Source organism: Physcomitrium patens, chromosome 12 (assembly GCF_059467195.1).
Source record: "Physcomitrium patens ecotype Gransden chromosome 12, ASM5946719v1, whole genome shotgun sequence".
Lineage (NCBI taxonomy): Eukaryota > Viridiplantae > Streptophyta > Bryopsida > Funariales > Funariaceae > Physcomitrium > Physcomitrium patens.
In genome coordinates this window covers 9,195,509-9,339,687 of record NC_143421.1, presented here as the reverse complement: position 1 = coordinate 9,339,687, position 144,179 = coordinate 9,195,509, and the positions used below count along the sequence as shown (strand labels likewise).

The 144,179-nt window shown below is 33.9% G+C and overlaps 6 protein-coding genes across 22 annotated transcripts; 2 read left to right on the top strand and 4 right to left on the bottom strand.

Annotated features, from left to right (window-relative positions):
• Positions 1 to 1,844: 1,844 nt before the first annotated feature.
• Positions 1,845 to 5,030, bottom strand: LOC112289306 (RNA-directed DNA methylation 4). The gene is made up of 7 exons (XM_024534430.3): positions 4,551 to 5,030; positions 3,803 to 3,898; positions 3,213 to 3,618; positions 2,963 to 3,087; positions 2,636 to 2,714; positions 2,389 to 2,465; positions 1,845 to 2,232 (listed from the first exon to the last, which is right to left on the bottom strand). The coding sequence occupies exons 1-7, from the start codon at positions 4,708 to 4,710 to the stop codon at positions 2,051 to 2,053; spliced, it is 1,125 nt and encodes a 374-aa protein (XP_024390198.1). The 5' UTR covers positions 4,711 to 5,030; the 3' UTR covers positions 1,845 to 2,050.
• Positions 5,031 to 43,591: 38,561 nt separating this feature from the next.
• Positions 43,592 to 47,758, top strand: LOC112289882 (uncharacterized). 2 transcript variants are annotated; one of them, XM_024535578.3, is made up of 3 exons: positions 43,592 to 45,272; positions 45,572 to 45,842; positions 46,374 to 47,758. In XM_024535578.3, the coding sequence occupies exons 2-3, from the start codon at positions 45,585 to 45,587 to the stop codon at positions 47,163 to 47,165; spliced, it is 1,050 nt and encodes a 349-aa protein (XP_024391346.1). In that variant the 5' UTR covers positions 43,592 to 45,272; positions 45,572 to 45,584; the 3' UTR covers positions 47,166 to 47,758. The 2 variants fall into 2 exon arrangements, with proteins under 2 accessions (XP_024391346.1, XP_024391347.1); XM_024535579.3 differs by having other exon boundaries at positions 43,834 to 45,272; positions 46,407 to 47,758.
• Positions 47,759 to 56,902: 9,144 nt separating this feature from the next.
• Positions 56,903 to 62,146, bottom strand: LOC112289386 (deSI-like protein At4g17486). Of its 12 annotated transcripts, none has more exons than XR_012218663.2 (6): positions 61,168 to 62,146; positions 60,536 to 60,794; positions 60,322 to 60,389; positions 59,893 to 60,010; positions 57,638 to 58,213; positions 56,903 to 57,510 (listed from the first exon to the last, which is right to left on the bottom strand). XR_012218663.2 is itself a non-coding variant. In XM_073537678.2 (5 exons), the coding sequence occupies exons 1-5, from the start codon at positions 61,300 to 61,302 to the stop codon at positions 58,077 to 58,079; spliced, it is 717 nt and encodes a 238-aa protein (XP_073393779.1). In that variant the 5' UTR covers positions 61,303 to 62,146; the 3' UTR covers positions 56,903 to 58,076. The 12 variants fall into 12 exon arrangements, 7 of the variants coding, with proteins under 7 accessions (XP_073393779.1, XP_073393780.1, XP_073393775.1 ...); XR_012218664.2 differs by having other exon boundaries at positions 56,903 to 57,503; XR_012218665.2 differs by having other exon boundaries at positions 57,989 to 58,213.
• Positions 62,147 to 63,221: 1,075 nt separating this feature from the next.
• Positions 63,222 to 67,924, bottom strand: LOC112289385 (uncharacterized). 2 transcript variants are annotated; one of them, XM_024534552.3, is made up of 7 exons: positions 67,565 to 67,924; positions 66,923 to 67,196; positions 65,168 to 65,968; positions 64,714 to 64,986; positions 64,342 to 64,500; positions 63,953 to 64,078; positions 63,222 to 63,857 (listed from the first exon to the last, which is right to left on the bottom strand). In XM_024534552.3, the coding sequence occupies exons 2-7, from the start codon at positions 67,046 to 67,048 to the stop codon at positions 63,741 to 63,743; spliced, it is 1,602 nt and encodes a 533-aa protein (XP_024390320.1). In that variant the 5' UTR covers positions 67,049 to 67,196; positions 67,565 to 67,924; the 3' UTR covers positions 63,222 to 63,740. The 2 variants fall into 2 exon arrangements, with proteins under 2 accessions (XP_024390320.1, XP_024390318.1); XM_024534550.3 differs by having other exon boundaries at positions 66,923 to 67,924.
• Positions 67,925 to 73,449: 5,525 nt separating this feature from the next.
• LOC112289805 (ubiquitin domain-containing protein DSK2a) lies at positions 73,450 to 78,092 on the top strand. 2 transcript variants are annotated; one of them, XM_024535415.2, is made up of 7 exons: positions 73,450 to 74,142; positions 74,873 to 75,619; positions 75,848 to 76,059; positions 76,495 to 76,608; positions 76,819 to 76,877; positions 77,296 to 77,417; positions 77,592 to 78,092. In XM_024535415.2, the coding sequence occupies exons 1-7, from the start codon at positions 73,896 to 73,898 to the stop codon at positions 77,735 to 77,737; spliced, it is 1,647 nt and encodes a 548-aa protein (XP_024391183.1). In that variant the 5' UTR covers positions 73,450 to 73,895; the 3' UTR covers positions 77,738 to 78,092. The 2 variants fall into 2 exon arrangements, with proteins under 2 accessions (XP_024391183.1, XP_024391182.1); XM_024535414.2 differs by having other exon boundaries at positions 75,845 to 76,059.
• Positions 78,093 to 87,512: 9,420 nt separating this feature from the next.
• LOC112289709 (inositol hexakisphosphate and diphosphoinositol-pentakisphosphate kinase VIP1) lies at positions 87,513 to 100,500 on the bottom strand. 3 transcript variants are annotated; one of them, XM_024535181.3, is made up of 31 exons: positions 99,948 to 100,500; positions 98,648 to 98,707; positions 98,200 to 98,246; positions 97,920 to 98,003; positions 97,512 to 97,575; positions 97,156 to 97,309; positions 96,832 to 96,902; positions 96,425 to 96,529; positions 95,785 to 95,877; positions 95,310 to 95,384; positions 95,040 to 95,125; positions 94,691 to 94,906; positions 94,320 to 94,419; positions 94,087 to 94,157; positions 93,863 to 93,947; positions 93,547 to 93,705; positions 93,103 to 93,145; positions 92,863 to 92,945; positions 92,512 to 92,574; positions 92,269 to 92,343; positions 91,946 to 92,074; positions 91,373 to 91,614; positions 91,098 to 91,142; positions 90,852 to 90,918; positions 90,410 to 90,481; positions 89,941 to 90,179; positions 89,740 to 89,797; positions 89,413 to 89,580; positions 89,144 to 89,218; positions 88,828 to 89,005; positions 87,513 to 88,026 (listed from the first exon to the last, which is right to left on the bottom strand). In XM_024535181.3, the coding sequence occupies exons 1-31, from the start codon at positions 100,050 to 100,052 to the stop codon at positions 87,992 to 87,994; spliced, it is 3,147 nt and encodes a 1,048-aa protein (XP_024390949.1). In that variant the 5' UTR covers positions 100,053 to 100,500; the 3' UTR covers positions 87,513 to 87,991. The 3 variants fall into 3 exon arrangements, with proteins under 3 accessions (XP_024390949.1, XP_024390948.1, XP_024390950.1); XM_024535180.3 differs by having other exon boundaries at positions 88,828 to 89,014; positions 99,948 to 100,252; XM_024535182.3 differs by lacking the exon at positions 95,310 to 95,384 and having other exon boundaries at positions 88,828 to 89,014; positions 99,948 to 100,252.
• Positions 100,501 to 144,179: the final 43,679 nt, after the last annotated feature.

The following is a 144,179-nucleotide window of genomic DNA, read 5'->3' as shown; positions in this document are numbered from 1 at the left end:
AGTAGGATCTTATTGTTGCATTTTCTATTTATCTTCCATAGTTAGGTGCTTGGTGCATTTTTAAGCAAGAATTCATATTATATGACACCACACAACTCTTAGGTGCAAGTTTTGACAAATTCTATGGTTGTTGTGATGACTCAAGCTCTAAAATTAATGCTTTCCTTATGATGTAGCTACTATCAATGTTATTCATTTTTTTGTATTCAAAGAAAGCATATCAATTAATAAATATGATTATAATGGAGGTGGTGTGCTCGGAGCTTATATGGTTGTTTGATTGATAGGCAAATGTGAAGGTAAATAGAAGCATAATAGATAAGTTACAATTAACAATAAGTAATATATAAGTTGCAATTTATGATAACAACACTAACAAGCACATCTTACTACTTTAATTTTAAATTAATCCTATTATTGTGCTAAAATATTATTTAAAAAAACCTAACATGCATGTCATATAAAGATCTAAAATAAAAATAAAAATAATAATAATAAATTGAATGATAAAAATTCTGATTGTGTAAAAAAAAACTTGAAATTAGATTCTATAATATTATTCAATTAAAATATAATATATATTATTTTTCTAATTTTTTATATTTTACACACCAATGTACCTAGTCTTTATAAAATATATATATATATATATATATATATATTTATTTATGATAAAATCATATTTAGTTCTATTAATATTATTATTATTTTCAATGATTGTTTAAAGTTTATTTGAATTTTAATCTTTAAAGATCTAATGATATATACATAGAATTCAAAGATTAATGTCTTTTACTTTTTAAAGATACTACTTGCAAGATAATCTTTTTAAAGTGATATAATATGATCATTGTAATTTAATTACATCCAATGCCACTAAATATATTTCTAATCAAATCAAATAGATCTTTCATTAGCTTAAAAAGTGTAATTTTATCATAGATTTGATAATCTAAAATATTAGATAATTTACAATGACATCTTGTTTTATAGAATCTACCAAAATGCTACAATATATATATATAATATCTATTTGTATACATACATACACATATACATACATATATATATATATATATATATATATACTAAAAAAAATCTATAAAATGTCATAAAAAATTCTTTTGCATCTTACATATAATTTCATTAAAAGTTTTATATTAAAATTAATATATTTTTGTGAAGAAATAAATGTATTATTAATACCCTAGATTGATTATTATGTATTTAATATAATGACAAGCATATATCACTATTTAATACTATTATATTATACTTCATTCATAACATTTTCATTTTGCTATTCTTTTTTATAACATGTTATTAAAATATATTTAGAAGCAAAATAATAATAGTAATTCATAAAGACCCAAATAAACAATTAGAAAGAATGTGCCAAAAACCTTTGTTAACTTCCATTTGTACTGACACTTTAATAATTATTTTTAGGAAATCAGATTACTAAAAAAAGCATGTAGCAATTGACAAAGAACACAAGTAATGGATAATTATGTGCTATAATTTATTCCTAAATCTTACCTTTCATAATTTAGTGAAGCTGCATTTCACTTTACTAGTGAGTTTTAACAGAAGATTGCAGATTGAAACACCAGTGTATCTGTTCCAACTGATGATCCTTACATTCTTTCGGTATGTCGTGATAACTGCACTCATGAAGAGCGGTTTTTTCAGGTTTTTCAGACAGTTCTGGTGTGCTTATAGGAAAAAGCAGAAAATGAGAAAATTGTGTTACAAACATTGACAGAAACTATTGTCTGTCTAAAACTATGTTGTATATTCAAGCCATCAGTACCTTAATTAAAATGGCTCGATATACTTGCACATGAGTAATAATTCCACTGGGCACTGGGTAACGCCCAAAGGACAAGGGTAGAATCCACTTCATTGGTTTAAAAGCTGCAATATCAACACTGATTGCAAGAACCAGTACTGCATAGACTACAAATTTGAGAGCATTTAAGCTGACATAAACTAAATATTCCACATTCTACAGGGTGGTCTGCCCACTGGGAGAGCATTTTTTAAGCTCTCAAAGACGACGTCCCCAACGTAGCTCTTGCTCGTTATCATATGGAGCTGTGTCATAATCTGAACCACTATCTGAACCAACGAGGTCAAAATCCGTCTCATCACTGTCATTGTTACTCTTCTGATCTCCAAAATCGCCAAAATCGTCTTCGTCAGGGTAGTCGTTCAAAGGATTGTTCTCGTCTATATTGCAACATGCAGAACACATAGATAAGATCCCTGAACAAGTTATTGCTGCCGGTTCTAGTGGCATGTTATTGAAAAACAGAAAATTAGCAAGTTTTTGAAATAAGAGCATCCACCTGATTTTCTAACTAAGATGGAGAGAAGAGAACTTACCGTTAGAATCCTCACTATCATAATCCGATTCACCAGGCTGCCCCCACTCGAAGCCCTCGGTTTCTACAATTTGTACCCTGTTCAATATAAAAGTACTTACTCAGTCCTTGGTTCTCTGCATGCATAGCCATTTTTACCAAGCAAACCATTGACAGGGCAGGACTCAAACCTTTATAGATGCTCAACTATTTCCAACTAGGGGCTAGATTACAAGCATAACTACAAACCGAGCTAGCCTCGTACTTACGTGGGATAAAATTCTTCGTCTTCACCCTCACGGTCACTGAATCCCTCGTCCATCGCATATACGTCATATACATAATCATCTGCAAACAAGAAATTTAAAATACGTGGGTGACAATAAGTTCTTGGGATTAAACTGAATGATAAAAAATAGAAGTAGAGTTCCCAATAGGCACCTACACCGCAGGCTTCTTCTCTTGTAACTTTCGGATCACTTCCGAATTTATATTTGATCGCATGCACAGCATCATTTAACAAAACTCAATCCTAGTTTCAACACGTTGACAAATCAATAATCTCTTTGATGCCTGATAATAGAGTTAAGCTGCACCTGTCTCGACTGGAACATTACTGGACGATAGGTCCTTTTCAATATCCGCAGCCGCTTCTGGCATGCACTCCCGTAATAGAGGCAAATAATTGGCCACTAGAGCTGCTTGAGCAAGTTCAGCTTCCCTGTTCACCAACAACCAGCTTTTGCACCTGAATTTCTTTTGCTACTTACAAAGTATCCAAACAAGTGTTTAGAACTCGAAGAATACTATTCGATGGGTGGAACAGGAAGTTTATGGAATACATACCTTCTAGCTTTCTCTCGCTTTTCAAGGGTTTCGGCAGATTCTTCATCAACCCGGACAACATCGTAAAGTTGAAAAAGCCCCCGCATGGGGTCGGGATCTACACCTTCAGCAGAAGCTTTAGCACCATCTCTCCGGCTTTTCCAGACTTGTTCAAAGCGTGCTCTTTTCGCAACAGCCTCGTGTTGAATCCTGGCAGCAGCAAGTAACTGATCCTGCTTCTGTTTTTCCTGAGCCTTGCTTTTAGCCCGAGTATCTCGTGGTTCTTTCCGATTCTCATGTGCGTGCTTTCTTTCTTTAACCTTTTGCAAGAGAGATTCATACAATGACGCCTCCGTCTGACTATGAGATGGACTAACAGTCTCCAGCCTTCGAAAGAGTAGTTTCGACGGCGGAGTTGTGTCTACAACTGTTCCACGGAAGGTATAACCATTAAGGACCACGGAGAAAATCATAACAATGTAGAAAGTCGTAATATTGACAAAGAACATCGAAACCATTGTAATGGAAAATCCTTCTTAGTAATCAATTTGCAAGGGTAAGATCCTTTTAACCACGAAGAAAGGCCTGGTGGAAGGTGACCGTGAACGTACTGTTAGCAGGAAGAGCTGTAGCCTCAGCTGTGGACAACGACAACCTGCTGATATCCGGCTCATGTCGTTTGCTTGGTGGATCGCTGACCTCCAGCCCTGCTCACTCACCAACTGTGCGGTCAAGGTTTATACAAACAAGCTCACATACAACATTCACGGCTCCCAAATCGTCACTTCATCTACTCCGAATCCAAGGCCTCAAAGGGTGCGCCCCACTCCAGTACTTGCCACACAAATCAAGCTATAATACGAGAATTAGGGTTTCCGATAAATGACGATAGCAACAGATTGTCGAGCACACCTTACTTGTCATTCACATATTATCGCGTTTATAGAATGATCCCGATCCAAAACACAATTGTTCAGGCTATGCCTACTAGACCAAAACATTGTTACTTTTTCCTTGCACCCAATTATCACCTCATTCATAAAAGTTTCAGAAGTTACAAACAAGACTCAAAACCCGTGTAAACCAAGCTTTAATTTTTTTATTTACAAAAGCACAAACATGTTAAATGACTCCCCAGAAAGCACTTCATCAAATTCCCTAACGAGGCCAGTATGCTTCTCTTTCCAAATGTACGAAAACCATGGATCGTCTAAAAAGAGAAGCATACAGTTCATACATTTGCAGAATTAGTGCACCATAGCACGATCGACCTGATTTACAACAGCATTCAACCCAACCAAATCCTAGAAATGAAACCATCACAAGGCAAACAAGGAAATGCTCCGAGTATCGACTTACAGAGATTCTCAATGGGTGCCTGCTCTCTCTTCCGCTTCACCCTCACAACTCGAAGTTTGCCAGGCGTTCCGGACCCTCCCAACCCCGAATTCGCTTCATCGTTCACCTGGGCGAGCTTCTGGGCACGGATGCTGCTCGGCGGTACTTCGGCTAGCTCCATCGACTACACCTGACCTGTCAGCTCTGCAACACAAAAGGGGATCCCAAATCACCGCCCCGCTTCACGACTCCGGCAATAAATTTCCTGCTGGAGGACAGAGATGGGTTTGTATGCAGAGATCAGGCCTGCGTCACGGAATCCAACAATTGCTGAACAAGGAGCGCGTTGGGTGCATTGCAGATTGACCGCTGCGTGTCTGTCAGCCCCATGCCCCGATTCCTCTCCCTTCGAAGCCCCAGGAAGACTTTGCCTCCTCCTCGCAAAACCCTAAATTAGTCCTCACTGGCTCTGAGTGGGAATGTGCTGTGCTGTGCAGTGCTGCCCCACCTGAAAGAAGAGACCCCCTTCAAGTCATTTCACATGTCTCTTTTCTCTTTTACAAATTTCTGAGAGGAAGGGAAAGGTCTGCAATTCAATAACTGGATACAGTTACTCAATCTTATCATATTCACATCTTGAACTATTTTTCATATGTAGCATTTTATCTAATTGTTGTGATAAATTTCACATTCGGAATTTTGAATGTAAGTGCATGACATTTTGTTTTGTATATGAAATGTGGTTTATTTGATAAAATAAGAATACAAGGTTTATCTTTTTGAGATTTTTTCTTCTATTGAAAGGTTGAAGCATCATTATTTTTGTATTAGCATATGTTCTATAAGATTAGGAATTTCATAAGTGGATTTTGAATTGCCAACTTCTTACTACCAACTTATTGTCATAGATATCAATATTGGCATTAGTAATTAGGAGGATATAATAAATTAAATAGAAGTAGAAGTAAAGAAATTTGATGATATCTTGTAGAAAAGCTTTGTAGATGTGGACTTGATTTTACAAGTGTTTATAGGTAATTGGTAGGTTGAAAACTTGGCTAATATGCACATGTTTGTCACTTGTGGTACAAGTTAGTTATATACAAGTTGGAAACTTGCCTTATAAATGAGATACATGTCAGATGACATAAAGAATACTGTCACATAGTTCTTTAGTTAGATAGTATATATGGAGACAAGAATGAAACCTTCTTCATTGTTATTAATATCTTTTTTGTATTCTTTTCTTAGCTCAAGAATCTCTAGTCTCTTTATATTTGTTAATAGCTATTATAGTTTTTATTATTATATATATATATATATATATATTTAATCTGTATATTTTTTATTTTTTTTATAGTGTCACATGAGTGTGTTGTTTCTTTAGAATTTTGTTATGATTCATTTCCTTAATAATTTAACAAGATTATTATTTTATTTTTATTTTTTTGCTTTAAAAGTGAGTAAATTATCTCGCCTTTTATTGTTGTATTTTTAAGGTTCTAGACTATCTATTTTTAAATTAGATTTATTTTTAATATTAATTCTTTCTTTCAAGAAAATATATTATCCATCTTTGTTGAAATTTTGATTTGACATTAGAAGTTGCAAATTATCCTACTCTACTTTGATTTGTGGATTTATTAAAGTTGTATATTATAGAAATAAAAGAAAATAAAATGATAGATGCTACATTTAGTAGAAGTAAAAATAAATTTATTATTGTTGTAGATCTTCATGAGCTTATCAATATTCTTAAGGCAAAAATTTCATACATTACCAATATCAACTATGGAAGTACTATTCCTATGCATATGGGAGAAGTCAACAATGAAGTGCAATGTTTATACCAAGAAATTAGATAGTTGAGAGAAGGAAGTAGATCAATCTTGTAAATAAATTAAAAAAAGTCTTTATTAAGATGAAAGTAGAAAAGATTAGTATATCGGAGAAGTTTAATAAAAGAAGAATAAAAAATTGATAATTTTGTCAAATTATACCTTCAAATAGAAATGTACCTATAAATCTAACTTAAATAAATCTATCAGAATATTAAAAAAGATATAAAATTAAATAAAACTTAATTTTTTATAAAAAATAAAATAAAATTTTAATTTTATATCATTAAATTTTTTTGGCACACTAATCTTTTTCACTTCCATTTTACTAAAGGTTTTCTTAATTCACTTATAAGATTAATCTAATTACTTCTTTCAACTTCCTAATATCTTAATTTAAACATTACTCTTTATTGTTGACATTTCCTGTAGGCATAGGAATAGTACTTCCATAGTTGACATTGGTAATGTATGAAATTTTTGCCTTAAGAGTGTTGACAAGCTGATGAAGATCTATAATAATTCCAAATTTATTTTTACTTCTATCAAATATAGCATCCATTATTATATTTTCTTCCATTTTCATAATAAACAACTCTAATAAATCCACAAATCAAATTAGAATAGGATATTTTGATGGATTTACTGAAGTTGGATTTATAAGTGCATTTCTATCTCTTAGAATAATAAAGCTCTTATTATTTAATTTTAATACAGATTAAAGACTGTAGAATAGATATTAATTTGTTTTTTTAAAGATATTGATAAAATATATTAATAGTCCATATAATAGAAAATTCAGGAGGACAAATGAGTGATTTAGTTCTTAAAAGCAGTTAATTACAGAATTACGGTTAGAATCTGGAGAATCAGGGGAAAGTATATAGGAGTTGTAGAAGTTAATTAAGGTGCCAGACTGTGATAGTCATGAGCCGAGGGCCATCATTGTGATAGTTGTGAGCCGGAGTAAGCTTGGTGCTACCTCTTTTCTTTTGTTTGTTATTTTCTTTGAATAAAAGGATTGAGAGTTTCTGAATATTGTGAAGTGAATTATGGAATGGAAATGTGATTGGTATTATTTGAGAAGAAAAAAGATTGAATGCTGAAATCTGATTGTAGTTCAGCAGAGAGAATGAGTCTGTATTTGTGTGAAACACCGTAATGTGAATGGCAATTTTGTGTGAAGAATTCCAGTGATTGGAATGAGGGTAATTGTGTACTGAAAGCTGTGAGGGCACAATATTACAGTTGGAGATTATGAGGGTGAATATATTGGTAGAAATAGCAGTTATTGGTATGACTGGATTGTTGTAAGGAAGAGACCGATAAGGTGAAGGAGGAGATTATAGTTTCCTTATGTGTTCAGATATTGGAAATAGAGACAATACATTCAGGAAGTAATTGATTGTGTGACCCTAATGTGAATGCTTAAGCAATTAGTCATTCCCCGTGTTCGAATCCCTCTATACGGGTTTATTCCTATTAGATTAATTTGAAATAAGTAAAACGAGTAATCACATTTTGGTACCGCTGCCGAGGAGTGATAATAGCTTTGAGTGTTAGGAATTAATTACCAAACAAGTGAAAAAATTGACAATGGAATACAATTTCAGTAGTATTTGAAGCAAGTTTATGGTTAATAAGAACGAGAGCATTGCATCGAAGAAAATAAATCAATTGAGACAAAGATAGAGAAGAGCGTAAGGAAGGAACTTACTTAGAGAGGAGCAAGAACGTAATCTTAAAAGGAAGCATCGACAAAATTGGATTAACCATGGTTGCAAGCTTGTCGGCGCATCCGAACATATCAAGAATCGGATAGACTATTAATTCTGCAATCGTATGTACCGTTAGAAAAACTGCCAGGAACACTCGTGAGAAATTTTGTTAACATTCCAGTGGAAATCTTGAGGGCGTTAACTGAAAGAAAAGGAGACGTAGAAGAATTTGGTACTCCATTGGATATTTTTCCAATAAAGAATACTACTAAAACAAGCAATAGTGGCTCTTCAGATTAGCACAAATTGGTCGCCAATAAAGATAACTATATTGTATTTCAAAATCAGACGTTTTCACTTACAATTCAACCAATAAAACTAATTGCAAAAAATAACAATAAATCGAGGAGCACTGAGAGCTCGAAAATTAGAATAAGAGAAAGCAGAGATTATTTTAAAATGGAGTTTAGCAGAACAAGAAATTCAATGGCGTCAGGAGGACCAACCATTCCGATTGCAGTACAAATGGGTGCAGTAGGCGATTGTACGACTAGTGTTGCGCCACTACCTACTTTTCGGAGATTTCTAGGTGCGGATCTTAATCAATATTTGTCTCAATTTCTTACAGCATGTATAGCTAATAATGGTAGAATTGAAGATATTTGATTGCGATGGCTGCCAACGACCTTAAAAGATATAGCATTTGAATGGTACAATTGCCAACCAGTGGATCAATTTCTGAATTGGAAAGCATTGAAGAATGCTTATTTATCTCATTTTCAACCAATTGGTTTTGAGGATCGCCTTCAAGAGAGATTAATGAACAACAAAATGATCCTAGGAGAGGCGAAGAAATCGTACTATGGCCGAATGGCTAATATACTCAATAAGTGGCCGAATCACCAAATGCCAAAGGTATTTATCTTATCCATATTAATCAATGATTTGCACCCACCAGAGCTAAAAATGTTTGTAAAGGAAGCTCAAACCGTTACGGTGGCTACATCCCTTAATAGAGCCAAGGTTTGGGAGGAATGCGATTATGATCAGTTTTTAACTGCGGGAGCCACGATGATTCCAGTTCAAGGTAGATATCAAAATCCGACTTGGAACGAATCAGTGGATAGTTATCCACGGATGTTAGAAACAGGGGCCAATTCTAATACCAATATTCAGGGCCAGTTAATGTCACCCCATTGCAAGCTATACCACCGAATGTGATAACAACGTATGCTCCATATTTTCCATATCAACAACAAGCATTAACTACGACAGAGATACCAATAATGTCAGCCCTAAAAGATTCCAATGAAACCTTATTATTGAATTTGATGAAGAAAATAGAAGAAATGGCCATCAATATGGCCAAAGATAAGGAGAAGAGGCAAAAGCCTACTAATACTAGGACCAATATATGGTACAGTAATTGTAAGGGCCACAGTCATTCTGTAACAGAATGCCCCTCACCTTCACAAATAATAGGTCAATGTACATTTTGCAGAAGAAAGCACCTAACAGCAAATTGTTGGAATTGAAAAAGACAATAACAATAATTTAATAATCAGACCATGATCCCACCAACCCAGTGGGACGTCAATCAAGTGCAAACGGGAAATACGTTTGGGTGGAATGGAAATCAATTTAATTGACAAAATTGAGCATTCAATAACTTTCAAAGTTCCAATTTTAATGAGGGGTATGCATCGAACCCCTAGAACTATGGTAAGGAGCAGCAGAGGTATCATCAATATGCTCCATCGACGTCATCAAACCAAGTTCCTTTAGTACCAATGGGACAACCAGGATCATTTTCTAACCCTACATGGAATAAGCCTAGTATGTATATACCAGTGGAGGCACCCAATATGCCTGATGGGGGTACAAGAAGACCACTTCGTTGTTTCCGTTGCAGACAGATTGATCATTATGTCAATGAATGTCCCAATCTCAGAGCTAGTGACAATTATACGCTAGTTTGTAGGAATTGCAAGCAGTTGGGGCACACGTATCAACAATGTAATGCTCTGTTCAATTTCAATAATCGAGATCAGAAGATCCAAAGCCAAGGAAAAATTGAGGAGATAAATTGAGGTTCTCAAGATTCTCCAGTAAATCGGTTGGAATGTGTCCAAGCCGTTCTTACTCGGAGTCAGCAAAAGGAAAAAGAACCAATTCAACATCTAAGTAATCCCAATACGAAAGACCAATTTGATCCAATTAGGGAACCATCCAATCCAGGTCCTGTTACGGGCTTCGTACCCAGTATGAGACCTGATTCCGTGGCACAACCCAATAAGGTCCCAATTACGGAGGCTTCGGTTCCATTCCAAGCAATTTCGATCTCTATGTAGTTTTGAGAAATGTCCTATCCGTTGAAAGATCCTCTCGGAGGCGAGAATTCCAACGAAGCTTCGGCTGCTGTTCCAATTCCGTGTCTATGGTAGAAGAATATCTTACCTCACGGAATAAAATCAAAACCAATGAAATACAAAAGAGCATTGGAAATTATTCTCAATATAGAACCCTACGACATTCTGAAGGATTTGGATGTTATTCAGCCTTCAATTACAATGAAGCAACTTTTGGCTGCAGCACCGGAATGTCGACCTACATTGAATTCAGTGCTAATATGACAAAGATCTCGCACTAAAGAAATTCATGAAGTTAGCTTAAACCCTGATCCTGGAGCACCAACAATCAATGTATCAATCAATGGCATTTTAATTTCAGTGGTACAAGTCGATGGTGGCTCCAATGTGAATTTAATGAACGTGGATACAATGGAGGACTTGGATCTAAAGCAATTGCTACTTACTTTATTGGTCTTGCGAATGACAGATCATAGTCAGGTAAAGCCAATGGGAATCTTACGAAATATTGTGACTGTAATCGCGGGATTGACATACAAAATCGATTATATTATATTCTAATTACAGAGTTCTACATTATCGTATCCCATTTTATTGGGCAAACCTTGGCTTTATCAAGCCAAAGCTAAAAACGATTGGGACCGAGGCACATTGACAATTAGAAAAGGCCGGGACCAGATTGTTCTACAGATGTATTCGGTACAATATCATGGAGAATCTCAATTCCCAGAATTAGAATTTACATCGGACAACAAGAGTCAATCAATTGAGGAAGATGACGATGCTATAGGTTCACCGCATTTTAGGGTAGGACAAAACACTTCAACAACAAAGGTAGGAGTCTACCAATGTGGAGGTTTCGATGAATATTTACTGCATCAGGAGGATGCGACTAACTCGGATCATGCTATTGCCAAATGGATGAACAATTCCAGAGTCAATAGAGTCAACACATTGGAACCAGATTTGGGTGGTTCCCATATGTCGAATAATACAAGATATTCAGATTAGGAGAAGATAATTAAATCAGAGGTTGTTGAAGACCTTGTGTGTCAATCCATTAACTTGGGCACCAACGAAATGCCACAACTAATTAAAATATATGTCAATATTATAGGTACAAAATTGGATGCTTGGAAACAGTTTTTTGTCCATCACAAATCTGTCTTTGCGTGGTCGTATGTGGATTTGAAAGGGATTCTAATTGACGTGTGGGAGCACCAGATTATTTTGGAGGAGGGTGTTATGCCAATTCGTCAAAGTCAACACCAGCTTAACCCAAAATATTTTCTTTTAGTGAAAGAAGAATTAGATAATCTTCTCAACGTGGATTTTATTTATCCTGTTCCGCATAGTGCATGGATGTCGCTAATCATGATCGTACCAAAGAAGAATGGGACAATCAAGATATATCAAGATTTTTGAAAGTTAAATGCGGCCACCAAAAAAGATTACTTCTCATTACCTTTCATGGACAGTATGGGTAACATGTTGTCATTATCACCAGGTAGTAAAAGAATAGGAGTGGGGCACCAATTAAAATCATTCTGTGGTGTTGTTTTGGATTAATTAGAGTGCCATTTTTTCATATTTCTTGTATTTTTGAGAGTAGTAGTTCCAGTTAAGAGTTAAAAGTGAGGAGCCAGTCACAAGTGTTGATTGAAGATATTCCAGAATGGATGAGTCAACAGCAACAACAATTGGAACTTCGGGATGTCCAGATCTTGAAACTGGATATTCAAGTCCGTATACTGGGTGAGTATAATGAAGATCTCTCAAACCAGTTGAGGAAGGAGTGAATGGATTAGAGGAAGAAGAAGAAGATTTGTAATTGGAACTAGATTTGGTCGAACCTACGTTCGATAATGCAGCAAATGATTAATTAGATAGACTAGAGGAATCACAATTTTTGTAGAGATTTGTGAAATAGTTTTTAGATAGGTATCAATTGAGTGTTTACAAGGACATTGCACAGATAGGAGTGGGGCTATGTAGAATAGATATTAATTTGTTTTTCAAAGATATTGATAAAATATATTAATAGTCCATATAATAGGAAATTCAAGAGGACAGATGAGTGATTTAGTTCTTAAAAGCAGTTAATTACAGAATTACGGTTAGAATTTGGAGAATCAAGGGAAAGTATATAAGAGTTGTAGAAGTTAATTAAGGTGCTAGACTGTGATAGTCATGAGCCGAGGGCCATCATTGTGATAGTTGTGAGCCGGAGTAAGCTTGGTGCTACTTCTTTTCTTTTGTTTGTTATTTTCTTTGAATAAAAGGATTGAGAGTTTCTGAATATTGTGAAGTGAATTATGGAATGGAAATGTGATTGGTATTATTTGAGAAGAAAAAAGATTGAATGCTGAAATCTGATTGTAGTTCAGCAGAGAGAATGAGTCTGTATTTGTGTGAAACACCGTAATGTGAATGGCAATTTTGTGTGAAGAATTCCAGTGATTGGAATGAGGGTAATTGTGTACTGAAAGCTGTGAGGGCACAATATTACAGTTGGAGATTATGAGGGTGAATATATTGGTAGAAATAGCAGTTATTGGTATGACTGGATTGTTGTAAGGAAGAGACCGATAAGGTGAAGGAAGAGATTATAGTTTCCTTGTGTGTTCAGATATTAGAAATAGAGACGATACATTCAGGAAGTAATTGATTGTGTGACCCTAATGTGAATGCTTAAGCAACTAGTCATTCTCCGTGTTCCAATCCTTCTATACGGGTTTATTCCCATTAGATTAATTTGAAATAAGTAAAACGAGCAATAACAAAGACTAATGTCAAAGATTTATTAATAATACCAAAAATAAATTAATTGAAATAATTAAATATTAAAGTCATTGTATAGAATAATTTACTCTTTGAAAGATAATAAGAATAAAGATTTGATTGAAAAGAAACGAATCAAGTCATGATAACAACTCCAATTTTTTTTTTAAAAAATTATCAAAGCCAAAACCTATACAAATTTACACAATATGTTTAAAATCTCTTATGGAATAAGAATAAACTAAACTTTTTCAAAAAAGAACTGTACTTATATTATGGAGAATCTAAGCACATTGCTTAATATTATCTAAAAAAGTGAATAACCACAAAATAAAAAATATGTTTATCAATGAAGATAATATGTTAAAAAATAATTTTTTTTAGCTACAATATGGATTGTGCAGTTAGAGTCTTATGCAACACTTGGTAAAGATCTTATTTTTTCATCAAAAATCTCACCTTGTTTTAGAATAGATATTTTTTTAGGACTTAAAAATCACAAAGTCTTTGCTTTTTTAGATTTAGAAGCCTTAACTTATTTTTTAGATGAATATTTTGTTAAAAAAATATGGTATATTTTTAGCAAAGAAACAAAATTCTATGCATATAGAAGTCATGTATGGTCTTTCATTATTTTCTAAAAATTTTATCAATGAAATTATTTCTATAAAAGTAGCAACAAATGGTCATAATAGTTTAATAATATAAAATATTATTACATATTTTTTAATCTAGTCATTTTAAGCTTATCATGGTTAGAAAAAAATAATACTTGGATAGATTATATTTCTTGTAATCTCAATTTTTTCTATAATACAACCAAGACTTTTGATATCCAAGTAAAAAGTCATAACTCTAATATAATCAGATCTTCACTTATATGTAGAAGAACTTTCATTCATGTTACAAAAGAAGAGTCATCTTTTGTTATTTATGCTAAATCTATTTTTAATAGTAGAAAAACTTTAAATTACATTCTAAGATTATAAAAAACTAATTAAGATATTTTTTAAAGAAAACAAAATTTAAATAGCTTTTTAAAGCATTGTCTTTTTGATTGTTCAATTTATCTTTAGAAAAATATTGAACCACCATTTGGCTTAATCTATAGCTTATCACAAAATGAATTGGCTTTAATTATAGAATATATTTATTAAAAATTAGAAAAAATCTAATTTAATATTTAAAATTTTTCATACGAGCATTTATCTTATTTAAAAAGAAAAAAAAATTATTATTAAAAATGTGTATAGATTATTAAAGACTTAATAAAATTATTATTTAAAATAGATATATTCTATGTTGATATTTGGACTTTTAAATTAATTAAATCAAAAAAAATATCAAAAAAAAGATTTTAAAAAACATATAATTTAGTATGCATTAAAATATAAAAAAATGAGAGATTGTGTTTTGAATATTTTTGAAATTTTAAGTATATTATTAAGTCATTTAAACTTATAAATACATGGGTTTCTTTTTAATATTTAATAAATAATATTTTTTTTAGAATTATTAGATGATTTCATTATTTATTATCTAGATAATATTTTAATTTATTCTAAGAAAATATAAGAGCATAAAGCTCATATTTTTTATATATTACAAATCATTAGAGATACAAAATTATATGCCAAGTTAAATAAGTGTGTATTCCACATAAATCAAATTATTTTTATAAAATATATCATTTTAAATGATGGCCTTATGATAGATCTTTAAAAATTTTATACTATCATAAATTAGTTGATTTCAAAAAAAATATCAAATATTCAATATTTTAAAATTTTATTAATTAATATCAAATTTTTATTAATTTTTTTTCAAGTTTCAATTCCACCTATATATTTGACTTGTAGAAACAAAATTAAGTAGAATAAAGAAGCTAAAGCAAGATTTGAAGTTTTAAAAATAAATTTTATAAAAACTTCAATTTTGAAATAAATTGATTTTTTAAAAGATATTTATTATGAAAATAGATAAATTTGAATTTTTCTTGGGTACAAAGTTTTCACAAATACGAATATATCACAAATTCTACTAACTAATCTTTTATTCAAAAAGTATTTAAGCATCCAAAATCAATTACAAGATCCAAAATAAAGAATTTTTTGTAATTATAGATTCATTTCAAGTATGGTGCCATTATTTGAAAAATACTTCTAATTTAATAATTATTTATATAAATCACAAGAATCTTGAATATTTTATATTGATGCACATTATAAATCGTCACGAAGTTTTTTGGATTATGTTTTTGTTAAGATTTATGATAAATATCATTTATCAATAAAAAAAAAAAAAAAAAAGATTTGTTAAATACCCTCTCTAAACATTCTTATCTTGTATCAAAAGAAGAAAATGTAACTTTTATTCAATAACAAATAATTCTTTTGAAATTAGAGAAATTTTATCTTTGAGTAATAAAATCAACATTGGTTATTAATTTAATATTTTTTAATCTAACTCAATTAAATATTTCCTTAAATCTTCTTATATATAATGATAAGAATATTTTTTAAAAACTTTAAGATATTTCTAAGTTTGAATTCAAGAAAAATCTTTTTTATTTTGAAGGATACTTAAATGTTCCAAAAGGAAAAATAAAACTATGAATTCTTTAAGCTTGTTAAGAATTTTTTTAATTATAAGAAATTTTGGATCCAATAAGACATTGTATTTAATTCTAAGAAATATTTTGTGGCCTCAAATGTAGAAGAAATTAAAGACTTTGTATAATCATGCAGTATTTTTTCAAGATCAAAAAATCCTTGTCATTGGCCTTATAGACTTTTCAAACTATTATCCATATTAGAATAAATATGTTCATTAATATTTATGGAATTTATTACAAATCTTTTAAGCTTTAGCTGTTATGATTCAATATTTGTCATAATAGTTATTTCACTAAAATGACATATTTTGTACCATGTACAAAAGCCATCATAGGTTAAAATACCAACTAAATTCTTTTTTGATAATATTTATGGCTATTGTAGATTGTCAAAAGATATTATATTAAAAAAAATGATTTAATTGATAACTAAATTTTATATTTTTTTTTAAGATATTGAAAGTAGATATAAAATTATCTTTGACCTTCTATCTTCAAACTAATTAACATATAAAAGAATTAAATCAAGTTTTAGAATGATATTTGAAATATATTATCAACTACCATCAAGAGTATTAGACAATTCTATTGCTATTCGCAAAGTTTGCTTATAATATAATAGTATATCTTTTTATTCAATAATCATATTTTTGTACTAATTATGATTATCATCCACAATTTTTTATTTTTTATTTTTCAAAATTTGATAATCTTATAATAAAAGATTTAAAAAATTATTTATTAGAGCTACAAGAAACTATGTAGGCATAATTAATTGAATCTGAAGGGCAATAAAAGATCAATATATATCTCTATTGTAAGAAACAACCTTAATTTAAATTGGCAATAATTTATGATTACTCTATTTTAACATAAAGATTATTTATTCTTATAACAACTTGGATTATTATAGACTTAGATCATTTTCCACTTATGAAAAAATTAATAAAATTATATAATAATTGCACTTATTGGTATTTATAAAAATTCATTTTATATTCCATAAATTTCATATTGAGCCATAAAAAATAGTGGACATAAGCCACATCATTCTATAAAAATAGATAATAATAATGAGATTGAGATAGAAGACATCTTAAATTCAAGGTGATGCCAAAATAGAGTGAAATATCTTATATATTGCCATTGATATGATATTAATAAATAAATATTAGAGCCATTTAAAAATCTTGTAAATGTAGCAAAGAAGTTTGATATTTTTTATTAATGACATCTATCAAAAAATCAAGATGAAAAAGTAAGAATTTTTTATTATAAAATAAAATATATTTAATAAAAAAAATTACTCTATTTTTTATCATTATTTTTTATTTTTGTATATTTGTGGTATTAAAAAGATAGAGAATTAAAAACTAATAGACTTAATTCAAGAGCTATTGTTTCTTGGATTATTAGACAAGATATTGAAATTGTCACAACCTTTAAGATAGTATAATAATAATGAAGATTCTTAAAAACAACATGTTCTTCTTCAAATTGATGGGAAGATACAATGTATTTTGAATCATAATTTTAAAAGAGACTTGTGATATCTGGTGATATTATTGGAGTTAGCAACCATACTTAATGGTATCTAAAATATTTTATTTGAAAAAAATTATAAAGGCTTTAACAATGATCAAATAACAAGGTGGTGTTTTTGTTTTGATGTAAGACACTATCCATGGTTGAAAGGACATATCAACTACCTCTAAAGAAAAAAAAAGATTAAAGTATGTGACTAACAATATTTGATGTATCTTAAAATTCTTTAAAATGTAATCATTGTTGCTTATAAAATTTGTTTCTAGCAAAATAATATTACAAAAATCAACATTGGTATTAGTAATTTAAAATATAAGAAGAATACAATAGAAGTCAAAATACATAAACTTAATATTAACTTAAAAAAAAGCTTTTTAAAACCTTTTTAGACGTGAATTTGACTTTACAAGTATTTGTAGGCAATTACTAGATTGAAAACTTGACCAATAAATTGGCTATCTATCATACATTATGACCACTTAACTTATAAATTGGCTTTGCTGCCAACGTTAGCTACTTAAGGTACAAGTTGGCCATGTGATATACATGTAGAAAACTTGCCTTGCAAATTAAACATATATTACATAATCAATAAAACATTCTTACATAGCTCTTTAGTTAAATAATATATAAAAAGGCTAGAATGAAGCTTTCTTTACTCTTGTTAATGTCTTAATCATATTCTTGTCTTAGCTCAAAAATCTCTAGTTTCTTAATGTTTGAAAATAACCAATCTAGTTTCTATTTTATATCTATCTTAGATTTAATTTTTTTTAAAAGTATCAAAAGAATATATTGCTTCTTTAGAATTTTATTATGATTCATGTCTTTGATACCTACTACATTTTTAATGGTTCAAAATTATTGTAGAACAAATATTTTCATAACTTATGTAATAAAATTTAATAATTGATTTATACTACTAGTTATAACTTTTTCATATATTTATTAAATAAAAGCCTAATAAATTATTATTTTATTAATTTTTATTTATTATATAATAAAAAAATAATTAAAAATATTATTTGATGGTTTGCTTAAAACTATGTGCATTTTTCTTTAAGATTCTAAATTATTCCTAAATCATTTTTGTTCTATTTAAAAATGATTGTATAATCACCTATACAATGCTTATAATTATACAAAATAATTAAAATATTTTTTTAGTTTAAAAGTATCAATTTTAGTCTTTTATATTAACATAATTTATTATTGACTTCGACACAAAAAAAAATTATGTTAGTACAATTGTGTCATAAATTAGAAAGATATGTATGAATCAAGAAAAGATTATATGTTATTCTTTTAAATTTTTTTAATTTTAATTTTGATGTACTTTAACTTTAACTATAAAACCTATTATGTTAATTTTAATTATTGATTATTGTTACAAAATAAAAATTTAAAAAATACTTATTTATATAAAAGAATTAATTATTTTAATAATAAGATTTTTATATTGAAAAAATATTATTAAATGACTAAAATTTTATATGGAATAGTTTGCAAATTAAAACACAATAAAACTCAATAATAAAATTGTCAAGATTTAAGATGGATTTCGTCTTTATATACCTTATATGTAAAGATCGAAAGTTCATTATATGAGTTTTTAATGCATTGTTGCTCAATTTATAAAGATAGATACTTTTGAGACTTTCTAACAAAATATGTTAACTAAGCTATTATAAAACATTACAATAATATTGATACTAATAATAATAAATATGAATAATAATAAATATATTATTGATATTGATACTAATATATATATATATATATATATATATGTGTGTGTGTGTGTGTGTGTGTGTGTCTGTGTGTATTCTAAACATAAAATTTTCTTTAAAAATTTTCTTTAAAAATTCGTAATTAAACATCACCAAATAAATCATTACAAAGAACTAAGGTGATTAAGAAATAAATTTTAACAGCTATTACGAGGATGAATGGCTAAATATATGAATAGATGCAAGGTCTATTGGATGGATGAAGAAACACATAGTTATACCAATACATATCACTTATTTTAATGCATAAAATATATTTAATAAAAAAAAATACTTTTAATCCATTCTAAGTATATTCAGCTTGAAAGGAAAATCAATAAGTAATACAAAACTTGAATTGTGATTATATTCTTTGCAAAAATACAAATGGTGTGAAGAGCTTTTATAGCATAATTTTATGAAAGAATAGAACATTGTTGCAACATTTCCAATACAATTTTAAAATATCTAAATGTGAATTAGAATAATAAATTATGTATGTCAAGTATGTCTATATTCCAAAATATTAATATTTAATTTTAATTACATTTAATAAATTTAATAAATTTAAATTGAACCTACCAAAAATAAATTATAACATGAAATACTTAAAAAGACATAAAATTTTATATTATTTAAATATTGTACGAAATTTTTATTTTTTTATTATTATAATACTGTTTAGTAAATTAATTATTAAAAAATCGGATTTATAAATATATTCATATATATTTTAAATTGTATAAAAGTCTATTTTTATGTACAAATATATTTTATCCTTATTGAATTGATTAAAAACTATTAAAACCAATAAAGAAGATATAATAGTATAATAGGTATAATCAAATTAAAATAGTGATATAGAATAATGTTTTTAATGATTATATAAAATCATATGAAATAAATTAGTTTTATGTCTTATTTCAAATTTTTGGGTTTTTTTTATTAGTAAAATATTCAACGACTCAAAAACAATTTGAGTGTCTTAATATGTTTTTATCTATTTAATAAAAAATTCAATCAAAGACCATTGAATATTTTCAATCTTATGAAATTATAATAATTAAATATATACATCTTATTTTGAGTAGGAATCTATTTTTGTAATTTCATAATTTATTTTAATAAAAATTATAAAAAATCCATTTAAAACATAAAAATAAAAATTAATAAAAAAATCTTTTAAAATTAAATTTAAGTAACATTAATCTCATTTACTATAAAAAAAATTAATTTTTTTCGTATGTGTGTGTTTTTGTTTTTTAGAATAAAAAATTTTTAGTCTTAATTTTAGTAGATAAATGCCTATTTAGTTGTTTCTCTATAAAACATTATTGAAATTTATCTAAATTTGAACGTAATTCAATGTATTGAAAATTATTATTTAAATATGCAGATAATATTTTAGAAAAATAATATGTCTTTATTGAAACTTTTGATGGTACAAGTTTTAAGTTTTAAGAAAATAAAATTTCTACATAGATTAAATTACAAATATTTTAATCTCTAGCTTTTCTAATTAGATTATTTATAAAAAAATTCTTATTAGATTTATTTTTAAATATATATTTAATTTTTTAGAATAATTTAATATAGTTCAAAATTACTTAGTTATATTTTTTACTAATATTTCATATGTTTATTATCATGATTGAAATTTTAACAAAAAAGAATCAGTTTTTTTAAAAAATCTTTTAAATACATTAGAAAATATTCATACTATTAGATTTGTCACTCATCTAAACTAAAAACCAATCACACATAATAATACTGATATTATTTAGTGACAGTAAGACAATATTAAGTAAATCATAACTCTATATATTTATATTTTAGATATCTTTCAAAACATTTGCAAAAATATAGACAATTTTCAGTTTAAAAAATACTTTTAAAATTATCATTCAAAAAAACACCAATTTAATTACTTAAGTCGTAAAAATTTTAAAAAATTATATATCAAAATTATTTTAATATTTTAAAAGTGAACTAAATTAAAATTTAACTTTAAAAAAAATTAATACATAAATGATATGACATAAAATATTTGAAGTGACAACTTTAACCAAGCTTACTTTTCCTTAACATTAAATCTGCATATGGATACCATGATTCATAGCAATTTTCAAATAACTATTTAAAGTTGATCATAAAAATTTCAATAATGATCAAAAGATTAGATTTTATTTTTGTCTTGATTTGAATCACTATCATGGTTTTAAAGATATTAAAAACTTTTTCATAAGCATGAAACGAAAGTTGTAGGGAGTGTTGTTTTTTAAAAATTAGACTTATTTAACTTTAAAAATAAATTTAAATCTTATTTTTACTAATTTATCAAAGTTCACGTATTATTATGTATATCTATATTATTTGAATATTTAGACTTTAACAAAAGAAATTAGAAATTATTTGCCTATAAGTGATAATAGTCAAAAACACATCATGGAACAATACCAGTAAGATACTAGTGTGCCTAAGAAATATATGCTTTCTTTGATGTAACACTTCCATGCAAACATTTACAAGCTTACAAGTAGTTCAAACTCAATGAACCAATGCTCTTTCTTTTAAGCAAAAACAGTACATAGTTTTGCCTGACCACAATGATTGTAAAACTTAACAAACTAGCATATTGTGTTTATACCACTAATTGCTAAACATCTGAATCTCAAAGAAAAAGAAAGTGAGTCCTTCCAAAGGTATTTATAATGCCCAAATTTTTTCTTATCACCACCTCTATCCTACTTTTATATTGATGCTACAATTAAATATCTATAGTCTTTATTGATGTGACTTTATTCAATCTTCTTACTCTATTGACATATAATGATTTTTAGTGTTGCCAATTTTGCTAAACATTGTTGATGCCATCTATATTTTATCCATATTGTAACTTTGCATTCTATTATTAAATGCATTGATGTTTTGTTCCTTCTTACTTTTAAAGGCAACTGTTTATTGAAGAACAAGATTTTTTATTATTCATTAAAATAATTTATTGAGCGTCAAGGGGGTGGTTGTATTCTATACAATTTGGTAATAGCTTTAGGTATAATGTGATATATGTGGTAATTTTTGTCTTGGATTTTTTTACACATATTTATATATATCAAAAATCATTTTTTCCAACAATCGATTGCATACTGGGTATTTTGCATCTAGATCCAAATCTTCATACAAATAGGCATAGTTTGGATTATTTTGGAAGTATGCTAATACCATGTAGTCTGTTGCTTCATGATCTTTGACCTCATTTTTTTTTGTCATCATTGTCTCTTTGAAATTTGTCTCTCAATTATTATAGATGACTTTTATGATAGCTAATCTTATACATGTTATATCCAGAGAATAAGACTTTAAAAACAACGTCTATTTCTACATCACCTGTATTTGTTTGAGTTTTGAATGTGAAAATATGTAATTGATAGACTGGAGCCATGGACTTTGGATTGTGTCTTAGAGCTTCTGAGATTTCTTGTGTAGGTGTATCATGTGCTTCAATTAATCCCTTGATACACTCATAACTTTGTTTTTCAATCTCTATATTGTCTAATTCTCATTTTTTGCCTTTATCTAGTAATTCCAACATATCCACCTTATTATTTTAATAAATTATTGTTTTTCAATAAATATATAAAATTACATTATTATTGCATCAAAATTATTATTGTAAAATTAAATTCACCAAAATTATTTTTAGGCCTTTTTTATATCCATAAATTAGAATATATTTAATTTTTTTACACATTTTAATTTTTATTACATTAAATTTTTTTAAATATATATATATATATATATATATATATACATATTTTACATCTTTCAAATATGTTGAAATATCAAAAATATCCATATATTCTTTATAATAGCAAATATATTCTTCTTGGTAATAAGATATCACCAACATTCATTGTTTAGTTGTTTCTAGGGTCTAAACCATTGTTATGGATATATATATATATATATATATATATATATACACACCAATAGTTATTTGAATAATATGAATAGATAGAAATATGTAAAAATAAATTAATTTGATAATATCTTATACAAAAGCTTCTTAGATAATTCACAAATAAGATTTCACCTTTATGCATATCTAAAGGTGATTAATAGGTTGAATATTTGGTTAATAAGATAGCCAAGTGTCATACATGTTAATAGCTTGTCATAATAGCTAACCATATGGCAGTTGTATAGTAAACTTATATTTTAAGTTAAGACATGTCTTAGACATCCTATAGAATATTGTGACATAGCTCATAATTAGATAGTATATATAGAGACAAGAATAAAGCCTTCTTCACTCTTTTCAATTCTTTTCATGTTTTTAGTCTAGTTTCAAGGGTCTTTAGTTTTCTTTCCTTTTGGCAATGGGCATCTAGTTTCTTTTTGAATATACATACCTTCTTATTTTAATTTTATCATCTTTCTTTGAAAAAAAATCTCACTTATTTGTTTGTCTTTTTCAAGTTCTTATCATTTTTAGATTAATAAGATTACACTTATATTATTAAAGCTTTGTTTTTTTTTATTAGATGTAGATTATGCCTTTTATTTTAATAAAACATAAGCATTTTAGAAGTTGTAAGTTATCTTCTTTTAAACTAATATTGTTATTAAACTTTTCTTTTTCAAGTCCTCTATTCTACTTGTCTTGAGATTTTTTTTTTTTTTTAGTATTATCATGGTAGAGCTTATGAAATGAAGAGTGCAATAGCACAAATGTAAGAGTAATCAAAAGAATTAATACTTGCAATGCATTAATTCAATTTACCACCACAAGAAGTAACAAGATTAGTAGGAAGTGAAGTAATAGAGATTATTAGAACTATTTTAACATCAAAACCAAATCATATTAGTTTTTCTATGATAATACACCATTCAAGCATTAAAAAACTAAAAATTTTCTTGTTTAAGAAGTTTGATGGCATAAGATCAAAGTTTCAAGGATTTATCAATCAAGTATAATTAGTAATTGAACTTCGATTCCAAAGCTATCCAATTCAAGGATCATTAGTTAGGTTTATTTGAACACTACTTTAAGTTCTATATTATTATGATTTTATCCCTTTTTAAATAATGAAATATAATATTGAATAATTTGGAGGCTTTTTTTGTAAAATTTTAATTTATATATGAAAAATATAATGGAATTTGTATTATAACTAATAAGATCTATATTTTGTAATAAGACAATCAATTAATAATATCATATGTTTTAAAATTTTGACAAATTACAACTAATATTAAGTGAAATGATGTTGCATTTATTAGCTAATTTTTCTATAGATTATAATATAAGGTAAAGAAATAGATGTTCAACTTACTTGATCTTCGAACATTGAGTCAAGCAATTGACTTTGCTATGAAGTGTGACAATCAACTTTTTGAATTTTAATCTTAAAATTGTACAAAAAGGCTTCAACATTTTAATAATTCAATAGCAATATCAATGTCTTTTCAACACATACATTTGAAAGAAAAAGATATGCAAATTGATGTGGTATGTTTTAAATTTTTTACTAAATAAGAAAAAGATTCATCATTGATAAAAATAATTATGTGAATATTATAGAGAATCTAAATATATTACTCATCATTGTTTAAAAAAGAAATGCAACTACAAAATGATGAGTATGGTTGTCAAAGAAGACAATATATTAGAAAATTTGTCTTTTTAGTTACAATATGGACCATGTGGCTAGAATCTTGTATAATATCTAATAAAGGTCATTTTTTTAATAGATGTTAGTTTAAGATCTAAATATCACAAAGCTTTTATCTTGTTAGATTCACAAGCTTCAATTTGTTTCTTAGATGAAGAATTTATTAAAAGACATAGCATATCTTTAGTAAAGAAAACTAAATTTGTTTATGTAGAAGTCATAGATGGTTGTTTGTTATCTTCTAGAGATATTACTCATGAAATTCTTCTTATAGAATTAGTAATTAATCGTTATGATAATTTTTAATATTTAATATAATTATATCTCTCTTTAATCTAGCTACAATGGCTAATAGAAATAGTAATTAATCGTTATGATAATTTTTAATAAATTAATATAATTATATCTCTCTTTAATTCACTCTATGGATTTCTCATAGTCTTGATTTTTTTGAGAGTATACAGAGAATATTATTAACCAAACTTAAAGAAATTACCATTAAAAATAGGTGAAAGTATCTATTATCTTTGTTATATAGACTTTTTGACCAATTGAATCAAGTTAAGATCCACATTAAATTAGATCTATGATGAGTATATAATTTAATATACATCAAAAAAAGAGATGAATGAAAAAATTTATCTCAAACTAAAATGGAAATTTCAAATACAATGTCATGTCTTTTAAACTCATGAATATGCCAACAACTTCTCAATATCTAATTAATGATGTCTTTTGAGATTTTTTGGATGATTTTATTTTTATTATTTTTTATTTAAATAATATTTTAATCTATTCTAAAAATATAAAAAAAGCATGAATTTCATATTTATCATATATTATAAAAACTTAGAGATGCAAGACTATATACTAAGATAGAAAAGTGTGTATTTTTATACTATTCAAGTTGACAACTTAAGACATATCATTTTAAATGATCAACTTATAATGGATCATAAGAAAGTTTAAACTGTCATAAATTAGAAGGTACTAAAAATAATAAGAGATATTTGATATTTTTTGAGATTTGCTAATTACTAACAAATTTTCATCAAAAAAAAAATCATGTTGTGGTTTAACTAATATGTTTGATATGAAAAGACAAACTTGAGTAGAATTAAGAAGTAGAAGTAGTATTTGAAGCTTTGAAGATAATTTTTGTTTCTACACCAATCTTATATTCCATTAACTTCTTCAAGCCATTCTTTATCAAAAAAAAATGCATTAGACTTTGTATTAGATGTTGTATTGTCACAAATAGGAGAAAAAGATAAATTCCACTTAGTAGCTTTTTATTCCAAGAATTTTTAGTAATTGAGATCAACTACAAGATTTACGATAAAAAGCTTCTTACAATCATGGATATATTTTAAGAATGAAATTATTATCTAAAAAATACTCCTAATCTAACTATTATATATACGGATCTTAAGAATCTTAAGTATTTCATGCCATTACATGTTTTGAATTGTTAACAAGTGTCTTGGAATATGTCTTTATCAAAATCATTTATTGATCCAAAAAACAATAAGATATGTTAGACATCCTTTTTAGACGTTTTTATTTTGCATCAAAAAAAATGAGATATAAATTTTGATCGATAAAAAATAATTTACTTGAAGCCAAAGTATTTTCATTTTTGAGCAATGAAATCAACATCAATTATTGTTTCAACCTTTTTCAAGTAAGTTCAATTAAGTATGTCTTTTGATTTTTTAATTCATGATATTAAAAATATTTTTTAAAATCTCATGATACTTCTAAGTTTTAATTCAAAAATAATCTAATCTATTTCAAAGAACAATTATACATTCTAAAAGATAAAATTTAATTACATGCTCTTCAAGCTTATCACGACTTTCCAACAATCAAATATTTTGGATACAACAAGACTTTAAAGCTAATATCTAGAGATTTTTGGTAGCTTCAAATGTTAAAGATAATCAAAGACTTTGTGTAATCATGTGATATTTATTTAAGATCAAAACTCCTTGTCATTGATTTTATAAAATTATTTAGCCATTATTTATTCAATAACAACCATGGTCTTTTGTTTCTATAGATTTTATTATTGATCATTTAGTTTTAAGTTTTTGTGACTCCATATTTGTAACAGTAGATTGTTTCACCAAGATGACACATTTTGTATTATATACAAAATTTATCACATGTGAAGAAATAACTAAGTTTTTCCTTGACAACATCTATTACTATCAACTATCAATAAGATGATTAAACAACTTTCTTGCAAGTGGTAGAGTTTGATTATAATAACGTAGTACATTCATCTATTTAATAAATATTTTTATTTACTAATTATGGTTATCATCTGTAACTTGATATTTTTGACTTTTCAAAATTTAGAAATACTATGGCAAAAGATTTGGTGAATCATTTATCTAAATTACATATAACAATGAAGGTACAATTAAAAGAAATTCAAGAACAATAAAAGACCAATATACATGCATATTACAAGGAATAATCTCAATTCCATGTTGGTAATAAAATATGATTATTTTGTTATAATATCAAGACTATTTCTCTTTATAATAAGTTAAATTATTATAAATTTAGATCATTTCTTACATATAAATAATTCAATTCAATTGTTTATCAATTATATCTATTGGAGTTTATGAAGATCCATCTCATATTTCATGTATCTCTTCTTAAGCCATAGACGATAATGGATATTCCAAAAAAAAGACAAATGCTAGTGTCTTCTATAAAAGTAGATAATAATCAAGAATTTGAAGTAGAAGAACTCTTGGACTTGAGGCGGTATTGACCTAGGTTGGAATATCTTATTCATTAATATTCCACCATTCTAAATCCTTCTATTTTCCCTGTCTTCACTTCAATCTTCTTCACTTAACAAAATAAATTTTTCTATGTGCTTTTGTACACTAAGCCAATTAACAAGTCAGACTATATCTAAAGTTTTTTCAAAAATACTAAAAAAAAAGCTGATCTATGAGTACAATATATGAAATACTTGCATGCAATTGCATAATGAGATTGTATCATTCTATTCTCTATTTAAATTATCTTCTAGGTGGTCAAACTTCTTCTATTGCTCAAGTGACAACATAAACTTGTTAGGTTGATGAAATTCTTTAAAAACAAGTCTCCTTTGTATTTATATTTTGAATTAAAAAGATTCACAACAAAATTTATATGGCTCATGGTTGTCAAAGACAAGAACTTGAAGAAGACAAATAAATAAATAAGACTTTTTTAAAAAAATATATAAAAATATAAATATATATATATATATATTAAAAATAATATAAAATACCTATTACCTAAAGACAAGAAAACTAGAGATCTTTGAAATTAGACTAGAAGCAAGAAAAGAGTTGATAAGAGTAAAGAAGACTTCATTCTTGCTTCTACATATACTATTTCATTAAAATCTATATAGCAACATTCTACAAGACCTCTGACATGTATCCAACTTAGAAGTTATGTGTCTTAACTTACAAATCAAAGTAATTATATGGCAAATAAGAACATTGAAAGAGAAAGGGAAGAAGTGGCATTACAAAGAATTTGCAATGCAAAAATGATTTTTAAATCAATAGAAAAAATATATATAATATTTTTCAAACTTTCAAAAAAAATAATAAAAATATGGAAAAATCTATGCAAGTTGCAATTTGGGCCTTAGGTAACAATTAAATAAAAAATGTTGATGATAACATATCACCAATAACAATATATTTTCTATTATCAAAAATACAAGAATATTCTTGATATTTCAACATATTTGAAGAATATTTATGATATTTTTCTTACTTTTAATTTACATAGAAAAAATTGAGATCTAATATAAATTATATTTTGTTATATATATAAATATATATATTAGAAATAACTTCTAAAATATAATATTTTGTTATATATATAAATATATATATATTAGAAATAACTTCTAAAATATAATTTTTTATATATAAGATAGCTTTAAAATTTTAAAAATCTTGTAAGATGAATATTTTAAAAATAAAAATAAAAATATATATGTAATCTTATAAATTATCTTATATGTAAAAATTAAATAATTATATATTATCTATTTTAGAATAATTACAATCTTAAAGATTTATAATTAAGTTTTTTATCAACAAAATAAAATATGTCATAATTTAAGTGATTTCATAAATAATGATGTATTTTATAAAAAATATTAAGATAATAAAGAAACAAATCTTATTAGGATTTTAGAATAATTATAACCAATAAGTTTAATGGACTTTTTTTATAATATTCTCAAGGAAAAAACTACTAATATTATCTATGAGTATTTACATATTTATGTATATTAAAGTTTTAATAATCTAGGTATTTTTCCATAAATTATTTTTAGTTTGAATATTCTAATAAATTATAGATAAAATACTCAAATATAATTATTTTTTTAAAATGTATATACAAATATATGACCTTTATTTGATCTAACATTTGTGTATCCATAAATAATTACATAAATTATTTAAAGTGTGTATTTTTAGTTTATTATTATTTATTAATATTATATTATAATACATAAAAATATTATTAAAAAAAGATTTCATATCTTATATATAATATAAAGAATATAGATTTTAAGAGTCAATATTCTTGTTAGTGTGAAATTTTTAAATGCTACTTGTGAAAGTTTTTATCTTTAAATTGTCTATTGTACTAATTAGAGATATATAATAAAAAAAAATTAATATCTTATTTTGTTCAATGTTTTGTATTTATATGCCCAATCTTAAGAGTCACTTATCTTTAGATTTTCTTAAATAAATTTATAAGATGGATTCTGCTTTTTTGACTTTATATTTCGTATATATATACAAAATTAGTTTTTCTTCAAAATTAATGCTTTACTGTTAAGGTATATTTAAAAATGTTTGCAACATAGTTTACAGTAAATTTAATTGAAATTATTCACATGATATGACAAAAATATATACATATATAAAAAATGGTACATTTACCTTTGACCAATAATCAAGGATTATGTTACAAACACAATAAAAACCTTTTTGTTTGTTTAATCAACACAAAAAATTGTACGACTTTGAACTGTAAAACATATCTTTCCAGGTTGCATTGCAAACCATTCCATAATACCTGAATAAGCACATGATGAGGATTCTCCAAACCAAAGAAAATTTGAGGGACTGTTAGTGTACTCATAATAGATGAACTCATTAAATTTTCCAGGCTTTACTTTGTTGTGGCAAAATCAAAAGCACAATTTTGTCATGCTATGTACTCAAGATAAACATGAATTAGAAAAGCATAGTTAATGAAGGCTCCTGCTTAAAGCATAATTTCACGTGATTCAAAAACAGGCTTGCCAATTTGCAACATGCCCAGCAATTCACAAGATGCCCAGTTCTTTTCCAAATTGGAGGGTTCCTCACAAACATTCCATTCATGGCAAACATAGAACATGGAAACCATTATGAACGTGTTTCATATCCTGAATAGTTGCTTAAAATAAACATTTGCAAATTCACACTGCGTGTCTTGGATAACAACGTATAAATAAAGTCCATAAAAAGCTCAAACTGATTATTTGAGTCTATAAAAGCAACTCCTGCCACATAGGATCACAACTTTTGGGTTTTAATTATATTTTGGATCCAACGATGACGAAGATGGCCCACTCTAGTGATTGAGAAAGATGCCTTCATGACATGAATTCACTTATAATCTCACACTCACACACAAAATAGGGGGTTGTAGACTTTATTTCTTCAATTGAGAATTGGGAAAGATCTGCTTTAGCAGATTCCTCCGTTGTCAGTTTTTAGGCTCTAAACATGGTTAAAGGAATATATTCTCAGTTGCAACACCACAATGTGGTTGTGGATATTCAGTGTGCTCATTAACCATTGCATTGAGTATTCCCTTGCATGTGTCAAAATAAATTGATAAATTAGTATACTCCTTGGTTGTGAATATTTTATGATTTGGATAATAACAATGGTAACAATAATATACATGCATGTTCAGGCAAACCTTTAACCAGTTAAACCTCCAATCACTCCACCAAATCATACACAGTTTTTTTCATTTCATGTTTTATTTCATTGTTCTGTTAGTTAAAGAAAAACAAAAGTAAACATTTGAATGTATCATTCCACCATTGCTATTGAAGCCCCTGCAACAGAAAGGTAACACAAAGTCTTTGTTTTGTGTCAAATAGTTTGTCTGCAGTAGAAAATTTCTTGTATTGAATTTCAAAGATCAAGTTGATCAAAAATTATATATATATATATATATATATATATATATATTTTTACATTTTTTAAAATTAAGAAGTAGATGAATCTCACATTGGAGTTAAAGATAATCCATAGTTCATCTGAAGCAAAAAGCATTGTCACACACATGATTAGAACATAACATTACATAAGAATGAGTTCCACATTCATCAAATGTCGAGCTACACATAAAAAGGCTTTATAGTCAAGCTTTTTTCAAGTATGTAAACAGAACATGTCAAATGGTAATCCAAAGGCTTAATTAGAAATGATGAAAGTCAGAGAAAAAGTAAAGAAGAATGACATCAGGCATTGTAATTGGGCCACAGGGGCAACCATTTAATTCAAACATTCTATGAGAACCAGTTAAGGCGGGTGTCAGGCACTTTCATCAACGAAGGATGAATGTTAGGATAATGAACAGAGGATGGATGAACTCTTCTTACCCAACCCCACCTGGAGCTCATTTTCAAGTAACACCCACGACTCCATCAGTTGCATAATATAAATAAATTAAATGATAAAAAATACGAGGATTATTAAAGAAAACAATTAAGAAAATAGATAATCAAAAGGATGACTTGAATGCACAATTGAAACGTGGCAACCTGTGGGATTGCAGTTGAAATAGTATGTGTGTGTGTGTGTGCAAGTGGAGGCCATGTTGTTTAAGGAATAAAGCATTTAATACGCTGATCCTGGCAAATGAGCATCCTATTTATGAAGAACACTTTGCCTGAACCTAAAGGAAAAAAGATAAGGAAGAAAAATGAAAGAAGAATCAATACAAAACAAAGCGAAAGTCTTCAACTCTGTCTCTTCTTTTTAATGAGTAGGCGTCGTTACAGTTTCTTTTTGTTCCCTGTTAATCAAACTAGTTTATATTGAACACCACCTCCATCGATGGTTAAACATCCAGAAGCACTTCCAGAAGTAAAGCAGTTTTATTTTTAAAAAAACAATAAACCCACTCTGTGGACTGAGTCAGTATGCATGTAGACTATGGTCAATGTGAGTATTACAGACACAAACAAAACTATATATTTCTTATAAAAATAAAAATAAAAAGTCACACCATTGCATTTCTTTGGGCTGATCCACTAACCTCCCTCACCTGTCCAGAGCTTGTTCTGGTTATACTGTTGCAACAAAATTCTCACGCTCTCCTCTATCAACAAGCGAAGTAAAACGAAATATAAAGCTGATCTACGTATGAAAATAAAAGGTTACCTTTTAATGTACTTTTTAAGTATATATATATATATATATATATATTTCTCTCTCTTGTAGCCCTGTTGATTTTATGTGAGACCCGGTGGGAACGGCCATAGGGAACTCAAGGGTCAAGTTCAAGTCAAGCTCCTGGTACCGTCCACAAAACTGACTGCCTGACTTACTGACTGACTCTCTCTGTGGCTGTGCTGCGCTGTGCTGTGCAGTTCTGTTCTGTGCTGTGCTATTGCTGTTCTGTTCTGTTCTGTTGTGCCTGGGCAGTGCTGTTGTTCCTGGCAGCAGCTCTTGGCAACTCACAACATTTCAAATCCCTCTCCCTCCCAAGAAGGAGTTACACCACCAGGGATTGAAACCATATTATTCACCCATGTATTCATCCGTGTATTCTCCCATGTTTCCACTTCCCATCTTCGGTTAACCTTGACAAGAATGGAAACATAGAATTATAACACTCTCGTTCTCTGTGTATCTTTCCCACTCTCCTGGCATCAGGATTATCCACTGCCAAGATGAAACATTTTCTTATCTATATATATATATATATATGTGTGTGTGTGTGTGTGTGTGTGTGTGCATTTCTTCTTCCCTGTTTTCTTCAAAAACCATGATAGGTAGGGGAAGGTACCTAGTAAGTAAAGTAAGCAAGCATGCTGAGTAGTAGAAGGTACCATTTGTAGCAAGAAGGCAGTTACATTAGGACAGTCACTCACACAAAGTCACAGAGTCCCTCTCTCTCTCTCTCTATCAAAGGAGGGCCAATACTTTTTCAGGCAGTTACAAATATGAATAAATTAATTAATAATCAAATAAAAGAAGGAAAAGAAAACAGTAACAAAAAATACCAACACCAAAAACAAAAGGGGGAACTGTGTTTGTTTGTATTCTGATCACTGAGCATGTTCCCTGTGGTATTCTTGCCATGTAGCCAGAACCCACAAGTACATGGAGCCCTATAAATCATCGCTCAATTTTTCACATCCACACACCCTACCTCCACCTTAATTTACAAATAAATAGTAAAAACATATTGACATAGAAGAAACATGAAGAAGACCCAGAAGAAGAAGAAAAAGAAGGCAGGATTTTGCTTGTTGATATATAGTAAGCAATAAATTAGTACCTGCTGATGATTGTTTCAGATTTATGTGAATCACAAACCTTAAGACCAGGCTAAGAGGAAATTGTACATGGTGGCTCATATTTTGAACTGGCTTTTTTTTTTTTTTTTTTACTTTTTTACTCTTTTTTTTTTTTTTTTTTCTGACCTGTAGTAAGAATGATATTGCCTCAGAGATAGCACAATCTTCCAAAAAGCTAGCTGATCCCTTCTTCCTCTTCCTTTTCTCACTGCATCTGTGAGCAGTGTTCAAAATTGTGACAATTCTTTTGAAAACTGTGAATTGAATTATTACTAATATTGAATGTTAATGCTGCAACTGTCCCATCAACCATTGGGAGGGTTGCCGCTGAAGTGATACTCCTACACAAAATCTTTAAATGTTGATCATGCCTAAATATATTGCACCTAAGAAAGGGCCACTGCTTTTGCTTCTCTCTCTCTCTCTCTCTCTCTATATATATATATATGTATATATGTGTGTGTAATATTAACATGACCCTTTCACACAGATCCTCCCCACCCAATGATGAGAGAACCCAATTTTGTCTATGCTTGAAATTTTGCTATCCATGCCTCCAGCTCACTTCTTCTTCTATTACTACTTCGTCTTGTTTTTTCTTTTTCACCCACATTTTGAAATCGATTTGTTTCTATTAACCATCATATCCTGACCATCCTAAAAACCTTAATTAAGAATCTGGTCCACACCTATCCAATTCCTTTTGCTTTCTATTGCATCTATGTATCATTCAAGGCCCAATAACATGATGTGGTTCTTCATGTAACTTGACGAATCAAAATAATCATGGAGCCTGAAGTTTTGAAAAACCATCTTTGTGTTTTTCTGGTGAAGATTGCAGCATGAATGTGGTGGGGCACTCATAGAACATGTGAGCAAAGGGCATCCAAGACAATGTCCCTAATCATGTGGAGGATAGGTTTCATTTTTGCTATGTATCATAACTTGAGAGAAGGGGTCTTGCAGACCATCATCCTGCCAGGCTCTCCACTTATGTGACATATCATTTGTATGTGGGTTTTTATGACAATAGAAATTGTACACTCAGATTGGGAGGAGTACACTGTTCAATATAATCTGATGGTAAGTTGCCCACAGACCAAATATGAAAAACCTCAAACCAACGTGGCAGTCTTTGAGATCACTCATGCTTTAACTCAAACCTATAGCTCTCTACACAGTGAATCCAAAGATGTGATTGCCAGTTTCCCTTCATTAGATGCAGAGAGCTCAAAGCTAGGATGGTATCAATCATAAAAATTACGAAGACAAAAAATGGGCCCTTTCAAAATTGTGGGAGGTGTCTAGGTGATAAGTAGGAGGGTGAGCTTTTTGAGAAATGGAAGAGTTTATAGTAAATCTTCCACACTTTGCAGAATCCATATGAGTTCTGATGTCCAGTGATTTTCAAAGTCAAAAACCAGCTTTGAGCACCGTGGTGCAGGAGGCCAGGTTTTAATGCTGAATGAGCCTGGGGACTACTAACGATACAGCCAACATGTCACAATATAGCTACAATGCAACCCTTCTTTCTTGGTCAAAGTAGGGGAAGATTCAGAGTTAAATGGAACCCTATTCAGCCTCTTTTAATTTGTTTTTGCCCTTCTGTGAACAAGGTCACAGATTCCTATTAGAACACTAGGCATGGTCTTTGCTAACAAATTTTGTCTATACATTCATTGAAGGAGAGAGCATATGTACACCCTCCTAGACACATTTGATGGTTGTCACCCATTCAATTACACAAACTTGTAGGTTGTGCAATCTCATTTCTACACACAATCCTTCTTTTATCAACATGATAAATTGAATTGTATATCCCTTTGTCTGTCATCCAGGTGAGTTCCATACTATTTTTTTCCAAATTTTTGGATAGTATGATATACAAACATAGAAGAGTGTGTGAGTGCAAAGCAGTAATTGAACCATCTTACCATGCACTCACTTTAATGACCCTAGTTAAATTCCCTCACTGTATCTTTTTCTATGTGTGTGTTGGGAAAAAGACACAATACATGTGTTTGGCTTGTTGTGCCATTGTCAGAACCAAGTTTTTGACATTGCAGATCCATGTTTTTGATATTGCAGATGGGGCTGTGCCACTTGAGATCCATGAAGGGACCATTTTGGATTGAGACTCTGGAGGGCAGTTAAGTGGGGGAGAGAGAGAGAGAGAGAGAGAGAGTGGGCTGTGGAAGTTAGTTACACTATGAGAAATTGATTGAGGCGGTTTTACAACTTCCAAGACCAGACTCATAAAACCTCCTGATGGAGGTCTTCAATGAGATGTGGAGGTGAAGAAAGGTTGTGGAAAAATGATAGAGAAGAAGATACAGACATACAACCATGCAGACAGACACAGAAGAATATATAAAACCTCAACTGCATTATTTGTTAAGTAGTTTGTCTATCATGCAATCTTCTTAATTTTTTTCTGATTGCATAGCTTTTATTATTGTGTGGTAGTGAGAATGTTTGATTGCATGTAAGTGCAAAGGAGCTTTTTTTCAGCTTTTTCCTACTCCTACAAGATCTTCCAATGATTCTGGTCCCCAGAGGGGAATGGCTGCCCTTGTGGTCAATGATGGAAAAGAGAAGTCAGCCCTTCAGTTTATAAGATCTTTGACTAGGCTTTGCAAATTAATACTGCAAAGATTGTGCAGAAAGGAGGTAGACGAGTAAGAGGAGGGAAATGAGGGAAAGAGCAGACCACATACTCTCCTGATGGAAAGCAGGGTAGAGTACATAAGGAAATGCACGCATCCATCCATCCACACATCCATGTATACATTTACGTGTCCATCCATCCATCCATTCATATCTCCGGGCAGGCACAAAAGTACCCTCTCGCTATTGATGAGAATACCATCAGGAGGCAGAGCGGGCAGGGTGGGCAGAGTGGGCAGAGTGGGGCAGAGGGCAGAGAGAAAAAGAGGAGTATTTTTTTTAAAGAAATTGTGTGAGTACTATTGGGTGGATTTGGTGGCCCTCAGAAGGCCCAAATGGTACTTTGAGCAAAACAAGCACTAAAGTTATTGGCCTCTCTTCATCATCTTCTTCTTCTTCTTCTTTTGAGTATAGTCTATGGCTTGCAAACTTGCTTGCTTCTTCACCTCTTGGCTAGGACTGGGCAATGAAATGTCAGCTGAAATGCTTGAGATGTCTATTTTCACTTTTGTAAGAAATTGACTTTTTTTGACTTTTTTTCCTTTTTCTTGCAGAGGGATGTTTTTATGTACAAGCCTTACCTCTTCCCATAAAAAGATACTTTTTCACTCGTTTCGTTTAAGTAAAACCCATGTCCAGTTCCATTTCCACTAGGACTTTGCCCTGGGTTGCAAACAAACATAAGGCTGATTGAAAGGAAATCAGAATATCACTAATAATAATGATAGAATAGTATTTTTTCTGACACATCTGATGAAGTTTGTTTTTACTATTTATGACCCCCTATTTCTTAACTGTAAGTCTGCCAGCAGCACATATTATCCCTGTGTGTGTCCAGATTGGACAACAATGAGTAAAAGAAATTTGAAGTGGAGGATTCAGAAATGTAACAAAGTGGAAGATCAAAAAAATATGGAATATTCTGGTTGCTGAAACCCCATGCTGAATCCCATGTGGCAGCATATACAAAATCTGATATTGGATCTGGACCAGGAACACATGCTTTCTCTTGCCCACTCTGTTCAAAGATATCAAAGTAATTGTAAATTCATTCACTGCAAGATTAGGAAACACAAATCATTGGAACTCCACTTGGGACAAAAAAACACATGTATCTTCAACTCATGACTCATATGAAATCATACACATATTTCCATTTTTAGTATAACTTTTCCAAACACAGTCAACTTGTGCTTTTTTGCTTTTTTTTTTCATTCACTACTTAATGCTTGAAAAAAGCTTGAAGCATTTTGCATGGAAACATGGAAAGGTTTTGTTTGCCCAGTGTTGGTTGAAGTATCAGATTCAAGGAGTACTGCCAAGCTGTGATTTTTGAAGTAAGAGGTAAACTCTAAAATTCTTCATTTATTCTCAGCATCAGTTTGCAATCTAGTGGCTTCAAAGCAGAAAGCATGTGACTGTAAGTCATTCTGTATTTGGCCAATTGATTTTTATCCTGTGTGCATCCACATGGGTGCTCACTTAAAAATTAGCTGAAGTTTTACAAAGGTTGAAGTTTGTAAATCTTTTGCATGGCAGCTATCACAAAAATTCTAATAAAAATCACAAATACAGTTTAAAACTTCGTCTGCATGCCAAAATTTTCCAACATCATCTCGAACTCGCCTCCAAAACCAAGAACTGTTCGTTTGTTTTTTGTTTGTGATTTTTATTTTTTTATTTTTTATTTTTATTTTTAAAAAACATAAAAAAAAAACAAAAACAAACAAACCAAACCAAACCAAAACTTCCTCACTATGACTCCAACTCCAATATTCTAATTAGTATATAAAAAAAAATCAGTTTTAAAATAAATTTGGATACTTTTTATAATTAAAAGGATTACCTGATATAATACATTTTTAAACATTTGGAAATATTTTAATAAACACCATTTAGTGCATGAAAACGCCAAAGTTTTGAAGCCAAGTAATTTGTAATTAAATGTACTGGAGAAAAATAACATTGAATGTACATTCTATTATAGGTGTTTAGTTTTTAAATTAATCCAAAGTGTATTCTACATAACGTGATCATGGTTTTATGTGGCTATTGTGATTATCAATTGTATTCTTTTTACTTTAATGAGGTTATCATCACATATTTAATTAGTGCAATTATATGTATAAAATATTTAATACGTGATATTTAATTTAATATAATTTTTAATGTAGATATCATCACATGTTTTTTTTGACAACATAAATAAATATTGCATATTAAGCATGTGATGATATTTATGCACAAAAGTTTTAATTAAATATTACATATTAAATTAGTGCAAAAAAAAAGTAAAGAATTATGGATGCATCATTTTAAACAAAAAACATGGTTCAAATATTGCAAGTAAAAACACATAGCCACATGTCCATATCAACCATAACAATAATACACAAGTTTTTGACATATGATCAAATTATTTTCATGTATTACAAGTGTTGAAGATACAGTAGACATTCTTCACATACTATTAAAATTTTTTGAAGCTAGCATCTAACAGAATATCAATTTATTTATTCATTAATTAAACTACATTAAATACATTAATCTCTCTCTCTCTATACATACATGTTATAGTATAGTACTTCACATTGGCAATGCAAGGCGACAATAGTGAAAAACCACGTTGGGTATTGTGATATTCAAAGTGGAAATATAATACAATTGTGTGTCCACTTGCAGAGCATGTGTTATCCAAGTAATGTCATGTTAATCTTTCAATTAGAGCTCATTCACATGGGTTGTGCTGACGCCGATTCATCCAGTCCGGACCTATATTTCACAGTTGAACGTTTGCATGGATGAACATGTGATACCATTCATCTGGTGTCCTCAAACTTTTCACCACAAGTATAGAAATGGACAATGATTTTGTATTCATGACCTGATAGTGGGGCAGTATTTTATTTGCATGGAAGCATAAGGAAGTGTTTGTGCAGTGCTTCTGATTGCACCATCACCTCTGGCTACCAAGTTTATGACCTAGAGCAAGACATTGGGTCTAAGTTTCCTGCTTGGATTCAAAGCTTTTGGATGTGACCGTGAATAACTTCTGTTGACTTCTTCAGGTTACGATAAATGATTCTGCTTGGAAATGCTTCTCTTTGAAATGCCCGTAAGGTTATACTTGTGCTTGTAAGGTAACTATAGCTGCTAATCATATATATATATATATATATATACATATTTACTTGTTTGTGGAGTTATTTATTCATTTGTTAATGCTGTTGTTATTTGTAAACCATCTTTCCCCCAAAAAATGGTAAGTAATGTGTAGCAGTAATCAGAGAAGATAAACAACTAAATATAACAAAGTTGAACTATTTGTATATGATGGTTAGATTAACTTTGAAATAATTTCAGAATGAAACTTGTGAAGGCATCACAACAAAATTTTACCCATCAGAAATATCATTGTTATTGTTACTATATTTAATATTTTTACATACAATCTTGTATTAAGTTATGTGATACATAGAATTTTCATCTCTCTGTGATTTGTGCCAATTAAAGACTCTCTTGAAGATTTATTAACACTTGGAAAAGTTTTACATGACCTTTTTTATGCCCAATAAAGCCAACAGCAACATTGTGAATCATTTGATGTTTCAGCAGGTGTGTCAACAACTTTCGTACTACATACATACACAAAATAAGTTTTAACATGATACATATGGTTGTATTAAGACATAGTTTTTTTTGAAACTAACTTACTTGAAAATGAATTTATAAGATTGAAGGTAACTTTGGATTCCATTAGGTATTGTTCAATGTTTGCTAAAAACTTTTCTTCCCTTTTCAAAGATTCACCTTCAGTAATTAATTGATCTATGCAGCACTGCCAGAGTGATCTTAGTTTTTCAAAGGATATAAAATTTATAACCCAAGTTACTATAGTAAAAATATTTCAGTTCAATGGAGAGTGTTTTGTGAACTTTTAAGAATAATCATACATTGCAGTATTAATTTTCAATGTACATTTATATACATACATGTGCCAACATACACATATCTTAAACAGATCTATTTCATCATTTTAATAGGAGTTTCTCTTCAACATTTGTCTAGGATAGACCTCAACTGCACATTTTAATTGAATTTGTTCTGACAAAGATGGAAAGATAAAATAATGATGTTGTGGACATGAAAATGAAAGTAATTGGAAAACAGTATAAGCAGTTGTATATTAATCTTATAATAATACAAGATGGTTTGTTGTAAGCTAACTTACCTTCATGTATGCCTACAAGCCTACATAATATATAGTTTTGCAAATAAATGATATCATAACTGTATGTCAGCATTTGTATATTTTAATGAGGTGCTTAGTTCCACATCAAGATAAACCAGATGAATGCAAACATTCAACTTACTGAAAATTGAACCCTATAATACTACAACTCAACTCTATATTTCAAAGTCTCTGAATAAAAAAATAAAAACAAAAACAAATTTCTTATATGTGCATAACCATTATGAGTTTATTTGAAGTTTTCCATGTTATTTTAAATTCTCCTTCAGCTTATGTACTCCTTGGTTCAGAATTCTTATTTTTCTTGTGTACTGATCTCTTTTTACCCACCTTGTTGTTGATTCAAAGCTTTACTTATTTATTTGTTTTTGACACAAAAACAGGGTTTATCTAATGCATTAGCAGGGAGGAGTGTTACTAATAAAGATTTGAAATTTTATCACACTCAGATATAAATAAATAAATAAAAAAATATATATATATAGATATATTTTTGTATGAGTTCCTTGATAGATGATATGTCCAGATAAGGATAATTGAACCCATCTAGAATATATATAATATGGCATTTTCTTTTTCACAACTCTCTTATGTTTCAAGTGGTCAATTACCAGCAAATGAAAATTAGGTTACACTTGGGTGAAGGGCCACGTTGGCAAGGCACGGGATAGCAGAATTGAGGTAATTAAGTGTGCGTTCTCAGAGTGAAATTATGGGGAACGATGTGTTCCCTAAAGCAAGTCCCAGCGTGGCAAGTGGGGGGGAATGGAGGAGGGGAGGGGTCTTTACGACTCAGACTGAGGGGCAAGGAATGATGATGAGCCTGAAGGGCATTGAAACCCAATCACAGGGCTTTTTATTTAAGGAGGGCTGAATTTCACTCTTTATTTTTAATTTGTATTTATTTTTCTTATAAAACTAAAAGGAGCTAGGGAGGTTGTGTCTCCCCATAAAGACTAGATTTGGGCCGTATGATTTCCTTACTCCATGTGTCGCTTTCATTTCCTCGTTTTTCTCATCCAACAAATATCACCTGAAATTACTTTCATCCATCCCCTTTGCAGGCATCTCTGTGCTTCTGAATTCCATCTCCTCATCCAACTAGTCCCACGGCATCATCCATCTCGCACTGGTGTACGTCTGGCTACGCAATTCATTCATTCATCCAAGCCAGCAACTGCATCCCCAATCCCAGTCAAACTCTCAATCTTTCTTTTCCCCCCCCTTCCCCATGCATGATCTACTTCTGATTAAAATCATCAAACAATATAATCATGAGGCAAAAGAAAAAAAAATAAAAGATAGAAGAATTTGCCACCCTAACTCACACCCTCATTTTGTTTTTCCACACAAATCAATGTGTGCTCTTACCTTAGATTCTACAAGCTTCAACATTGCCCCAGCCCAGCCAAGTTTTGACTTTGACCAGGGTCCCATCCTATTTGGTGGGGGGCTGGATTTCCATTTAAAGGAGGTGCCTTTTGGCAGTTGGGGGATAGACTGACTCTCACTCAAGTCCAGCTGGGGCTATATCTCAAAAACATCTCAGAATACCTTAATGGGTGGGTGAGCCTTTAGGTAGTTTTTAGTTCTTACACATGGAGTTATATCTCTACAAAGCAAATTGAAGCCTGTCTCTCTGCCCAGGGGGGTGGGGGGATGGGTGGCAGGCTCTACACACCCACTGTGCTCAGTCCTGGCCTGGTCCAGAGTGGTACTCTCACCAGACCTCCTTGGCTGCAGACGAGAGTCATGAGCATGTTGCTATCCCCCTCACAGTGGAAGACTAGGGTTAAGAGATTTTTGAGGGGTTGTTCAGACCACTCTCCCTGCCCAAGGAAACACATTGACTGGGATCCTAAAATTTTCAAGTGCATGCCATGCATGTTGCTGCCGCTGCCCCAGGCCTGCCATCACGAGCTCCCTCAACACCACCATTGTAGTTTCTCATGATCTATGAGAAGGTGTGGTGAGTGAGGCTAGTGAAGCCACAGCACAGCATGGGTGGCCCTGGATTTTGTGCTGGGAACTGGGGTTTTTGTATCCTCTTTTGGAAGGGATGGGTGGGACAGGCTACAGGGCTTTTGCTTGTCCCTCCTTTTTATCCAAATTTGTGTGCTATTTAGGTGGGACTCTCAAATGGGCTTTATGATGTGCCACCTGGCTCCCTTGGCCTATGGCATATATATCATGTGTCTTTGTGGAACTCCCCCCTGTGGATTGGTTGCCAATGATAAAAGAGATCTGGATCAGCTTCACAAATCACATGGAAAAGTTGGTCAACCCCACCAATATCATGGAAGAGAGAGTAGAAGACCCAAAGCCCCTTGCTTGCCACAAAAATAGCTTCATCCCTCAATCTTTGATCATAGTGTGATCATTCAAATTTGAGGAGCTCCTTGTACCTTCAACAGTATGAGTAGCAGCTCAACAGGGTTAAAATTTCCAACTGAGTTTCCATTCTAAAGTGTATTCTTTTTCATAGAGACATATATACTTACATTCTTGTATAATAAAAACATGTGCCATTAGTTTTCCACATCACCACAGAATGAGACCTAATAAGTAGACATACTGTGAGCCTTTGGATGATATTTGCAAAAGAGATTTTTGCATGTGGGGGAGCAATCCTAGAGGCTAGGCCAGAAGCAAACCCCTACCCCACACTGCCACCTCATACCTTATAGTTTTAGTTTCTTGTTTCTATTTTATTTTTATTTTTAAAGGTTTCCTGGAGTGGGTCATCTTGTAGGTGGGTGGTCTTGCCTGAATCCATGTGAAGCAACATCTTTTGAAAGATCTTGAGTACACACAAGGCTGCAGCTATCTCTCAAACTGGCGCCATAATAACCCGAAATGGATCTCCCCTCCCTGTATGAACCAACATTGAGCTTCCACGGTCACAGGACATGCTTTTGACCAGAGCCGCGGTGGACCGCCACCAGTCTCTTACTCGCGCCTCGTGTAGATCTCGGGAAGCTTCGCACCAAGCTCTCTGTGAAGGGCTGTGCAGCGAGAACCCTGCACTATACCGGGTATAGCTCCAACCCCAGTGTCAACCCAGCGAGAGGCAGAGGCAGAGGCAGAGTGGGTTGCTTTGGCACGGGTATAGGCCCCTGCCCCTCTCCCCCTCTCTCCCTGGGGCCTTCCAAAGCAAAAGGACGGGGAGGCTACAACAAGCAGGCTGCTGGAAAGAAGCACACACCATCGCCCTCCCTTCTTCCCAGTCTGCCTTCCTGCCTGCCTGCGTGCAGCCCATTCCCTTCCCCACCCCCAGTCCACCTCCCTCCCACCCAGCCCCTGCCTCCCTCCCCCTCTCAAACCATCACCACCACCACACTTTGTGTATGTTGTAAGTTAGTAGTTGCAGTCGTACCTTCATGCACAGCTCTTCACTCCTGGCTGTCTGTCCGAGAATCCATTCCTTCTCCCCTTCACACCATTCCAGTGGGAGAGCATTTACCCCCCCTACAGCTCCAGCTGAGAGTTTTTGGGGCGGAGGATTTTGGGGTGCTGTGGCGGGGGCACCGGATGAGTGAGTGAGTGAGTGCGCGAGTGGGTGGATTGTAGAAGGGTGGAGGTTGTGTGTGTGTGTGTGTGTGAGAGAGAGAGGGAGAGAGATAGAGTGAGTGTGAGTGAGTGAGCGAGTGAGTGAGTGATCGGGTGAGGGTGCGTCGGGTTGAGTGACATTGCAGCGTGGGATATTTTTCTTCTGCAGATAGTCTCGTTGGTTGTTGTCAGGGTGCATTGTGGATCAGATGCTGTTGGGTTTTGCAATCCGAGAAAAAGCTTCTGGGGCTCGTTCTATGGAGTGAGGATTCTGCCGCTGTTGTGCATGTGGCGAAGTCATTGCGCAACTGTTCAGCTGCAGTTTTTTCTGAGAACTCGACCATCAATCGCAACGTTCTCTCTGCGTCTGTGCAAACTGTGGGCGTGTTCGCGGCGTGCTGGTTTGGGTGTTGAACAAGTGGAGGTTGAGTTGAACAGGATCGCAGTACGCATTCTTAGTCACCTAGTCGCTTAGAAGTAGTGCTGGGGCGTGAAGGTTTGATTACTTCCCTCTGCTTCTCTTCGAAGTGGTGAGTACTTTTTAGGGTGTTGTAGTCCCTCAGAATTGCTGGGTATCTCCTACAACCAGCCAGGTGGGGGGCGGAATTTTTCCCCCAATGCAACCCACATCAACTCTGTGAGGGTCCTATGACCTCCTCGCAGACTCTCCGCGCCTCCCCTCTGAGCCTGGTCATTGTCCCGGTCAAAGCCTGTGATGGCAGTCTCTACAACAAACTAGTCGTGCTGTAAGTACTCAGGGAGAAACAGACGGGAGTCACGTTTCACATTGACGCCTCGGGGTGGTGGTTCTCATGCTGTGATTTCGTCGTCGTCGCCAGTTATCTTTACACTGTAGCCTAGGTCGTGGTAGTGTGCACCCTACAGACGTTGTCACTTGAGATTCGCCATATCTGGCTGCTTTCCTCAGGTGAGCAGTGACCAGTGGAATGGTCCGTCACAGGTGCAGCTGACTTCTTTTACTCTTGCCCACCACTGTGGGTTCTTCGGATGTGGTAAACCAGGCAGTATTGCAGTACTCTACCGCCATCAGCACGTGATCACTGAAGCGGTGCTGGGTAGACTGCAAGTCTCCCTCTCTTCCTTTGACACGCTGAGGGAGCTAGATAATAACTCGGCACTTTACATTTCAACGCACTCATACATATCAAGAGAAGCTCACGCTACAGGTCTGCTTGGAGGTGCCGCAGTGAAACTGGAGTTGTAGAGGCGGCTCTTGTTTTGGTTCAGCACAGGGGCAAATAAACAACTTCATGGGTGAAAACATGTTTCGGCGGTGAAGTTTCGTGTGCAACAAAAACTTGGGGGTGAGTGTGATGCCCTGTTCCGTTAACATTTTTGCACTGGGTAGTAGTCACGCGCTCATCTCGCTGGGGCAGGGTCGAAACCTTTGCACCTTGGACTAGGATGGTACATCGTACGAGTGCTGTCAGCCCTGGCCTTGCAATCCGTATCTTGAATAAGAATTAGCTACGTACTGTCCTTGTATCCTTGTATTCTGTTGTGCAGAAATGCCTGTCCATTGTTACGAACATTCAGTATTTTGGTCATGATCACTCTGGTAAAGAGCACCTGGTGTGAGTTGCTAATTTGATTCCTTTTGCAGGCATCGTTTGGTAATGCCGAAAGAAGTTACGTGTGAGTCTGACTCTAAGTCGGGGACTAGCAGCATGGCGAAGCTGAGCGCGAGCGAGAAGGAGAAGACTAAGTTGAGGGAGAGACAGAGGCGAGCCATCACCACGAAAATCTTTGCTGGCCTTAGAAAATACGGGGGCTACAACCTTCCCCCTCGAGCTGACATCAATGACGTGTTGAAAGCTTTGGCCTCCGAAGCGGGATGGGTAGTGGAACCCGATGGTAACACTTACCGCTCTCAGGTAACAACACTCGCCCACATCCTGTACACCGCAGAGCAACACCTGTACTGTTTGCCTCTATACACTGTAGTGTTGAAGTTGCAGTGTCTACAGTGCCCATCTTCTACAGTTCATGAACCAAGGGTGTTGTACTTGTGATCAATCAGTGCAGCTGTGAGAATTTTTAAGTCTGAATGGTCGTTGGTCCTGTGGGTTTCGCGGCAACTTCTTGTAGTATGTCAGACCTATCCTTTTAGCAGTTCACTCTAGAGTGTTGTATCAGCATTCCGATTTTTAAACATGTCCCAAACTTCCACATCCCACACAGCTAACTTGAATCGTGTTTGGCATTGTAGCATTGATTCTTCGTTTTGAGGAGTTATAACATGCTTTTAGTCACATGAGTAGCTGTAGAGAAATTGCTGAAGTAGCGCGATCTCAATGAATCAACTGTTCACCGCCGCCTCCCTAGAGTTAATTGAATTTAACGATTCTCTGCAATCTTGACTGCATTTAAATTGATACGAGTTGTTCGGTTATGTCCCAATGCAGCATTTCAAACGCGTCCATGTGATGTCTGAGCAGGGATTCTCACAACCCTCGAGCAGCCTGCAGCATTCGCTCCGCCAGACCAACCCGGCCATGAACCGCTTGAATCTCATCCCGCCTCCGACCACGCTCAACACTGGCTTCAACTGCACGCTGGCGGGCTTGATGGCAGACGCTGGGGAGCTCCGCGAGGGGAACTGCTCCACCACTGCATCCCCCCGCCACCACTCCATGGGCGGGGCGGCTGGCCATCACTCCAACAGTTCCTCGATGACCCTCATCGGCTCGGGCTGCATCTCCAACTCTCCCTTCGCCTCCCCAGCGTCCAGCGAAGGCGGTCCCCCAAGCCAGCGGCTCTCCCAAGGCAACCCTTACCTCGCTGGCCTCTCCAATGGCTTTCTGCCCTCCTGCGGCCAAGTCCTTTCCGACGGCCGAGACGGCGATTCCTCAGGAATCAAGGAGGAGTCTGCGGCAGCTGCCGCAGCAGCATACTTCAGCGCTGACACTCTCGACGCTCGAGACTTCCAGATGCAGAGAGCAACCTTGGACGCCTCCCATTTCCTCAACTCTCGAGATTTCTCGGGCCGAGGCTCCCTCACCAACAGCAACAACAACAACATGAACTCCTTGTTCTTCAACGCTGCGCAACAAGCCCCGAATCGGTTTGGCCAGCGCGCAGCTCCCCAGCTCCCCAACCTCATGATGCTGTCGACCGGGCACCCGTTCCTCCAAGAGCAACGGGCGTCTAACCAGAACACTCCCCTAGGATCTCCAAGACTGCAGGATCCAAACTAAGTGCGAATCTTTCAAGGATTGGATGGATCAATCATCATCATCTTCAAGCACAAATCAACTGTGTCTGCAATCATCTGGTGCGGTAGTAACAGCAGCAGCAGCAAATGGAGTGTTTAAATTTGTTCCTCTTCAAACCTTTTAACCCGACGTATGAATCGAAAGATCGATGAGCAAATCCCAGCAGGGGGTGTGCAACAAACAAACAAACAAACAACACTGTGCAGTTATGACGAAGAAGCTCTGTCACCTGCGGTGGCCTCCATGACCATAGACCTCCCCTGTAGGATGAAACCGGGTGGAGCTGTAGAATTAGCCCCCTTTTTTGATGAAGCATCTTGCGGGGCAGTTGGAGGGATATCTCACTTGCAGACTCAGGCCAAAGGTTTTCCCTTCTCTCTCTCTCTCTCTCTCTCTCTCTCTCCCCCCCCCCCTTTTTTTAAAAAAAATTTATTTTTCTTCTTTTTTTCGCTTTCTTAATTTTCTTTTTATAGGATCCTGTTCATCACCGCATCAAGTTACAGGTCATGAAATGCAAACCAAGCCGGTGGCTGTTTCCTGAGAGAAAGTAAAAAGATGCTTCTTTTTTGCACTCAGTAATGTTTTCCTCCTTTGTTAGATGTGAGACTCTTGGTCCCAAGTGCCATTTCGTTTGCATGATCCTGCACCGTCGTATTTAAGCTTTTGCTGTATCTATGAACATGCAACAACGTTGTTGTGATCTTTCCACTCACCTGGGTGCCGGCTCGGCCTTAATCACGCTCTAGTCTTCACCATCTTTGTATTGGTTGCACAATAATTCTGCTGGTTTATGACATGGATTACTCATTGTAACCTATCAGAGAGTGGGGATCAGAGGAAATATTGAAGCAGTTGAACTGAAAAGCTTTTGTCGACTCATGATATCTTCCTGTTTGCATTAATGGTGAAATGTAGTTGGGCTTACAGTGTACTGTTGATTGTGCTGGGCATCGACCACTTCTGCAGATGGATAATACGCTTGTGTGTAGTTGATGAATTTGTTTCTGCTGTTATATGCCAACTTGTAGAAAATATAATATCTACGCTATGAAAATTAGATGTTGCATTTACTAGTATAATTTAAACCAAATTTACTTTAAAAAAATGTTAATATATATATATATATACATTCACGACTATCTTAATTGGAAGTTATGTACCAATAAACTATTGAGTAGCTTTTTAGATATAAAAATAATCACCAAAAATTTGTTTTGTTGTTGCATAGATGATATATTTTGCAATACAATGGTGATTAGCTACAATGAAGAGGATATTTTTTAAAACCAAAAATTTGATTCATCATTATGACATTATTAATGTAGGTATACATAATTCATCAATTTTGAAGCAATTTTGACTACTCCTTGTAGAACTTGTTGCCTAAAAGAAAAGATAATGTAATGGATTTATGTATTATTCAAATAAATAGAATTAAATAGAAGTAGATAGAAACATGTTTAAACATGTTTAATCAAATTTAGTAGATAGAAAAATAATTTTTTAAATCAAATTTGAAGATTTGTCTAAATACAAATTAGATATTTAGACTTTTATAGATTTACCAAGTAGCTACTAAAACTTGGACCACAAGCCTTGGGGTCCCTAGAAAGCTTTCACAATACCTTCTTTATAATTAATATATATACAGAGGCAAGACTAAGGCCATTTTAAATCATGTAATTTTTTATTTTTTATTTTTTTAAAAATCTTGGTTTAAGACTCTTTTTGGTCACTTTGTAATTAAAAATAGCCAATACAATTTTTTTCTATCTTAAAACTATCTCATCTTTCTTATTTTATTCCTAGTTCAATAACACATGAATATATAATCTTTTAGGATATTTACTATAAATATCATAAAATTTACTATAAATTTACTTTAAATTTATATAATTCAGGTTGCACATCCTTAATAAACCTATTAAACCCATTATTAATCCTAAAAATATATTTTTTACATTCTAAGTTCAAATATTCCTACATATTATACTATTAATAAAGCCTTTGAAAATTTACCTTCTATACATGCAAAAAATCAATATAAGAATGTGATTAGGCTTTAGAATTTGGATTTATATATACTACAATATCCTAAAAAATTTCAGATGGTAATAACAAATATTTCTAGAAATATTAAAAAAATAAATAGTTCAAAAAATTTATCTAAACATGTAATAGTTAGAATTCAATTAATCAAGAAGTTGATTGAAGTTAATAACCACTCTTCATTAGTCTCTTTATTAATTAATTAAGAAATTTGAAGTTAAACACTAATTTTTATTTTTACATTAAGTATATATATCGTGGAATTTAAATTTTTCATAAGATGGTTGCGATTCACATTCTTAGGATTTTATATTTTTTTGATCTATTTTGATCTATTTCTGTTTAATTTAATATGTATTTGATATTTTTTTGATTTTAATATATTAATATATTTTATAATTTTTAAATAACTTAAAAAATAACTTAATAATGATAATATTTATATTTTTTTATTCATTTATATCTAAAAATAATTATAAAAAGAAGATTTTATGAAATATATATATGTTTGTATTAGTTTTAAATATTTAATACTACTTCATATAATATTCAAAATTAAAAATTATAAAAATTTATTTCTTATTTTTAAAAAATTAACCCTAATTATATGAAAGTCTTATTGTGGTATTAATTTTCAACAAAATATATGGATTTTTAAAAATAGAATTATTTTTTTTCTAAAATATTATAAATATTACACCATTGAGGTTAAAAATACATATATGTTAAAAATATTTAATATACAATATTTTTTTAATTTTATTGCATGTTTTATTTTTTAGTAATATGTATCTACAAGGCATGTCAAAAGAAAGAGCATTGCAAATACAAACTAATAGCCAAAAAAACATATTTGAATGAGATGTAGAATTTATATTAGATACGTTTTTTTACAATTTATTTTTAAAAGTAGACAAAGATGGAATTATAAGAGTACATCATCAATTATAAGATATGTTTAAAAATATTTTTGAAAAAAAAAATGATTACAAATATACACAAATATGGAACTTGAAAATAAATCTATTTTATAGATTATCAAATAAGGTTATTTTACTTGACTATTATCTACATGGTATGTAAAAAATTAATAATACTAAAAAAAATTTGATAAAGGATATATATATATATATATATATATATATATATATATAGTATTTTTGATATACATATTGATGCAAAGTTATTATATAAATAAAATAAACTTATATTGTAATTAGATTTGTATGTATCTCAAGTTCATTACTAATGTAGGAATTATAACCTTTTGAATATTTAATTAGATTGGTTAATAGTTAGAGATATTATTTTATAATATAAAAAAATAAAAAATAAAATAGTGAAATAAGAAGTATTTCTTTTTCAACACCTCAATTTTTAAGTTGGATAATTGGTGTTTTTTCTTCTAAAAATATAATCAAGATACTAAGCATGTTTTTTATGTTAGTAAAGAAATCTCTTAGTTTAATTTTTTTTTCAACTAGATATATCATTTCCACAAAAATTAAAAGAAGATTTAATACTAAGTATTGCAAACACTACATCACAAAGATGTTTGGAATAGATTTGAGAGTTTAAATATTTCTTAAATTAGAAATTATTCTTTTATAGAATTATTCCAAAATTTATTCTTTAAAATTGCTATATTATTAAAAATTGACTTTGAAGGATATTGAAACTTAACCATGCTTTTAAATAAATTAGAGTATATGACTTCTTTGAAGATACTTTATTAAAAAGATTGTGAAAAAACAAAGATCATTATCAATATCAATAGGAAGTCTTTCATCTTTAAGACACCTAAATATAAGTGGGTTTCCAAGCTTGACATCATCGTTAAATGAATTATACAACCTTATATCTTTGACTAATTTTAATATATGAAGGTATTTAAGTTTGACATCATTGCCATATAAATTGAATAATTTCACAGCTTTGGCTATTTTTAAAATAGATGATTGCTCAATCTTATTATTATTGCCAAAAGAATTTGGCAACCTAACTTCTTTGATTATATTATAAATAGATAATTTCTATAGCTTGATATCATTGCTAAATGAATTGGACAACTTCACATCTTTGACCAAGCTAACATTAGATAATTTTTCAAGCTTGATAACATTGCCAAATAAATTAAGCAACTTCACATCTACTTTGTTAAGAATAGATAATTGCTCAAGCTTGACATCATTACCATGTGAAATGAACAACCTTACAGCTTAAACTACTTTTGATATAAGAAAATAATCCAACTTAATATCACTACTAAATGAATTGAACAACCTCACATCTTTGACTACTTTTAATATAGGAGGGTGCTAAAACTAAATTTAATTGAATTCAAGTTATTTGTAGTTTTTGAAGGTTTAAGATTTAAAACTTATGATTTACAAGTAGAGATATAACAAGTATTCTATTTTTTTTTGACATCCTTATTTTTCAATTTTTACTTGATCTATCTTCTTATTTTTGAGGTTTATAATTCTAATAGTATAAATACTTTGTTCTTTAAGATATTATTTTGGAAGATAAAGCCACATTAATTTTGATTTTAACTTTTTGACTTTTTACATAAGAAAATTAAAATTTTAGAATATGGATTCTATGCATGTGTAATTTTTTTTAACATATTTATTATTAATCTAAACTTGACATATGATAAGTCCTACCATTGCATCTTAATTGGTAAAATTATTAAAAATACACATATACACACACATACACACACACACACACTCATACACACACACACACACACATATATATATATATATATATATATATATATATAGTGATATAAAAATACTAAAATTACAAATTTTATTTTAATATTTAGATGTTTATTAGAATTTTGAAGATTTTATAAGTTAAAAGAGTCTTATTAAGTAAAAATTCATTAAATTATAATATTAATAAGTCTTAAAAGTAATTATCTTAGATAATTTAGTATATTTTTTTAATTTAAATAATTTATATTTAATCATGAAGATTAGTATATTACATGGTCTTCTAATTATTTTAATTATCTATAAAAATCTTATAAATTTTAGCTAGAATCTTAAAAAAATACAAGAAAAAAACTTCATAAATTTTTAATAATTTGTGTAACTAATAAGAATTTTTAATTAATTCAAATTTATTTAATTTCTATAAAAAATTAACAAGATAGGAAAAAATAGTTTTAAATTTATTTTAGCTTTTAGAAACATTATAGAATTTCTTTGAATATTTAATAGAAATTTTTAGACTATATTTTCAAGACTTTGATGATGAAATGATTTTACAACCTTAGGAGGCCATTGTAAAGAATTAGATTAAGATTAAAAAATTATTCAAGCTCTTTAGAGTAATTTTTTGTTTTTAAACACCATATTAAAGTAAAAAAATTTTAAAAATCATATTGACCACCAATAAATGTAGTAGTTGTAGAAAAAAAGGTGCATATGTCCTATATGGTTGTTCCACCTTTGATATAGAAGGAGGATAATATTAAGGCCTCATGGTTCTTTCAAAATATCTTAAATATACCACTTTTTCAGGCTTAGTGAGCTTCAAACCTTGAATTTGATAACCTAGTTACCTTTAAATTAAAATTTATTTAATTAATCTATTTTTAATTTCTTATTTCTAAAATTTCATAACTTTTTTATAATAACTTATTATCATATGTTTTTTATTTTTATTTCAAAGATAAAATAATTTGTGAAAATTAAGTTTTATTCATATATTAGTTTATTTAAAATAGGATTTAGGATTTAGGATTTAGGATTTAATGGTTTGGAATTTATAATTTAGGATTAAAATTTTAGAATTTAAGGATACTAAGGCGTATCCAATTTTTTTACATCCTTATTTTTTGATTTTGACTTGATTTATATCCTCCCTTTTTTCTCACTTTTTTTTTATTACATTTAATTTTCTATCTATAAATAAATTTCTTTGCAAGTTTTGAGCTTGTAAAATATAACTTTGATTTTGGCTTTAAGATTTTAATTTTTATTATAGAAAGATGTTTTTAGAGTTTTAAAAATGCCTTTGGATCTAGTTGAAGGTTGTCATTCTAAGTATGATATTGAATTGTACTAAAATTAAATAAATTTATAGTAATTAATAATTTGATAATTTTGAATCTTAAATAGACTTTATAAATAGATAGGTTTTTGTAAGATTTGATTTGACCTACCATCTTATTTTGGGGGTTTTAAAATCTAATATTAGACTTCAAATGTTATATAATTTTTTAATTTTTTTAATAGATTTCAAACCTTGATTGATTTTTTTTATTGATTATTTTTTTGATTTTTTTTTTTAAATTTTGAATTGATACATCTTCTATATTTAGAATTCTTTTGATTCTAATGATATGTTTAAAATATCTATTATAATTTAATAAATATAATATTTTTAAAATTATAAAATTATTTTTTGTAATTTATGTAAAAAATAAAAATAAAAATAAAATTATAAAATTAATAGCTTCTATAAGTTGATGTATATTTATTGTTTCAAAATTTTATATTTACACTATGTATTAAATATATTATATGTATAAATGATTTAAAATTATATAACCTATAATCTAAGCTTATGCAATAGATTATATATGATTATGCCAATTTATACCATAATCTCCAATGAAGCAACAAATTCCTCCAATATAATCTTCATATATTCTTTTTTCTTGCAATTCCAATCACTATTTTTTTTATTTCAACATCACTTTATTTATAATTTCATCAATTATCTTATTGTAAAAAAATCAATGTGCATTGTAAAGAAATCAAAAGACAAGATGAAAATTACTTTAATTATCTTGCTTCCAACCATCATTAAAAAAAATTGGCCATCTTATCTTAAAGCTTGTTGATGTATTTGATTACTTCTACAATCTTGTACTTGTTGAAGTTGATGTTGTATATGCTTGTCACTTCTCTCTATTTCTTATTTAATAATAATCTATGTATTTTTTTCACAACTACAACTTTCTTTGTATGAAGAGTGATATCTAGTTTGATGTCTAAAAGATAATTTCTATGCATATTGTTGTTCTTGTTTTATTCAAGCTTCAATATACCAAAGCAATTGAACTAATAGAGGTGGGTTCGAACATGAAGAAAGACTTGTTATATGAATTGGGTCTGTTAGTATTACATTTGACTGTACTCTGGCTATCTGAAATCAATTATCAAACTACAAAACATCAAGGCTTACTACTTCCGTCTTAATTCAATACATAATCCATTCTACGACTATCAATTCAACAATACTTCCATATTCTTATCCATTTATCTCCCACTTACTTTCTTTGCGGTTTATATATATTCAATTACTGATCTCCAGCTTACTTATTATATTCAGTTTCTCAATTCATCATACAAAATTCAATATCTTCACTTGATACAATACAATTCAATAATCTCAATTCTCAAGGTCACAGATTTTTTCCAAATCGGTCAGTCCAAAGTCATATTCCATAATATTCTAATTACAGTTTCAATAATACTTCTCTCAATCTAAATTCTTCATAAGAAAATAATAAAAGCAAAGAAAACAAAGAGGTAGCACTAAGCTTGCTCCGACTTATGACTCTCACAGTCTGGCCTCGATCTCTCTTTTTTCAACCTCTTTATCCTACCAAAAGATGGACCGTCGGCCAGCAGATTCCAAAGGTTATGATCCTTTGAATTCTTAACCATTTGTTCTAGTAACAACCTACTATTACCAACTAAACTGCCTAACTATAAGTCTAATTCTTAAGGTTATCAATAACCAACCAGTAACTTACCACAAAATTTATTTACATATTCTACATAGCCTCACTTCTAATTGTGCAGCACCCTCACAAACACACAATTGTTATCTATCTAAAAATTACTTAACAAAATTCTACAAATGTACTATTTTCTCTGGCCCACCCAATTGATCATTTGCTGCATTATCGAATGTGCGTTCCACCGAATGTGGTTCCAATTGCAAATCTTCTTCTTCCTCCTCCAGTCCGTCCATCGACTCCTTTTTCAACTGGTTTGATAGATCTTCATTATATTCTCCCAATTCATGGACTTGAGCTTCCAGTTTCAAGATCTGGACATCTTGAAGTTGCAATTGTTGCTGCTACTGACTCATCCATTCTAGAACATCTTCAATCGACACTTGTGACCGGCTCCTCACTGTTAACTCTTAACTGGAACTACTACTCTCAAAAATACAAGAAATATAAGAAAATGGCACTCCAGCCAACCCAAAACAACACCACAGAATGACTTTAACTGGTGCCCCACTCCTATTCTTTTACTACTTGGTAATAATGACAACATGTTACCCATACTATCCGTGAAAGGTAATGGAAAGTAATATTTCTTGGTGGCCGCATTAAGTTTATGGAAATCTTGACAAATTCTGATTTTTCCGTTCTTTTTTGGCACCATCACGATTGAAGAAACCCACTCACTATTTGGTATCGGATAAATAAAACCAACTACAAGAAGCTTATCCAATTCCTCCTTCACCATGAGGGAATATTTAGGATTAAGGCAATGTTGCCTCTGCCGTATCGGTTTAGCGTTCTCCTCTAAAATGATACGATGCTCATAGACTTCAGCTGGGATACCTTTTAGATCAACATAAGTCTAAGCAAAAGCTGGTTTATGATGCAAGAAAAATTTTGTCCAGCAGGTTAACTCTTGTTCCTTAATACCTTCGTATACCTTAATTGTCCAAGGCTCTACTGTGGTTGCCAAGTTGATAGTTTGACATAAAGGTGCAATGGCAATGTTCGGTTTCAACCCTCGTGCGGGTTTAAAATCAGTCGGTAAGTCTGACATGTGCGAAGTACTGAATCCTGTGTTTAGGTGTATTTTGGACTTACAAATGCTTCAAATATTTTTCAACATTTGACAAATAATGTATTTTGTGAATTCTTAAATGAGTTTATTATATATTATTTTAACAAAATCATCATCTATTCTAAGAATATAAAAGAACATAACAATATAATTGTTTTATACTACAAAAACTTAGAAATATAAAATTACATGCTAAGATGGAATAATATATGTTTCATACAACTTAAATAGAATTTTTAGGATATATTATCTCAAATAAAAATTTACAAATAGATTCTAAGAAACAAACTATTATAGATTTAACAACTCCAAAACAATATGTGATATCCAATATTTTTTGGCATTTGCAAATCAATATCAAATATTTATTAAGAATTTTTTTGAAGTTTCTCATCCACTTATATGATTTACTTGCAAAGAAAAATTTAAGTAGAGTAAAGATGCAAAAGCAATCTCAAAGATTTAAAAAAAAAAAAAAAAAAAAAAAAAAACTTCAACTCTTGCTTTATATTATATAGATTTTTTTAACTTGTTTCTGTATGGAAATAGATGCATTAGACTTTACACTAAGTATAATTTTATTACAAATGGATGCAAATGATAGATTTCATTCTATAACTTTTTATTCAAGAATTTTCTTAATAGAATAAATTTATTTTGAAATCCACAACAAAAAAGAACTAGCTATTGTAGATTTATTCTACGAATGATTATATTATCTAGAAAATGCTTCTAATCCAATCATAGTTTATATTAATTACAAGAATCTTGAATATTTCATGTAAACACATATGTTAAATTACCTAAAACATTGTCCAAAGAATATTGTCAATAATAGAATAGACTTTGCCACAATTTGTATTATTTTAGACTACATGTTATCCGAGAGATATCAGTCCGACTTGATGAATTGTTCAGTCAACGTCTCACAATTGATCATCGGAGAATGTTTTTGGGGTTTGTTCGAAGAGGACCCATGAGAAACTAACAAAGAGAACATGTTACTAGAAGTAGCAGAAGTGACACAGGGCTGCAGATCTGCTCTGATGAAAATGTCCTGGGATTCTGGCAAAGAGGGCTGGAGCTGCAAACAAGACTATGGGTGGAAAGCGAAGAGGGGTGATCGATTTGTAAACGAGAGTGGATTCATGATCCACTCTCAAGGTCAAACTGTCTTCCAATGCCAGTGCGTGTGCTGCGTGGATGATTACATTGACTCTGGATATGATCGTTACAGACCGAGGAGATGTTGTCGATAGATTTTCAACCTTCAGATGAAGACGGAGGAAAAAGCCAGCATATCCCAACACCGTTCCTTAACTGTCAGTGATTGTCTATTGAATCTCGTGGTGCACAGGCCTCGGCCGATGACGGCATCTGGTAGTGGCCGAGACAGCTTCTGCACATCTTTGTTGATATCTATGACCTGAAAACTGCGCAAGATTCAGATGGGAAACGAGTTCATAACAGAAGGGAACCCTGGAAAACAACACTAGATTTGTTGGATTCGTCGAGCACTAGATTATCAACATGTAGCTAACCTAGGATTTTTCATCTTACAATGATAATTAGCACAGCCCTCCTCAACCTTAGGCGTTTATCTGTGTTCGGTTAATAACATTTATGCTCACTCAACAAAATTCCCAAATCGGTGTTTACAATCGATCCGAAGGAACACCGAAATAATTAGAGTAAATGCTTTCTAGATAACAGCACGAGAACTTGACCTCATCCATGCGTATACTGTACACTTCATAGCTTATGGCCCTTTATCAGTTGAATATTGTTTAAGAAGTTTAATTAGTCCCTTGGAAGTCTAGGTGTAGGAATAAGCATGTCAATCCAGTGAAACCGATCTGAGTGGAATGAAATCATGGTTGGAATATCCTCAAAAGGTTTAGGGTACATAACTTCGACAAGCTGGTGTGTGTTCCTGTCTAGAAGTTGGATGTGCTGCTTCTTGAGGTGGAGGCTGGTCGAGGTGGCCGAGGAGGATCCCTCACAGGATCAGCCGTCCCCAAATAGTCATTGAGAGTAGAAACACTTGGATCAGACGGATTAAAGAAGTTGGAGGTTCGTGGAGTGCTAAACACTGTTCTCCACAGCTGCTGCAAACTTGGATTTCTAAGTCTTTGCCTGCATAAGGAATTATGAGCATTCATTTCTTAGTGACATCTGATACTAAAACCCAAAAATTGCGAATCTACATACCAGTTTATTGCAATACTAGGGTTTCAGTATGAGTCAATAACTATTGGTGTTCACAAGAGTACACAAGTAGCAAAGTTTGTCGGCAACTTCAACGGCAAATGAAAACAATACTGAAGATCTAGCTCACAAAGATGCAAATTTACAGAGAAATGGAGGCCCGATTGGTATCAGCAACTGGCTCTATCACAACAGCTTCACGATTTCAGTGTGAGATAAATCGGATCTCGACATGAAAAGCAACAACCAAACACATTTCACAGCACCCAACTATAGATTTGCATGTACCACACACAAAAGGCAGAGATGGTTTCGAACAAGCCCAAACGCAAGATCAACTTCTGGCTGTAGAGAATTCTTTAACACTACGGCCAGTACACACTGTCGAGACACCCCCCACACTCATGTAACGTTCATGAGAAAAACCCAACCAACTGCCTCCCGTTCTGAGAGTTACACTTATATTTCGCCACGCTAGTGGAGAAAAGGATAGATTTCTATTCCTTTGAAAGGTCTCCTTCCCCACTTAATTGTCCTCTACGGGCAATTCTTAATAATACACAGTATCCCTCCGTGGTTTCTCTCTGGGTTTCCACCCTTTCCTTTCAGGATTGTGACAACGTATTAGACCCACCAACAGGGCCCATCCACACTGAACATGTGGTTCAGTTTCAGTACATGAAAAGCCACTGTGCTTCTTCGCATTAGAAAATGCGCTAATTTGGATGAAATCTTAATCCTGACCTCAGCTCGTCAGAAATTGATTAAGAGCGTGAGAATCATGAGAAAGACTGCAAAAATGAGACCACCATCCGTGATGATACAAGACAAAGTCTACTAAATAACTTTCTCATATTAATAACCTTGAGAAGAAAATGTCAAATTACACAAAGACAAGGTGCAGATCATTCCCCAAAACACATGTACCTGCAGTTTTAAAGCAAAATGACGGAAGGCTCGTCAGTGAAGGAGCAAGAAGATAATGTTCTTTATTCTTTAACATAATGTGTTGATTGTAAAAACAAAAATCCAATCACTGAAGTCTAACCACCAGAATATATTGCCGAACATAATAGCGACCATACTAGGCAACACAGTCCTTGATCCTCCCTGAGACCTCGTCAGAAAAACGAACGGGCTTTCAGTAACCTGCCCCTGCATATTGACACCAAGATGGGTAGGATAAAGCCAAACGTCCATCCTGCGTGCTGAAAGAGGAAAGTGAGGCTAGACTAGCACATGAGCTCCATATTCTGCATGAACTAAGGTACAAAATATTGTATATCTTGAAGACGAAAGCACTGCCAATGACAGTTGAATTTTTCAAGGCTCCTGTACACTTAGCTGCTTGGACGTAGCCAGCGCTGAAAACGCCCGATGAGGGAGAACCTAATTTACCTTTCAGATGCGTACGACTGTGGTTGAATTGCCAGGACAAGATGAGCTATAAACAGCGACACATCATGGAGGTGGTTTACTGTCATCATCACAGTCGGAATCAGATGAACTTTCTTCCAGGGACAAAAGGCTGTCCTGAGATAATGTTGGGGATGAACCATTTCGAGGAAGTTGTGATGGATTTTCCAATGAAGGCAGATTTGCATTACCAGGTGATTCTGTTGCAGAGGACTCCACGGGAGGAGCTGATGAGGATGCAGCCGATCCAAACACGAACTGCATGGCCCTCCTGCTCGCTGATAACACACCCTCTTTTGCTTGATTTAACTGGCATAATGAGCATAAAATAAAGTATAAATAACAATCAGAAGAAGGCCAAGTTGTCGGTTAGAGATAAGATATCAGAGCTACTAAAACTTTCTTCGAACAAAAAGAAATGCTTGGGTGAAAGTCAACTCAATTTGGATGAGATGCACTTGAATCAAGTGGAAGTAGATCTGTAATATTAATTGAAAGCATTGCCAGAACCAGCGTTGACAACGAAAACTTTCACTACAATTAGAGTACTCTCGACCTTGACTGAGAATACAAGAGCAGAAATAATGGCCAATAATGAGATTAGAACTGAAATACTGTACCCGTGTTATGGTATTTTCCGCCACTACGAATGCAGCATCCCCAGCATTTGCAAATCTGTTCACCCATGCTGCCAAGACACATCCAAGTAAGTCACAGCTAGAATTGCACACGTGAGGGTTCTTTCAAAAATACACAGTCCCTGAAATTCGAAACAGAACGCCACAGAAGACTTTCTTGTTCACACGAGAAGAAACAGAGCGAATAACCACTTACGTGGCACTTTATCCACACCAAGCCTTTCACAGAAGGCATCACAGAAATGGTTGCAATTGCGAGCCAGGAGGTCATAGGAGGCACCCTGCCACTCTCGACTGAGCTCCAGCAGGGCTGTATCCACACTCAGGCGTGAAAGATCGGTGCTTCCCAATGTCAAACTTTCTCTGTAATTATACATGGGATTTCGCATCGGTGTACACGGGAAGACACCACTGCCACTTTCACAATACCCAAAAGACCATTCTTTGCCGTACACCTGCCGAAGATTATAGAAATATCAATAAACATTGGAAGCTGTGAAAATAAAGTACAGACTGAAAAATCTGGGCCAACATGAAATTTTTTAAATGCAAAAATATGAAAAATGAAATATATGTAAAAAAAAATATATCTCGAGTGCTCCAGTCTAGCGTGCGGCATTAAATCTGAAATAAATGTTTCAGACATCATTATCCACATGCCTTCTCCACAAACCCTACAAATTACAACAAATAAGAGCTTGAATCTATGCGGAGTAACCAAACTGTCCTTGCGCGGGGCATCTGCAGCTTCACACATAGATTCATATACCATTAATTGACGAAAATCCATCATCGGAATCGAGTTGACATGAGGATGTGAACACTAACCTCCACAGCACCATGAAAGATGCCACCGATTCCAATTCCGCCGCGCATGATTCTATTCAGACTCGAAATGGCTTTATTCGCACCATCACTTATGCTGTTGGTCACATCATACACGTGCAATGTCACCACCGCCATAGCTTTGAAACCCTACAACCCCTCCTAACCGCGTGGGTAAGCAGAATCAGCAGACTCGGCAGAACCGGCAGCAAATCCAACCACGGTGTCTAAAAACCCGACCACTGCGCCCCATTGCAATCCCCATTGACCATCGCCATTTCCGCCAATTGCCAATCGCCCCTGCACGACCTTAACAAATCCGGATTTCCATTACCTTGAATCAAACTCCTCGGTGCACTCGTATACTACTCCAATCAACTCCCCTTGATTTAAAGAATGCACATACCCCGAATGATCCGAAATTCACAAGCGCTCTACAACGATGGAGAACACAAGCGTAGATCCACTCCCGCTGGCTAAGGTTTGCCCTAAACATCTACGACTCCTGCTCTACACACTCCATCTCCATGCCATTGCTTTCCCACAAAACAGCAATTGAACCCACATGGCTCAAACGGTGCAAACGTGCAAAAGTTGGTGGACAATTCATCAAAAATCCTGGATCCAAGGATTACCAAGGGTTCGCATCCCCTGCTCCACACCCCACAGACTCCTTTACTCGAGCGAAACAAAAGCCTCAGAACCACATAATGAAATGGACTCCAAAATCTACAAATGGCTGCAAATTCTCCCCACAGATCCAGGAATCAGGGATCCACTCGGTGAAGGAAAAGCAAAAATTAGTAAGAAAGACGTTAATATTCAACTCCTGCTCGAAAAGGCTTTTCATTGTGAACGTGCGCAAGCAGTTTGACACGACCCCATCATGCGCATGTGCGTCGATTTCACAAATACTATTCTACCAACATTCCTGAGGGAGGATTCGACGGGTGGCGTGTCCGTGACGTGGATGCATCGCAATTCTCACCACGGTCAGGTCTGCAGAGAAGGACTAAGCTCGGAGGCAGCCCCATGTGTGAAACATACGCAGACATTAATTTATTGAAGGGTGACCTTGCTCAGGTACCAGAACCTGAAATGATGCTCGGACAAACCCATCACAAGTCAATTGAAGGTTGAAGTGCCAGCACCACTTAGTGGCGTACAGAACCCGCTCTCTAGTGTTTTGATTGATGGACACAGAATCGCAAGTACAGCACAGACTACACAAGCTGTGTCATCGATAGGGGGCTCATTTTGGGCAGTGAATCCTTTCAGTGGCTATCTTTATAGAATCTTGCCATTGTAAGCCGTTCCTTGTTTGGATTGTGTACATATAGAGGCAATATAGACTCGTACAAATCGATTCAGTACCACCTCGTACGAGAAGCCCACCTAAGAAAATCCATGCACCTCTTGCAAAATCATCGCACAAAAATTGAGGTAAGGTTTCCCTGTCGAAAGGAATCATTCAAGGGTCAACTCGGTTCTAATCAATGTGATGTGTTGAGAAGAAATCACAAAGAGGGAACGATTCTCTTTCACTGCTCTACAAGTCCTTCGCAGTGGAGTCAAACATGACCATCCCATTGCAATGCAAAACAGAAAAAATATTCAAAACCACATCAATCGAGTTAATCTAGGGATCAGAACCATGAGATTATCTGCTTTGAATTGCAAGCCTGTACGAAGAGGAAGAATACACTCAGAAGCTGACCGGTGACTTAATAGCAAATTGCAGCATTTCAACCGAGAACAATAAACATTCATTTATATATGACCCCGGTCAACGTATCAATCCCCTACATATATATATATATATATATATACATACACGATGAAGCCAAAAGAGGTAGCTACAACTGATGCCTTCTTCTTAATGACCAGGAAGCTCAGCAGCGGTCAACACAAAGCACGCAATTAGTGGTTGGTGATTCGAGTAAATGCCGTTGAGAATCTAATATGAACATAGGCAACAGAGCATGGATAAATCTTGTGACACTTACAAGAAAAGAAAAGACAAAGCTCAACTACTTCATACAAACGGAACACTTCCCTAACAAAACATTCCGACATTTTACAAATGGGGCTGCTTTTGAGCCACATTTAATAATTACAGCATGAGCTAAACGATTGTCTCGATTCCTGATTGGTGGGGACTGCCTACAGCTTCAAACTGCTGCACCACCTGTACCTCTCCTTCTCATCTAACTGAACTCCAATGCTAAACGATTCACTAGTTCATAATCAGCAATACCACTGCACAATATTCACCTTGCCTTCCCACTCTTTCAGAGCTAGGATTGGTGGAACTAGAGGTAAGAGAAAGATCGATTAAAACAACATCTCACCCTTGTTCTACAATATAACTTCACCTCTTAAAGCATGGAACCACTAGGCGGTGTATAGGTACTCAGAATGTGCCAGCCTCTCCTCCACGCGACGAACCCATGCGCTTGGAAGGTTAAATATATACTAAAAAAAACTGAACAGCATTGAAGCTGGAGAAGGATGTTGATTAACCAGAGCACACATTCAACTCAACTCAAAACAGCAACAATCCTGTAGGTTCAAATTTACATACTGTCGACCGTGCGCTGCTCAACTTTGACAGATGAGAGCATATCAGAATATTCTCCTGAAGAATTGTCGAAGAAGTATCCATTGGCCTCTCTACCGCCATGAGTATCACCCTGTGCAGACGTGCCTAGTATTAACACACAGATCAAAAGAAACGATCCACTGCAACGTTCTCTTCAAACTAGTTAATTAGCAGCATTCAAAATACCTCATCGTCGTCATCGTCTTCGCGCTTACGCCCAAAGGCAGCGGTCGGTAGATCATCATCCATGTTCTTTGCAAAACGTCCTCGAACTCGTGGGCGGCTATCTGCCAAAGTTTTCCGGCAGGCGTACTGGAAAAGGCATTGCACCAGATCAGGTAAACACGGTCAGGCCCTAGTACTCACTAAATGCAATGTCGTATTCAGCTGCTCTACTTGGGGAGACTAAATCAAAAGGCTCGTACTCTTTCTTAATCGTTGTAGTCTCAGGAAAATTGATTCGAAAACACAGAAATCTGAAGAAACCTATTCCTGAGATGCGCACTCTCACCTCAAGAGTCATACAGCAGAAAAATGCAGCAGCTGATGTGCAAGAAATGCAGCAGCAAATGTACCTTTATTTTCTTGTTGAAATTACGCTGGCTGCGCTTCTGCTGATATCTATGTATCCTCAATTTGCGCTCCTCCAAACTATACTTTCCCACCCTGTAATTGCCATCCTCAAAACTCGGAGATGCACTTCCGCTCATTCCACCTTGCATTCTGTTCAAAGTCTGCACAGACAGCAAGATAATGACACCAAGAATGGAATCACGTACCCCGACATGAACAAGTAATCCTTTCGTGACAGCATTAACGCCCACCTAAGAGTGCTACTCACGTAGCATCTACATTCAAAGAGCCATATATTCATACGTCCTTTGTTCATGAATAAATAGCCATCCGAAATCAAGGCAGCAATCGTCTCATGTTTCTGGGAGCTTTACCTGAATATCCCCAGCACTGTAGACACGACGCATCATGGGGCGCATCCCAAAACTCTGAGATTCAGCGACGCTAGGCTGCAACTGCGCCCCTGGACTTGTCAATTCTACAGAACGTTCCACCTGAGTGTGACGGGAATTCATCGCGCTTCCTGACTGAGGTGGGGCAGAATTCATGTGTCGGAGCTGGCCCAATGCATGGCTACTAAAACTTCGCTGCATGCTCGATCGAGTCATTTGCGGCAGAGGCTGCAATCCATCCCCGTCTCCATCCACCTGCATTCAAGAATGACGCCCCAAAAAAGTTTAAGACATCATCCTGACCCTTGAGGACAATAAAACACTCCAAAACATGCATGACCATTGCACTGAAACCGGTAAAATCACGAATTCACAATATCAGCCAAAAGCCTTAGAAGTTGCCAACTTCTTTTACGAGCAAGAACCCAGAGGATACCTGATCATCAACGAAGCTGGTAGTGTCAACCCCTCTGCCTTGCTGCATTACACCTTGCTGATTCAGGCTGTAATATTGTTTCTCTTGGGACATTTTCATCCCATTTTCACCTCCAACAAGTTGCTCAACCTGCTCTTTCCCCTCAGATGAATTTGGGGATAATACAGGTGATGTGCTGTGGTAACCATTGCTCTCTGCGGCTGATAAAAGCATGTCCTGACTTCCAAACCTAGACAGCCCATTTGCTGCTGGCTGCGATGTTACCGCCTGCGGGATAGGCGACGCTTCTGAAGGCGACAAGAACTGCTTCGTCCCAGCGTTAATAGACATTGATTGTGCAGACGAGTAAGCCACCGCTGGTGGAAATCCCATGCTTGTCGTGGGCTTCGTTTCAAACGAAGCGGGGCAATAGGAAGGCGCCATCTGCCCAATAGTCAATCCATTGAGCTTCTCCGATGCCACCATGGACGGTGACAATACGCCAAAATGGCTCATTAAAGGGCTTGAGGGCGACCCCATGCCTGTCACCCCATTCCCCTGCAGGTAAGACCCAGAGATACCAAATGCCATGCCCATGTTCTCCAGGTCCAATGTCGGCTTGTTACAATTGTAATTGTGCAGGATTCCATTAGTATAGCCTGCACGGTTTGCTGCTGCTTCTTGCTGGATAATCAAATCTGAATCACACTTCTCCTCAATATCATCCACAAAAGAGTCTCCACCCAGACCTGTAGACTTGAAAATGTCGCGGGTTTCAAATGAGTTCAAACAGGGCCCTGTAATGCTGTTAAACGTGCCATCCTGAGAACAAACAAGATGTTGGTATCAGTAATCAGCCGACCAAAACAAAAATTGATTCTCGCCATAGCCGAAGGCATGGAGGAGGGAAGCTTCCATGCTTCAAGGTGCTCTAGGAAAGAACAGCTCATACAACGACCCTCTCTTCTGATCCAAGGTCTTACTTCAGCCTTTCGAATACAAGAACGATCCTTCGCAGGTTAAGCCAACCCCGTCAAAAGTCCGGTTCTTAAAATTAGATATACACGCGGGGAATCTTTAAGCATAATGCAGCTGGAGATTCCGGAGAAAAACTCTAACTTTCATGATATGATCTGCAACAACTAAGCCAAGCCGCAGGCTTTGACGCTGAAACTAACAAAACTAAAATAACAGTGATGGTAATAATAATAGTAACCATGATCATAATAACAACAAACAAAACCACCAACATCGAGTTTTCTGGAGAGCAAGCACTCCCAGCTGCAGCCAAACCGGTTCCAACTGCAGTCAGACTTAAAAGGACACTGTCAATCTAGATTCGCAAAAGGGGATCGCAAACTTAGGCTATGTGCATGAAGATACCCGCTCAAAGTATCGATCAATCACAAGCAAAGAGATAGAACGACCAATCGAGACCCAGTCGCAAAATGAAAATTCGAGTTGCGCTGAATTGAGAACCACCGAAAAGGGAGAGTACAGGAATCCATTTGTTTCCTCCGGATTAAGTCCCAGAAGGGGCAAACTGTACTCTGCACCCAAACCCCGCTCTGGTAACTTGCGAATGTTTTCTACGGTTTAGTCTGTGGCGTCACACTGGAAGCTCTAGTAACAAAGCGCGGAAACCAATATTCCGAAAACTCCTCCTCGACTTTCTTCCAAAGATGGTGGCAGACAGAACTGACAAAATCTGGCCCAGCTTTAAACACATGCCGAAGGAAACCAGCAACAGAACATGTGGCGAAAGAAACAACTCACATCATGTCCATTAGCTTCGCCAAATGACCCAAAGTCAAGCTCATCGGCATTGTCAAGCAGCGCATCTGGAAAATACAGCGCTTCTGCTTCCGTCTGATTGAGGTACAGATCTTCTTCTGCAGACATTTAGTGAGACGAGGATGATGATCTCCAACGAGCAAGCCCGCGAAATCAAACCCACGCCCTGAGTGGACGAAAAACCAACTCTCCCTCCCTCAGTTCCTCCCCACCACTTCCATCAGCCTAACCTGTTGTCCCCGCTCATGGTTGCCAACTGTATCTTTCCCCCAACCCACAGCACCAACTACTATCAGGATTCCAGGGAAATCTCACACTTCCGACACCTTTTCCCACGTCAAACCACGAAACGATCCTCACAATCTCCCCGAAAATACCACAAAATTGTTCCCAACGCGCAAAATTATGACCCAAGATGTAAAAACCACCGAAACTAACAGTACCCCACCTCCCACAACATCCCCGAGTATTCGCCTCACAACAAAGCCTCACACTACTCCTGTCTCTTCCTCCGCCTCTCCAGAATTCTCACGGATTCTCCCCTTCGCACACAAACGCTTCTTCTTCTTCGGATGCCTTATTTCCTGAACGCCCTCCGTGAGAGAAAGAGATGGAATGACTCACTAGAAGGTGCAGCAGAAGGATGTCGTGAGGCGGTGAGGATCGGCAGCCGGAGCCAGACGAAATCGTCGACAACAGTGGAATGGCAAGCAAAACCCGCACAGGGAGGTAGGGGAGGGAGGGGGCAGCTATGGCAGCAGCCCAAGGAATCATCCGCAACAGGACGAGAAATGCCTTCGTGAAGGCGGAGAGCTCAGAGAGAGAAGTCCCCCGGCGCAGGTATCAACCCACACAACAAGGAGGGATATCTACCAGGTCTCGCCGCAGTATCCCATCCACCACTCGCCGAGGTCTCGCACCACCGGGGCTAGTCCCGTCGTGGGGTCTCATAATTATGAACAATCAACAAGAGGAGCACGAGACAAATCAATCAACAGTACATTCCCCTCTCGTACGGTGCATGCCGTATGTTAGCATCTCTCCGCGTTGCGATCTCCTCGTTTTAAAATCCCCCCGTTACTGCCTCACCGTATTATATATATATATATATATATATATATATTTCTTCTTATTGCACACAATTTGTGTTTTTTCCCACTCACAATTACACACACTACTTTTGATTTCATGGAAGAATCTCTCCCTTGTAGACTGCAAGATTCTCCTACCCAAGTTGACACTCTGCTGATCTCCATCGTCACCCCTCGAAAAGTGGCTTCAAATTAGCAACGAGCCGAAGGTGTGCACGATCACGGAAGCAGGAGACTGCAAAATGCCAATAGAAAACACAGAATCCTCGCCCCTCTTTTCGGGAACCAAAGCGTCTTGTTCGGAGCATTACTTGCACAGCAGGTGACAAACCATCGCTGCTCCACTACACACAAGGAGCCGAATTGGAGAACAATAAAACTCACTGGGCCCATGATTCTCAATCCCCTTCCCCGCTTCTTCACAACAAAAGGCAACTCTAACGCCACCACTCCTCCCTCCTCCTCCACTTGATGCATCATCCACGAGATAATCCAACCTCCCCCCCCCCCCAACAGCGAATCTCTGGGGCAACTTTGCGTCGCTTCAAGGCCTCACCTTTCCAATGCTGCTTGATTTCCGAGCAGCGTCGATCTACAGTGCCAATTTTGTTTTTTTCGCTGGCAGCCTGTCATGATGCCTGGGTGTCAGTCGCCATTGCCTCCAACCAGGATGGCGTTGCATTGCAGTGCCTTCCACAGTGAGACAATGATGCAGCCGCTAAAGAGCCATACAATATATATATATATATATATATATATATACACATATAATGCAGGCAATTTTGCATGCAAGCTTCACAGGGCAGTTACACAACATTCTCTTTCTCCTGTGGAGCGGAATCTGGAGGGGGGATCGTCGGCCCTTTGTCCCAGTCCTCGAGATATGCACCGAGCAAGTGGGGCCTCCCACTCTACCACGCCCCCTCGCCCTCTTTCCTTTCTTCTTCATTCCTTTTTATTAGTATTCGTCTTATTACTATCCCTGCACACTACTTGGCATTGCAATACTACCAGCATCGTGTGTTTTTTTTTTTTTTTTTTTTTTTTTTTTATAGTTATATCCTCCTCCAAAACTCGGATCTTCAGATACCCACTACGGCTCCTCTCTCTTCACAATTGCGGTGCAAAAATAGAAGGGATAACGGATCCTTCTAGACTGGGTTTTTGATTACCACATCGCATGTGTAAATGTGTGTGTGTGTGGAATTATAACTTTTCTGTGTAGTGAGTGAGTTGCCCTTCATTGTATGTGATTTTCTAGCTCCTGTCGTTAATGTTAGAGAAGATGTTCGCCTGGTTGTTGTATTTTTATTTTTACAGTTATGAAATTCTGTAGATGGGATGTGTTTGTGGGGTTTTAATGGAGGTTGAAATCTTGATTTGAGGTATTGGCATGTGAGGTTAATAAAAAAACCGCTTTAATGTACAACTTTTTTTAATAGATTAGAACAGTACAGTCAGTTTGGTTTTCATGCTTGTTTGCTCCTGTCTATCTCTATTTTTGTTGTGATATTTTTTTTCATGGAATCATATGTGTTTCTTTGCATACACGTATACATGTAATATCTACATAGGACAAATAAATAATAAAAGAATGCATAAAGATTTTCTTTTTTCTTTTTTTTCTTCTTCTTTATCTTTCAAACAATCATTTAGCCCCATTTTTATCTATTTATTTCCTCATAGTTTTCACATGTATGTTTTCATGTATGTATGTTCCTTTCAAGTATCTCATGAGTCTTTTTCACAAAAATATCAACAAGTTCCAAGTGTTCAGTAACCAAACTCTCCACTCTCCAACTTGGAATATAGGTAAATAAATAAATAAACAAACATACAAACGCATGGTAGAGGAATATGATGCATGTGGAATAAATGCAACAGAACAATGGGCAGAAAATGAAGTCAGGATGTGGAGAATGGATCCCCAAACATTGTTGCATTCTAAGGAGGTTGCTAAATGCATAGGTATTTCCAAATACAACAATGACAATAATAATAAAGGAAAATAATTATAGATAAAATATACAAAGAAAGAAGAAGTCAACTCCTTGATGGACTGGCTATGGCATTGGCCACTTCCAGTCAACATTCCCAAGACAATGGCTCAGCACCCAAGACCAAACCCTGCCACCAAAGATATGGTGGAGCATGCAGTCTAGTTTTGTTTGCAAGCCCAGTTTAGAGTATGGATGAGCAAACCCTAAAAATCTAATGCCTATGGTTTAGGAGAGAGAGACTCCCCACTTTCTTCATTGTGGCAGCTCAATTAGAATACACTGCATCATTCCTTTGGGAATCTTTGTTTGAAGCCAACACATTGCTTGCTTGGTTTTTTCGTCTTTTTCTTCTGCTTCTTCCTTTTGTTAGGGTTGTGTAGGCCCCCATGTGTGGGTGTTGGAATCTGAAGGAGGTACACAAAAAAGATACCCTTTCTACTTTTGTATATCAGTTTATCATTGGAAGGGTACATTGTTCAAAACTTGTATCCACATTCTAAGTGTCAAGGTTGAGCACACTTGGAAGCATAGGAGGGTGTGAGGCCCCATGGAGAAAGAAAAAATCGACTTTGACACAAACACATGAACATTCATCCAAAGAATAGTCTAGAAGGTTTAAAGTTGTCTTTACATTCACAATAGTATATAACTATAATAAAAGGATAAACCAACAAAGAATAGAGACAGAAGAAGTAAATGACAACAAAAACAAGAGATATGCCTGCTCAATTTTAGGATGTTATTGAATCATAGAAATACAAAACATTTTTTGATGACAACCAAGCATGTATTCAAATGATGCTTGGGAAATTGTAGCCATGAAAGGTCACATCATTAAATATAAAATAAAATGAAATAAAAAAATAAAATAAAAATATAAAAAATAAAAAACAGTGCTCCATGTTTGCAAACAGTTTTCAATAATAAACTATAAAAAATATTTTATGTAATAGATTGGAATGTAAAGTGAGCACGAGAATGGTAGTGTGGTGTTTCAATTTGCATTGACAGAGAAATGAATAATTAGCTGACTTCTTTTGAACATTGATAAGTCGTTTTAGGTTGTTGTTCTGGTAGATAGTTGGCATGAGAAGGAACAAATAAGTGGCTTCAGTGTCATTTAATGCCTGAATTTTTTAATTACTAAGATTTCAACAAAGATAAGAAGAATGAATATATATATATATATATATATATATATGTTACTTTTTTAGTAGCAAAACACTTTTTACTTTTTTTTAAATGGTAAATAAAAAGAAAAAAGAAAAAAGAAAAAAGAACAAGAAAGGGGTATTTTTTTACAATATTTAGACAAATAAACCAAAAGACAAGCAATGTTTCTACTAGTGTTAATAAATATATTTTGACATTAATTTTTTACAAGAAAAATAATTTTTATTGCAGTAATTATGTTAAAATTCTATTATATTATATCTTTAATAAATATTTTTTTAGTTGTATAACTGTAAACTTAAAACTAACAACATTTAAAGGTTCACAAAGTTTTTTTTTAAAGATCAAATCTCATATTTTTAACTTTTACAATGAAACCCATAAGTTATTTTACTGTATGCCAAAGCACAAAATTCTTTCTGTAAAATATACATCAAACCCAAGTTTAAAAGTTTGTTTCCAACATAAGCACATGATAATTACAATGCTATTTTGGCCATGTTTAAATAAATGTCTTTCCTTTTTGTAAATCTTTATAATTCTTAACACCCAATCAAGCTTGATTGAGTAGCTCCAAACTGGAGTTGCATTGACTCATAATGTGACTATGGGCATAAACACAATTGTGATTGAACGATTGAAGAGATTAAAATATAACACTGAATAAAAAAATAAAGTTTAAATATTTTGAAAATTTTTATAGAAAAAATAATAAGATATACACTTTAAAAAAACAAAAATCAAGTTCAAACGTAATTCATGTATAAATAAGAATAGTGACAAAATGTCTCGATGGTTTTTGTGGTTAGAAATAAAGAGTTTACCATTGTTCTATTGCCAACATAATATCAGTCTCGTCTAAATAGGATGACTCCATATAAAATATATTAAGTTTGAATTTTAATAAAATATACATAGTAAATGAATTTTTTATAATAGTTATATTTCATGCCATAGTTCAAAGACAAGAAATTAGCTTATGAATTTTACATGACTTTCAAAATTTTGTTAAAACTCTCAGAAATTGCTTCCACTAAATGATAGTATTTTGTTAAAAAATAATCTGGATGAGACTTTAATAAAGCATCAAGTAATTTATAACAACCTTACAAATGCAAAGACTACACAAAGATTTAAATTATTTTTTTTGGAAATTTTATTGTTTGATGTTGGTGCCATGGTAATACATAGTCCACTAAAACCTCTCCAAATAGACAGAATTCTGGAGAAGATAGCAAATATAATCTATAGAGAATCCTTGCAGTTTACAAGGAAGATATGATTTGTAAGACTGTTCTTGTTATAAACCACTTCATTTCAAAACAAAAAATAAGAAAACTCTAAGGAATTTACAAAAATGAATTATTTGCAACAAAAAATATAATTATTCATATCATATACGTATACACATTTATATAACTTGAACTGAGTTTAAAATTAAAATATCAATTTTCAGATTATTCAAATAAAACCTAATTAGGTGTATTTTGAATATTTATATTTCTATTATTATAATTATCTTTCTATTAAATATTTGATATTTTTTATATTTTTATGCAATTTGTAAGAACAGTCTCCACATTCCTTTTGCATTTGCATTGCATTGCCATGGAATGTGACACGGAGGCCTAAACTTAATGGTTTACAGCCCTCATTCTTGGATGTACAGAAAAAACACAATCATCCATCCACCCATCCATCCACCCATCCATCCACCCATCCATCCACCCATCCATCCACCCATCCATCCACCATCCATCCACCATCCATCCACCCATCCATCCACCCATCCATCCACCCATCCATCCACCCATCCATCCACCCATCCATCCACCCATCCATCCACCCATCCATCCACCCATCCATCCACCCATCCATCCACCCATCCATCCAGAATGGCATCTAACGGATGTTCGTTCATTATTCGTCCGCTGCACGTCACAAGGTCCGACAGCGTGAGCACCGAACCAGCCCGCGCGAGTTCGAATCCATCATCCTGAAACATCATTCATCCACGCAGCCATCCAGCCACTTCTACATCCGCTGGCCACCGCTTTATATTTACAATCCATTAAAGAAACCGAAACGGGACGTCATCCAGAAACTGTTACGCTTGCGATGAATGTAGGTAGATGAATAAACCATAAATGAATTATCGGATGATTGTGTGGATGGATGAAGCGAAGGAAGCCGGGCGGAGGATGTTGCAGCGTGCGTGCGAGAGTGTTTGCTTGCTTTTGCTTTTGCTTTGCTGGATTGTGTTGTGTTGTGTTGTGTTGAGTTTGTATCCATGTGGCAGCGATGATGATGATGATAGGCAGGCATCTCAAGCATTGTATTATCATCTATGCTGTTTGTTACCCAATTGTCAATTGATTGTTGTTGCGTTTTGTTTTTTGTTTTTGTTTCGTTTTATTTCGGTGATCCGTGCAGATCACGCCTGGCTTTGCAATCTACCCTAACCCACAATTGAATCCAATTTTCTTATTCTTCTTTGGTGCCAGTGTAGTGCGCTGGTGATTTTGTATCTTAGGTTTGAGAGTTGGAAAGCGAGAGTTAACAGGTATTTGTGTTGGGGTGGCTACAAGAGAGGTCGTGACAGTGACGTAGAAGGAGAAGGAGGGGGACTGTAGTTTGTTTGTTTGTTTTTTGTGGGGTGGGTCGTTGGTGGAATTGATTTTGGGAGTAGAGATGGGAGGAGAGCCGGATGGCGCAGTAGCAGGTGCGGATTCTAGTCAAGGAGGGAGCAGCAGCGACGTAGTAGTGGTGCATGTGCGCTCCTCGAATGGCAACAAGTTTACGGTAGAAGTGAATTTGGGTGCCACCGTATTGGCGTTGAAGGGCTTGTTGGTGGAGAAGTCTGAGATTCCGGCGGACCATCAGCGGTTGATCTACAAGGGTCGGGTGCTCAAGGACGAGCAAACGCTCAGTAGCTATGGTGGGTGCATGAATAGTGGATTGATTGGCTTACCTCGATTGTTATTTAAATTTTTACATTGGTGTAGTTGTTTTGGGTTGTGGTCAGGGGTTCGATTTTTAAGTTAGGGTTCGTGCTGACTGGGAGAGTGCAAACATTCGGTGTCTCTTTGGGTGGTAGAGACATCCGTTGGTCATTTTAGGGCATGGTTTGTGAGGTTGATGTCTGTCACCGGGGTTTGTTTTGATACACATGGGGTCTGTTCTGGTAGGATGAATGATTGGCAGTCTCTCCAGGATAAAAAGCAGGGCTCGCACTTTGATGGTCTTTTGGATGATTGTTTTGTCTGCTGTAAGTGAGGGAATAGTGCTTAATTGCAGGGATGGAAATTATGTTACAGATCATCAACCCTTCTCGCTTTTGATGATGCTGATTTGTCAATACATTTATTTATTTATTTATAATAATTCATGAAGAGATGTTTGTTTGAAGCGGTTTTATGATCATGGTCTGTGGAGCTTCACTATTGAATCTATTGTGGTCTTATTGTCGGAACTGCTTGTTTAGAGCCTACATACACGTGAGTCAAGAATGTGTAGTCAACTGCTCTAGGGATTGTGATGATCTTGCGTGTCACACTACTAGGAAGTGGGGGGTTTGCACAGCTTCAATATATTTACATGGGATGCAATTCCCGAAGTTCAATCGTCGTTCCAAATTGCATTTTTGACGCACTTGTGTTATGGATCAGGTCTGCAAAGTGATCATACAGTTCATTTAGTCAGAGGAGCACCAACATCATCCACATCTGCTGGTGCCGACAGCCCCAGTCCGGCGCCTAACCCGACGTCCACGCCACATCCAGCAAATCCTTCAGGTTTAGGGTCCATGCCAGGTTTAGGTGGCATGGGATTTTCTGGTTTAGGATTGGGTTCAGATGGTGGAGCTTCCCCGCCCTTTGGAATGGGACCCTCAGAATTTCAGCAGGTGCAGCAGCAGCTTATGCAAAACCCCAACCTAATGAGGGAGATGATGAATGCACCTGCGGTTCAGAACCTAATGAGTAACCCTGAACTAATGCGATTGCTAATAATGAGTAATCCCCAAATGAGGGAGATCATCGACAGGAATCCAGATTTGGCTCATATTCTGAATGATCCTGGCACACTTCGGCAGACTTTAGACGCTGCTCGGAATCCTGAACTTATGCGAGAAATGATGAGAAATACAGATCGGGCCATGAGTAACATCGAAGCTTCGCCCGAAGGATTTAATATGCTGAGGCGCATGTATGAAACCGTTCAGGAGCCGCTCTTGAATGCTGCAGCCATGGGCGGAGAAGGTGCAAATGACATGGCATCGAATCCGTTTGCAGCCATGATGGAGATGAATGGGAATGCACAGCGTCCAGCCCAGGCTCAAGGTGGAGCTTATAGCACGGGTGCTGCGACAGCAGTACCGAATACTGCTCCTCTGCCGAACCCCTGGGGTCCTACACGTGAGTACAGCGGTAGTAGTGCATGTTTGTGGTCTGGAGTCTTTGTAGATTAATTCCTCACGATTCTGCTGTGATTTTACTATTTTAAAGGAACCACTACTTACAGGTCCCAAACAGTGTTAAGAAGTTGGTTACCCCCCTTGCTGCCTGGCACTCGCATTGAAGCTATCGGTTTATTGACAGATGTCATTCATCAACTAACTATACACCTGGGTTTGCTTGCAGCAGCTAGAGCAGGTCAGACACCATCCGCTGTACCAGGTACAGGGGGAGGTATCCCAGATTTGGGCGGCCTCGCGGGACTTGGCCTTCAAGATCTTGGGATGATGGGAGGTGCTGGAGGGCTTATGGATCCTGGTTTTATGCAGCAGATGCTTCAGAATCCTCAAATGCAGCAGATGATGCAAGGAATTTTGTCCAATCCTCAATATATGAATCAGGTAAGTTCTCTCTACCATTTGATATCTACTAATGATTTGCCTTGTCATTTTGGTATTAAACTGTAAGTTGATTGACTAGATTGCTCAGAAATGTGCCCGATTTGGGAGGTTGGTGGCATTTGTTTTTTGTTTTGTTTTGTTTTGTTTTTTGTTTTTTGTTTTGTTTTGTTTTGTTTTTTTTTTTTCAATAACTGATTCTCCTCGAAATCACTTCAGTGCTAATTTTCGGAGATACTCAGGGCAGTTGGATCATTTCGTTGTTCACAATTCTTGTACCAGTAACTGTCGTCTCATTTAAATGTTTTTTTCATGGCAACGTTTTACACTGGTGAACGAGAGCTGGCTGTTGCAAGTTTAGATTGTCAATGTTGTGTATGATATGTTAAGAGTCTTGGCGACCTGGCACTGATGTGTGCTTGCGGGTTCTTTAAACAGATAATGAACATGCAGCCTCAGCTACAGACATTTCTGAACCAGAATCCTCAATTTAGGGACATGATGCAGAATCCCGATTTCATTCGACAAATGAGCAGTCCTGAGAACTTACAGGTACGTTTCCTGCTCCTCATCCGGTAGGGAATGCCCATCATCATAGTTTCATTAGATTACTAGATATGTATGCTCGCCAGCATCGCTGCAACTGGGAGATGAGTTGGAGTATTTGCATCGAGCATAATAGTTGTTTGTTTTGAAACTCAAACTCAAACTTGGTTGTATTTATATAAACTGGGTGGACAATGCAATGTTCAAATGATACAGCAACTGATGCAACTTCAGCAAGCCATGATGGGTCAACATGGACGACAAACTCCTGGCCAGTATGTCGTTTAACCTCTTTGACCTGATGAGTAACAATGTGATAATGGGCACCATGATTGATACTTTGCAATAATTGTACTAGGTTTCTTACATGATCAAGCTATTTTCCATACTAATATAATGTAAATGTCAGCTAGTGAGTATTTTAAAAATTTGCAGTATGGAAAAGTAGTTTCATTTTGAGCACATACTTAACATGTGGATTTAGTTATAAGTTGTATCACTCCAAGTGAGGTGAAGAGAATATGATATGGCCACAAACATCAGGTTAGGCAGTCTGTATTTTGCGATTAACAATGTAGTTTTAGTTATTAGGTTTCCTGAGCTGAATTAGTATTATATCTTGCTGTCAACGCTCAATTGTGTTCATTCTTCGCGGCAAACCTTTCTTAGTCAGCTTCATTCTCTGCTTTGCAGAAACGTTGGTCAAAATCCAGCTGGGTTGGGTGGTTTGGCTGGAATGGGCGGTGGAATGAATATGGATGCATTACTCAATATGTTTGGAAGTCTTGGCAGCACCGCTCCTTCCAACCCTGATGGTAAGTAGGCTCTCTTTAATTATATGAGAAAAGTTCTTCAAAGGAAGAGTATTTCAATGTAGTCAAAGATTTTGTGTTTAATATGGTTATTAGCATTAATTATGGTTTGTGACCGTTGAATTGGCTGCCTCTGGTAGTTATTTTTTTCTAATTGCTTACATATTGCGAGTGCAGCGCCTCCTGAACAGATGTACGCCTCGCAGCTGTCTCAGTTGCAAGAAATGGGATTTTTTGATACTCAGGAGAATATTCGGGCACTTAGTGCTGTGGGTGGAAATATTCATGCTGCTGTTGAGCGGCTTCTAGGCAATCTCGGATAGCCTTTTAGATGAGGGCTGTTTATAACAGAGTCCGGATTTCATTGGCTGGATATTGAAGATTTCTGCTCTAGTGTCAGCTGATTCTCTGTTATGAATTATTTTCTCAGCTTTTATCCTGGTATAGGACTTCTGGTTTTCCTATGGAACGTGGGAGTGAGAAAAATACCACTGATTTTGAGAGGTCTCGCGCATGCTCATGTCACCCTCTCCGTTTCCTGAGAGTTGGGTGTGTATCTTAGTAGGAGATAAATGTCGCCTCACCGATTGGAATATGTGTGATGGCGGCAAGGAAGGTTTACACATGTAAGAGGTTGTGTACAGTTCTCTATTGTTACCCAGATGTTCCGTTTACTCACCGATGTATGAATTTTTGTATGTAGCGGGCGCATATTAGATTTTGAAACATGTCTTAAAGTCTTCTGTGTTGCCAAGAGTAACCCCTGTGTTGGTGACATCTCTGGTATTATACTTCATAACGATCATGTCTGCCTGGCGTAGGTCATTGTGCTTGTAAAGCAAGATTGAATTAGTGAATAGGTTATCTGGTGCTTTGCATCGGAAATGGTTCTGTGTTCACCTCATATGTCTCTGGTCTAAAAAGAGATCTGTTATTTTTCTGAACTTGGCTTATATTAATAAATTGCCCAATTCGGGAACTCACTTTGATGCTTCAACTTCTAATGTTTTTCCAGGAAGTACCTTAGCTGGAGAGCTGTCAGTCGTCTGACTAGAGTTGTACAATCATGACAGAAGTAACTGAGCTTGCTCTGTTTTTAATCCATATCTTTTGAAAATGATGTGATGTGCGAGGTTCCGAAGATTCATTTATAACCTGGACTAATCGGTATGCAGTGCGAATTGTGCTTGCTTGGTGGAAGTCGTTAGACAAACGAAGTGAAATGAGAAAGTATTTGCCAGCTTGTGAATTGTAATTTAGTACGTGCTCACAACCTTTCGGTAAGCTCTAAGAAACAATACTTTTAAACAACTATAGTTTTAGCTAAGCACCAATGCGCGGTGGAAAATTTTCAAATTTTCTTTTAAAAAGAAATCGTTTCATAACCGCTGTGTTCAAAGAAGCAAGGCTGTGCTGTAGATTTCCAAGTAAATTTTCACACCATGCAAGTCCTGACTAACTATTCATACAAGATCTCCGTAACATAAAATGTTCGGGCATTTGACACACGCCAATGACACAGTATTGTCACCACTTACATTTCGTCAAACTTGTCTGCTACATGTACAGAATTAGAAGGCATACAAATGGTGCATTCAACACCTTCATAAAACAACATTTCAACATCGGCATATCTTCTCCTTCATCTGTAACACACATAACGACCCGTACTATCCTTCTTAGTTACTAACTAATTCAAACTTCCTACAACACGTTACTGGAAAACTGCAGGTAAACCACTTCGAACGTCAAACGTTGTATAAAAGCTCAGATGAAAATAGCCAATATCCTCTTAGACTAAATGATAAGGTCAACTTCCCATCAAAAACATCAACGACAATTCGTCGAACTAACTGCATTTCCGGAGTCCTTTTTGATAGCTGAATGTGCTACTCCCCCGTAGTGCTACTCTCTTGAAGATGGACAGCACATCTCAAAATTGTGTCAGGAACAATCCAAGTTCTACAATGCATCCTCGCATGCACACATGTCTCGAACCCGAACTCACTACATCTACCCATCTTCAAAATTACACTTGAGTTCATCGCTACCCGATCTCACTCATTTCCGCGTGGACTCATCTGACAGCCGACTGATGGTCTACCAGGTCCTTCCCAAGTTACGCTCCTACGTACACACACACCCGCAAGCCACCGCTGTGGTGGCATCGGGTGTCGCAACTGCGTCCAGCAAATCTAGTTGAAGATGGCGGTTGTGGGTGGACATCTCCGTCACCAGCAGCGAGAAGAATCCCACCATCGCCATGCGCCCGTTCCGTCGCTTCGATCGAGCCGTGAAATGCCTGAAGCTGCGAGCAGCCGACGACTCGCCGATCGAGATGGGCTCTGCTACCCTGTTAGTAAGTAACCTTTATATTTAGATTATTACAATCCTATATGACTTTCTGCCCTTCTCCTCTTTTCACATGGTATTAGAGCGATAAATATGATTCCATTTCATAATTAACTTAAATTTTTTAGAAGCAATAATAAAAGTCTGTATCATACATATTGATTATTTGTCCAACTAAAAATTAATCAATTATGGCTTCTTCAAATTTGATTCATAAGACATATTTGGTAGAGAAATTATCATCTACCAATTATAATTTATGGAGTGTTAAAATAGAAATGATTCTTGTTTTAAATATCTTTATCTCTGTGGTAAATGCAATAGAACTTAATCGAGGTTCTGCAAATCTTGTGTTACAAAATGCATGGAAAATTAAAGATGCTAAAGCAAGAGCAGATATTATATTACAGTGTGGTGATTAACAAGTCGGCTTGGTAAAATCTCTTACAACTTTTAAGAAAGTGTCGAATAAGTTAGCATCTACATATAAACAATGTGATCTTTCAACACAAGTCACATCACAAAACTCAATTAGTTAAATGAGTGACAAAACATCCATAGTAGAATTCATTTAAGAATTTTAAGGAATTCTTGAAGAAGTTTCAGTATAAAGAATTGTTTTTTTATGAAGAACAACAATATGTACAATTATTTGGAAGTCATGTTTTTTTTTATAGAGGACTTTTGTTGCATTATAAGATTTTCATATAAATAAAGCTATTTCTAATTAGATTTCAAGAATTTTAGAAGAAGTAGAAATATGAAGATTCTAAAAAAAAGTTCGAATGGGACATTAAGTCAAGAGCTTTTTTGGCAAGAAATCAACACAAAACAAATAATTGAATGAAAAATCTTTTGAATAATCATAAATTTAACAACAATATTTTAACAAATGAACCAAATGGAACACAAGTTGCTAAGCAAACAAATTTCTTTAAACTATTAATATGTCATTATTGTAGCAAAACAAAATATAAATGACTTAATTGCAGAATTCTTGCATCAAATCAAAGAGTGGTTTACATTATATCAGATTTTAAATCTCTTAACTATCTATATAGAAGATAATAGAAAGCATAAAATTATTGACAAAAGGAAAGTATAAATTAATTAAAAAATAGTAAAAAAAAAAAAATCTAAGAAGTTTTATATATATCTACATTACCTAAAACTTTATTGCCCATATGTTTAGCCATTGCTTAATATAAAAGCATTAAATTCTTTTATAATTATTATAATTAAAAAAATATTCTGAATATAGAAAATATCTTTTTATAAGAATTATCTGAATTTGAAATCTCTATCTATTAGAAGTTGAAATTCTTGACTTCAAACAATCAAATTTATTCATATTTAATTAATCACCTATAAAATAAACTCTTATATGGTATCATTGTTTAGGGCATTTCAATCAATATATATTGAAAGAAATAAGTAAGCTTAAAATGAATATACCAATAAATATATCACATCTTTCCTTGTGCGAAAGTTGTTTGGTTGAAAAACAACATTAAAACTCATTTTTCAAAGATAAAACTCTATATTCTTCTTGGCTATGATAAATTGAAAGGCATAAAGGATTATCTATTATATGATAAAAATAAATAAATACATAAATAAAATCTTAATCAAATTATCATTTTTGATAAAATCATTGTATGAAAAGATTCATTTATTTAAAAAATAAATCAATACAAAAAGAAAATGATGATAAAAAAAAGCTCTATTGATGCTTTGATTGAAATACAATTTGAAGTATCTAATACACAAAATATTGTCTCCTTATAAGAATCCTCAAATAATATTTCTATTCAACCTAAACATCATGATATTTACTTATAATCAACATTGTCTAATGATTTTATGTCTTCTAATGACACTAGTATTCAAAGTAAATTACAACATAGACATATTTTTTGAGTTATTAAATTATCTCAAAAAATCCTTTATTAAATATAATTAATGATGTATATTTAAAAAATTTGAGGTTTCTATCATTTATTCAATCTAAAAGGTCTTGAAGATCAACAATAGAAAAATTATCAAACAAATATTGTGATCATATCTTATTTACAAATCATCTATCTACTTTATCTAATATTGATAAATTTCTATAATTATAAAAGATTTAAATGGTGAACATTCTATCAAGGAAAAAAAAAAATAGATGCTGAATATGTTTATTTAATTAAGGATTATACATGGATTTTAGAAAATCTTCTTTTAGGATATTCTATAGTAAATTACAAATGGACTTTGAAAATAAAATTTAATGCTAGTAGAATAATCATCAATTATAAAGTCATATTGGTTGTTAGGGTTTTTCACAAGAAAAAGATATTGACTATACATTAATATTTTTTTGTGGTAAAATTAAGTTTTTTATATATTTTATTATCCCTAGCACCAATATATGATCTATATGTTCATCAAATAGATGTTAAGATTGTATTTCTTTATGGTCACCTGAATAAAAATTTTATATGGCTTAATTAGAAGATTATATTGATCCTCAATTTCTACATAAAGTTTGTAAGTTATTAAAATGTGTATACAAATTAAAATAAGATTTGGATATGTGGTATAAACAATTTAACCATTTTCTTATTCAAAATAGTTTTTGTTAAGATGTAGTAGATTCTAACAATATTAAATGAGAGCTAATGCAATAATTTTTTTATATTGGCATTATATGTAGAAAATTATACTAATATTAGTAATAATACATAATTCTTAAATATTCATAAAATAATTTAAAATATATATATACTCTAATACATATTCTTTCTATTAAAATTATAATATAGATTATCTAGTTAATTCTAATAAATAATCCATGATAAATTGATAAATTTTTTTTCTAATTTTATCTCTTCAATACTTCTAGAAAACTATATATTAGATTTTTTTGAATTCCACATTGTTCCACAAACCATATAATTTTGTATCCTACAAATTAAGTTTATAATTCAAAAACTAAATCATCAATCTCAAATAATCATAGAATCAACACTTCATTTCTTTATGTATTTTAATAACATGGTTTCAACCAATAAATTTAATGTAAAAACTACTAAGCTTAAATTATAATCCCAAATCTTAGATAACTTTTACTTAATAACATCTAATTTATAAAATTTGATCGAAAAAAAAAAACAAAAACAAAATACAAACATAGTTTTTAAGTTTTTAATAATAATGTAACATTATAATGTAACATTATAATGTAAAATTTTCTTAAAACCTAGACTCTAAACCTTAAACCTACCTCCTTTTGATTGAATAAAAAACCAACTCAAGATCTAAAAAATATCCAACCAAATTATATTTTTGGTATAACTAATCAATTCAAATAAAAATCTTTGTTGGAATTTTTTTAACAAATAACTTTTAACTACCTTATGTTCTTTGTAACTTTAATATTCTTCCAAATATATCATAAATAAGACTTATTTTTTCATTTCACTCAATTTCACCTACACTCTTATATACCTCTTTCATTTCAAATTTCAACTTTCAAATTATATGTACTATTATTATTAATTAAAGAAATAATATATAAATTTTAATGATCTAATAGTACTTATTATATTGACTCCTTACTCCACTCTTGCAGTTCCTAATTTTTCATGAAAAATATATAATTTTTAAAAAATAAAATATCACTTTTTACATCAATTCAAAACCTTTATACCTATACCTATGTATGTTCATTTTTCTATAGAGTTCAACCGTCAAGTATAAACACATCCTTCCATTTTTTTTTTTTTTTTTTTTTTTTTTAATATAATATAGAAATTGCATCCACAACCAATTAAATATTCCATAACCATTAATGTATATCTTACAAATAATTCTTTAATCTATATTTATATATAATCTTAATAGAGTATTAAAATCCTTCATTTTGATCATAAAATCAATATAATGCATTTAATCATTAGATATTTTATTAATATATATAAGTCGAAATATAATTAAATATGATATAAAAAAATTGATTATTTTTATTATAATATAAAAATTTCTATTTTATAAAGATATTTAGTTTTTTTCATTTTTATTCAAATTCTACTTAAAAATTAATTTTATTATCTTTTAATATAATATACTTTCAATTTTTAATTATAAAAATATAGTAATTATTTTTTACTTTGAGTAATAAATACAAATATAAAACAAAACACTTCAAAAAGTAACTAATCAACCTTGCTCAAACTATTTTCATGTATCCATGTTCATGCTATAATCTAGCTAATCCATTATGCCCTCATTAGAGCACTCCCTAATTCAATCTAGTTCACACAACTATCTATTTTCTAGAAGAACTAGCCATGACACAACAAGCTCTGTTGACTACTCTGGCAATGCCACTACTTGCTTTAACAAAAGCAATGTATAGAACCAATACTCCACCTACCCTATAGTTTAGCAAGCCATGTCACTCTACAACCCAAGCTGAGATACAAATCCTTATTAACAAATGCATGCAAACCAATCTACTATATATCTAAACTATCCACAAAATCTTTTTGTGATCTCAGCTATAAGGTCAACTAGGCTTTGAAGATGCTATTTTCAAATACTTGCTCTCATGCTACAATCCATCTAATTCACTATACCTTCACCATACTAGTCCTTAATCCAACCGGATTTAAACAACTTATTTTTTGGAAGAATCAATTGAAACACAACAATCTTTGTTGACTACTTCAGCAATGTCATTTCTTGTACCAACAAGAGTAATGTCACATGGGCATGCATATAGATTCCAGGCATAGAGAAGAGAAGGGGTGGCAAGAGTCATATGGAATAAAGAAGAAAGAAAAGAAAAGAAGCAGAGAGGGAGGATGAGGGCACAGTAGTGCATAGCAGAGTAGGGATAGGATTAGAAATAGGGAGGAGGGGCATCTTGAAAGTTGTCAAAGCCGCAAGACCAGATGAAGAAGCATAGTAAGATTGATGGTAGATGTTGGGATTGTTGCATTTCCACCCAACCCAACAAAATTGTTGCCTCGACTTTCCTCACTCACTCTCTCATTGTTGTACATTTAATCCCTCTTTCTCCTTCCCATGTATGCTTCCACTAACATTCACACCTTTGATCATGTGGTATTTATTCTATTACTGTTAGCATTACTAAGTCTCCTTGGACCATACTTTGTATATGCTCCTTCATTTTTTGCATAAACCTGCTACACTGCATTACATTTTGACCCATCATGTTTGTCCTTTTGTAATCACATTAATTATGAAAATATAATATAGAAGCACTTAATTAAAAAATTTAGTAGCAGAGTATATGTAAAAGATAGGAAAGTAGTAAAAACATTTAGTGTTAATATTACCCCTCTACAAAAAGTGGCTCTACTCTCTATGTAGGGCCATAAACAAAGAAAAAAAAATAGATTAGCAAAAATAATATTATAATTATCTTTGGATAGAAATAAATAATAAATTCTAGTAAAAATTATTTCAAAAAACTAAATATTGATATTTGGAGAAAACTTGTTGTGAACATGGGTCGAAATCATATCTTAAGGTACAAAATTGCACACCTACAACAATTACAAGGTTGTCTTGTTGATTGAAAAGCAAGTTTAAGAGATTTTTAAGCATTAGTTGTGTGTAATTTGGATTAATATTAACTTTGTAAAAGATTTGGAATATTAAGAAATTAAAAAGGATTAATATTTTTGAGAATATTGTGAGAATAGTAATAGATTAATGGATAAATATTTAAACTTTTATAAATCTACTTGTTGTAAAATTTATTTTTTAAATTTGAGTTTAATTAAATTGTTAGATAAAAGGTTATTATAATTCAATTGCATTTTGATCTTAGAGTTTTGATTTTAAGGGTTAGTAAGAATTTATTTGATCTAAATAAATTTATTGGTTGGATTGAAATAATTTTTTGTAAGCACATATTAAACTTCTTTTGAAATATCTTTGCCAATTTTGAAGGCAAGTGAACAATTCAATAAGAAGCTATTGTGGTTGGTAGATTGACATCAACGTTGAATTCCAATTGTAAAATTTTAATCCTAATTGATAGAAACTTGGATAGGGTTAAATCCTACAGCATTAAAAATAAATAAAGATATTTTGCATGAAAGCATAGTTTCAAAGAACAACTCATTTAAAAAACGCCATTGTATATACTACAATTTAAAAAATAAATTTAAGATATTAATTTTTATAAATTTAGACACTTAAAAAAAATAAAAAATGAAGTAGAAATATATTTTTAATTTAAAAAAAATCAACCATATAATTTTAAGAATATTGATAATTTTTTAAAAATCAAATAGTTAAGCGGTCAAGCCTCAATAAAGCTTATAAAAGGTGTCTTAGAAGGGCCTTTAAGCTTTAGTCTTATCCTTGTACTTACTTCTAAGGTACTATAACCTATATGAGATAAGTATACCTAGATTTCTACTAGTTGTTAGTCATGAAAATTTGTCTTAGCAAAATGATGTTTTTTGTAAATTTGATTTTATTTTGATATTTTAAAATATTTTTATTAGCCCTTTAACTCATAAAGAATTTAAAATCTTATTTTGATTCTTTAGAATAGGCTCTAAAAAGTTGATAAATTTATTTATAAAAATATTTAAAAATCTATTTTAAAATTTATTAAAAGATTTAAAATAAATTCCTAATATGTTTTAATGTTTATAAGATTAGGACATTAAGTGAGGCTTATTTACATCTCAGTAATATTTATTTTATTTTATAGATTTTTATAATAATAATTTAAATTATTAAAAAAAATTAATTTCATAAGTTATTAAAAAATCTATGATATGTTATTTTATGCTTTTTCTACCGAATAGTTATTATGTATAAAATTCTTGTAAGGCAAAAGTATATAAATACATCATTTTATAAATGAGTCCTAAGAATTAAGTCAAAATTTCATAATAAGAAAAAACACAAAAAACTAAATTAACTAAGACAATTGCTTCCAAAACTTTATAAGATTTTATCCTTGATATTTATCGATCTATAAGAATCTTATGATTTTAAAAACCTTACAAGTCTATATAAATGCTTAAAAAATTAAATAAATCCCACAAGCTAGTATATATGTATTTTACAAAATTAAAATTTTATGTAAAATAAACCATAGATTATAATGCATTGGTGGGGTTTACATATTAAATTAGAAAGCATCCTCTTCTTTGTTCGTTTACTCTAAGTTTGCATTTCAGACACCGTCGCTACATAACCTCACCCCTTGTACAAAATGTTTTTCAGACTCTTCTGAGTTGAAAAATCATTAGATCCCTTCCCAACCAAAGATTCAGAGAGCAGAGTTTGGTGTGCCAATGCCTGTCACCAGTCACTTGTTCTTGGGTCATTAATGAGGTTTTTCTTCCAGCACTGTGTTACAACACATCTATGCAGATCAACTGGTCTGTTTGAGGTGGTAACCATGCACTGAGAATGAAGCAACACAGTTACCAGCTTCTTGGTGTAGAACCATTCTCACCCTACTTAAGCAGTCTTGGGTGCTGAATATTCTCAGAGCTTTTCAAAAGCAATCTGACTCTTTCTGAGACGAATACAACAGAGACCCTTAACTCAGGTCAAGGTACGAAGGACATGATTGCCACAGGCACAGGCATAATGAATAATCTTAACCATAAAATTTCACAATCTTCACCTTATTACCAAGACGGAAAAAAAATATAAGCAAAATTTCACATCATATTTACACGATCTATCAGTGATCTGGTGTGTAGGAAAAAGCACTATTGAACATTACCAAAGTGTAATACAATAATTGCACCAAGCAAACAAAAATACCCCCGAAATAAGATTCATCACGGTACCGATGTGTCTCTTCTCAATAAGAGCCCTACACTGTCGCGACCTGAACCTGTGGGTACTATTTATGATACGATTCCAAAACCCCTATAGCTTTACTGAATTCCAAATCCACTACTGCATAACCATTATCAGGGAAAGAAACAGAACGCGCCCTTAAATGAAACCTGTCAACCTTGATCCATTGCACTAAGAAAATTCAAGCTGAAAACCATTCGAGCTGCACTCGACACCAACTACATCTGAAGAGCTCACCATTGCCAAACACTCGCATTGGTGCAATAGATTTCAAGATCGTCTGTGTTCCAGTTATGGCTGTAACATTCAATTGCCATCCTCCCAAGTACAATGTACAAAAGAGGCGAACCACCATGATACCTTGACCTTAACTACTGCCGCCTTGAAAACCACCAACGCCGAACCCCTTCAGTACCAATTCCACAACACAAAGTCTTAGCACCAAAGCACAAATAAGAGTTGGCGTCCATTTAACATTGAATAAGGAGTATCTACGATACCAAATTTCCCAAATGTCAACACATTCTAATCTGCATATTTTCTCTTCAAAAAATCATGACACAAGTCATGTCTGATACATACTGGATCTTGTTATGATGAAGTTTTAAAAAAGAAATCTAGTCAAGCAACAAGCCATTTTAGCGCATGGCAGTTGGTAAGAATTAAAGTGAGTGTACAGACTTCACATATAGTCTATTAATTTTTATTCATACAATGTTCAGTATTAAAGACTCTCAGTTTAAATAAGTTCAAATTAAGAATTCCCTGCAGCAGAATATAAAAGTTGCACATCATACGATTAATGACCTGAAGTTGGCTATCATTACTGCGTCTTCAATTCAATTCCTCCGATACAATAACTTAAAAAGTTATGCATTTCCTTTTTTCAAATATTTTTTTGGTTGTTCCCAAAATAATCGTGAATTGGATATCATGGAGTTACTACACAAATATAAGTATTATCCAATCACCTTGACATCAACCTTAAGAAAAGACTAATAACTCCTCACTAGCTCCAGAGATTACTTTTCCAAAGTACGACAATGACAAACAAGTTCAGCGTTATGAAAAGATTCCACAATATCGACACTTCTGACGTTTTTATGAGAGAGTTTAAGGTTCTTTATGCCACTTTGAGGTTTTGTTATAAAGCCAGAACTTAACAAGACAATCCAGAACTTAACAAGACAATCCAGAACTCCTCCACCTTTCATAAATAAACCAGAAAATCCCTGTGGGTTACTGGCTGGAGGAAAATCTTCGGCTGGCATAGCAAATGGCCGCATCAACTTTTCCAAACGGTCAAGAGTAACGTAACTACCCTCTTCCTGCAAGGTGTCTGGAGGCATTACAGGTAGAGTGTGATCTCGATTACGAGGAGTTGCCTGCAGCCACTCCATACCAACCAAGTTTTAGATCGCCTCCCAGTTCATATCAAAATAAATATGTTAACGAACTAGAGAAATATGAAATTGCAAATATCACCCAACCTCAACCCGCACAGCAGCTACATGTCTACTTACCTCAAGAGGGCTTAAAGATGCTCCAGTGCTGAACATCAACTCAATCCTGAACCTTCGTGAATCTTCCAAAGACACCTAAAGACAAGAAAATACTCAAATTTCAAATGCTCCGGTCGAGATCCACAAAAATAAAGTTCTCACAGTATGTGTGCTAGTTCATCATAAAAGAAATCATCAAAAAAGAGCATGCTTCACTTTATTGAACAAGTTCAAGTATGCCCTGACAACAAAGCTTGTCATACAAAGATAAATATGTTAACAACACTTACTGCTGTATTCTCGTACATTCGGAGTACAATGTGAGTCAAATAGTCAAGCTCCTTGATTTCAAATATACGTTGTAAGTCTTCATCCGAAACCAGACCTGCTTCTCCTTTCAAAGAATCATCCAGGTGGCAATAACGGATAATATTGATTAATGAATGGATGTGTGATTCCTGCACAGACGTTCACACTAAGTGGGTAGATAAAAGAGAGATGACACTACTTTAAAACCCGCAGGGAACCACTTTGCTTAAATGATCAAAGTTTAGCACGAGGTAACTTATTCAAAGACTGAAATGAGTTTATCACTACACGACGTGGTTGCAACTTACCGAAGTGAAATATAACCTAGTTCGAACATGCCTCTCAGGTGTTCTAACATTGGCATACCTGTAGAAGTATGATTGCATCCACTATGATCAGCACAAATGTATACGATAAAAAAACAAAATTTAAGTATTATTCTGGGTGAAGATTGATGTTTCATTTTTCAGAAGCTCTGTCGACACGAAGAAGAAAATGAGGTTCCATACTTAGGGTCCAATCGATACTGAGTATCATCTTCATCTTCGTTTGTGCAGGTTTGTCTCGAGCTATCAACAGCAACCCTGACTTTACCGCTGATTCGATTGCCTTCATGTTTCTTATGAAGTCTACTTGGTAAAAGACCATCGGCCGATTCCAGCTTTTGCTTCACCTCAGCTACGCTAATGGCCTCCTCGCGAGTGTTTCGAAGGTCGATAAGTATCTTTCCTAGAAGACGGCGTGCAATCTGACATACAGATCGTCCCAGCATTAGTAACTATCATCTCCATGTGAAGCGCACAACGCAATTGCAAATAGACCTAGCATGTATGTAAGTCCGTTACGGTGTAAATGAACACAATATGTTCCTGGAATAACTCAATTGCGAAATGATGCCGAAGTGCAATCCAGTGCAACACGATCATCAAAACCTCAAACTCTTGCTCATGGAAAGGACACAAAAGGCTGATTGGATACCTTAGCTCCTATAATCAGTTTGTGTTGAGGATTGATTCCGTATTCATTAGGAATGACCCCATCCGCAAGCCTCTGAAACATGACCATCATATTACTACAGCACAACAAAATTTTGTCTGCAATCTAACCTGCACTTTTATACAGGCCTAAGCACATAGAAACTCATTTCCGTAACCATTGCACAATTAGCTGGCCACTTGAAACCCAAATGAACCATTCAAATGTTAAGGAGGAATTTTACTCTATAAAGCCAAAGAATTTCTACTCCCTCCAAGCCAGAGCATCCAAACAGCCTGAAATGGATAAGCATTGCACGGTGATACGCACTGAGGGATTAACGAGAAATGCAGTATTTTCTCCCAACTAACAAAAAAAACTGATCCGTATACACAGCTTCATGGCATATGTCTTCCCGATACAATACCAAAGTCAAAAAAAATACCTTCGCCACTTTGTAAAGTTCGTCAAGATCCTGAAGTTTTAGATGAGCATTATGCAGAAGATCGTACCTGGATACAAAAGATCTCAACTCAATTACAGTAAGGAAAATTGATTTGAATATTTAAGAAGCAACGAAATACACAGAAAGGTTTAGCTGAAAGAACAAAAGAAAGGCGACAAGCAATACCATACAATAGAAACTCGAGATTTCTTAAGATCAGAAAGAGTTAACAGAACAGAAGCTCACTTGGCAGAGTCGTATATATCAGGAACTTTGCTAATATCATAACGACTGCATCCATCAATTCCCTCGATAATTAATTCAAGCCAAACACGAGTCTTATCTGGTTAATAAGCAATACTATAAACCTAACTTGAAACTGATGAATATACTTTGAAAAATCTGATCATGATATTCTAAAAATCTGTCTACAAAACATCACAATGTTGTCACGAAGGCCATTTTTTCCAGGGAATCCACTGTACGCCTAATTGATTCCTTCTCAAACTTGGTGTACTTACTCCTTCCGTTCGTTGTAGATGTCCCGTTCCAACTTCTTCCATCGAGCGAACATGAGAAGAAATCCCTCACTACCACATGGTAGCCCAGCAGCAATTCGATCAACGTCCATATTGGTCTTTCCCAAAGCACGGGCTTGATCATAAGGAGGAAGCTCCTCATTGAGAGCAGTTGAAGCCAGGCGCTCCTCTTCAGCTTTACATAGAAGCTTCACCTGGGCTGTAACAATCCTCGTGAGTTCAACCTGAGACAAACAAGACATGAATAAGTAGTGTTGTGAAAACAGTTAATCGGGTACTATGCCTTTGAACTTTTAGAAATAGCTAATTCATCAGCAATCAAAACCACCTCCCTTGATCACGACAGTTTTTAGGTCTTCAGCATTTGGTGCCACTTACGAAACCATACATACTCATGAACATGATTTCACAAGTATAAACCTTAATAACCTGCCGCAATAATAGCGGCAATGCCGCGCCTAAGAGTCAACAATAAAATGACTGCATGCAAATATTAGCATTAATCAAATACATGTACTCTTCAAGGGTAGCAGGAGAAATAGATAAGAATCGAACCAGTTTCTTCATCAATTCTAAGGAGTTTTCAGGCATGCCTCCTCCATCCACCATCCAAGGCATTTCAGACTTTAAGGATGAAGAAAGCGGCTGCTTTTCCGATAATGTCGTTACCTCATACAGCTTCGTCTGAAGGTCAGGACAACCGAGTAAGCATGTAAACTTGAGAAGATCTTTCAAGTTCACTAATAAGTAGCGGGAGAGTAGTGACATAATATAAGCAACAATCACTCCTTGACATTTCTGAACATTCATAATCTGAAATTGAAGATCCAAAGATTGTGCGAAACTTTTTGAGATAGCAAGATGCTGTCGTAAAATACCTTCGCTTCTTCCATTTCAATACTAGCAGTCTCTAGACCATCTAGCATGGGAGAATCTTTGCTGACCAGAGAAACCTGCAAGCAATTTCCTAAACAATTAGTTCAAAGAAATACCATAGGTACAGAATGGTCAATGTCCGAGAGGTGAAGTAGCAGAAAAACAAGAATAAAATCCAATTTAAAGTCGCTTCCAAACCAGTTCCTGCTTTAAAGAAAACTGAACTGAACTGTTACAGTACTTACCAAAATGGGGGTCAGCTGACCTTCCAAATCGAGTAAGCCTTTCGCAAAAGCAGCAGCTGACATCTGCAGAAAGCCATATGCTCTTGAAAAATGAATACCTTCGCGAAAGAAATTTCGAAGATGAAAGTTTACAAGTAGGAACCTCATGGAGTGCATCATTATTCTGCCATGAATTTAAAGAATAACCAAATGATTGATTTTCTCAGTCAGTAGAACACTCACTATAATGCGTCCACTACCTATGCATCCCAAAATCAAAGAGAAGGACGGGAACGAAAGCAAAATAAAAAGCTGTGTATTCTACAACTGAAAGCGGGTTGACGATGTTTGAAGTGCAGAAAGGGAAACAACCTGCACCCGCCCCTCATCAGAACTGTAAATTTTCAAGTCATGCCGGTAAGTACTATGAAGTCGCAGCAAGCCTGTCCCCTCTCCTGTGGTCCAATTTCGGTTTTCCAGGACGGGTTTATGAACTTCGTAGGATAAGATCTAAAAACCGACATTGAACGAAAATCTGTCCGGTTAATTTCCAGCTCAAATTTGCACACAAACATAGATATTTTATTAATTTGGTGGCTAAAACTGACGTACCAGGATACATGCCGTTCCTAAAAGATCGCCCCAATTCTTCAGCCTGGAATCACAAATCCTTTGAGTTAATTCACAAAGCTCGAAATATTGATCTGTAGTACACAACGACCAACCTATAAACTGAAGATAGAACTGGATGAATGTACACACACATCAACAAGCACTGATGATCAAAGTTATCAAGTGATACCCATAAGTGGGCAAAGTTGATTTCGAATCTGAAGGTGAAACCTTCAACACAAGTGCAACTAACTTGCACTTGATTTGCCTACCGTTGAAGTCACGTTAGTGTTCACAAAATTCTGCTCATTCCGCACTCTTCAGACTTTGGTGCTTTTAAACGGTGCTTCAAAAAAATCTGCCAGTCTTGATTCCGCCCTATTACTTATAAGTCTCTTCGCTGAAGTGCCACTAAACGATAAATGTGGATAAATTTAAAATTACCTGCTTTCGGCCGGCGTGCGTGAGAACACCTCCATACTTCAACACCATCAATGCCTCTATGGGGCGTTCTTCTTCAACATCATCCTCCTCCATCGGAACCTTTGTCCATTTTAGAGGTTTCAGCTGCACTTTCCGATAAATTCCGGAAAAGTGACCACCCTGCATAATACCAAGAATAATAATTAGTTACAGACGATAATCAAAGCGCCATGAGATGCTTTCAAATGAACAGCTTGTATAGAATGAACTGAGAGCGTTGGTAATATAAATGATGGATAGCTAAAAACATGCTACAAAAACCGAAGCAGCAGTTCACCTCCTCAAGTACGGCTTTCACATGGCGTAACTTCTCGGCATGCTCCCAAGCTTCTGCCTCACTATCGCTACTCTCTTTCCCTGATCTGAGAATATTTTCAGAGCGTAAAAAGAATGCATCAGCCTCTGCCTCAGAAAAGTGTGTATCAAAATAGAAATGCCTCAACCAACAAAAAGCAGAATTTTATGTCCCAGATATCAACTGTGTGCACAAACCATACTGACCTGGTTCGTGGGACAAGCATGCGGGTGGCGTCAAGGAAATCTTGCAACTGAACTGCGCTTTTCAATTTAGCCTGTGATGATATGTAACTGATACTGTCAACTTGGCGCCAATGATATCTAACTCTACTCAGAAAATAAAAGCAACATGAGGATCTAGCTATATCAAGCACAGAAAATACAAGTAGCTTGCATGGTAAAAAGAAAATAAAAACGCATTACGAGAAAACGATTACCTCCGATCTAGGTCTCCCACCATTGTATTTCAGCATGAGACTGAGTAATCTATCCTGTGTGACTCTCATCTTGACTTTCTGTTTCGGTGTTCTGTCACCACTATCAAATCAAAAAGATCCTTATCAAGGCACTACGCTAATAAACATCCTGAAGAGTGAGTCCAAGGCACAAAATGGTTATGAAAAAGAAAAGAAAAGAAAAGAAACTACATTATTCGTTGAAAATCCAAGATAAGGTTGTTCGCATTCTTTGATCATTCAATTGTTGATCGTTCGATCATTGCAAAAGATCCAACAAATGATTAAAATAAACAAGGAAAACCATGTATTGGGCCGAGAAAGAGATCAAGAGAGTATTAAGCTTTTCTTACTGGCGCAGAACAGCAATGACGCATCGCAGTTCTTCCGACCGACCAAATGTGCCAGTACGTGTACTGCTTTCCTGCTTGAAAATGCTATTACCGTCCTCTGCTTCAAGAGGTTGTTCAACTCTAGTCCACGGCAAACATGAAAGCTTCACATTGAGATGAGGTGCTCTTGCTTCCAAAAACATAGCTCTGAGCACGCAAGCTGCATCGTCATAATACCTGGAATCAACACTAATATAATCAGTATCAATAGACTAGATCCTCGTAGAACATTGGGAAAGAAAAATTCCTCAATCTGGTATTACAGAGGGATGAATATTAGGTGAAAAAATCGCACAGATTGTTTACTTACTTGTAAGAGTTCTTAACAAAACTCCACCCATTAACGTCACACACATATGACCGGCCTTGCGATCGAAGCAAATCAAATCCACAAACCTGCAGGCCAATTATCCCTTTTGTCAGAAGCATTTCGAAGTACCGGAGCAGGTAAGTAATCCTAGTATGTCAGAAGTCTTACGCACGTTCATGTAAGCCTTGAGGTTTTGGAATTTAACTTCTTTCTCTTCTTTTTCTCTTTCTTTTTAAATACTAAAAGGGTCTGTTAAAAAATAGTGCTCACCCCCTGACCAAAAGCAACACAAACATCGCGAGCCATTTGCTTCTCTGCTGGAGTCAGAAGCACAGGATACCTTACCTGAAACGCACGATGAGAGCCTCAGTTAATAAGATCATACAGATATCAAATAATAGAGCATTAAAAAGCATCTGCGACCATCGTAGTATACACAACATCTAAACTCAACTGTAGAAACTATTCATTTAAATAAAATCAACAACATGACATGGTTCATGGTCTAAATTTCTTTGGACCAGATAATAAAATAAAATGAAAAGAAAAACAAACATCGTTTCCACTTATTCTCTTCAACAAAAAGGCCTTGAGAACACCACAACTAATTTTAACTCCAGAATTTCCGAGCTGTACATGATGTCAGGGCAAGCTAACAAGGGTTATCATCTCTAAACAAGTGGTGAAGATTTTAAGTCCGCTTTTCCAAAATTAGAATCAACCAAACTTATCCTTATTTGCTCACCTCCTTCCCGTCTGCACTTCTCATAACTACCCCGTCAACAACAGGAGATTTTCGAGCTTCTGCATGGGCATATTCTGGTCCCACTGTGTACACCTGCACGCCCAAAGGTTGTCACATGAACACTCTCACTTGCGAACTTGCACACGGTTATTTCCCGATTCAACTACGAACTCCACCACAACGAATTTTTTTTGCGGTGAACTCCTCAAATCCATTCGACTGGGTAAAAGCTTTTTACTGTCCTCAAAACCGAGATTCCCAACTCGAAAAGTGTTTCAAATAACAAAACGTAATTATCACTTCGGAACTTTGCAAGTGAATGCATCAGTTCAATATAATATGACACGTGTGCTTGATTACGTTAAACCTAAAACAAATTCATGTAAACCAAACATCAGTTTGAAGAGATATGATCGCCAGAGCAGTATATGTACTTCCAGGAGGATTGCTCTAGTACTCCACATGCATTCATATCAGATAATCGTGTGACAGATTACAACTTTCAAACAAAGCCCTTTCAAGTAAATAGAAAAATGCTAAAAAGTAATAGATTTGTCTTATATATCAATCGTATCGACTACATGAAATTTATGAAAACCACAACTCTTCCAGTAACCGTCCAAAAAAGAACTTTAAGTACCTTGACGTCGGTGCCTCCAGTAGGCATAAACTCTTCGTAGATATAAGAACCAGACCTCCGTACTCTCCGTATATTGGGACGAAATTCGCTAGATCGATTACCCACCTGTACAACATATAATGGTGCAATGCTTGTTCCCAACTAAGAAAATTCTTCGTCCATTTCGATTCTCAACACAATTATCTCTAGGGGCTCGTGATGGTAGACAACATAACTATCCTGTGCTAACTGCAGAGCAGGTTCACAGAATAGACCATAATCTCAAACAAAAGACACGCGCTACAGGTCAATTGACCAAGCAAAACCTACTAATTAGTAATCCTCTTAAATCGCTTAATCTTCTCAGAATTGCAATTAATCCATCCAACCTCCATCTACAGTGCATCAATGGGACAGATCAAGTTCACCTTTCGGAAAAGCTCCTTCATTCCACCACCAGCAGAGCTTGGATAGTATATCATTACGCTGTGGTTATCACCTGATTCATAACGAGTGATTAATGATGTGAACTGGAAAAAAGAAATTTAAACAAGGATCCCCAATAGACTTTAGGGTCAAACAACATGACGTGGTTCCTCAAGCGTTAGCCATGGTTTTCAGGTGATAGGAACAAGGCAATACATGGATAAAATCATTTAGAGAAAAACACTCTGTGTAAAGTTTGCTGTAGTTCCTGAGCTGATAGAAACGAAATAAAGTCGGCTGCAAGGCTGGTAGGAGAACGTGCACACCATCAACAGGCTTCTCCACAAATGGTTTCAGTATTCGTTTGCCATGAATTTCAACATAGTCTTCCTCTTCCACAAAATTTTCCACCTCTTCATAGGGAAAGTTTCGGCTAACCAGAGCATAGTTGGGTGTTGGAATCCCGAACTCTTCAAGGCGCTGGCAAAAACACGAGAAAAAATTCCAATTCAAACATGAATCCTCAGATCTTACTAAGCCAGCTCATATTAGGAAAGAGTCGCAGATATCAATATAAACAAGTAATATTGATAGGCAAATATTGATTAAGGGTCCGTTCAAATATTCCCTGCTACTGTGTGCGACAAAATATATGAAAAGCAGGGGGTCAAGATGTACACACAGCATAAACTTTGCGACGGTCATGAAGGAGGTGCTGCAGTTTCAGCTGGTTAATGAGATACGGTCTAGATCATAACAGCCAGAAAACAGACGATGAGAACACTACTAGTCATTTCATGAGGTTTTGAAGACGTTAAAAGCCATTGTCACATCCTGTATCTCCCGTAAAGACGGTTATTTCTATACAGAGTCCTCTTAAAGTTAATGGAAACCGTCACAAGAGCTAGACTGGCATGCTGAGAGCGAATCCACAGTAACCTTGAATGGCATGTAAAATGGCAAATCCAAATCATGTGAAAGTGGTTGCCAGAGCATTATGACTGAGGGACTTAACGAATAAAGCTCCATTGATGCTATTTAATTACTTCAAGTAAACAAACGAAAAGACGAAGAGAAAAATATAACTGACTTGCGAAGAGCAGCATAAGCTTCAGCTTTGTCAAGGGGATAGCCAGTAGAATAGAATGCTATCAAACAGTCACAGAGCGGCCACCTGCGAAATGTAATTCAAAGAACGTATCGAAGGTACACTCGTAAATAGAAATGGGGTAGAACAATGACCACATCAGAAATCAGTTCAATGAGACGTTTATACTTAGAAAAAGATTCACAACTGCAGACAGTTCCAACTATTTTACAAAGTAACACTTGATGACGAAGCAGTTGCAGGATAGAACAGAAACACTCACTTTTCAACCGGTTCATGCAGTACTACATGGTCCCCAAAGATTATGATCTGCACAGACCATGTAATGGTTCAGACACAACAAGAATATAGATACCTGAGCCGCAAGCCTCATAAAGATAAAGTACTGAAAAAACCAGAAGTAGACTACCAGTTTCTTTGCAAAACTGGCTAACAGAGAGTGTAAACTTCTGCCTTTAAGCGGAGGAGCATGGAACATGTGTTTCTCCTTCGAAGGAATAAATTTTGAAGAGAAACACCGCTTTACACGAGTTCGGTTTAATTTTAAGTCGAACAGCAAACTTGGTTATTATATTAGGAAACGTAATACCCTTCAAAATAAAGCTGTATTGATGTAGCTCTTGAGAGTAACGTTCAACTGTTACCCCGATGAGGTTCGAATAAAATTTACTGCGCCTTAAAAATAAAAATAAAAGGAGTGGAAAACAGACCTCAAATTCGCCGAACATTCTAAGCCGATCAAGAATTTGAGCCATTGGTCCAGATAGTGCCTGCCAATTTCCAAAGATGCACCTTAACAGAGAAGCTTTTAGCATAAGAGCATTCGTGATTAACACGCTGAGCTCCAATATTAGACCGTGTTCGCACATAACCAAACATATCCTCCAACATACATTAGTCACCAATCAGTAGAGATCAATATGAGTCCGTCAGGATACTGCAATCTAACATTATGACTTCATTTTCAAACGTAGGCTTAGAGTTTCAATGAATCCGTTAGCGTCCAATTGCTTTCTTACATCAAATCAAAACCAAAACAAACCATGTTGGTAGACACGGCTAACAAAATGAAACCGTCATGACTGAAGTCATGTTGTAGCTAAGGCTCTTCCTGCAGACCATAAGCGTAACCACTACACACAATATTGTCGGTATCTTCGTTTCGACCAACTAAACTTCGATGGAATCCCACTTAACTTATCAAGGGTGGAGATTCAATTATCAGAAAAGTAAGAAAACCATTCAGAAGTCTTAGGTTTCAGGCTAATTTAAAAACTGGAAGATCTGAGTTTCTAAGTAAACGAGGCGTGCATCGTAACAAGCCCTTGATTTGATTTGAGAGTTCGCCTTTCAGACCGACTCAAAATCAAGTAAGTATGAAAAGATTATGTTCAGCGACGGTCACAAATCTATCACGTTCGACAATCAATTGTGTCAACGCAATCAAAAACTTTCTCTTCAAGACTGACAGTTTCTGCATACTTCATGCAATACCCGTCTAAAACTCCTCACTAATCGGAATATTCTTGCTACTTCGTTTGAACTGGGAGGATATTCTAATTAGATTCGAAAGTATCTTCGGAGGTCCGAATCACTCAGAAACCGCTGCATGCTACTACTACCACGTCAAGGTGCAAGTATGTTAGAGAAGCTTCACGTCTTCCTATTTTGAATTCGGGAGTCAACATTGATGTCAAAATCTATTTCGAACCCTGAAACTCCGGAAAACGACAGAGTGCTCTCTGAAAATCCCCACCGCTACTCAGAATGCGAATTCTAAACCAAAGAATAAACGTACAGCGAATGAAATGGATAGTACCAGCTCAGTTAGTGGAAACAGTGGATCACATTCAATAGCCAATGTCAAAAAACTTCAAAAACTAAGGATTCGAAAGCTACGACGCTAGCGAGGAGGAGCAACATCCATTGAAATTCACCAAAGAAAAAAAAACAAAACAAAACAAAACAATGACTGCAACGACGTAATGAGGATCCAATTGATGCAACAACCTTCTTTTCCATCACGCATACCCCCAGGACAACTTTCTTAAACATGCCGGGCTGCTGCGGTTCCTGTTCATGCTCCCGCTCCACTTCCCCCTCCCCGTTCACCATTTTCACTTCCCTTTCAAAACGCGCTCAATGCTTCCCCTTCCCTGCCCTTTCCCTTTCTTCTCCGCCCATCGCTACTCCTCCACCCCTTTGACCCTAACCCTCCGGTCGTACAATCTACAGCCGAAAGATGACGATAATCGTGATGAACTACTGCCGTACTACTCCGCTATTCAGCAATTAACCACACAATCAAGAACTCTTTGAAAAAACCTTTCACGGAATCCTCAACCTCCAATACTTATCAATATCATGCACGAGAGCTACTCCGCTGGTATTCTTCAATGAAATCGGATTCCGGGCACGAGCGCGCCGAATTCAGCGACTCTACAAGCGAATGCTACTCGACCAGGGCGCGGCAGAATGGAGCCAGCAACAGGCATTAATAATGCTCCTCTGCCTGGCTGCGGAGTGCCAGACAGACAGACAGACAACGGGGGCTGCCATTCGCATGATGCATCGTAAAAGAAGAAGATATAATTGGCCGCGGTGACGCAAGTGCAGGAGGAGAAGGAGCACCACCCGGAAATTCCATGTCGCCACGCCCGATTCCGAGCCTCCCCCTCGCCCATTCCTCGTATAACCAACCAACCAACCTCCCGCAACTGCCTCCTACTCCCTCCCTCAGCAGCAGCACAAGCCCCGTGAGTACATACTATACCATACATACACATAATCCACCCTCCCCCCGGGTTCCTACAGGTGGTCCTGGGGAAGCGACCGACCGACTGATTATTCGTTCATCCATCCATCAGGCTCTTTTCTTCTTCTTCTGTCGTCTGTGCTCTCCGACGACTTCCGACAGACTTAGATTCCCTCATCCAGTTCCGCCCCGGTGGATTCCGTCAAGGTCTGGATAGACCTAACTCCACACTGTTGGGGGGTGGATGGACGATAATTCAGCAGCAGCCTTCTGGGTTTCACATCCATGAGCATTCATTCCCTTGTTGCTTTTTTGGCTGTGAACAAGAAGGAAGGAAGGAATCCTGGCAGCTTGTGCATTACTTGACCCCTCCTACTTCATGCTCACATCTGCATTCCATACTTCTATCTCAAGCCAAAATGTTAAATTACAATAAAGAAAAATAAAATAAAATAAAAATTAATTGCAGTGTTTTAAGTATCAACTTGTTCAAGAAACTAACTCAAAATATGTTAAATAATGTTCAAAAATGCATTCTCCAAAAATCTTGTTGTTGGTTTTATAGAGGAATTGGCTCATTCTTAATCCTAATGATATAGAAAATCAAATAATAGCAAAATTTATAAGACTATAATTAAAAACCAAAATATGCATTAAATCTATTTTAAAGACACAAAGATATTGCCATAATAAAGTTACATAAAGATTTTCTATCTCATAAGGAGCAAACCATATCACAAGAAGGACTCTAAGAAGCAAATTATTGTTAAAAATATCTTTGAAACAAAAAAATAAAATAAAAATAAAAAATATTTCTAGTTATATAGATATATAAAAGATTCTACTATTATCACCACATTTTTTTCTTTTGCCACTACAATCTACTAATTATTATTAATATATATATATATATATATATATATGCCAATAATTTTTTTTGTTAAATCAAATGGTTTAAAAGGTAGTAAAGAAAGAAACTTTCATTGATTTAAAAGATATTGAATAAAAATGGCATGTGATGAATGGGGGATTGTGGTAGCATTAGCAACACACTCTCTCTCCCAAATTTTTACTAAATCAACCTACCCATGATGAAAAATATGATAATCATGATGAATGTGGTTGGTTTTTATTGGTCTTGGATCCAATAGTGGAGAAATGAATCTAGAGGTCATTTTATTTTTTCATGATGGCTAGAAAAAGTGGGAAAATTTTGTAAAAGCCTAGGTCTATTTAATATTTTGATCTATATTAAAACTAAAATTCCTTTAAATAAAAAATCACAAAAAATCATTACAAATATTATATATTTTATAAATTTATGAAGATAATTATTATAATTACATAATATTAAAATTACAATATTATTGTATTTTCATCACAAGTAAGGATATTAAAAAGACCATGTATTGCATAAGTTTGAGTTCATAGAAGCTTTTGAAGCTTGCTCTATTTGCAAAATCTTTAAATTTTCTAAATATATATATATATATATATATATATATATATTTAATTTTTCAAATAAATTAGATAATTTAGAATAAAAAGATATTTACTCCTAAGCCTTTGAAAAATTTGGTTTGGAATAATATCATACATGTTAGATTTTTATTAGGTTGCAGATAGATAAATAATTTGTTTTTGTCAAATATATTTCTTTTTATTAATAGTAAAACTATTTTTTATTTTTAAATATTTTTTATTATTTTTTTAATATGATACATTAAAAAATATAATAATTTTGATTTTAAATTTTTAAATTACTTTTTTATGAAAATAAATTACTCATACTATTTTTTTAAATTATAATTTTTTCTTGTTAGCAAAAGCATTAATTTAACATATTATTTGCATCACCCATGGGATACTTGTAATAAAAAGACAAAAAATAAATCTTAAAGTAAATGCCTTCATTTCTAACACAATTATTCAAAATAATTGCACATATGAGCATATGATGCATCCTGCATATAATCTTATTACCTCTTTTTGGATCATTTTTTATTTAAAAAATATAATATTATAGTTTAAATATGTATATTTACGTATGAATTTCACTTCTATTTTAAATTTTACTGTGTTAATACTGAATAGTATATATTATCATATCAAATTTCACCTTGGTAATGATTGTTATATATTTACAAATCAAAACTCTTATTTTCTTTATTTGTTTCTTTTTGTCCTATATAAGTGCTACATTGATGTAATTCCTTCGCAATGTATCAAAGAATGAGTAGTTGATTGCAGCTCAATGCGTGTTTGGGAATATTTTCTAACTTGCAACACAAACCACACCACAATGTGAGATGGGTGTTGGATGAGTCCCAAAAAAGGGAAATTTTTCTTCAAAAAGATCAACTTGATCCTCCTCAATAATCAACACCGGGGCTAAACACACAGAGGACAAACAAGTTTGTGGAATTCTCTCCAACACATTCTCTAATTCATATTCTGGTCATGTCACTCCCTATTGAGAAACGTAAAACTGTTGTGAAAGAAGTTGCCAAGGAAAGCTTGTGTTATGAATCAACCAGAATTTCTTCGGACGATGCTGACAAATTTGACTATGAAAAGATGGGTTGCTGCATCGTATTCAATAAAATCAGTAACTGTAGCCCCAGTAACAAAAAGCAAAGGTTTAAAGTTTCTTGTTCTCAGAAAAAGGACAAGGAAGAGTTATTGAAGACCACTTTGAAGACAAAGAAGCTAGTTTTTAACAAGGAGGATAAGTCCGTAGTATCTAGTGACTCAGATGATGTGTCGGGAACTGAAAAAGTACTCGCCAAATCCCCTCCCCCCCTGTCCTTGCAAAAGGAACAAATTTTAACTTATCTGGAGTGGTTGTGGTCACAAATCTACATCCACCCAGTTCTTCTTCTTCGGATTCAAGTATTGATGGGAAGTTGGAAATTGGCCATTTTGTTAGTTTTCCATCTCTCCTTATCGCAGCCTGCATAGTTGTTTATGAAAGGGGTGAGCATTCCTTCTGAAAGTTGTGAGTAAACGATGAGGAATTGAAAAGGGAGAAGGAAATGGAGCAGGATTCCTGCACGAGACGATGCTAACAATACTACTCCCTACTCTCGAAGTTGCTGACACAAGAACCTCAAAGCTGTCATCGTTCCCGGACAATAGTGATTCAGCTCATGATGTTATGGAGATGGATTCAACACTTTCTAAAAGTTGCTACTAAGAGACCCACACCAAAAGCACAGGCTATGATGTTCATCAAATTGATGCAGTGGTTAGGATAGTGATGATGAAGTCTGATGCCTCAACTTGTATTGAAGGCATATGTTGAAAATTTTACGCATGGAGATAAAACACTCAAGCGCTTAACAAACCAGATTACGATAGTTGAACGGATGATGAACACACCGTTTTAACCGAATGCCCAAAGTTATTTCGACCCATCGTTTAAACCGAATTAACCTTGAACGAAAAGCTGTACTCTCTATTTTTCTACATGATGAATTAAAATAGCTCTCTCTCACATTAAAGCACTGTGCGATCTAGGTTGTAGCATTCAAGTTTTCTTCTCCTTTTACTCTCAACAGATTATGGGTCTACGCATTCATCGTCTCTACTGTGAGATATACCTGCCCCTCAGAAGTTAGCTCGAGCAAATAGACCTTTTTTGGATCTCTATCCACCTACACTTCTTTTCTGCGAGGAACGGATCTTTCTTTTGTTTTGTATTTTCTTGCTCAACCTTCTCTACAACTATGATAGAAGAAGGGATCCACAAAGAGCCTGTGCATGTCCCAGATGAAATTTCAAATGGATCAGTCCGATGCTCATCCGTTGGACCATCGCCTTCCATCGCACAGAACTCCCCCAGGAAGGATCTCACGAGCATTAGCACCACACATGTAGAGAAACCTATAAGAAAGAATTCTCCTATTTGGAAATTTTAGATGAGTATTTTACTTTGAACAAGAAAGCTTCTAGGAATTGAGAACAAAGAAGAATGGATTGACAAAGATGTGGCTTGTTAATCTTTTCTCATCTCTGCTACAGATAAAAAGTTCATGTGTAGATTAATAAATTGCCACACTTTTAACCAAATGTGGCCTTGTTTGTGTACAATTCATGAGCAAAATGCAAAATGCTGCAAAGAACATGCAACTATTATAACAACAATTTTTTTAATATGAAAATGAAGCCACATGGTGAAGTAATTGATCATGCAAGTTGTATAGAGTAGCTTGCAAACCTATTTAATAATGTTGATGAATCCATCTTGGACTGGGCTGCTATTTGTAAAATCTTGGCTTGGGATAGCATCACATGCCATGAGAAAACCATCAAAGTGTTGACTTTGCACTTGCTTAAGAAGAAGAACAAGAGCTACATACAAGAGCATTATAATGACAAAGAAGAAATAGCATTTTTCTCTAACTATGGCTATGGTACAAGTCTAAGCCAAAAAGACACTTTCCATCAAAGACAAATAGAAACAATCTACCAAAATTGTGGAGTTCAAAAAAAAAAAAAAAAACAAAAAAAAAACAAAACAAAAGAAAATACAAATAATGTGGTTGACAAGACCATTGGAAGTGCAAATATTCTAAAGCAAAGAATAGCCAGGACACCATCAATAATAAAAGTGAAAATATAAGAGATTACAAAGTTAATATTGTAGTAATTGATAATTTTAATAAGAATGTTAGGTCAACATTTATGACACAAAACAATGTCTTTATAGATGATATAAACATATGATACATGAAAAGAGGCAAAACCAATCACATCGCCAATTAATTGGACTGATTTGCCTCATTCAAAAATATATCTTGTGGAAGCAAATCCATTATTATTGTTGACATTTAACAACTTTTGCATATAAGGAGTTGGTCGAATTTAAATACATTGCAAACTTGATAACACATGGAAGCCGAAATACATTGGATAAGTCTTATATGCCTTAAAGTTAAAAAATAATTTATTCTTAATAGGCCAAGCAACTAATCAAGGATTTCTCACAACATACATCCAACAAACATGTTATATTATGAGTAATAAAAAAGACAAAAATATTATACTAACAAGTTTTTATTATTAATGAGTTCTGCAAGTTAATGTCACAGACACAGAATTTGTCACGGACAGAAAAATACAGGCTCGAGATCTAACAAGAAGTTCAAGAAGAACTGGTAAGAACTAGATTAATTAGATGAATACAAGAACAACACCAGAGAGGTGAGCTAGAGCTCTAAGAGATGTGTTGTCGAGACTGAAGAACTCTTCAGCCTCGATTCCAATATATACTCCTATTTAAGAAACTTCTCAAGTAACTTCTACCAATTAGGAAGGTTCTAGAAGGTTCCAGAGACTTGCTTCTAGAAGGTTCTAGAAACTTGTCTTTAGAAGGTTCTAATGACTATGTCCCTAACATCTTCTACCAATTAGGAAGCTTCTCAAGCAACTTCTATCAACTAGGAAGCTTCTCAAGCAACTTCTATCAACTAGGAAGCTTCTAGAAGGTTTCAAAGACTTGCTTTTAGAAGGTTCTAGAAACTTGTCTCTAGAAGGTTCTAAGGACTATGTTCCTAATATCACCCCTTCCTTTAGCTTCGAGGTCTCTGAGAAGCAATATTGTTATTAATCAGTACCAACGCAAGAAAATAAAGATCTGTTGCATAACGTCTGCTATGAATTCCAACTGTTGTTCACGAGGTAAGTGGTTCATCGGCCCTTGAAGTCAACGATAGTCGCCCACGCCTTTAAATTCTGACCAAGCATAAACTTTCGTGCCCTCATTGTGAAATTGTCCTGCAAACACGCCTTTTGGCTCAGCATCGTAAGTAGGCTCGAAGTCAAATACAATCACCAATGATCGGTTACTTGGTATCCTCCGTCGTCATTGTGGTATAGGCGGTTTTTCATTTCGAGGTCACCTTCGTGAGCTAGTCGGTTGAGATAATCTGATTGGCATAGTATCTATCTCTTAGCTATCCATATCAGAAGACCAAACTATGGCTACTGAAAAAATTCTACTTTATCTTCGAGAAAATAACTACATCAACTGTAAATTTTGGTGGTGCTTTTCTCCTTTCTTATATTCTTGGGTGAGCAAGCTTCAAAAGAAAGCTATCGTTGAATCGGCTTAGGTTTATGAGGATGTTGTTGATGAAACTCCTGTACCTTTTGTGGCACATTGGCGAGATTTTCAGCTGGCTCCCATGTGTGTTCGTTAATGTCGTAGCCGTACCAATGAACAAGATACTCTAACTTGCCCCACTTTTGTCGTGAATCCAGCACCTTTTCGACCTCGTATTCCTTGTGGTTCTCGATCTCAATACTAGGTGGCAGACATTGCACTCTTTCAGGAAAAGACGACTCTTGATAAGGCTCCAACAGAGAAACATGAAAGACTGGATGTACCTTCACAGAAGCCGGTAATTCCAGATGGTACGCCACTGGATTGATTTGCTTCTGGATGATAAATGGTCCCAATCTTCATTAGTCCAACTTATCACATGGTAGCTTGGTCTTGATATTCCGTCAAAGAAGCCATGCTTTATCTCTAATTTTGAAAGTAGGTGCTTGATTCCGAAATCTAGCTGCAGACGCCTTGTAGGATTCTTGAGCAGATTGTAATTGAAGCTTCAACATAGTTTGAAGCTCTGATAGTTCCTTTGCAAATCCTTCAGCTACTGGATTGTTATTTGTTGACGGACTCAATAAATTAAGCTTCGGATGATACCCATAGTTGGAAAAAAATGGTGTGTATTGAGTCAACGCATGGAGGATGTTGTTATATGCAAACTCGACTAGTGACAGATATGCGGTCCAATCGTCTTGCTGATAGTTGATACTGCATCGTAAGTATTGTTCCAAGACTTAGTTCACTCGTTTCGTTTGGCTATCAATTTGAGGATGAAAAGCCGAAGAAAGCTTGATATCCACCTCTAGTATCTCAAAGAGAGATCTCCAAAATTTTGACACGAACTGGGTTCCTCGATCTGATACAATATCATCTGGTAGTCCATGATATCGATACACATTATCGAAAAAGAGTCTTGCTGTGACTTCACTAGACGATGTCTTGTTGCAAGGGACAAAGTGCGCCATCTTCGTAAGCCGATCTACTACGACAAAGATGTTGTCAAATGAGTTCAATGATGGCAAGTCCGTGATGAAGTTCATGGAAACTGAAGACCATGGTCGACGTGGAATCGGCAATGGCTGTAGAAGTCTATAAGGGCAATGTTGAGGATTCTTGGATCTTGAACAGATGTCATAGGAGAGGACAAAATCTTTCACATCCTTCTACATTTGGGGCTACCAGAAATCTCGAAAAATAAGCTCTAAGGTCTTGTTGAATCTAAAATATCCCGCAGCTAGAAAATCGTGGCGAGATTGAAGAACTCGGAGTCATGCTAGTCCTTTTGGAATATACAACTGCTCTTCAAAGTATAAAAGATCTCCCTCTACCTTGAACTTGTTGTCATTGGCATGCTGGTTGATATGAATGGCTACTGAATCTTCAATGGTCACGGCACGTACCTAGTTTAGGAAGTCAGCATCAATTGGCACAATAGTAGCGCAAAGCCAAAATTGCTCTGGCTTCAACAACGTCATACATTGTTGATCAAACGCTACTTCTCCAGCCTTTGGTACAAGTTACGATCTCCTCGATGAGGCATCGGATAGTCGTTGTTGCTTTTTAGGTCGATAAGTGATAATAAAATCGAACCTAGATAGCAACATACTCCATTGAGCTTAACGTCAATTTAGAACTCAAGTTGACATGAAATACTCCAAATTCTTGTGATCCGTGTATATGATCACTGGGTGTGTAGCTCCTTCAAGAAAGTGACGCCATTCTTGAAAAGAATCCACTATAGCAAGAAGTTCCTTATCGTGGATCTCATAATTGATTTTAGCAGCCAAGAACTTTCGAGAATAGAATGCAACCGGATGGAGTTTCTTGTCTTCTTCCATTTGTGAAAGTATAGCTCCCAAAGTAAAATCCGAAGCATCAGTTTCTAAATAGAAGGCCTTTATAAAGTCCAGATGTACTAAAATTGAAGCCGTTGTCGTATTGTAACACGAGTATACCGTGAAAATATAAAGAAAGAGGACTTTTATTAATGTTCAATTACCTCGAATATTGGGAGCAACGACCAATTTCAGTGTAAATACTGAGAGGCTAGGTTCAGTCAGCCCATTACAGTCAGCTAGGGCATACTGAAATGCTCCATTCAATTCCAATAACGGAAGTCAGCAGGAAGGAAAAAGACCAATTCAACAATGGGTGAGCCTAGTTCGAAGAGCCAATTAGATCCAATTCCAAGACATCCAATCCAGATCCTATTACAGGCCTCTTACCCAATATGAGACCTGACTTGGTCGGGCAACCCAATGCGGTCCAATTATGGGAACATCCTTGTCTTACTACGAGCCTCTTAGCCAATATGAGACCTGAATTGGTCGGGCGACTCAATGTGGTCCCAATTATGGGGCTCCGATTCCGTTTCAGGCTGTTCTGTCCTTTGTGCTGTTCCGGGAACGTCCTTTCGATAAAAAGATCTCTTAAAGGTAAAAACGGGGGAGAAAGCTCTAACGACAGAGTCAATTCCGGATCCAAGACGGAAGATTGAAGAAATTTAGAGGCTAGGATTTGAAAGAGGGGAGAATTAGAGTTAAAGGGGAGGATAGGTTAAGAAATGGAAGGGGGAGAGAATAAGTTTTAGAAGGGTCGGAGAGCTAGCTTCATGCTTCAGGGGCAGGAAAAAAAGACAAAGAATTGGGGTTTTTTTTCTTCATAGGGTTTTGGAAAGACTGAGGCAATCGTTACTGAAGTCAGGGTTGTACTAGTAAATCGGGATTTTTAATGAAGTGGGTGTGATTACTCTTGACTGTTTTGTGAAATCGAAGTTACGTCTATGATGGAAGAATTAAAAGGGTGCCTATGGGATTGAATATGCGGAGTGAATGAAATTTATTGGGTTAATCTAACGAGACAATCAATGGATACAAGATCGTGAATATAAAGCGGTATCGAAGATTAGCAGTTTGGGTTGTTCGGGGTTCTTTGTAACGTCTAGAGACCTATCGGCTGGGGCAAAAAGGACTTTGACGAGCAGTCGAAGGACATTTGTATAGATTTATGGTATATTCTTATAGTTGTTTATATTCCAACAATCAAAAATCGATAGACTGCTTGAATATTAGCGAAACTCCATACTACCTTCTACAGCCAGACGCCCGGCACGTTCTCGAGCAGAAAAGCATGTAATACGACATAAAGTCGTGAACCCGACATGAAAGCTTGAGGTGGAAGGTATTTGATTTCATTTGATTTTATTTTTATTTTTATAGAAAACGAAAATAAAAATTTTGAAGGATCTTTGGGAGTAGTTTCTGGTAGGGGTTCTTCTAAAGGACAAGGTATGCACATGGATTTGTCTATTGCTAGTATGTTTCAAGCCTTCTCATTATCAATGCAACAACAGTAAAGCAATGATCGAAAGGAAGCTTTGGCAACCAAAGCATTGCAAGCAGTGGTCAATAAAATTGATCAATTTGATGGAAGGAATATTTCAAGGTATTTAAGATGTTATGTTCATGAAATGGAATTAAATCGGGTTTCTGAGAAGAAAATGGTTGAATTATTTAGACTTGCCATGAAACCAGAGATAAGAGACCATATTACATGGATTATGGATCGTTATGGGAATTCATGGGAGGTTTTTTCACATGCATTGAAAGATGAATATTTCTTGAAAGATGCTGATTGCGTTAGTAAGAAGTTGTTTCTGGAATGGATTGAACGGCCTAATAAGAAATTGCAAACCATAGAGCTACTAAGGAAATTTGAGAGGCAGTACTCTCAATTATCAAAGGTAGAAAAATTGACATTGGAGCCGAACAAAGTTGATCTATTTCTTCAAGCTGCTGATGGAGAATTGCAAGGGAAATTAGAACTCCTTCTTGAAGACAAAGAAGAAGATGAATGATTGACAACAAAGTGGAAGAACGTTGAAGATGCGATGGGGTTGCTTACAAAAAGAGAAAGGAGGAAGGATAGGAGCAATATTTCGAAAACAGTACAAGCACCTAAAGCTCTAATACGTACAACACCACCAACAATGCCTACAGTTCAACCTTCGACATCCTTATCAAAGAAAGCAGATATGAGGATGGAAAAAATTATATGAAGAATGCGAGATCTTCAAATCAAATTGGCAAGACTTGAAGAGAATACTTCTACAAACAATTCGAAGAATGTTTCCAAGCAAGGATACGTACAAAGATGCATTTGGTGTGATGATGCTTCACACACTAGGAAAGATTGCAATGAATTTAATAATATGATACGGCAAGGAATTATTTACTGGAAAGATGGAAAGATAGCATTAAAAGATAGGAAGGATCTTCTTCAAACTAATTTTGGCAAGGAAAGAATAAAAGCATTGGTTCAAGATTACTTAAAAGAGCATGAAACAGCAGCACGAGAAAGTGCAAGTTATGGTGCTAAAGTAGATGATGACCTTGGTGGAAGTACGAAAACTAGTGAGTTTTGGGCTTCTGCCGTTTCTACAATGCAAGAAGGGAAATTACCTCGAGAAGCGTTATTGAGGACTGCAGCTACAATACGAGGTAGAACAGGTTGGGAGGATCCTGTTGAGTCTCTTTCAGTTCATGCATATATTGCTAAGAGCCAACATGAAGCTTTGATGGAAGAAAAGAGACGAGGAAATTTTGATGATACTAGAGAAGGAAATTCTTCTAAGAGGCAAACTCAAAGAGACAAGGCTCGGGAGGCAGCTTCATAAGAATTGCCTGTAAAGGATACCTCAGCATCATTGGGAGAAAAAAAAAAAAGGAGACAAAAGATAAAGGCAAATCAATTGCTTATAAGCTACTTTCTGATATTCAAGCGGCAACAAATTTGAAAGGGGTGTTGGAAGAACGTATATTAAACGCTAAGGTGGAATTCACATTGAAAGAAGTCTTGAGAATTGCAAAGAAGGAGTTTCATGATGTTATCATTGACAGCATTAAGCGAAAGAGGTAATTAATGGGCGAAATTGGAATGAGTCATGCTATTGATGCAAGAATATATAGAGATGAAGAAGAGGTTGATATTGGTTACAAGCAACCAACAAATGAAAAGAATGGGTATAATCAACGATTACGTTCTGAAGATTATAGTGACAAGGAAATGGAAACTTTGAGCCATTATACTCGAAAGCATTGGGCAAGGGCAACTACTGAGGTATTGGTGAAAGTAGGAGATATAGAAGAACCAATAGTTGCTTTAGTCGACCATGGTTCTGAAATAAATCTCATGTCTAAAGATCTTTATAAGAAGCAAAAATGGCCAATTGATATGGAACATGGATGGACAATTCGAGCAGCTAATAACACACGGGGCGAATTATATGGAGCTTGTCTAGATGTCAAAATTCGGATTGGGGATGTTGCGACGGAGCAACATTTCTTTGTTCAAGATACAACGTCTTATCCGTTGATTTTAGGACAACCTTATATCACGGCAACACGGATGGAAACAAAAGTACTTGACGATGGTTCTCCTTATGCAAGGGTACGTAGTGAAGATGGGAGGAAAGTTGTACAATTTCTAACAATACCTCCTAACCATGAACGAAATCGAGATAGGTTGAGGGAGAAACCATTGCCAAAGATTGTTGAAGGATTTAAGGATTTTGGGGAGGTACCACTGTAAAGCGAGATTATGGAGGTACAAAAGAGGAGGTACTCTCGCGAGATGAAGGTGCCTTTGATGCGAGTTTTATTGGTATTTTGGAGAATGGAAATATTATGTATAAGAAAGTTGATGATTTTAAAAGAAAAGAAAGAAAAAGATTATATAAAATTGAAGGAGAATTACACAAGTTAGGTACATTGCAAGATGATGAGAGGATTTTAGGTGTTTATGAAGAAAATGGACTGGAAGATTCATTGGAATTGATTACATCTATTGGATTAGGGGATAATGATAAGATTGTTGAGATTCATTCAAGAGAGGTTTATACCATACTTGAATCTTTTCAAGCACCAGAAGTCACTGTAGAGACGAGATATAAAACGGCAGATAAGAAGGTAAAGCCTGTTGCCGGACCATTACCAGAAGATTCTAAAGAACAAATGGGAGAAGCATCAAAAGAAGCAAGTTTAAGAGATCCAATGAGTATTAAACATCGGTTTACTAAAGAGACTTTTGAAGAATTGAAGATTGGTTTTGATGGTTCTTTATTGCCGGAGGAAATTACTTGCTTCAAAAAGATGTTGGCTAAACAAGGTAGATCGTTTGCCTTTGAATCTCATGAAATTGGATGTGTGGATCCGAATATTATAACACCTATGGTTATCTTCACTGTACCGCATGTACCTTGGAACTAAGACCGATTCCAGTACCAAGGGCACATTTATCTAAATTAGTGGAACTATTAAAAGAAAAGATAAAGATGAAAATATTGGAACCTTCATTTGCGCCGTATTCTAGTCGATGGTTTACGGTACCTAAGAAGAATGGGTCACTACGGTTTATTCAAGATATGCAACCGGTGAATACAGTAACTGTCAGGAATGCGAGAATTGGACCTATTGTAGATGAATTTGCTGAGGCGTTTGCTGGAAGGGCGATCTATTCAATTGGTGACTTGTATTCAAGTTATGATCAATTTTAACTTGGCGAAGGAAGTAGAGATATGATGACAATGAGGACACCACTTGGATTGGTTAGAATGTGCACTCTTCCTCAAGGCACGACCAACTCAGTTGCGCATATGATGAATGGGATGAATAAGGTATTGAGAGATTTTATTCTAGAGAAGACTATGCCTTTTTTAGATGATGTTCCTATAAAAAGGTGCAGAGAAGGAGACAAGGATGAAACTTTAGATAAGAGAGGGTGTAGCAAATATATTGTTGATCATATACAAGATTGTGAAAAGATTTTAACTCGGCTTGGAGAAGTTCATCTTACATTATCGGGTATGAAGTGCGTATTTGGAGTATGAGAGGTTGTGATTGTTGGACATTTATGTGGATCTTACGGAAGAAAACCAGATCCGACTAAAGTTGATGCAATAGGAAGGATGAAAGAGGATTGTGATTCTTTAACAGAGGTTCACAGGTTTTTAGGTGCATGTGTATTTTATCGAATCTGGATCCCTCATTATGCTCACATAGCGGATCCATTATATGAACTGTTACGCAAGGGTTACCAATTTAAATGGAAAAAAAGGCATATTCAGGTAATGCAAAGATTGAAGAAATTATTGATGTCACCTCCAATATAGAGGAAGGTTGATTATAAGTGCAATAGACCAGTGATTCTTATTGTGGACACTAGTCCAATTGCCATTGGATGGACTGTGGATCAAGATGATTCAAGTGGGAATAGATTTGCAGTTTGATTTGGAGCTAAAGTTTTAAGTATTCGTCAGCGTACATATTCGCAAGTCAAAAGAGAACTTTGGAGAGTTATTTCGGCTATGAAAGCTGAAAAGGACTATTTGATTGGGGCAGTAGTAGTAATTGAAACAGATTGCTTGCCATTGCTTGGAATGATTACTAACTGTTCAACGCCAGATATTGCAATGTTGAGATGGATTGCTTATATTAAGTCAATAAATCTAGAATTTAAGCATGTTACTGGGAAGGACAATTTAGTAGCAGACATGCTATCTCGAGCAAGATACGAGAGGGAGGACGAAATGGTTGAAGACATTGATGATGTCGGATTGAAATTCTATTCAATATCAAATCTCAACAAAGAAGACAAGCTATTTCTTGAAGAATCTTATGAAGGAGAATTATTGGATATTGGTCATTACTTGAATACCTTGACTAAGCAGAAAAATTGGTCTACAGAAAAATTCAAACAAATAAGAAAAAAAGCATATGGATTTTTACTTCGAGATGGATTCTTATGGAAGAGATCGAAGAAAGGAATTGGAATGCCACAACGAGTCATAGGCAAAAAGGAAGAAAAACTAAAATTAGTAAAGAAGTTTCATGATAGTTTATGGGCAAGGCATAGAAAAATCTAGGCTACTTTTGTTAAACTCAAGGAACGATATTGGTGGAAAAATATGTATCGAGATATACTCTCATTTGTAGAGTCATGTGAAATCTGTCAATCGTATTCTAATATCCGACATCGAGATGGTCTTCATCCTACGTATCCTCTAACTATTCATTTTAAATGGGTTGTTGATTTGGTTACTATGCCAGTTGGGTTATGGCAGATGAGATATTTGGTTTTAGCTCGTGAAGATTTATCAAATCAAGTAGAAGAGAACATTGAGGATAAAATCTACAGAGGGGATTTATAGGTTTTTGCTTGAAGATGTCATTTGCCGCTATGGATGCGTAGGAAAAATCACTACAGATCGTGGAGAATTAAATACACAAGAAGCTCGTAAGTTCTTTGAAAGATGTGGAGTCAAACTATCACTGACTATTGCTTATAATCCAGAAGGGAATGGAAAAAGCGAACGTGATCACCCACCGATTGTGAAAGCATTAGTTAAAGCTTGTAATGGGAAAGTTAAAGAGTGGCCACAGCTTTTGTCATTTGCATTATGGGTTGATCGAACAACACATAGTTCAGTGACAAGATATATGCCAATAGAACTTATGACAGGTCGAAAACCAATTATGCCGATTGAAAAAAAGGTACTTACTTGGAGTATGCTACCCTGGGAAGATGGATTGAAAAGAGAAGAACTTCTGGCTATTAGGATTCGACAATTGGAGCAAAGATCGGAAGATGTGCAAATAGCATTGGAAAGGTTAAAAAGAGCAAGGTTACAAAACAAGGCGCGATTCGATAAGCAACATCGATTGAGACCTAAAGCAATCAAGGAAGGTTATTGGGTACTTGTTTATGACAATAGTCTGGATAATCAACATAGTACTTTGCGGAAATTTTCAAAACGTTGGTTTGGACCATATGTAGTAACAACTGTTCATGACAATGCGACTTACTCATTACGGGAGTTAGATGGTACAAAATTGAGAATACCAATTACAGGGAAGCAAGTAAAAATATTTAAACGAAGACACGCGGAGATGAATATGGAAGACCTTAATGAAGGTATAGAGATTCCGCAGCAAAAAGATGAAAGTGATTTGGATAATGAAGGTGACAAAGACGAACTGGACAAAGACGTAGAGAATATATTCTAAATCAAATAACAATTGGATAAATTGGTGCATACCGGAGGATGCACAAGTTCAGAGGGGATAGATGTCATATTGTAATACAAATATACTGTGAAAATATAAAGAAAGAGGACTTTTATTAATGTTCAGTTACCTCAAATATTGGGAGCAATGACCAATTCCAATATAAATACTGAGAGGCTAGGTTCAGTCAGCCCGTTACAGTCAGCCAGGGCATACTGAAATGTTCCATTCAGTTCTAATAACGGAAGTCACCAGGAAGGAAAAAGACCAATTCAACGATAGGTGAGCCTAGTTCGAAGAGCCAATTAGATCCAATTTCAAGACATCCAATCCAAATCCTATTACAGGCCTCTTACTCAATATGAGACCTGACTTGGTCGGGCAACCTAATGCGGTCCAATTATGGGAACATCCTTGTCTTACTACGAGCCTCTTAGCCAATATGAGACCTGAATTGGTCGGGCGACTCAATGTGGTCCCGATTATGGGGCTCCGATTTCGTTTCAGGCTGTTCCGTCCTTTGTGCTGTTTCGGGAACGTCCTTTCGATAAAAGGATCTCTTAAAGGTAAAAACGGGGGAGAAAGCTCTGACGACAGAGTCAATTTCGGATCCAAGACGGAAGATTGAAGAAATTTAGAGGCTAGGATTTGAAAGAAGGGAGAATTAGAGTTAAAGGGGAGGATAGGTTAAGAAATGGAAGGGGGAGAGAATAAGTTTTAGAAGGGTCGGAGAGCTAGCTTCATGCTTCGGGGCAGGAAAAAAAGACAAAGAATTGGGGTTTTTTTTCTTCATAGGGTTTTGGAAAGATTGAGGCAATCGTTACTGAAGTCAGGGTTGTACTAGTAAATCGGGATTTTTAATGAAGTGGGTGTGATTACTCTTGACTGTTTTGTGAAATCGAAGTTACGTCTGTGATTGAAGAATTAAAAGGGTGCCTATAGGATTGAATATGTGGAGTGAATGAAATTTATTGGGTTAATCTAACGAGACAATCAATGGATACAAGATCGTGAATATAAAGCGGTATCGATGATTAACAGTTTGGGTTGTTCGGGGTTCTCTATAACGTCTAGAAACCTACCGGCTGGGGCAAAAAGGACTTCGGCGAGCAGTCGAAGGACATCTGTATAGATTTATGGTATATTCTTATAGTTGTTTATATTTCAACAGTCAAAAACCGATAGATTGCTTGAATATTAGCAAATCTCTATACTACCTTCTACAGCCAGACGTCCAGCGCGTTCTCGAGCAGGAAAGCATGTAATACGATATCGTAGTAAATGCCGTCTTTAGATCTTAAAACACCTTCTCCGCTAGAGGTCCCCATTCCAGCTTATCTTTGCATGTCAATTGAGTGAGAGGAGCAACAACTTGAGAATAATTCTTGATGAAGATCCGATAGAAGTTAGCAAAACTAAGAAAGCATTGTATGTCTCTAACCGTCTTCGAAACCTCTTAGGACACGATTGCTTCCACCTTCTTGGAGTCCATCTTCAAGCCTTCCGTAGTCGCAACAAACCCCAAAAACTCCATCTCCATTTAGTGAAATAAATACTTCTCCAACTTGGCATATAGTCTTCATTTGCATAGTTTCTCCAAGACCAAACAAATGTACTTTTCATGCTCTTCCTCGTTTTTGGAGAATATCAAAATATCATCCAAGTAGATGACATCAAAATCATCAAGGTACTCCCAAAAAATGTCATTCATCATATGTTGAAAGACCGCTGGAGCATTGATAAGACCAAAGGGCATGACATTATACTCAAAATGGCCATACCTTGTACGGAACGATATTTTTCACTCATCTCCTTCCTTGATTCGTACGAGGTTGTAAGCTCCTTTTAGATCAATTTTTGTAAAGATTCTTACACATCCAAGTTGTTCTAAGAGACCAAAAATTAAGGGTAACGAGTAATGATTCTTCTTTGTTACCTTGTTGAGGCCTCGATAGTCCATGCAGATCCGCAACGAGCCATCTTTCTTCTTCACAAATAAGATAGATGCCCCAGTTGACGATTTTGAATGACGGATGAAGTTTTTGGCTAGATTCTCGTCGATATACTTCCACAACTCCGCCAACTCCGTCTATGATAGATTGTAGATTGGGCCAAAAGGCGGTTGTGTTCCTTCCTGCAAGTCTATGGCACATTCATATGGTCGATGTTTCGGTAGCATATTGGTATTCTTCTTTTGAAACATGTCTTTAAAATCCTTATATTGCTTTGATATACTTGCTATCGAGATCTTCTCTCTGGTAGTTAGAGCCACATAAATGATAAACGATGTACCTTTCTGGGACGATCTTACAAACGCTCTTGCTCCAATGAATAAGGATTTTTCCATTCGAGGTTTTCTACTAGGCTTGTTCTTAGATGGTTTTGTGAAAAAGGTCACCTTTCGCAACCTCCAATCTATAGATGGATTATGCTTTTTCAACCAGAAAAGATCAAGAATAATAGGATTTGATGGGATTTTAATAATATTAAAAATAATATGACTACTATGGCCCTTAAACATCACTTCTATAGGTTTTGATTCATGGGTGACACTACGAGACAATAAAGGTCATCCATCTATGACCTCAATATGAACAGGTTTGGATTTTTGTACTAAACAAATCTTATGACGCTTCACAAATTCTTCGTCTAAGAAACAAGCAGATGCTCTTGAATCTTATAATGCTAAGGTTCTCAGTTTTTGAGGGCCAATAAACAAAGGGATTGTAAAACAAAGGGCAGGATGAGCGAAAAGAAAGGAACTTGGTTGTTGTTGCGATATTTCATTGTCCAGCTGCACGGTTCCTATTGTGGCTGGGCATCCTCATTTTCCTAAACAAACGTGTCCCTAGTCCTGATAGTGCATCAATTTTGCTTCTTGGGACAGTTTCCAACTTTGTGGCCTCCTTCATTGCAATATAAGCATAGACCTTCCTCCATACACTGCTTTTTTTCTTCTAGAGTAAGAGATTTGACACGTACCGCATCAATTTGTATGTCTTCTACCTTTGAATGTGAATTCATGCTGCTTGTCGACATAGTTGGGGCGTGGCAAACCGTATATTGGCTTGAGCGTTGGTCTTAACAACGTTGGAATAGGCAGTTATTGTACTTCACAACTTGGCTAATAGCTTTGTTGAGCATTCGCGGATCAGGAAGAATTAACAGCAAATCCTTCACATGGTCCCTTAAATCCCAATAGAATTGACTCATCAATGCTTCTTCGTCCCAATTGATGTCGCATGCTAATTGCTTGAAATCCGATGCATAGACTGATGTAGAGCGCATCCCTTGTCGTAGTGACCAAATCTTTGTTGTAGTCTATGGAACCTTGTAGTGTTCACCAAATGCTTTCGCAAACGCCTTCAAAAAGGTTTCAAAGTTGTTTAGTATGGACGATCGTTTCTCAAACAAAGGAACAAACCATGATAGAGCTTGCCTTGTAAGTAAGGTTCCAACAAGCCCAACACGTGACTCCTTCGTTGGATAGCATTTGGGTTGTAAAACTATTATCAACCTGATTTAATTGACGAATCCTCGAAACTTGGAATGTATACCATTGAACTTGTCCGGAAGGCTAACTCGGGGCTCCTTATGTTATAGAACCAGCGGTGCTTGTCGAACATGAGGCAAAGTTGCTTCTCTAAGTGCAGAAGTTTGAGGCTGGTGCAACCTAGATTGTACCATCCTAGATGCTCCATCATTATGAAGCCTTGCCATGACTCCTTCAATCTCTGCAGTTCTTTGCGATAATATAGCGAGGGCATTCATGATAGCATCCAACTTGGACTCCGAACTTTTCGTCATACTAATGTCTTGGCCTCCGGCCATTCTAAGAAAAGGATAGAAATGACTCTACAAGAAGACAATATTAGTTTAGAGGAGGGTACTCCGCAACTTCTAAAATGCCTTAAGAGCTTCAAGAAAAGAGATAATTCACTCTCTCCAAGAAGAATAAGACTCCAATATTGTAACAAAAGAAGTATTAATTTAGAGGAGGGTAATCTGTAACCTCTAAAATGCTAGTATACCTTCAAGCAAAGGGATAATCCACATTCTAACAAGGAAGAAACTAGCTTTGATATCTAAGGTGAGTTCAGTCTTGACAAACTATCACAGATACAGAAATTGTCACGGACACAAAAATATAGGCTCGAGATCTAACAAGAACTTCAAGAAGAATTGGTAAGAAGTAGATTAATTAGATGAATACAAGAACAACACCAGAGAGGTGAACTAGAGCTCCAAGAGATGTGTTGTCGAGACTAAAGAACTCTTCAGCCTCGATTCCAATATATACTCCTATTTAAGAAAATTCTCAAGTAACTTCTACCAATTAGGAAGCTTCTAAAAGGTTCCAGAGACTTGCTTCTAGAAGGTTCCAGAGACTTGCTTCTAGAAGATTCTAGAAACTTGTCTCTAGAAGGTTCTAAGGACTATGTCCCTAACAGTTAGATTTAAGAATGCACTACCAAATTGTCTAAGCACACATAGCCATGGCATGTAGCATGAGTTGCAAAATTGAGCCACTTAAGACCTTTATAAAAAAACTCATACTATGAAAGCAACATTTTAGCTACAAACATCATATCATGATTGTGTGTATGCGTAGGCACAGTACTATTTAGAGAATAAAGTTGCTCAACTATGCAGTTCCTTCAAATCCTTGTGAAGATTGTGTTCTTTGAAAAAATACCAAGCGGCCTTTTTGAGGCAAAGAATATTGCTAAAAGCCAATAAATCAGACATCTTCTTCTACAACAAGATATGTAGACCAATGAATCTAAAGTCATTTGAAAAGACATGATGTTTTATATTCTTTAAAGATGATTTCTTAAGATATCAATTAATCAACTATATTTGTTACAAATCTAATGTTTTAAATAAATTCAAGATTCTTTATACTCTCATTTTTCAACAAATTAGAAATTGAATCAAGAAACTACAAAGCAATTGATAAGAAGAAGTATATAAGCAAAGAATTCAATTGATTTTTGGCTGATTCTAAGATTCAGCATAAGTTCATTAGTTCACATATCCTAGAACAAAATAAGAACATAGAATGAAAAAATTATAAGCTAGTTGAATGCATGTATGCAATGCTCTATACCAAAAAATTGAATGTGAACTTCTAAGGAGAAGTAATGCAGATAGTAGCCTATCTTCTAAGTCATATATCTTTTTACACTAAAAATTACAAAATATTGCATGAGATCTAGACTTAAAAATTATCCATAGTTTTTCAATTACAGCCCTTTAGGTACCTAACATATGTCTATGTGCTAAAACCAAACAAAAAAAAACTAGATTAAAAAAATATGAAAGTAATTTTTATTAACTACTGCATCAATACAAAAATATACCACTTTTAGAATCCATAGAAATGAAAAATAATTGTGAATCATGATGTGATTTTTGATAAGCTTTTTATTCCTATCAAAGCTACTCATGACGCCTTCTCATGACTATTTTTTTTTCTAAGACACATCTTTCAAAGCTACTCATTGTGCTAATAATGTCATCTTAAGTTGAAATCAATCCAACCTGTAATATCTGTAGATGCTCAATTTTTTAAGTAAGTTGAGTACTTTAGTGAGCATGTATGTTTGTTACTATTTTTTTTTAACTACCTAAAGTCCTAATATTAATAGCAAGTGCTTCTTTGTACATATATCAAATTTACCACCAACACAAATAATATTATGACCTTATCACATTTGTAGTATGCCTTTTTACTTGTAAGATTATGTCGTCTTTTGATTCTTTGTAAATTTAGTATTTAGCAAATATATCCTTGACAATCCAACATTATACAAAGAAATATTACTTAGTCCAAAAGCAACATAGTGGAAATAAGTAATGGTAGTTGAATACAACTTATTTATCCAAAATAACACATGGTGCCTTATATCCCTCTTTTCTTATATTGAATTAGTCAAATGCAAATAAATCTATAGGATAAAGATAAACTATAATGAAATCATTGCCATATTTAAAGCAAGGCTTATTACAAAAGGCTACATACAAAAGCACGGTATAGATAACAATCCGATTTTTAGTTGTGTTGTGAAATAAAAATCTATTAGAACCGTCCTTGCTATTGCTACACAATAATACATGGCTGTTATGTAATTTGATATCTAAATATTTTTTTTTTTATGATTTTTTAGATATAAAAATCTACATGCTACAACCTTAAGATTTTGAAGCTGAAAATCTATAAGCCATGATCCTTATATATTTACTTCTCAAGAGCTTATACAATTTAAAATAATTTGGCTACATATAAAATATTATATTTGCACATGATATATATAAACTAAATTAGAAGTATGAAATATATTAATTCTTGGTTTATTTTTTTAATTAAATAAAATATTTTAAAAAAATAGATCCTAAAAATAATTAATAACTTAAATTAAATATTAAAATAAAGATTAATAAAAATATACTTAAATCATAAAAAATATACATATGTAAATTTTATTAATAAAAAATAGCATAATTGTTAAAAAATTAAGTTTATAAAAAGAATTTAGGATTTAAGATAATTAATTATTATAGTATCCATTTAATATAAAATTTGATAGATATATTTTTTTATAGATAAGTGTACAATTTTTTTGTAAATAAGTGTACAATTTTTTTTAGAAAAAAAGAATATATTTTGTAAAAAATTGAGATTTAAAAAAAGAGATGAAATTAGATAGCAACCTTAAATGGAGAAGAATTGAGACTTTGGACATTAAATGGCAGCATAGGGCTTGTAAAGAAGGATGGATGATAAGGTGCTTTAATGGTACTTAGAAGGTCATGGATTCAAAATCTCATATTAGTAAATAAAAAAGATAGATTTTTTTTTTAAATCGTTAATTTATTTATTAAAGATATTCAAAAGGTTAGCCTTATAATGTTTGTATTAAGAGATTAATTTGAATGATAACGGTAGTTGATGCCTATAGATAGAAGTGAGGAATTTTTCTTGATAGTAGAATAATTTGTAATGCTCATGCCTTCAATATATTCATCTTTTTGATAAATTGGTATATAGCTTTTTCTAAAAAAGAAAGAGCTACAAGTTGATTGGCATAGCTACTAAATCAATCATCTATTAAAAATATATAGAATATAGATAGGTAGGTTGTAGCCCATCTTTATACTTAATCTTGGATTTTATTTAGTAATCTCTACAAGAATCTTTAAAGCCCTTTGCATCTTTGAATAATCTTTTTTATCAATATTTTTTTATTGATTTTGGTATAAACAAAAAAAATTCTTCTATATCCAACTTAAAGTGTGTCATAAAAGTCTTCTAAAATATTTTTTTTAGTCATGAAGTCTCCTACCATCCATAATAGAAATTTATCACCATTCTTTAATCTCTTCTGTAAAAATAGGTCTTTAAAAAGATAGCCATAAGATTGATGTTGAATATTATTAAAAGTTATATTTATCCAACCTTCTTGCTTCTTCATTGTATTCAAATAAATCCTAATATTCTTAAGCCTCCTTTTATATAGATCTTTCTAAAAGACTTAAATTCTATCTTTAAGACTCACTTCTTTAATAATAAATAAATATCCATAAATCTTTTTATATTCATCTTCTTCATCTTCATAAGCCATCATCTCATCTTTGTCAATATATCTAACTCTAAAAAATATATCTATCCTTGAATTATCTTTGCCAATAATGTATTCCAAAATTTGATTTAGTATCTAGATATAAGCTATCTATCTCAACATAGCAATATTCAAAGTAAAATAATTACTTACTAAGCCAAGTAGAAGCAAAAAAATTGTTTCTAAAGCCACATTAGTTCCAATAAAATAATTCTTCTTAGATTTTAAAGTTGTAAGTGCTCTCCAAAATTCATATTTAATTTGAAAATATGCCTTTTGTCTATTCATAAGAATTTTGGCTTCAAATCTTATAACAAATTTTATTCCTTCTTGATTATCTTGTTTAATAGTCCATCTAATTGCTATTAGACTAGTATCTATTATTACTACTATTGGCCTTCTACATTGATAAACCTTTTTTTTAAAGATGAATAGTAAAATTAAAACTTTTTTCAAATTATCCATAGCTTCTTTATATTCCTTCTTTCAAATAAATTTCTTATCGTTTTTTAATAACTTGTATAATGGTCCTGAAATATGAGAAAAGTAAAGCACCAAATATGATAAAACATACATGCATCCAAAAAAAATTTAACTTTAGTAATACTATTGTATGCTTTTATTTTGGTTATGACATTAACTTTGTCCAAGTTTGATTTCTTATTATATTTTTTATACATATGTTCCATTACTAGAATTTTTTCAAATATATAATTTTATTTTTTTAAAGATAATATTAAATTTATCAATTAAAGCTTCTTCAATATTTAAGTCATATCTTCAATATATTTTGTAATAAATATTTTGCAACTATTTTCATCAATGATTTTATTTCTTCTTTTGTACTTGCAACCTTTTATTGATATATCATCCAAAAATAAAATATTCTTTTCTAGCAAAAATTCTTTCAATTTTTGATTCATTGCATTTTACATATGAACCACTGAATTGATTATACCTTGAGGTAAAATACGCATCCTCATCAAATCTAAAGGATTTTTCATGGTTATAAGATCTCTATTGTTTTTTACTAATTGGAATTGATTATACTTTGAATATAAATCTCCAATAGAATAGATAGCATAATCAACAAATTGTTCCACCACTTTATCTACTACCTATTCAAATTCTATATTTTTAATACTTACCTTATTTATTAGTTACATATCTTAAATAAATCTCAATGCTTCTAATTTTTTAGTCACAATAAACCATCTATTTGAATAAGAAGCAATTAAAGATTTTAGAATTTTTATCTTTATCTTTTCCTTTAATAATTCTATGAATTTAGGAAGTAAAGTTCTTTGTACTAAAATAGGCTTTAAATTTCATAAAACATATAGTATAGTAAAAATTATCTAAATTCCATTAGAATCTATACAATCTATCTCATTAGGAGTCAAGGAAAATACTTTACCATGTTTAATAAGTATTACTTTAAAATATATATATATATATATATATATATATATATATATATGTTATTAAAAATTTATCCTTGCTAATATTTAGTTTAACCAATGATTCATCAATAAATTAATACCCAATTCCTTGCTTCTTCTTTAACTCTAGTTCTTTAAGTGCTTACTTGATATGCACTATAGTATTTAGTGATAATTGAGTAGTTATTGGCTTCACCTTCTTATCCAATACCTTATACTTTGTTTGAATTATAATTCCATGTTCTTGCCCGTAGCTGGCACTATCTTCCACACTTTCTATTACCTCTATAACAAGGTATAGATAAGTTATTTGTATTATTGACACAAAGGGATAGATAGTTAGAACCATGCTTGAGAAGCTATAGAAGTTTCTAGAATTGGAATTAAGTTAGTAGATGTAATATAAGCCACTAAGAGACATTCTAAAAAGAATTTAGGGTGGTTATCTAAAAAAGGCCTATCATAGAATATTCTAAAAAGAATTTAAGTCTGTTATCTAAGTCGGATCCATCAACTAATAACATTCTAGAAAGTCCAGGGTAGTAGAACAAAGTATAAATAGAACTAACCAAGGCCTTTTGGAACATCTAATCAAGTATGGCTTTGGACCCTTTTTCTTAATACAATTGGATTTTGTATCTTCATGTTTTGATCTATTTTATTTTAATTTTGGTTGCTCAATTTTGTCTTTCGTATTCCATTTTATTTAATTTTCTTTAGTTTTTTTCTAGTCTAGTTTGTCCTACCTTGTAATGAGGTTTTATGTTAGAATAGATTAAAAGGATTTTGGATACTTGAGATAGGTCAATCTTGTTTCATTGGTATTAGAGCAAGTGTTAGACTATTCTTTAGTAGTGTATCAATAGTCATCATCTAGTCTAAGATCAGTTGTTGTGATCACACTGGATATTGTATTGAGGCTACCACAAGCTATTCTTAAAAAGTCAATCGAGAAGTGAAAGTTATTATAATAATAGAATTTAGCACAAAACTTATAGCATAGAAGATATGGTAGAGAAATCCTAGATGGAGGCTAAAATACATCACCTTTTAGAGAAGATAGCTACTTTGCAAGGATAAATAGAAGCCTTGAAGATAAGGGAGTTAACATCTATTAGGCTGAAATTGAATAAGCCTAATACATATTCTAGAACTTCAAAACAAAAAGATGTATATAAATGACTCTTTAAGATGTGAAAATACCTCTAATTATATGATACAAATACCATTGAAGGAATTATGTATGCAATCAATTATTTGAAAGATTGAGCATGACTTATAGTACAAAGTCCCATATGACTATCTAATACTATGGTACAACAACCAATATCAATGGAGATTAATGCTTTACAAGGATCATTGACATGACAAAAATAACAAATATTGGTGCAAAAAGAATTGTGTTTCTATTATTGAAAGTCAAGCCATTAGATTAGAGGTTGTCTAAAATATCAAAATTTAAGCATTTGCAAAATAAAACAAATCCATAGTCTCTAAACTCACGAAGTCGATAACAAGATAGAGTAGAAAAACAAAGCTCCCTAGGAAAGGTGCCAAAGGTAGTATTGGAGATATCTATTGTGTCTTCAAGACAAATAGCATGGCCTTAAATAACTATAAAAAGAGTTGACTGATGCATCTAATGGGACTACTAAGAGTACAACCATGTTGAGTGCTTGTAGATTGTGGCTCTACAGAAAATTATATCTCAATTGAAATTTCCAACCAACTTGGAATTAAAATTAAGGCAATTAAGAAAAGAAGTATATACCTTGCAAATGATCAAGAGAATGTATTGAGTGAGACATGTGAAGAAGAAACCTTGAAATTAACTAACATCAACATCTTAAGAGAAAAGTTTAAGGTGACAAAGCTAAGATATGATATTATTATTAGTATGCCATGGTTAGAAATAAAAAATAAGCAAGTTGATTAGATAGCGAGGACAATATTTTTTAAAGATGGTAGAATCAAGGTGACTCTTTGTACCTCTACATGAAGTGAAGAAGAAAGACAATCTGCAACCAAAGATTTATTCATAGAGATGACTCTTATAAAGAAAAAAATATAATATAAGCAATCAAAATATATATATATATATATATATATATATATATATATATATATATATATATAAAGAATCAAATACAATATAAGTAATCAAAATATACATATATATATATATATATATATATATATATATATATATGGTGGTTTCAAATCATGCATCAATGGTGGATAAGTCAATCAAAGGAGCAAAATGGGCAAAATAAATCATATGGGCATATTGAAATATCTTCTCAATCAACCTACTTAATAGCATGCCTCTTAATCAAGGTGCCTCCTTTCAAATAGAACTATTGCTTGGAACCAAACTAGCAAGTCAACCAATTTATCACGTGGCACCAAAAGAACTTAAAGAGCTATAGAAGATATTGGACTAAGTCTTGGAGAAAGGCCTCATTCAAAAAAGTGCATCACCATAAAGAGCACATGTACTCTTTGCACCCAAAAAGGATGGTAGACTTCACCTTTACATTGATTATCAAGGCTTCAATAAGTAGATTCTTAAGAATGTATATCCACTTTTATGCATGGATGTCACGGCCATAATCATGTAAGCTAATAATTACATATAGAAATAGGTAGAAGTAAGTAAAAGTAGATAAAAGTAAGTTAATTGTATAATATTTAATATAGAAGCTTCCTAGAAACTTCCTAGACGCTGCTTTGACTTCATAGGTGTCTTTAATTGACTTTTTGGATTAGAAACGTGGTCAACAAGTTGGCCATGTGCCTCACATGTTGTTAGCTTGAAGATCAAGCTAACTATGTGGCCCACACGTAGAAAAACTTGCCTTGTAAGTCAAGGCATGTGTCCTACAAAGTCAACACATATTGGAGGTCTTATAGAACGTCACCACGTAGCCCCTAGTTAGATAGTATATATAGAGACAAGAGTGAAGGCTTCTTCACTCTTGTCAACTCCTTTCTTGCTTCTAGTCCAGGTTCAAGAGTCTTTAGTTTCTTGTCTTGTGGCAATAGCCATTCCAGTTTCCTTTTAATATACCTACTTGTTTATATTTTGACTTATTATATCAAGATAGCCTTTGGTGTATATTTTTCCTCATCGAGTCTTTGTCCTTGACAGATTGACAAGAGTACACTTACAATATCAGAGCTTTGTTTTTTCTTGAGTAAGAGTGGATTACCCCTTTCTCTTGACAAGACATAAGCGTATTAGAAGTTTGCGGATTACCCACTTCTAAACTGATATTGTTCTTAGTATCTTCTTTATTATCAAGTCTTTCTTTTCTTTTGTCTTGAGCAATATCAAACAAATTTTTCTTCTTAGTGTCATTATGGCAGAGCTTGTTGAAATGAAGAGTGCAATGGCACAAATGCAAGAGCAAATGAGGGAGTTAATGCTTGTGATGCATCAACTCAATTCACCAACACAGGAAAGAACAAGAATAGCAGAAAGTGGAGATATAGAGATGATCGGAGCTGCTTCAACATCTACAACAAATCACATTCCTTCTCCAATTGTACAACACCCTATAAGCACTAGAGAACCAAGAATTGCCTTACCTGAGAAATTTGATGGTACGAGATCAAAGTTTCGAGGGTTCATCAATCAAGTACAATTGGCAATTGAACTTCAACCGCAAAGCTATCCAACTCCAGGATCACAAGTCAGGTTTATTGGCACTCTACTTTCTGGTTCTGCATTATCGTGGTTTTCGTCTTTTCTTGAACAATGAAATCCAATATTGGACAATTTGGAAGCTTTTTTGGCGGAGTTTCGATCTATGTATGGTAAACACGATGCAACTCGTGTTGCAACAAATAAGATCCGAATTCTGCGACAAGAAAATCGCTCAGTAACAGTATATGCTTCACAATTTCGACAACTTGCAATTGACATCAAGTGAGATGATGCTGCACTCATCAGTCAATTTCTTTATGGATTGCAATACGAAGTAAAGAAATTGATGCTCAACTTACCTGATCCTCAAACTTTGAGTCAAGCAATCGATTTTGCGGTAAAATGTGATAATCGACTTTTTGAATTTCGATCTGAGAATCATTCACGGGAACCTCAACGTTATTACTCAATGGCAACATCAACATCTTTGCCAAACGTACATTCGGAAGTAGAAGACATGCAAATTGACGTGGTACGTTTTAAACCTCTAACTGAGCAAGAAAAGATTCGTCGTCGTCAAGAAGGATTATGTTTATATTGCGGAAAACCTAAGCACACTGCTCAACATTGTCCAAAGAAACGACGCAACTATAAAATGAGGGGTACGACGGTCAAAGAAGACAACATGTCGGAAAACGGATTCGTCCAGCTACAATAGGGACCGTGCAGCTGGAACCTTGTACAATTCCTAATGAAGGTCCTATCCTCTCCTCAGAACCCTCTCCTTGTTTTATAATAGACTTATATTTAGGACCTAAGAATTACAAAGCCTCTGCTTTATTAGATTCGGGAGCCTCATCATGTTTTTTAGATGAACAATTTGTTAAAAGTCGTAAAATACCCTTTGTACAGAAACCTAAACCAGTACATGTAGAAGTCATAGATGGTCGTCCCTTGTCTTCTGGAGATGTCACTCATAAAACTCATCCTATAAAAGTAACAATAGACGGTCATGATAGCTACATAGTTTTTAACATAATTAAATCCCCGTCCAATCCAGTTATTTTAGGTTTATCCTGGCTAGAAAAATATAACCCTCAAATAGATTGGAATTCGCGTAAACTTGACTTTTCCAAAAGCGTTATTAATAGTTCTACCAACCAAGTAAAAAATTATAAGTCTAGTGTAGTAAAACCCGTACTGATAGGTGCAAAAGCATTTATACATGCAGCAAAAGAAGGATCAACTTTTGCTATTTATGCTGCACCTATTTCTGAAAACGTAAAGACTTCAAGTGGCATTCCAAGTCAATATCAGGAGTATCAAGACGTTTTTGAGAAAAAGAATGCAGATATTCTTCCTGAGCATCGTCCATATGATTGTTCAATCGACCTCAAGGAAGGAACTCAGCCACCATTTGGACCAATTTACAGTTTATCGCAAGATGAGATGGCTGAACTCAAGACATATATTGACGAGAATTTAGCAAAGAATTTCATACGCCATTCAAAATCTCCAGCAGGAGCTCCAATTCTATTCGTAAAGAAAAAAGATGGATCTTTACGAATGTGTGTTGATTATCGAGGACTCAACAAGATCACAATCAAGAACAGGTATCCATTACCTTTGATATCAGGACTCCTTGACCAGTTGAATCAAGCTAAGATCTATACAAAAATAGATCTAAGAGGAGCATATAATCTAGTACGGATCAAAGAAGGAGATCAATGGAAGACTACGTTTCGAACCAGGTATGGACATTTCGAATATAATGTCATGCCCTTTGGACTCACGAATGCACCAGCTACTTTTCAACATCTCATGAATGATGTATTTCGTGAATTCTTAGACAATTTTGTCGTCTGCTATCTAGACGATATCCTGATCTATTCCAAGAACGTCGAAGAACATGAAATACATGTTCGTCAAGTATTACAAAAACTTAGAGATGCAGGATTGTACGCCAAGATGGAAAAGTGTGTATTTCACACTACTCAAGTTGACTTTTTAGGATACATCATTTCAAATGATGGTCTCATGATGGATTCTAAGAAAGTCCAAACAATCGTGGATTGGAAGATTCCAAGGACAGTAAGAGATGTTCAATGTTTCTTGGGATTTGCCAATTACTATCGGATCTTCATCAAAGATTTCTCACGAGTTGCAGCTCCACTTACACGCTTGACTAGTAAAGATAAATTTCAATGGAATCAAGAAGCGGAAGCAGCATTTGAAGCCTTGAAGACATCGTTTGTCTCTGCACCAGTCTTATATCGTGTTGACTTTTCCAAGGCATTTTTTATGGAAACAGATGCATCAGATTTTGCCTTGGGTGCAGTTTTATCACAAATGGGAACAGATGACAAACTCCATCCGATAGCTTTTCATTCAAGAAAATTCTCAGCAGCCGAGATCAATTATGAGATCCACGATAAAGAACTTCTTGCGATCGTGGATTCCTTTCAAGAATGGCGTCATTATCTAGAAGGCGCTTCTAGTCCAGTCACTGTGTATACAGATCACAAGAACCTCGAGTATTTCATGTCAGCACGCGTGTTGAATCGTCGTCAAGCTCGTTGGAGTATGTCTTTGTCAAGATTCGAGTTCATTATCACTTATCGGCCAGGACAACAACAAGGTTTATCCGATGCCCTATCTAGACGTTCTTATTTTGCACCAAAAGAAGGAGATGCAGCTTTTGAGCAACAAAGAATGGTCCTCTTGAAACCGGAGCAATTTCATCTCCGAGCAATGAAATCAACATTGACGGTTGATTCAACTTTTCTCAAGCAAATCCAGTCCAGTATGTCCTCAGACCCTCTTGTTTATGATATCGAGAATAATTCTTTCAAGTCTCATGATCCTTCTAAGTTCGAGTTCAAGAATAATCTATTATATTTTGAAGGACGCCTATATGTTCCAGAAGGAGAAGCACGTTTACGTGTTCTTCAAGCACGTCATGACTTTCCAGCAGCAGGGCACTTTGGATATAATAAGACTTTGGAATTCATATCAAGAGATTTTTGGTGGCCACAAATGTGGAAGTCAGTCAAAGACTTTGTACAATCATGTGATATTTGTTCAAGATCAAAAATTCCTCGTCATCGACCTTACGGACTTCTTCAGCCATTACCTATACCAGAACAACCATGGTCTTCTGTTTCTATGGATTTCATCACAGATCTTCCAAGCTCAAGATCTTATGATTCTATATTTGTGATAGTAGATCGTTTCACCAAGATGGCACATTTTGTGCCATGTACAAAATCTATCACAGGTGAAGAAACAGCTAAGCTTTTCATTGATAATATCTATCGCTATCATGGATTACCTAAAGATATCATATCGGATAGGGAAACTCAATTTGTGTCAAGATTTTGGAAGACCCTTTTCAAGATTTTAAAAATGGACATAAAACTATCTTCGGCTTTTCATCCTCAAACTGATGGACAAACAGAGCGCGTAAACCAAGTCTTGGAGCAATATTTAAGGTGTACTATCAACTACCAACAAGATGATTGGACAACCCTTCTGCCATTGGCAGAGTTTGCTTATAATAATACGGTACATTCTTCCACGCAACAAACACCTTTCTTTGCCAATTATGGCTATCATCCACGACTTGATACTTTTGATTTTTCAAAAGTTGATAATCCTGCAGCAGAAGATATGGCAAATCGGTTGTCAGAGTTACATGCAATAATGAAGACATAATTGAAGGAAGCTCAAGAACGACAAAAGATAAACGCAGATCTATATCGTAAGGAGCAACCACAGATCAACGTGGGTGATAAGGTATGGCTACTTCGTCGCAATATCAAGACCATTCGACCTTGTGACAAATTGGACTATCGTAGGCTTGGCCCCTTTTCTGTTTCTGAACAGATCAACCCAGTTGCATATCGGTTACATCTACCGGAGTCAATGAAGATCCATCCTGTATTCCACGTGTCTCTTCTTGAACCATATAAGACAGTGGATATACAAGGAAGAAGACAAATGCCACCGCCTCCTATAGAAGTAGATAATAATGAAGAATTTGAGGTGGAAGAGATATTAGACTCAAGGCGGCGCCGAAATAAGCTGGAATATCTTGTTCATTGGCGCGGATATGATATTAGTGAGCGCACATGGGAGCCATTCAGGAATCTAGCAAATGCATCAGCTAAAGTCAAAGTTTTTCCATCAACGACATCCATCAAAACCAAGATGAAAACCTCTCTTATAAAAGAGACAAGATTGAGGCAAGATAACATTCAATTTCCTATCCTTGTTTGTAACTTCTTTGCATTTGTGACGCTAATTAGATGGAGAGCCAACAACCAGCGGATTCAACTCAAGAACCTTCGTTTGCTGACCTGTCGGACGAGACATTACGATTGTCACAACTTTCAAGACGATGCAATCGAGATGAAGATCTTCAAGAACGACATGTTCTTCCTCGAACAGATGGTGAGATACAACGCGTTTGGTATCATGATTTGGGAAGGGACTCCCGATGTTTGGTGATTTTACTAGAAGTAGGAACAACTCCTGATGGTGTTCCGAATATTCTATTCGAAGGAAGTTATGAAGGCCTCAATAATGATCAAATAACTGGGTGGTCTTCCCGCCCTGGTATGGGACACTACCGATGGTTGAGAGGCCCTATCAATCATCTTCGAAGAGAACAGAGATCAGAGTATGTGGCGAATACAATTTGTCGCATCATAGATTTCCTCAACATATGATGACCGCTCCTCGTGGAACTCGTCTCTAGAAGGGGGGGTAATGTCACGGCCATAAACATGTAAGCTAATAATTACATATAGAAATAGGTAGAAGTAAGTAAAAGTAGATAAAAGTAAGTTAATTGTATAATATTTAATATAGAAGCTTCCTAGAAACTTCCTAGACGCTGCTTTGACTTCATAGGTGTCTTTAATTGACTTTTTGGATTAGAAACGTGGTCAACAAGTTGGCCATGTGCCACACATGTTGTTAGCTTGAAGATCAAGCTAACTATGTGGCCCACACGTAGAAAAACTTGCCTTGTAAGTCAAGGCATGTGTCCTACAAAGTCAACACATATTGGAGGTCCTATAGAACGTCGCCACGTAGCCCCTAGTTAGATAGTATATATAGAGACAAGAGTGAAGGCTTCTTCACTCTTGTCAACTCCTTTCTTGCTTCTAGTCCAGGTTCAAGAGTCTTTAGTTTCTTGTCTTGTGGCAATAGCCATTCCAGTTTCCTTTTAATATACCTATTTGTTTATATTTTGACTTATTATATCAAGATAGCCTTTGGTGTATATTTTTCCTCATCGAGTCTTTGTCCTTGACAATGGATAATCTTCTTAACCAACTTCAAGATGCAACCATCTTTAATAAATTAGATTTTTGAAGTGGCTATTGGTAGATACCTATTATAAGAGAGGATGTACATAATATAGTATTTTGTACGTCCTATGGATATTTCAAATGGTTGGCTTTATCTTTTGGTCTCACTAATGCTTTAGCCTCTTATATAGATCATATGAACAGATTGTTTTAAGACCTTTTAGACAAGTATGTAGTTGTCTTCATTGATGATATCTTCATATGTAGTAATATCTCTGAAAAACATGAGCAACACCTACAAGAACTATTGCATCAGCTACAAGTTAGTCACTTCTATTGCAAGCAATCAAAATATAAACTTTGGAAGTCAAAAGTCACCTTTTTGAGGCATGTGGTGTCTTTCAAAAGTGTGCGTATGGAGCAAAATAAGGTAAAAGTAGTGGAGGATTGACCAACCCTCAAAGATGCTTTTGAAGTCTGCTCATTTTTAGACCCTATTGGATATTACCACCATTTTATTTGGCGATTTGTATAAAATGTTTTCTCATTGACAAACCTATTGGAGAAGGATGCCTCATTTGAATAAAAACTAGAATAGAAAAGTATTTTTGATAGGTTGAAAGAAGTACTCATTATTGCTAAAATATTGCAACAATATGATCTCAATCTTCCTTCTCTACTTGACATTGATCCTTTTGACTTTGCTATTAGAGTGATCTTTCAACAAGACTTTGGTAGGAGCCTTCAACATATAGCATATAAATCATGCAAGCTTGGAAGAACAAAGCAGAATTATTGTCTACGTGATTGAGAGAAATTAATAATTGTACATGCCACAAAGGTGTGGCAATACTATTTGTTAGAAAAGAAATGGTTGTTTGGACTAACCATCGACCTTTGCTACAAGATTTTTATTTGAAAAATATGAAATCACAACATCATCGTTTGAAAGAATAGTTACAGTTTTTTGATATCCAGCTTGAGTATAAAGAAGGGCAACAATATGCTATGCCAGACAACTTATTGTGGAGACCAGACTTGAAAGATAAATCAAGAAAGAAGGTGGAAGTGGCTACCATTAGTAGTATCATTTCAAATTTAACTAAAGAGGCACAATGGAAAGAAACTATGCATCTGGATATTTTTTCAAGATGGTTAGCAATTGATTGAAGGTGGACAATATACAATATGAAGATTACAATCTTAATAATGGCTTTTTCTATTTTAAAAAGTAAATTTATATACTCAACAAAATTTCATATCAAGCCAAAGGGCTTTTTAAATTCACACCAACCACCACCACGACCAGTTCTAATTGATGACCAACAAGAGTATGAGTGGATAACATTTTGGAGCATTGCTACCTTCACCATGGCAATGGACATCCACAACTTCAATACAAAGTTCTTTAAAAAGGTTATTCCAGCTATAATGTAATATGGAAACCTATACAAAACCTCATCCATTGCCAAAAGTTAATTTGGAGATACCATTGAGAGCTAAACGAAGATGTTTTGCATTAATAGAAGAAGATTAACTATAATAAGGTATAGATAAGATATTTGTATTATTGACACATAGAGATAGATAGTTAAAATTATATTTAAGAAATTATAGAAGTTTTTAGAATTGAGATTAAGTTAGTGGATTAGGTAAGATCCACTATAGAATAGTTTAGAAAGTCTAAGATATCTTGTTATCTAGGAGGGATCCATTGTGAAACCTTCTAGAAGGAGTTTAGAGTAGTTATCTAAATAAAATTCATCATTTAGGAATATTCTGGAAAGTCGAGGATAGTAGAACAAAGTATAAATAGGACTGGCTAAGGCCTTTTGGAGCATATGATCAGGTATGGCTTAGGACCTTTTTTCTTAATATAATTTGATTTTGTATCTTTTTGTTTTTTTTTTTTTAAAGTTGTTTTAATTCTAGTCTTTTGTATCCCATTTTGTTTGGTTTTGTTTAGTTTTGTTGTGGTCCAATTTGTCTTATCTTATGATGAGGTTTTATGTTGCAGTGGATTAAAAAGAACTTTGACACTTGAAATAGACTAGTCATGTTTCAACCTCCTTCAATTCTTTATGAACTTTTCTTGAATGCAAATTTATCTATACTTATTCTTTATTTTTTACTATGCTTTTGAAGACCATCATCAAATTTTCTTCTAAATTTGCTTCTTCTATTATTCCATCAATAGCCTCTTGGCTTAAAATCAAATCCATATATTTTTTTAATTTTTTTTATTCTTCTTTTATTTACTAAATTCAAATCTTTACTTTTTTTAAAAAATTCATAAAACCACTATTATTCAAATTAAAAATATATATTATTTAAAATATTTATATTAAAGTTGGTATAATTTTTATTTACATTTTTATGTCTCTTTTCTCAAGGATGATGACTAGAAATCCAAAAATCTATCTTTAGATTTTAAAAGTACGTCCCTTAATTGATTTCAATGCTTTTCATAAGCAAGCTTAATCATAAGGAATTCTACTACTTCTTCATTATTACAACTATAAATCCTAATATAATAGTAATTATTATTTAAAACTTTAGTTTCTATTTTTGTAATAGTAATATAAGATTTATTCAATATTACTAGATATATAGGTGAATTTTGCATAAAAAAATTTTGTTCCACTTCTACAACTCCAATCATTGTCTTTAATACCATAAAAGCTTCAAAAAGATCTTTTTTTTTTGGTTATTTATTACACTAATTATCTATCTATGGTTCATATCAATTAGCTATTAACTCTTTTTATATATCTTTTGTAATAAGATGTTAATTTTTAACTCATAATCAACTAAAGCCAATATTAGATCATTTAAATTACTAAGCTTCATTTGAGTTTCTATGGTTACTCTAATCCAAAAAGAAATTGATTTTATTTTATTTTTATAATTATCATACTTGATATAATTTACAACTAGAATTTTTTGGGCTCGATGTACTCTCATAAATATATTATTATTGATTAAAGTCTTATCTTTCAAATTTACTTCTGTCCTTTCTTTTGACATCGCAGATTAGACAAATACATATTTTATATTTTCTTCTTTATTTTGAGTTATCTAAGTATTTGATGCCTCAATCATAATAACCTTGACTGTCATTTGTCTCTTTTTTTTATTATTATATCAATGATTAATTCATAAAAATCCCTCTTTGTTATACAAAGAGTTTTTTTCAAGATAAATTCAATTTTGACATCTAAAATTTTTTCTTCCAAAATACTCTTCATATCAATAAATGTTTTGATATTAAATTTAAGTTTATAGATAAGATTTTTTTATATTAATCTTCTATGTTGCATCCTTTTAATTCTCTTTCTTCTTCTTTGATGTTTTTTTCTTATTAGAAAGTTCAATAGAGTCTACTTCTTGAGTAGCTCTACCTCTTTCTTCTTCAACCATAATATCATATAGACCATCAATTTTTTGATCTTCACCTAAAAAAACTCTGATACTCATAGCACCAACTAGATCTTTCTATCTAGTTATTCTTCTAATAACCTCAGCTCTTTTCTTCATGGCATTGGTTGTTGACAAATGAATAATCTTCACTTTACTTTATCCTACCTCAATAGCATAAGACTTTGCTTCTCTTTTGGATATAAAACTATTCTTATTGGCTTGTACTTCTACCAATTTTTTTATACATCTTTTCTTAAAGTTGGTCCTTAGAAGCTCATAAGTACTTAAAAGTCATATCCTTCCTTCTTTGAAATAAATAATACCTTCTTTGATTGCCATTTTATAGTTATTACATTCATTGCACTTATAGCTTCGACTATTATATCACAAACATCTTTTTATATTTTTCTCAAGTCTTTTTAAAACATTTGATACACTAGGCTTTTGAGATCTTTTCAATTTTTTCATTTTTACCTTCAAATCTCTCATGCTTTTAATTAATTTTTCTATGGCTTCATCGTAAATAATCTTGTTCACTTTTTGAATTGATGAAGAAGTTTGGATAGTAGGTATTAGATCTGATTGTATTGGATAACCATGAATTTGAAATTTTTGCTACTAATCTAAAAGTCCAACTACTTCCTTAATCTTTTAAATTTATGAAAAAATTTGAATAATGGGCATAGATCTCATTGTATTAGATAACCATAAGTCTTGAACTTTTATTGCTTAGCTAAAGATTCAACTACCTCTTTCACTTTTTTCTAACTATTATTAAAGCTATTCTTAGATGTCCTATCTATTAAATGAAAGAATAATTTTTTTCCTAAATCATCATTTATTGCTTACAAAAATAACTCAATTTTTCTTGTATCAAGCAACTAGCTTTTATACCTTGATAATTGGCCAAATTTTTTCTCAAAATTCTTAATTAATTTACTTGGATCCATTTGATATTCAAATATTTGTTCAATCTATTCTAAAAATGACCTATTGATCATTCTTTCTAAATTTTCTTTAAATAATTCACCTTTGAGATGTTCCACAAATTTATTCCAAAAAATAGAATCTTCATGCAACTCTTTTATTTTTTTTTTCTAATCTCAAGAATAATAGCAAGGTCAAAAACAAAGATTATTTTTACTTCTAAAACTTCATATACTTCTATCTTGCATGTGAAGTTCCTAAAAAATTTGGTTATGTTTCTTCCTTTGAAACTTCTAACCTTATCAACCATAGCTTGTAAGGCTTTAGTGGTATCTTTACCATTCTCTTGAACTTATTTTTGTTGCTCCATGAATTGCATATGAACATGAAACAAGTCATTTGAAGCTACTACTCTTGATATTCCAAATCCTAAATCATCATCTTCTATTATCCTAATAAAATAAGAAGTACCTCAAGGCTCTCTAAATAGAAGCAACAATATGTTGTAGAGAAAGAGTTAGCCTTAAAAAAAGATAGGGACTCTTATTACTATTAATTGCTCTACTTTCTTTCAAAAACTTTCAAAACATACACAACCATCAAAATATAAATCCTTCATAAATATTTTTGCTCTTCATATTGTCAAAAAAATCCATTAATTTAATTTTTGTAAAATAAAACTTAAAAGAGCAAAATTTTCTTTAAATACCCTTATATCTCTTTCCAAAGAGGGTTGTTATCCTTTTAAAATCCTAAATCCTATCATGTTCTTAAATTCTAAATTTTAAATCCTAAATTCTACTTTCAAATCTTAAATCTTAAATTTTATTTTATTTAAAGTTCATTTATTAAAATATATACATATATGATTGAGAATTCCAAAGGATTGATATCATTTTACTTTAGGCACCACCAACTTGTGGTTCTTTTTCTTTTTAGAAGAAGTTATATATCAATCTATCAAAAAAATAAATATATAGAAGGCATAGACATTACACATCATGTTACTATTAATGAAAATTCATCCTTCTTGCCTATAAGTAATAAGTACCTTTTTCATCTAATATAATTTTTTAATACAAGCATTGTAAAGCCAATTGAAATGGGAACTAGACTATTTTTAAGATCTAAGACTCTTCCAATCGATAGCAATATAAATTCTATTACAACATAAGATAGCATAGACTAGAACAAAATTGAATGGAATTAAATATAATGGAACATGAAAGAAAAAATACAACAAAAGAAAATAGAACAGAATTGAATAAAAAGATACAAAATCAAATTTCATTAAGATGAAGGGACTAAAGCCATACTTAACCAAATATCCAAATAGCCATGGCTAGTCCTATTTATGCTTTGTTCAACTATTTTAGAACTTTCTAGAATGTTTCTAATAGTAGACCCCTCCTAAATAATCACCTTAAATCTTTTTCTAGAATGTTTCATGATAGATCTCACATAGATTTCCAATGTAGCCTTCAATTTTAGAAACCTCTAAAAACTTCTAAAAACTTTTCAAACATGGCTCCATCTACCTATTTCTATATGTCAACAATATGAATATTTTATCTATATCTTGTTCTAATTAATCCTCCTCTATTAATGCAAAACATCTTTGTTTTGCTCTCAATGGTATTTCTAAATTTTTTCTTGATAATGAGTGAGATTTTGTGTAAGTTTTTATATTGCATTATAAATGGGATAACCTTTTATAGGACTTTATACTGAAATTATAGATGTCCATTGCTATAATGAAAGTAGCAATGTTCCAAAATGTTGTCCACTTCATACTTTTGTTGATCATCAATCACAATCAATAATAGTTGTGGTGGTTGATGTTGGTTCAAAAAAAACCTTGGCTCAGTATGAAATTCTTTGAATTACAAAATATAAAAGTTTGAAAGATCCAAATATGTCAGAAAAGCTTGAGATAATATGCAACATTAGAAATCACTATAGAAATATAAAAAGATCTAAGCCATTGATGTGCCAACTTAAGGACTTGGATTCATGTAGCAAGTAGAAAGTTGGCGTTGGAGAATAATACCTAGTCATCCTCTTAAAATATCTTATATTGCCACTAGTTATCTACATACTACTTCTATCGATTCCATGCAGTAAAGAGGCTATGTCATACCTCTTATAATGCCATTGTAAGTTGTTGTATAAATTCTTCTGTTTTTGAATTGTTAGTGTCAATAGAATGATGGAGAGTTGTTGGTATAATTGAATGTTGATTGGTATTAAGAAAGAATGGTGAATGATGAGTACTTGCTTGAATATTATTATTGTGAGCAAACTCCGAGGATGTCAAATATTTATTTTAGTCATTATAATGAACCACCACAAATGTCCACAGCAAATTCTCCAAAGATTGATTTGCACGCTCTATTTTTCAATTTGTTTGAAAATAAAAGGCCATCAATATGGCAAGTTGTGTATCCAATAGCTTGAATAAGGTCTACCAAAAACTTTTTGTAAAATGTAGATCTTTATTTGAAGGAATGACACGAGGTAATCCATGGTAATAAAAGATAATATCAAAGAAGATCCATGCAAGTGCTGGAGCATCAATATTAGAGAGCACTATAGCCAAGTTAAGTTGCTTCTAGAATTGATCTACAAAGTCTAGAACCACAATGTGATTGTGAGATGTCTACAATAAATATGTAATAAGATCCATAGTCACTTGCTCCCAATGTATTATAGGTAGTAAAATTAGTTATAATAGTGTAAGAGATGTTACATTGTGTACTTTAGTACGTTGATATGACTCTCAAGAGCATAAAAAAGCTCAAATATCACAATCTAAACCTACCTAAAATCATATCCTTGAAATTCATTTTAGAGTCTTTTCACACCCTAGATGTTTAGATATTAGGATGTCTTGTCTTTTTTGAAATATGCATGTCTAAAGTATAGCATCATCAAGTATATAAATCCACTTCTTGAAATAGAGTAAGCCATCACTAAGATAATAATCTTGATATTACATATCATCTATCTTTAGTAAATTGATTATCATCTTGAAATAAGCATCTTTATGTATAACTTCTTTCTATTTTATTCTTCTTATTAGGTTTGAAATGAATTATTAATAGTAGCAATTTTTGAATTGTCCTTTGATTTGGACTTCAAGTTTGGTCGGTACAATAAAGTGTCCAATATGATATATTGTTGTCCTTGCTTATATTCAAGTTGAATTTTGAAGAGTTATAATTATTCTTTCCAATAAAAATATTGTGATTTCATATTTTTTAGATATAAATCATGTAAAAAAGATCAATGGTCAGTTCAAACAATCATTGGCTTTTCCAACACATAATGTCACCACACCTTTGTGGCATGTATTATTGCTAGTTGTTCTTAATTAAGTGTAGAGTAATTGCGCTCTATCCTTTTGAGCTTATGTGATTCATACACCAAAAGTTGAAGGCTCCTACCAAAGTTCTATTGAAGCACTATACCAATAGCAAAGTTGAAAGTATCAATGTCAAGTTACAAGAAAGGTTAGGATCATATGATTGTAATATTGGAATAGTAATAAGTGCTTCCTTCAACTTATCAAAGATCTTTTTTTGCTCTAGTTTCTATTCAAATGGAGCACGTTTTTTCAATAGGCTTATTACTGAAGCAGTAATATGTACAAATTATTGAATAAAATAGCAATAATATTTAGCAAGATTTAAGAATGAGTGGACTTTAGAAGCATCCTTGGAGGTTGGCCAATTTTCCTTTGCTTTCATCTTATCTTTGTATCATGTACATGCCTTTGGAAAACATAACATGCCTCTAAAAAATGTTCTTTGACTTCCAAAGTTTACACTTTGATTACTTGTGATAAAAACAACTATCTTATAGCTAATACAACACTTCTCATAGATATTGCTCATGCTCCTTAGAGATTTTAGTAGTTTAAAATATCATTAATAAAGATAACTACATACATGTCCAAAAAGTCCTGAAATAATCTGTTTATATCACTTATGAAGGAGGTTGGAACATTGGATAGGCCAAAATATAAATTAAGTTATTTAAAATATCTATATTGTGTAAAAAATGTTATCATTTTTATATCCTCTTTTGTAATAGGTGTTTTCCAATAGCCTTTTTAAAGATCTAATTTATTAAAGATACTTGTATCTTGAAGTTGATCTAAAAGAACATCTACACTTATAAGTGGATATGTATTCTTGACACTCTACTTTTTGAGGCCTTGGTAGTCGATTCAAAGTCAAAGTCTACCATTTGTTTTTAATTCAAAGAGTATAGGTGTTCTCAATAGTGATGTGCTTTCTTGAATGAGACCTTTTTCCAAGAGTTCATCTAATGTTTTTCATAGCTGTTCAAGTTCATTTCATGTTAGGTAATAAATTGGCAAGCTTGTTGATTTGGTCCTATGCAATAGTTTTATTTGGAAGAAGGCACCTTGATTAGGTGGCATACCATTAGGTAAGTAGGTTAGAAAGATATTTCAATATTCATGTGCGAGTTTTTTTATGCATTTTACTCTTTTGGCTCTCTTTCTTGTTACTGAAGTAAGATTTGAAACCACCATATATAACAATTACTTATATTATATTTGCTTCTTCATATTGGTCATCCCTATAAATAAGTTTTTAGCCATAGATTATTTTTCTACCTCATTCGATGCAAAAGTATAAAGAATCACCTTGAGTCTACCATCTTTGAAAGAAATCATCCTTGCTAGTAAATTAACTTACTTATTTTTTACTTCTAGCTAAAGGTATCCCAAGAATAATGTCATATTTAAGTTTTGTTATCATGAATTGCTCTCTTAAAACATAAGTGTCACTCAACCTTAAGGTTTTTTCTTCACATGTGTCATTCAATATGTTTTCTTAGTCATCTGCTAGATATATATTCTTTCTTTTCATTACCTTGGTTTTAGTCTCAAGTCGATCAACAATCCTAGTCAAGATGCATTTTTTTATGGAGTCGCAATCCACAAGCACTTGATATGGTTGTCTTCATAGTCAACTTATTAGACACATCAATCAATCTTATTGATAGTTGTCTAAGACCATGTCATTTGTTTCTAAGCTATTCTCAATACTAGGCCTCAGTACATTTATTGAAAAGCTCTATTTTCTTCCTCTATTTTATTATCAACTTGGTGAATCTTGAGATTGTAAACTTGCCTTGAGTTGTTAGTACCTAAATTTTGAGATTTTGGACAAACTTCAATTTATGGGCCTACCTCCTCGCAGTAAAAACATAATTCTTTTTGTGCTAATATTTTTTGTCTCTATGGTGTCACTAATCCTTCCAAGGCATCAATCTCTTTTGGCATTGATTGTTGTACCATAGTAATGAATAGTAGCATAAGACTTTGTTCTATAGGTTGTCTTCTATAATTTTAGGAATTTATAGAATCAATTCTCTGTGCAATCTTAATTGCTTCTTCAAATGTTCATAAATCCCTTAATTCTACCTCTCACTAGACCTCATGTTTCAAACCTTGTATGAACTGATCCATCATCTCTACTTCTAAAACATTGTTAATTTGGAGATATAAGAACTTGAATCGAGAGACATAATTTTGCACTCACATAAATTATATAAGATTAGCCAATTGATTGTATGTGATCTTTTCTGAATTGATGAGCCAAAATTGACTCCTAAATTCGGTCTCAAACTTCTTTTAGTTACAAAATCTACCTTGTACTCTATAGCTTTGAGTTTGATGTTGCCACCAAATAATTGTTGTACCTCTCAAATAACTAGCTATATATATATATATATATAATTCCTTTGGTAGTATTTGCCTCAAATAATTGGAGGTATTATTGCATACTGAAGAGCCATTGGTATACATCTTCTTGCCTTAAAGTCTCAAAGTATGTATCAAACTTATTTAATTTTAGCCAAGAAAATATTGACTCTCTTATCTTAGAAGCTTTTATTT

Coding starts and splice junctions, on each gene's coding strand:
- LOC112289306 (XM_024534430.3), bottom strand. CDS start 4,710: ATGGAGCTAGCCGAAGTACCGCCGAGCAGCATCCGTGCCCAGAAGCTC. Junction 3,899..4,550: donor GGCACCCATTGAGAATCTCT/GTAAGTCGATAC, acceptor GTGAGTGAGCAG/GGCTGGAGGTCAGCGATCCA. Junction 2,233..2,388: donor TGATAGTGAGGATTCTAACG/GTAAGTTCTCTT, acceptor GTTGCAATATAG/ACGAGAACAATCCTTTGAAC.
- LOC112289882 (XM_024535578.3), top strand. CDS start 45,585: ATGCCGAAAGAAGTTACGTGTGAGTCTGACTCTAAGTCGGGGACTAGC. Junction 45,843..46,373: donor GTAACACTTACCGCTCTCAG/GTAACAACACTC, acceptor GTCCCAATGCAG/CATTTCAAACGCGTCCATGT.
- LOC112289386 (XM_024534553.3), bottom strand. CDS start 61,302: ATGGCGGTGGTGACATTGCACGTGTATGATGTGACCAACAGCATAAGT. Junction 60,795..61,167: donor TCTTTCATGGTGCTGTGGAG/GTTAGTGTTCAC, acceptor AATCTTCGGCAG/GTGTACGGCAAAGAATGGTC. Junction 60,390..60,535: donor TGGTGTGGATAAAGTGCCAC/GTAAGTGGTTAT, acceptor GTGTCTTGGCAG/CATGGGTGAACAGATTTGCA.
- LOC112289385 (XM_024534550.3), bottom strand. CDS start 67,048: ATGTCTGCAGAAGAAGATCTGTACCTCAATCAGACGGAAGCAGAAGCG. Junction 65,969..66,922: donor GCGAAGCTAATGGACATGAT/GTGAGTTGTTTC, acceptor GTTTGTTCTCAG/GATGGCACGTTTAACAGCAT. Junction 64,501..64,713: donor ACAGTGCTGGGGATATTCAG/GTAAAGCTCCCA, acceptor CTGTCTGTGCAG/ACTTTGAACAGAATGCAAGG.
- LOC112289805 (XM_024535414.2), top strand. CDS start 73,896: ATGGGAGGAGAGCCGGATGGCGCAGTAGCAGGTGCGGATTCTAGTCAA. Junction 76,609..76,818: donor GCAGTCCTGAGAACTTACAG/GTACGTTTCCTG, acceptor CAAATGATACAG/CAACTGATGCAACTTCAGCA. Junction 77,418..77,591: donor CGCTCCTTCCAACCCTGATG/GTAAGTAGGCTC, acceptor TTGCGAGTGCAG/CGCCTCCTGAACAGATGTAC.
- LOC112289709 (XM_024535180.3), bottom strand. CDS start 100,052: ATGGTGAACGGGGAGGGGGAAGTGGAGCGGGAGCATGAACAGGAACCG. Junction 94,158..94,319: donor GTGGGAGACCTAGATCGGAG/GTAATCGTTTTC, acceptor ATATCATCACAG/GCTAAATTGAAAAGCGCAGT. Junction 92,946..93,102: donor TAGGAACGGCATGTATCCTG/GTACGTCAGTTT, acceptor ATTGGACCACAG/GAGAGGGGACAGGCTTGCTG.